This window comes from Uranotaenia lowii, chromosome 1 (genome assembly GCF_029784155.1).
Source record: "Uranotaenia lowii strain MFRU-FL chromosome 1, ASM2978415v1, whole genome shotgun sequence".
NCBI lineage: Eukaryota > Metazoa > Arthropoda > Insecta > Diptera > Culicidae > Uranotaenia > Uranotaenia lowii.
Window position 1 is genome coordinate 75,090,190 of NC_073691.1, and position 144,179 is coordinate 75,234,368.

The 144,179-nt window shown below is 36.6% G+C and overlaps 5 protein-coding genes and 1 long non-coding RNA gene across 8 annotated transcripts; 2 read left to right on the top strand and 4 right to left on the bottom strand.

Moving 5' to 3' along the window:
* Positions 1–21,420: 21,420 nt before the first annotated feature.
* On the top strand, positions 21,421–31,359 carry LOC129738559 (myrosinase 1-like). Its single transcript, XM_055729784.1, has 4 exons — positions 21,421–21,871; positions 22,021–22,554; positions 30,436–30,986; positions 31,080–31,359. The coding sequence occupies exons 1-4, from the start codon at positions 21,470–21,472 to the stop codon at positions 31,189–31,191; spliced, it is 1,599 nt and encodes a 532-aa protein (XP_055585759.1). The 5' UTR covers positions 21,421–21,469; the 3' UTR covers positions 31,192–31,359.
* Positions 31,289–35,186, bottom strand: LOC129738558 (uncharacterized). Of its 2 annotated transcripts, none has more exons than XM_055729783.1 (5): positions 34,992–35,186; positions 34,742–34,927; positions 33,910–34,684; positions 32,485–32,792; positions 31,289–32,420 (listed from the first exon to the last, which is right to left on the bottom strand). In XM_055729783.1, the coding sequence occupies exons 1-5, from the start codon at positions 35,071–35,073 to the stop codon at positions 31,531–31,533; spliced, it is 2,241 nt and encodes a 746-aa protein (XP_055585758.1). In that variant the 5' UTR covers positions 35,074–35,186; the 3' UTR covers positions 31,289–31,530. The 2 variants fall into 2 exon arrangements, with proteins under 2 accessions (XP_055585758.1, XP_055585757.1); XM_055729782.1 differs by having other exon boundaries at positions 32,485–32,804.
* A 2,696-nt stretch (positions 35,187–37,882) lies between these two features.
* On the bottom strand, positions 37,883–39,039 carry LOC129738560 (steroid receptor RNA activator 1-like). Its single transcript, XM_055729785.1, has 3 exons — positions 39,006–39,039; positions 38,446–38,940; positions 37,883–38,388 (listed from the first exon to the last, which is right to left on the bottom strand). The coding sequence occupies exons 1-3, from the start codon at positions 39,037–39,039 to the stop codon at positions 38,201–38,203; spliced, it is 717 nt and encodes a 238-aa protein (XP_055585760.1). The 3' UTR covers positions 37,883–38,200.
* Positions 39,040–43,968: 4,929 nt separating this feature from the next.
* Positions 43,969–44,349, bottom strand: LOC129749535 (uncharacterized). The gene is made up of 2 exons (XR_008738073.1): positions 44,207–44,349; positions 43,969–44,145 (listed from the first exon to the last, which is right to left on the bottom strand). It is a non-coding gene; the product is annotated as an uncharacterized LOC129749535 (long non-coding RNA).
* Positions 44,350–54,209: 9,860 nt separating this feature from the next.
* Positions 54,210–87,154, bottom strand: LOC129739440 (G2/mitotic-specific cyclin-B3). 2 transcript variants are annotated; one of them, XM_055730890.1, is made up of 6 exons: positions 86,926–87,154; positions 60,208–60,926; positions 55,966–56,260; positions 55,144–55,902; positions 54,743–55,073; positions 54,210–54,650 (listed from the first exon to the last, which is right to left on the bottom strand). In XM_055730890.1, exons 2-6 carry the CDS (start codon positions 60,282–60,284, stop codon positions 54,367–54,369), a joined length of 1,746 nt encoding a protein of 581 aa, XP_055586865.1. In that variant the 5' UTR covers positions 60,285–60,926; positions 86,926–87,154; the 3' UTR covers positions 54,210–54,366. The 2 variants fall into 2 exon arrangements, with proteins under 2 accessions (XP_055586865.1, XP_055586867.1); XM_055730892.1 differs by lacking the exon at positions 86,926–87,154 and adding an exon at positions 61,002–61,191.
* An 814-nt stretch (positions 87,155–87,968) lies between these two features.
* On the top strand, positions 87,969–89,440 carry LOC129737922 (uncharacterized). Its single transcript, XM_055729090.1, has 3 exons — positions 87,969–88,042; positions 88,114–88,267; positions 88,338–89,440. Exon 3 carries the CDS (start codon positions 88,393–88,395, stop codon positions 89,056–89,058), a length of 666 nt encoding a protein of 221 aa, XP_055585065.1. The 5' UTR covers positions 87,969–88,042; positions 88,114–88,267; positions 88,338–88,392; the 3' UTR covers positions 89,059–89,440.
* Positions 89,441–144,179: the final 54,739 nt, after the last annotated feature.

The window sequence follows — 144,179 nt, forward strand, 5'->3', positions numbered from 1 at the left end:
AAGTTAGGCTTCTTGAACAAATTAAGGTAAACAAGGTAGATCATCAGTTTACAAGCAAAGAGCAACTCATAACAAGAAAATCAATTTATTTTATGAGAGAGTTATCATCAATGAGCACTAAAGGTGCATTTACAGTTCTTTCGAACGTGAAAATGAAAAAACTTATATTCTTCAAAAACTCGACTATGCTGCATTTCTTGGCTGCGAAACTAGGTGGAATAGATGCGGAATGGTTAAACGATTATTTTTGAACTGATTTCCTTGTTCAAAGCCCTTTAATATTAATTTTATTTCAATTCCCCCGATTTTCACTGCGGAATATTTTTTCCGCGTTCACTGAGATTCCGCTCGAAGTGTAAACGCACTGAGCGAACGTGAAAACGGAAAACGAACAAGAGTGGTGAATATAAATTCCGCGTTCATTTTCACGTCCGAATGGCAATGTGCATTCTGAAAAAAATTTCACCGATGACGGAAAAAATTTTGCTTAATAAAAAAAATGTTTTTTAATTTGTAAGCACATTTGATGGCAATTAAAGGCTTAAAATACTACGAGTTTGAAATGAAACGCATACGATATTTTTTTATTAACTTTAAAACCCGCTTGGGCATCATTTAATTGCACCTGTTGGGAGAGTTTCTCGACGAATAAATGTACCTGTTGGAAGAGCTTCTCAACGAATAAATGTAAATGAAGATCATTGAATGGCCAGATTCCATTGAAATAAAAAAAAATAGATTCCGCTTTGTTCAAATGTGTGTTTCAGAAAAGGTATGGAAATAATTATAAAAATTTATGAAATCATTAAAAAATAATGTGTTTTAAGGAGAACTGAAAAGCAGAAAAATTAACAAACAAAAGAGTACTGATGCATTTTAATTGAATAAAAACCTTTTCAATTGTTTCACTAATTAAAAGTAATTTTGAAATTTTTGTTTGTCAATTTTTAATCAAGAACAAAAAATGGCTATCTTGTAGAAGTTATATTCATAACGTCCTTTCAATAAGTTCTTCAAAAGAAACGAATCGCTAAAGCTAGTTACTCCTTGATCGATAAATACGTTTTGGGAGTTCTTTAAATGCATAAAATTTAATTTAAATTCATTGTATTCAAAGATAAGAACTTTGGGATTATTTGATTAAATCAATCGTTTTCAAAGCTGAATATGTTTTGAAGAAGAACAATATGTTTTTTTGAGAAATTTGAATTTAAATTTGAGCATTGGTTCGATCGACAAGTATCGATCAAAACATTGGTTGAATGATCTGTCATTTTCCGATCGGAACCAATTTCTACCCGCAGTTGAACAAACCTCTTACTAATTTTGAAGATTTGACCGATTTGACATTTCACTGCGGAATATTTTTTCACTGTGGTGAGTTCACGTTCACGTTCGAGTTCGAGTTCACAAGAACTGTAAACCGGGCTTAAGAAGCGATTTGGATAGATCGATATTAATTCCGTTTTGAAGAACGTTAAAAAATCATGTTGAAATATTCGAAAATCAGAATTTAAAACCATGTGAAGATTGAGGGGGGGGGGGGGGGTAATTATCAGCGCTACGTAATTTTCATAGGGGGGTACGTCGAAGCGTTACAATTTGTGACATACGGGGGGGAGGGGGTCAAAAAAGTGCAATTTTTGCGTTACGTAATTTATGGATGCCGCCAAAGCAGAATTCTACAACTGAAAGCAAAAACCGTTGCCAGTAAGATTTTTAAATGGCTGATACATCTTGCTGTACTGCGCATACAGATGAAGATATAAAAAAACCAATTTTTATTTGTACTTTCAATTTGACCCGTTCGTCAATACATGCTGACATGTGTTGATCAATAAAGAGTGATATAACTTATCAAATAATTAATGAAGGGTCGATCCAGAGTGCGAATTTAAATTCAGTTGATACTTCAGAATTTAAATTTAAAAATCCGAATTCAAATTCCAAACTCAGATTCAGGTTCTTGATTCAGAATACAGATATTGAATCAAGAACTTTTATTCAGGATTGGCAGCGAAAATGGTCATTTCTAATGTGTAAATCCAACCATATATATTTTGTTATTGACCCAACAAATGACCTGTGCAAAAGTTCAGCACAATTGCATCAAATCCATGCTTCATACCTTGATTATTTTTTTGTGACTTTTTCTTCTGAGTTCCTGTTCCAACCCTTAAACCTATCATACTCCAAAAATGCGCGATTTCCAATGATCCGTGAAAGAACCTAAATATGAAGAGCAACACCAGTTGAATAACCTTCAGATTTGCTAGCGTTAATCATATTTATTCATTTGTTTAAGTATTCAAAATACTAAACTATGCACAGACTATTTACAAACTAAGAATTCTTCTTTTAAAAGTTAATTTTGACACGTTAAAATCGAAGTTGTCGCTCGTCTCGTCGAATTTCCTACAGCATGTCCAGATGGGATTGTTGAGTTCGTAAAGCGTGCGGAAAGGTGGGAGCCGGAAGAATTGTTGTTGGCGTAAAGTCCGCGGGGGTGCGTTTATTGGCAGACGAAATAAGAGTTCACTGCAATCGATATTACCATGGCCGTAGGAACGGGGGGGGGGTTTTGGGGGTTAAACCCCCCCCATGAGGATCTAAAACAGCGAGCAAGTTATTCTACTCTACACTCAAAATTTTAAATTCAGAACCAACTTATGATAATAAAGTAAGATTAATCAAGAATAACAATCTAGTCTAAAAAGTAATGCCAAAATCTCAAAAACCCATCTCAAGTCCCAAATTCTGCAACAATTTTTCAAAATTTTCTCACTCAGTCATCGAAATTTAGGTCTGAATATGAAACTTCGAGTTGAATTAAACCTATTTCGAAGGTTCTGATTCCATAATTCCCATAACCAGAACTGTAATCTTATTTTCGTTATTCGGATTCTTCAGGATTCTTGATTTTCAGTTCGAATAATTATAAGAAATTAGAAATGAAAAGCTGCATTGAAATCATGTTTTCAAATCATCAAATTTGAATCATGTTTTTCGAGATCATATTTATTTTCAATACTTTGATAATAGTTTTCCGAATATAAAACAAAGAAAAATTTTGTTCTATATTCAAATTCGTAGTTCTTGAGTTTAATTCTTACACAAAAATCGAAAATTTAAAGCTTCGAAATGGCAATCCAAAATTGAAAAATAAGATTCAGATCTATTTAAATTAATATTTTAATTCTGATTCACAATGAAGATCAAAAATAATTAATTTGAATAGTGAATTTAGATTGAACCTAAACTACATAATCTAAATTCATGAATGAGGGCTTGTAAAATTCTGATCTGATTTGTACATTTCAGAAATCGTATGGAAATTCGGATAAAAATTAAAAGCGCAAGAGATATCCCGTTTTTCGCTTGCCAACATTGTTCTACACTTCGAAGAATAACTTGAATGGACTGAATTTAAGTGTTGAACTTTATTCGACAAAATTGAATACAGCATTTGCCGTTAATCAAAAATGTTAAATTTAATCCAGGGGTTTCTGAGATAAAGAATGCTGAATTTTGGTGTTTCTCGTCATAGATTTCTTCGCGGTTCTTAATGCGTTAAAATTGCTTGTCAATTTCACTTCCAGATTGATTTTTTTTTTAAATTAGTTTCTAAACACAATTTAGCTTAAAACCACAAATTAATGGTAAAAGTTTGTGTTTTTTGTTTTATCCGCAAAAAACCAATTTTTTTAAGCAAAATCATCCATAGGATTTTTATCATGGAATTGATACTTTATAAAAAATTTCTCTTCTTCTCTTCTTTTCTAAGATTCTTTATAAAACCAGTAAATGGTAAAGAAAAATCTTCATCTAAAAATCAGCACAAAATTTTATATTTTCCCAGTGTATTTTTTGACATTATTCACACATTAAGGACATGAAAATTTGGCATTTTATATTTCAGAAACCAGTAGACAAAATTCTGCTAATTTAACACAGATATTTTCGTAACGGGAAGTGTAGTGTTACATTTCGTAGAATGAGCCTTCATTATTATATTCAAAACATTTGAAAATTTGATCCGAAAATCTAATGATTTTTATCTCTTACTTTTTTTGGAAATTTGATTTATTTTATCAAAGGTTAAAATATTTGAATTTGAAAAATAGTTTGGGATTGTTTGATTTTTTTTTAAGAAATGGAAGACTCTCCTGAGAAAAGCTTATTTTATGCTCAAATCCACAAAGTTTCATCTACCGGACTCTTAAAAATGTAAAGATTTTAACCATCAATGGAAGCGAATTTAGCTCACTTTCTAGATTTAGGACCAATTTTCTAAAGTAACGATTAAATACGCAAAGTTTTAATGTAAAAGTACTTAAAAATGGATAAACATATAATAACAAACATAATTTGTTTTATTTTTTTTCGTATTCGTGCATTGTCAGGCAAAAACTCATAGAAAAATCAGTCGCCAAAACCCCCCCCATGAGTCGGTTCTTCCTACGGCCCTGGATATTACTACACAACAGGTCGTAGACGAAAAGTCGTTGAAGTAGCTTTCTGCGTTGCGCCAGCGTCGGGAGTAAATCAGATTGCACCTACTCTCGTACTGCGGTAGATGCGTTGCGTCGTTCCAGGGTAATCGGCGAAGAGCGTACCTGAGAAATCTTTTCTGTACTCTTTCATCTGAGTGCAGGGCGTAATACGGCGCCCACACTTGGATTCCATATTCCAAAATACTTCTTACGTATAAGCAGTAGCTAGCTTTCAGGCAGTAGATATCACGAAAGTCTTGTGTGTTCCGCTCAATGAAACCCAGCATTGCGTATGCTTTGTTAGTGTCGAAAGAAATATGCTCGTCAAATGGAAGCTTGTAGTCCGGACCAAAACACTCCACTAATTGACGTTCTTATCAGATTCAGGAATTCGTTCGGGAATTCAGGATTGCAGTTTGTGGTGATCTGCGGGAAATGTTCCACCAGGTCATGGTTTCTGAGGAGGATCAACACTACCAGAGATTTTTGTGGTTGGAAAATCGTAGCGATCAAACACCTAGCACCTATGTGATGCAGGTTCTCACCCTCGGCGCATGCTGCTCTCCGAGCATTGCACAGTACGCAAAAAACATGAACGCAAGAAACTACGCAGGACGGTTCCCAAAAGCAGCAGCAGCAATCATCAACAACCATTACGTGGACGATATGTTGCTGAGAGTTGAGAGCGAGGCGGAAGCCATTCGCTTGGCTGAAGTTCAGTTCGGTTTATTCATGGAAAAGCTGGATTTGAAATGCAGATTGGATTTCCAACTCTACAGAAGTGTTGGCCGCTTTAAATCAACCAAACATCGCAGCTAAAAGACTTGATTCAGAGGTATCCACCGAGAAGGTCTTAGGATTGTGGTGGTGTACTGCAACCGACAGCTTTACTTACCGACTATCCCAAAGGCACGACGATGATCTTTTAGCAGGGACGCGTATTCCGACGAAAAGAGAGGTGCTTCGAACACTCATGTCCGTTTTCGATCCCCTAGGATTTTTATCGAATTTGCTGATACAATTGAAAATTATTCTACAAGAAATATGGAAAACTTCGCTAGGATAGGATGAACAAATCCCAAAAGGTATCTTCGATCGTTGGCTGGAGTGGGTAGCTGTTCTACCAAAAGTCAAAGACGTACAAATCCCAAGATGTTTCCGCTCAGATGTATCAATTGGTCTAAATACAAATGTTCAATTGCATACGCTCGTTGACGCAAGTGAGCTTGGTTACGCAGCAGTATTATATTTACGTTTTAAGCAGTATGAGAGGGTTGAATGTATGATTGTTGTTGCAAAATCTCGAGTAGCCCCACTTAAGTTCTTGTCAATTCCGAGAAACGAACTTGTGGCTGCATTAATTTTTTATTTTTTTTTTTTTAAAGCGGCCCACCACACTCCCCCACACCAAAAAACTCATGTGAGCCTCCTGGTAATGGACGCTACTGTTCTCAGCACGTCTGGCAGCAAAACAAATTTAACTTAAACGCGAACAAACTTTAATCATGCTGAGAACACAAAATTTTTTTTAACGTAGTGCGAGGAAATGTATGATTTAATTTAAATAGATTACAATAAGAATCTCAATGGAAAAGGATTTCCTTTGAAGAGATTCAATACTTATTATTAATGAGGTACACTAAATTTATATATTTCTAGATTTACTAAATTACAAAAAAAAACTAAACGAAACTACTAGGCTACAAAAAAACTAAATAAAGTAAAAAAAAACTGGCATTTGATCGACTTTTTTAACGGTTCAATTTTTCTTTGAATAGTTGTACTACTTTGACTTTGAACATGGAACGGTTGTTGATAGTCTTTATTTCAATAGGTAGGATGTTGTATTTAGTTGGTCCAATAAATGAAATTCTTTTTTGCCCTAATGACGTCATGGATCGGCTTCGTTGCAGGTAATCAGATTGACGAGTATTATGAGTTCGAATACCCGTGGTAAAATGAAGATTTTGGTTATTGGTAGTTGAGTGTATATTATCATGAACATATATAATAGTTTGCAAATCACAAAGTTCGTTTATTGGAAAAATATTATGCGTTCTCATTGAGTACAGTTGTTGAGTGGGAAAAAGCAAGGGTAGTCTGAAGATATTTTTCAAACATCTATTTTGCAGGGTCTGGAGTTTTTGTAGATGCGATAAAGAGGCCCTTCCCCATATCATAATTAGGTAGTTTAGGTGGGACTGAATAAAAGCATAGTAAAACTTTAGAAGAACATGTTGGGGGACCAAATTCCGCAATCTCCATAAAACACCACAAAGAGGAGAAATTTTGTTAACCAGATATTCCGTGTGACGACTCCAAGAAAGAGTTTCATCCAAGTAAATTCCCAAGTACTTAAAGCAATTTACTCTCTCAATAATATTTCCTTCCATAGTTGGGTCGTTGATTGACAATATTTTTTTATGTGATGAACGAAACAACATGTATTTAGTTTTTGTATAGTTAAGAGAAAGAAGGTTTTTGTTGAAATATTTTGATAGTAATTTCAAGTCATTCTCCATTTGTTGTATGATAATATCGGTTGATGCAGCTGGGTAAAAAATAGCTGTGTCATCAGCAAATAAGCGGGCTGTTCCATAGAGTGGTAAGTTACAGAGATCATTGATATACAAGAGAAATAGTAACGGGCCAATATTGCTTCCTTGAGGAACACCAATATCAATTTTTCTCAAATCGCTTTTTGTATTCTCAATAGCAACAAACTGTTTTCTTCCCGATAAATAGCTGCGGAGAATATCATTTGCTGCGCCTCTTATCCCATATTCATTCAGTTTTGACAATAATATCTCGTGATTCAGAGTGTCAAAAGCTTTCTTAAGATCCAGGAACAATGCACCAACGATATTTTTGGAATCGATATTAAAGATAATAGAATCAACTAATTCAGTTATAGCAATTAAAGTGCTAGATCCCGATCTGAATCCATACTGCAACTTATATAATATATTTTCCTGGTTCAAAAAATGTACAATTCTGTTCATCAGAAGTTTTTCAAATACTTTGCTGAAGACACTTAACGTTGATATAGGACGGTAGTTATTTACGTCGTGTGGATCGCCTGATTTGAAAATGGGAATTACTTTTGCTATTTTGAGGCAATCCGGATAAACTCCTGTCTCTAAAATTTGATTGAAGTATACCGTGAGCATTTCAGAAAATTTTTCACTGTTATTTTTTAAAGCATTTATAGGAAATCCATCAGGTCCACGGCTCTTTTTGTTCTTAAGGGATAGAATTATTAGTCGGACCTCATTTGCACTAGCTGGATATAAAAAAATTGTATTTTGTACTCGGTGAATATGGGATAGATGATCACTTTCAGAGTCGGTTGGAATTTCTGCAGCTAGCTTTTTACCAATCGTGGAAAAATGTTCGTTGAATTTTTCGCTAACCTCAGCATTGTTGATTGTATCACCTTGTTCGTCAGAAAGGCTAATCGGAGTAGTAGCTTTATGTTTGCCAAGGAGTGTGTTTATATTCTTCCAGAGCTTGGAATGTGGAGTATTGCTCAATAATCGCTCATAATATTGTTTTTTGCACTGTTGTTTTTTAAAGTTCAATTTTTTGTTTATATGAATTAGCATTTCTTTTAGTTGAAGATTATCAGGGTGCCTTTTGCAACGTTTTAAATGGTTGTTCTTAATTTTTATAAGCGTCCAAAGGTCAAACGACATCCATGGACAGTAATTGTTTTTTAGTTTAACCTTCTTATTGATTGTTTTAGTAGACATTGCGAGAAAACGGTTATAAGTTGTTGTAATTTGTTCCAAGCCATCATTCACATTTTCTGGAAGCTGAATATTATTTAAATAATCTAGAAACAAGCTGTTCAGCTTGGAATGATCTATGATTTCTTTCTTAAGGATTGTCTCTTTTCTGTCGCATAATAATTTGAAAGATGTTAACACCTGTAAATGGTCGCTAACATCTGTAAAAATAGTGTCATTTTTTAGACGATCAAGGTCAGTTCGTTTTGAAATCACGTGGTCTAATATGTTTTTCGTTTTTGGTCTAGTTGGAAAAATGTTTGTGCAGGCATAACCGAAAGATTCTAAAATTGATTTGTATTTCATTACAGTGTTCAAACTAGCTAAATTCATGGGAATATTCATGTCACCTACAATTAGACAGGGGTGATTAACAGGAACAGACGATAATAAAGATTCTAATTGGTCACAAAATGAGTTGAATGAAAACGCAGGCGGTCTATAGATACCATGAACGCACAAAATGTGACTACTCAGACATATTTCAATGCTTATTCTATGAAAACCTTCAATAACTATATTTTCAGTTTGTTTAAATTTCAAATTGGTTTTAACATACATTGCTAAACCTCCATAAGACTGATCACGACAAGAAAATATTGAGGTGTACCCTGGAATGTTGTAAATATTACAATTATTTTTAGCGAGCCATGTTTCACAAATCACAATGACATCAATACAAATATTAAAATGGTGAATAGTTTCTAACAGAGAGTCGAATTTATCTAAACTATTCATACTACAAATATTCCATTGCAAAATTTTTAAGTTTCCTAAATCATTAAAACATGTACCTAAATTAAATTCATCTGTATTCTCGTGATATTTATTAATTAAACTATCCATTAGATTATTTAATATAAAGGTTAAACACAAGCACAAAATTTGATCATAATTATTTTAAAACTGAATCGACATTGTTTCTTTTACGTTTAGGTGATGGGGTTTCTTTTGAAATTGTAGAATTTGGTTTAGTAACACGCTGATTCATAAAACGTTTCATATCGACTTTTGTTTTTATAATATCAGGTTTTGAATTTTCAGATTGCTTCACAAGAATGGCACCACCCCTGCCAGGCCAAATATATTTGACGTCAAGTAAATCTTGGTATTCACGTAACTCGGTTAAGATTTCCATCGATAAAGGTGTCAATTCGTCTCTAATAGTTACATTGAATGGTTTCCCATTTATTATAAATGACGGGTCGATTGAGGACGACGCGAGTTTTCCATAACTTTTTTTCTTTAGAAAAATTTCTTCTTTAAAAACTGTATCTTTGAGGAAGACTTTAATTGGGGCTAAGTTATCATTAAGTTTATTGGTTGAAAATAGCCTGACGGCGTTTTCGATATTTTCAAGTTTCAAGTTGTAATCAAAAGTCCCACATATTTTACGCACAAGTTCTGATGTGCTTTCGCCATTTCTGAACGGTACTCCAAAAATCATTAAGTTTTTAGAAATGGCCTCTTTATTGAACCGGTCAAGGTTAATTTCTAATTTTTGGACTTGATCCGAAAGTTTTGAGTGTCTGGTTTTGAGATCAGATACCTCTTCTTCAAGAGCATCGTTACGGGATTTTAAATCTTTAAAATCTGATTGAATTTCTTCAAATTTCGAAGACAAAAATTCCTGTGAAGCCTCTATCGCAGTCGTAACTGATCTCATATCAGTTTTTATGGAGATCATTTCATTAGAAACCACGTTATGAACTGTCTCCTCAATTTTAGTGTTGATATTTTCAATAATTTGTTCATGATCTTTTCGTAGGGTTATTATCTTAGCGTAAATACATGCACAATTTGGATCACAGAAGTATTGTTGGGCTTTCATTTTTCGTGCTGCACTGCCAACAAGATTTTTACAACGAAGATGGACACTTTTAAAACAGTAAGCACAAGTAATTATTTTCTCGAGGTTGTTTTCAACAATATTACAAACAGCACAAATAACTTCATTATCACCGTCCATGTTCGTCAGTTCAAGGTAAAATACAAGCTATAAAAATTAAAAAATGGAACCAAACTTGTTCAATGAGCTCACAATTTAAACTAGACTAAACTGAAGACGAAAAAAGATTCAAATAAGAATCAATCGGTGACGTGCTTATAATCACTGAGGACAGGACAAGACGAAATAATATTTAGACACACACAAAGCGAAGAGAGAAGATTTTCAAACAACTTATGCCATAGGTTAAATGACGAAAATTAAGGTGAATCCAAATGCTTATAAAAAAAAATAATACAAACTTAAAAAACAAATCATCAATAAAAGTAAAAACTTATGACTAGGAATTAAAAAAAAAATTAATGTCAATGGATCTAAAAAACAAATAATCTGTTGAGAAAATTTTTTCCCAGTAAAATTCCTAATTCAATATTATGTTGCACTCTGTACGGCAATCGACAAATATGCTCGTGACGAATCACCAGCAACCAGCACGCGCTAGTTATTTACAACGATGTGTGCTACTGACGGAAACAACAGTACTTTCGATCATCTACTTATGTGGGCTGGCTGCGTTTGCCTAATCTTCACCGCTAGCGATCGAGATTCACTAACAAGCTAGCAAGTGTAAGAAACACAACCCTTTGAAGTGCGCAAATAGCAGGGCCACACACTTTCGCACTACTCGCAAGTGTTCCGAGGTTTGCCAAATACTACACCGCTCGGCGACGAGATTCACTAACAGCCGAAACAAGTGATTTTTTTTTCCTGTTGGGGAGAGAGTCCACTGCGACCATTAAGTTGATCTATTGTGGTATTACCCCGCGTTACTATTTTTACTTTGCTATGCTACTTTACACCCCTGCACTATTGGTTGAAGTTGCAGTTGTTTACCGGTAGCACTACGAGCACACACATATCAAGGTAGGATCTCCAAGTGCAATCTAAGTTCCCTTGAAAAGATCCATCCACATGCATGTGCTGCATTGTTGAGGCGTACAATTCCAAGGTATACACGGCTAGCATTTCACTAATACTATAACCGCCAACCTTCATCATACTATGTGTGCCAGGTTATGTCACGATCGGGATTCGATCTCATGAACGTTGGCTTAGAAGACAAGTATGCTATCCTCTAGGCCACGATCTGCTGGCAAACAAGTGATAGAACCACAATCGTTTGTGTCGGAAGAACCGTTATTATTTGTTTCTTTTGATTGACCGATCAAGCGGTGAACGTAGCAGATACGGTTGGAGTATCTGTTTCGTCAACGACTTGTTGCTGTTGCAAATTAATATCGAGAAAAAATTTTATGAAAAGGAATGAGAAGCTCACTTTACTCACCAACCGAAAGTAGTGAAACTCGTTCAACAGCTTACCTCACAATAGCTTATGGGCTGTTCGATTTTGGCACAATATAAAACACAATATAATCACATATAGCTTAATGAAATACACATAAATTTAGTGCGGTATTACAAATTGAACACTTAAGAACGTCACTTTGATTGATCACAGATTTTTAAAGCAATATTACTACTGAAATTTAAGGTAAGTGCGAGATGATGATAACAAGACGTTCGATCAAAATACCAGTGCTGCCAGAAGTTGCTGCCAGAAGTTTAATTGGAGCAAGACTTGCAAATTCTGTATGCCAAGCATGGAGCTTAAATGTTGATCAGCGATTTTTTTGGAGCGACTCTAGAGATGTTCTTTGTTGGATCCGGCCAGATCATCGCCGCTACTAGGCTTGTGATACAGCTCAGTTGGCAAGTCTGTTGCCTCCTGAGCCGATGTCCGCGAGTTCAAGCCCAAGAGTAAACATCGAACGCAGTTGTACCGGATAGTTTTTCAATAACGATCCGCCAACTGCAACGTTGATAAAGTCGCGAATGCCATAATGATGGTAAAACGACTATAATCGAAACAAAAAAAAATCGCCGCTACTCACACTACGTAGGACATCGCGTTAGTGAGATCCTTGCGCTAACTCAAATTCCGGAGTGGAGGTGGATACCAACCGACAAAAATGTTGCGGACGAAGGCACCAAATGGCATAGATCATCGGTACTGACGAACAACAGTCGTTGGCTAAACGGACCTGAATTTCTTAAAAAAGACGAGGTGACATGGCCAATCGAGCGAGTGATCTTAAAACCCACTAACGAAGAACTCAGGGCAACTGTTTATTACCGCAAACTCGTCCACCGGGCGACAGTCGTTTTGTTTGACACAAAGAGATTTAGGAGTTGGAATCATCTAAGAAGGACATCAGCATGGGTTCAACGATACTGTACTAACTTTAGAAACCGATGGCAGAAAAAACCACTTGTTAGAGGTCCGCTTTCTGGTCAAGAAATCCACCGAGCAGAAATGGTCTTGTTTCGCCAGGCACAAAACGAAAGGTTTGCAGCAGAAATTGAAATTCTATCGGACGATAATGCTTCTCAAAAACTGTTACCCAAATCTAGCTCTATCTACAAACTCTGGCCGTTCATAGATAACGAAGGAGTATTATTGCGTGATGGCTATATGGACGCCAAAAACCTTATTATATTACCGAAAGCCAGTCATATATCGATCCTCATTGTTCAACATTACCATGTAAGATTTTACCATCGAAACCATCGCACCGTGTTAAACGAAATTAGACAACGTTTTTGCATAGTACCCCGCCTTGCCAGCCTCCTCTGGCAGGTACGTAAGAGCAAGTCCAATGGTGTTGGGAAAAAGTGGTAGGAATTTTGACAGCTGTAGCACAGATGGGAATTTTTGTATCGTGAAAAATAGACCAAAAATGTTGGCCGTCCACCGGTGTGATAGAAAACGAAGGTATAAAATTGGGGGCAACCAGCGATGCCAAGTGCATTTGCTGTTCAGTATTTTTACTGTTTTTCCTATTTCGAATTGATCGTTTCAAAATTTAAATCAAATTCACTTTATTGAAATAGTAGTGCTAATATGAAAAATTCATTATTAATGTAAATGTACAAAAACTGTATAAGTTGTAATGCAATCCAATATTTAAAAAATTAATCAGTTCATAAGACAAAAAACAAAAAAAAACGCTCAAATATCAAATTGATCTGATAAAATCATCGACCAGTGAGCAGGCATCAAATTTTGTTTCATTAGAATGACCATTTATAAAACTTTTTCGTGGGGATGAATAAACCAACTGGTTTAAAATCCAAAAAAAAAAAAAAAAAAAAAAAAAAAAAAAAAAAAAAAAAAAAAAAAAAAAAAAAAAAAAAAAAAAAAAAACTTTTTCTAAGTTGTTTAGAGAGTTTTGCATTGGATAATTTTACAAGTTTCACCAAACTGAGCATGTCCTTCTATGAAACAACAGCTTTGTTGATTTTGTTTGGTTCCGCCACGAATTTTTATTATAAACGCTTACAAATCTTTTCAAAAAGTGCTAATTTTCTGTAGAAACGTAAAAACTACTGCGAAAATGCTGCATCAAAATTTATATTTGCCTGACCTAGGTTATTATATGGTAGTGGTATTGCATCGTTCTTCCAATACTATGAGTAAAATTCTCGAAATTGTTTGGGCAAGTAGAACACACATGACAGTGATTTTGGTCTTTGATAAACTCTTCGATTTAAGGTTTTACACATAATTTAAATTAAGTGTTTTTGTTTGGTAACTTTTAATTCAAACTTATATTGGTTTCTTTTCTTGTTCCTTCTTTGAAAATCCAACCAGGTCCCACCTGTGGAACGTTCCGATATCAGAACCATTCCTGACCGTGTTTCAACAAAGGGATCAGTGATCCAACCCGCCGGAAGCCAAATTTGGTGCATTCCGGCAGCACAACCTAAAATTTGGAATATGGGGTTTGTAATAAAATAATTTGCGTTTGATATGATTGAAAATTGACGAATTAACAGCGAGGGTTCCGTTTTCTAAAGATGATGGAGCCATTAAAGGCGGCGTCAAACTTTGATACCGGACATTCCGACGGAATATCTTTTTCAAATAAAAAAACGAAACGATTTCCTACTCCCGAAAACCGCTCAAACAAACCAAATTTATTTACCCAGCTATCTGGCATCGCTGCGCCTCGAAATGTATGATAGCCTACTCAATTGGCAAGGGCATGACCAAAATTGGCTGTAGGTTTTAAAGAGTTGATTAACTTCTTTGTAATTCGTATCAATTTAAGTGATAAGAGAATTTGTTTAAAAAAGAAAATATCACTTTATGTTAAAATCCTGAAATAGGTCAATTTTCTTCATTTTCCCCCCAACTAAGGTTTTGAGCATAAGAAAGATGGCAGCACCGAAGCGTTTCATGCACGAATACTGTATTGCAACGCCGACTCTATCACTCGGTTCGGTGTTGCAAAACATCGTGTTTTTCTATCACCCTCAGCCAAAAAGTGTTATACGATACAAATTTTGCAGCGCGAAACTGTTCGAATATCAGATTTTCCCAACACCGGTGTACGGCAAATGTGTTGTGATGTGTTGTAAACCTTCGAAATTTCTATCTCCATCTCAACCAGTGAACTTGCTCTAAGAGCACCTGCAACGGTTCAGGCGTAAATATTGGTTTTAAGTATACCAGTTTTAGCATAATTTGAAATTTTAGAATCGGCTAAAACACCCACTCCCCACCGGTGTAGGAGCAAATTTAAAACGGAAACACTTTCATTGCAGACACTCAATAATTGAGAAGAAAAAAACCCATTTTATTAGAAAAATTGCATAAGTTTTGAGTTTCACGGTTAATTGTCTTAAAATTAATTCTACGAATATTCTTTTTGACAGAACAATGATTTCAACTATTCTACCAGGATTTCATTAATTTAAAAGCTACACAACGAGGAAAAAAGGTCAATTGAAACAATTCTTCAATTAATTCAATCAAATTGCTTTGAATCAATGGAATAAAGTTTTGTTAAAATGAAATGAAAAAGCATTTTTTTTTTCAAGTTATTGCTGACATTGATAAGGAAACGAGAAATGTTTATCCCAAAGTCAAAGGACATTTTCCCTTGATTTGTCGACATTTTTGTTTGACAAAAACTTGTTTCACTATTTGCAAATTTATGTATGGATACAGAAAAATATGCTGATATTGACGAAAACTCCGAGCACGAAACTAAAAATCTCTCAATATTAACAATAACAATAAACATTTATTTTACCTCATCGAAAAAGTATAAAAATTTTCTTTTCGTTTATTTTTTTCAAATTTTAGAACGCTGACTTAACTAGAACGGATTAACTAATTCGTCGAGCCCTAATGAAAAGCTTCTTATTTATTTATAAAATCGAGAATAATGTGACATCTATTATTTATACTTGATATGAATTTTATTAACATCTATTCTCAATTTATGTTACGTATAGGGTGGTTGAAGCGAAAAAAAAAACATTCAAATAATATCTCAAAAGACACCCAATGTTACCCAAACATGTGTGAAAGAAATCATTGTTGGCTAAAATTTTCTCACCGTGAACTAAATCGGTCTGTCGTATAATTTGAAATCCTGTTCCAAATTTGCATGAATTTGGAACAAAGGCGTATAACTGTTGGGAATTTTGAAATCGATAACTGTGCTAAAACAGCAATTTACGCCACCGGTGCCAGCTGAAATGTTTGAGCGTGGTCGAAAACCGTGTTTTGCATCTACCGTTGGGACAGCCCTAAAGAATGCCAAATTTGTAAAAATCAGCGAACAGTTCCATTACCCCCTCCGATTAGCGAACTTCCTTCGGCAAGATTAGCAGCCTTTTCAAGACCATTCTCATTTGTTGGGATTGATTATTTCGATCCAATAAACGTGACGGTAAGACGTAGCTCAGAGAAGCGATGGGGCGTATTAATAACTTGTCTAACGGTGCGGGCGATCCATATCGAAATAGCATATTCACTATCAGCACAATCTTGCATCATGGCCTTAAGGAATTTTATGGCAAGAAGAGGCGTTCCCATAGAAATATACAGCGATCGTGGTACTAACATGGTGGGGGCTAGTAAAGAACTTTTAGCGGCTTTGAAGTCAATGGATCAAAACACCGTCATTAAAGAGATAGCAAGTCCTAATACTACTTGGTCATTCATCCCTCCAACTTTGCCGCATATGGGTGGTTCATGGGAAAGGATGATTCAGACAGTGAAAAGAAATCTCACTCAATCAAATTAAACCACGCCATCAACTTACTGATGAAGTTCTTCAGAATCTTTTAAGTGAGATAGAAAACGTCGTGAACTCCAGACCATTGACACACTTGACTTTGGAAGCCGAATCGTCTCCTGTTCTGACTCCTAACCATTTTCTATTGGGTTCTTCAAAAGGACTGAAGCCACTGACCATACTGACTGGACACTCGATTTCGTTTTCTAGATAATTTTTCCAGAAAAAAAAACAAAAAAAAATCATTTTTCCAACAGTACGCAATGTCAATTCCAGAGTGCGCATCGATCGATTTGAAGAAATGCCATCCCAGTTAAGAAAATGCCACCCAACTTTAAAAATAAAACACGCAATTTCTACGATAAAATCGGGCTAAACAGGACCATTTTTCCTACAGGGCTTTTTTTGTCAAATTTTTCAGGTTCGCAACCTGCCGTCGGTATTGCGAACCTGCAAAAGCTGACAACAAAAAATTAGACAGAAAATGGTTGAATTTTTGTTCTAAGAGTCAAGTCAGTGTGGTCAGTGCTGAAGCCAACGACTCTATTCAATGATAGCAATCAAGCTTTGAGAAATACATGGCGAACTTCTCAAATCGGGGCAAACGTATTTTGGAAACGATGGATTTGTGATTATCTTCCCGACCTCACTGAGCGATCGAAATGGATCACTCCAAACGCATCGATCAAGGTAGATGATGTTGCTGTGATTGTTGACCCCAACCCACTCGGTAGAGTAATTTCGGCTATCCCAGGCAAAGACGGTGAAGTCAGACAGGTGGTAGTTCAAACCGCGGAAGGAATTTATGAGCGACCCGCAGTGAAGCTTGCTGTACTCGATGTTCGACGCGATGTATAAGTAAACCAGGAATTGGTGTACCCAGGGGAGTGTGACGGCGCACCTCCATCAAAATCATTTTCAAAATTTTGTAGAGTAGGAAGAAAAATTTCGAATCAAAAAAGGCCAACTGAAAAAGACCTTTTACTTGTGTGAGGAAATAGTTTGGAGAGAACATCTAGGAATTTATTGAAAAGCGTGGCACATTGTGAGGTCTAAAATTTATTAAACTTATAACTAAGTGGAAGTTATCAGGTAACCGCATCTGAAAAGATAAAAAAAGAGAATTAGTTAAACAGTTCATTTTTAAAATATTATTAGGAAACTGAAACACATCAACGCCGTAGTGATATCACAACAACGTCTCGTTAAGAATTCTCGAGCTGTGTATGCTTTGATTCAGTAGAATTATTCAGTCAAGTAGGCTCTCACAACACATATTAGAGAGAAAATAAGTTTCGGTGACCCACAAAAAAGGTCATCACTTTTAGTGAAGTTTCCGTTACTTTGTCGTAGTCTGATTTTGCCTGATTTTTATTTTCAAGCTCCCTGAATTTTGGAAAAAAAATGTTGGCAACCCTGATCGTGACCGTAATTGGTGGAACCTTTCCATTCAGTATAATAAGAAGAAGTTTTCTTATTACTCTTACCAGAATTGTATATGAATATTCCTTATAACCGATGTTATAAATAACATCGAATGAACTGGAAATTTCAACTTATTCGACCGAGGACCTGAATAGGGTTCGGCAAATCTTTTTCTTCCGGCTTTTGTGCCGGCCGATGACTTCCCCTTGCTGTGGAAATAAAAATGATTTATATTAATAAAAGAAAATGGAAAAAAATAGCACAGTTAAGTGCTGATTGAAAAACAGGTAAGAAAATAAAATATGTAAAAAGTTTCACAGCAACGATACGATGCTCCGGCGTCCGCTTTGGCGGCTAAACGGTACAGATGGAAGAGTTGATGCTTGTTTGAGTTTTCTTTACTAACGGTCATTCTGCTAGAAAAATTGGCCATTCGCTTATTCTTCAATCACGTGTTAGGGAATATTTGATTTGAGTTGAAGCGAACGGTTGAATTATTAGGGGGATACATAGGGTCAAGTGGGGTAATTATGAACACGGGGTAATTCCGAACAAGTGCCATATGCGCTGCTGTGGGGGATGAATGAACACAAAAAGTTCCAAAAGTGGAAGTTTAACATCCGATTGATAGCTGTAAGGTGTTTCCGATCTGTTTTCAAATCATAATGATATCATTTCAGATGTTTTGAAAAACCATTACCTCGTGAAACGGAAAACGTTTCGGACAGTGTTCAATGTTTTGAATATCAGATCATAGGAAATCCTGCTGGAATATTGTTATCAACTGTTTTACATGCAGTTTATGATTCTTTGTCTGGATTTTGAAGAAATTTTGAAAAAATTTATTCGCACTGAGTCACAGATGAGTGTTCATATTTACCCCATAGTTTCCGTCCTATGGGGTAATTATGAACACATCTTCTTATGCATTTCCTGACATTTCTAATGGTCAAATTATTTATTCATCAACTTAGGGGGCCATTCACTAATTACCCAAGCATTTCCAGAACCTTTCCCCCTCCTCCCCTTGTAAGAAATTTCTTAAAATACTACTCCCTTCCCCCCCCCCCCCTCTATAACATCTTAACACATTAACGACCGTGAAGAAATCTTAGCCGGGAAACATCAACACTCGGCATTTATATCCCAGAATCCACTGGACCAAATTCAATAAATTACATAATTAAATTAGGTCTACAATGTGTTAAGTTTTGAATTTCTGAGAAATTATTTTTTTTTTTTTTTTAAATAGAGATTCGGATTTAGAAAAAAGCTCTAAAAAACTTTTGAAACTAAAAACTTTTGAACCCCATTTTTTTTTAAACTGAAAATAAAATTTCAAAAGTGGAAAAAAGTGAATAAAACAGAAATTTTGAAAAAGCTCAATCTGTAACCAAATTTAAACAAGTCTTAATTTTGTTTAAATAACTTAAATAAAAACTGATTTTCGTTGATAAAAAAGGCAGTCAAAAGTTTTACCGGTAATATCAAAACCGAAAACCTGTATCCCATGAATAGTTCTCTTATACCGAATACAGGTTTTACGTGCTTCCAAAACCAGGTTTTTTGGTAGTTGATAAACAATTAGGTTATAAACCAGACTTGAAGAAATGTTTAATTTGACTAAAAATTAAATTCCCCTTTGTTTACAAAACGTTTGCTGATCGAGCTTTTATTCATAACTGTGTGAAATTTAACATTACTATGAACCTTAAATCTCTGTGGTCAACAGTAAAATATATGAAAAACTTTGATAAATTCAATTGGTGAATAAGTCCACAAAGCAAAGATCAATTTTCCTGTATGCTTGGACAACGTGCTGCTATTCAGAACATTAGAATTACAGCAAATAATAATTGTTTATGTGTTAAATCCGGATATAAAAGATCCAAAATCTATTTTCTTGCAGTCTAATTTTTTACTTAGATACTTTTTTCAATATTAATTTAAGTCTACCCCTTTTCTGATACCTGATAGATACTTTTTTCAATGTTAATTTGTTTGAAATTTTTTTTTTTAATTGGTGCAAAATGAACATCTTTTGGTTGAAGATTTTCTCTTTCATTGTGTTGAAGAAAACTTCGGTTGTACTTCAATTTTTTTTTTGAAAGAATAGAACTACTTATGTGAACTTTCAGACAGGTGATAAAAAAATTTATAAGTGTAAGTATTTTCAAAACTGTCGATCATATAGAACTGACAAGAATTGTAAAAATGACTGTTAACTTATCCAAGAAGATTTTAATAAGTGTTTTTGTGAAACAACCCTTTTAATTTTTTTTTCGAATTTCCTGTATATGTATAGGTTTCTATTTCATGATACCTCGCACGTACGTGAAAAGCCTATCCCACGACATTTTGGTGAAGATTTGATGTTTGTTGCGCAGGACATTTTAAACGGATGTAAAAACTGTCGAGTAGCCTAACTCGTCTAAAATTTCACACGTATGGAGAGGTCCTATCAAATCGAATGTTCTGTAAAGACGTAAAGAAACGGGAAAAAGAAACCAACCAAAACGTAAAAGATGTAACAAAGAAATTAAACTCTCGAAACAAAAGATTGAAAAATATCAATTAAAAAGAACACTAGATAGCTATTTTTCTACTGTTTTACATCTTAATTTTGATTACATTTGTTTATTTTGCAAGTTTTATACATGAATTGGATTGAGTTTTTATAAAACAACCCATTTTTTTTGTTACTGCTAATTACTTTCATTATTTGGTGTTGAATTGAGATTTTCTGACACCATGTAACTCATATTGGACAAGTCTCGGGGTAAATATGAACAGAGTTTGGGGTAATTATGAACATAATTTTTTAAGTAAAAAATCACCATACACTGCTTACTATGGGTAAATGTAACGTATAACTACTATTACTTTTCAAAAATTTTATACCAAGTTCGTAATCCGTGTTCATAATTACCCCCTAGAGAGTGGGGTAAATATGAACAGACGGGGTAATTATGAACAGACGTCCCAAGGACAGAGGTTGCGACCAAAAAACAAAAGTTGTTCTACAGAATGATAACGAGCACGGAAACATTCATTGATGGTAGCTTTTCAAAGTTTGTGATAAGAAATTAACATATGGTGGCTGTAAGTGTGTCAAATGAAGAAATTTTGTTCATAATTACCCCACCTAGCCCTAATTATAGCGCCGTGTTACAACTTGTAACTTACAAGTTTGCGCATCAAAATATATATTCTAGGAACGACGTGTCCTGAGGTCAAGTTTAGTGCTATACTTCCAAAACATTAATGATTTTCAGTAGGTAGACAACTTGTCATTGAAAATGTTAAGCAGATTTTAATTCATAGCACCTTTCATATAGGAGATCAGAAATTGATAAGTAGTAAAGGACAAAAGGAGTAGAAACCGGAAAAAATTAGCATCATTAACACACTTAAACGACCTCGTTGATAATCAAGTTCTCATTGAGCCGGTTGATGTTATCAAACAACATTGAGTAATCGGTCGGGTGAAAGAAAGCAAACATACACATGTAGTTCGAAGCTAATAGCAGATAAGCTAAAGGTAGCCGGGCAGACGCTATGCTGCGTATATGATAGGTAGGTATACTTTCTTCTTTATGTGCTCGGAACTAACTCATCTGCCTGCATCAGTATCAATTTACGCTTCGTTTCGATCGGATCAGGATGGGTAGTTTCTGCCGAGACATCTTGCTCATAGTTTCGTTCTTTTTTGTGGCGCACAAGTGCCACAGTAACCCATATTTCGGAACCAGTGCCCCAAATTTGATCGAGGTCACCAAATCGCCGTCCTGGTCGCAGGGCATCTTCAAGTACCGACTGTTTCAATCACACGATAATCAGCTACCGGGGATGGATAAAAAGTTCCCGGCGTGGTTCGGATTCGGAGCTTCTACCGCAGCGTACCAGATTGAGGGAGCCTGGAACGTCGATGGCAAGGGACCATCGGTGTGGGACAGTCTGACCCATAAGCACCCTGAACTGGTTGTGGATCGGAAAACCGGTGATGTGGCGGCAGATTCTTATCATCGCTTTCAGGAAGATATCGCCGCATTGAAAGAAGTTGGGGTAAGTGGATCCTTCTTAACCATCAATACCTTTAAGATTGTTTAAAATCATTCCCCCAAACCTTATTTTACGGAACATTTATGAGGATGAGCCCTAGATCATTGATCATTGAGGTTAATAATTTGGAATTATGTTATCTTTTCTTGCAGTTTAACTTCTACCGCTTCTCGATATCGTGGCCCCGAATCCTGCCAGAAGGAGACATCTCTTCACTTCAAACGGCGGGTATAGATTACTACAATAAGCTTATAGACGCTCTGATCGAGGCACGAATTGAACCGGTCGTCACGATGATACACTATGACGTACCACAGTACATACAGGATTTGGGGGGTCTTGCGTCTCCAATTTTCGTGCGATACTTCGAGATCTATGCCGATACCCTGTATCGGTACTTCGGCGATCGAGTCAAAGTTTGGTTGACGCACAACGAACCGTACGACTTTTGCGTCGAAGGCTACGGCAATGGGCAAAGTGGACCCTTGATCTATGCACCGGGCGTCGGAGAGTACTTGTGTGCCCACCACGTGCTACTGAGCCATGCAGCTGCCTACCACGTGTACGACAAGAAATATCGGGCGATGCAGAAAGGCGTCGTGGGAATTACACTGAGTGGTAGATTTTACTACCCAGCCAACAACCAAACAGGACCGGACGTTGTTGATCGAGCCCTACAGTTTCAGGTAACGTATCGATTTTAAGGCCCATGAAATGATTTATTTCCTTTTTAGGGTGATTTTTTTCATTTGTTTATCTGAACGACTCTGTTAATGACTCCAATTTGTATTTCGAATTTTTTATACCCAGGCAAAACAAAACTCAGTTCTAGAGTGTTAATTTGACATTCCTGGCTGAAAATCACTGTATCTCTCTTATTTCTCAACCCATATTCGCTATTTCGAAGCTGTGCTGCTGTCATCTGTGGTAGTACGATGTTGCGTGAGCAACATTTTGAGTGAACGATAAATTATAGACGACTTTACATTCCTTTGAGTGAAGTTTTCATAATTCCAAATAGGTTTATCAAAAAAAACACATCTTTAAAAATATATTATATATTATCACGCCTGATGGTATGCAGCTGCTGAAGAAAAGCGAGTAGAAAATAGCAAATATTTACGTATTTTCAGATAGAAACTACTAGCTTATCAATTGATGGGGCTTTCGCCAATAGTTTCAGACATCTTGCGTATAGCTAATTTACGTTATTCAATGACAAAAAAAGCAAATATGCCTCAGAAAACAGGAAGAAGATAAGCTCGAAGTGCACCCATAGAAGAAGTTGCAAAAATCCGATGCCTATTTAGCAAATCTCTGTGCCAAAAATGCGCTGAAAAGTGTAGGACTGTACCGAAAGATGATATGATTGCAAAAGCACTATTGGCATAAAGACTCGAGCTCCTTAAGCAAAATGAGGCATGACCACTACATTCAAACGAAACAAGAAAATCATTTGGATTTGGGATTTGGATATTGGATAAATTATCTAAAAAAAAAGAAGAAATAGTGAGAATCGAACTGACTGCAACATTTTCTTCTTGACTTTCCAGTCCAATATTTTACCCAATGCATCATCTGCGTCTGTAAGCAAACGAAGGTTTGTTTGTCATAGTCTTTCTGCCACTGCCGATTACCTAAAAAACGCACTACATTAGAAAACTAGAAACTGTTTTATTGCCGGCCGGCTCTGTCTTGTGATAGGATATGGGATATGTTTTATTTAGTTTCTTACAGATAAATATGTATATGCAATGCAGTTGCGGTGGGGTGACAATGCCAGTTTTAAGAAACCTTGTTAATGCCGGTCTGGCATAAAATCTTATACCGATAATTCCACCTCCACAGAAGTTCATTATTGGAGTAGAGTCTGATTTGTGGGTATACTTTTTGTTTTGTACCTGTTGTGTCACCACGAGAGAAACCAAGTTTTTGCGTTTTTAACTTCTAATATGGCCTGGATTCGACCAGACCGAACTGAACGCCAATTTGAAAAAAATTGAGTTATCTATTGCAGCGGATGCGAAACATGATAAACTACCTGTCCAATGAAAATCAGAACATTTTTCCTATATTTTCTGATTTTATTAGAAAATTTCAATGTTGTAGACAGTGAAAATGGCAAAAATGCGTTGCGCCAAAGTGAACTGAGAGCCACCTTAGAGGTAAAGACAAAATGTCTGTTTTGGTCAAGAAAACTAATTTTGTGCGAAATAATCTTCTGTGTGTTGGTTTTTTCGATTCAAAACAGTTCTTCGGCTCGTCTCGAACTAATATCTGATAAATTGAATGATAAAGAACGTTCCCGTGGCTAAAAACTTTATATTTCGGATTTCAAGCATTTGTAAAAATTTCGCTCCGCCAGACTGAACCGAATCCCTTGAGTATTGTTTTCCAATTTACCCAAGAGGATGTTAGAATTTTTAACATTTAACGATAAAAGATACTTTATTTTATTGCTCACTGTCGTTCAGAACGCAACCGGTAAGTAACAATTAAAGATATTTCGGACTTCAAAAGTGCGAAATTTGTATGGCTCGGTTCACTCTGGCTCAACGAAAAAAAAACATTTTCCAAGCATCAGCCATACTCGTTGGGTGCTGCTCGTAAAGCGCCTATTAGTAGGCTCCTACGTTTAGAACAAATTGCCCAGTCAAATGATAGCGCATGGTAATTTTTTAAACATTTTGGTTCGACCAGAGTGAACTGGGTGCAAACATATTGCTATAAAAATTCTGTTTACGGCTTATTGTGTAATCAGAAATCGACCAGTATATGCTCGACGGCTTTATAAGAGTCTAAATGTGATAGTAAAATGATGAAATGAGATATCTAATGAAATGGTATCAATTGGTAGGGCTGTGAACTTTGTACTCGATTTTCTCGAAATCAAGTTTATGGCGTTCAGTTCGGTCTGGTCGAATCGCGACCATATAATTCTCAACCTCGTTGTCGTTAAAGTACAAAAATCAGAATAAATGATAAAGAATAACAAAAGTTTATCTAACTGACATATCTTGTTGGGGCATCCAGTAATGACGATCTTCGATGATGTTCGAAAGCTGCGCACCGAGGGACCCAACATCTCCCCTTTTAAGCCCAGAGTCCAGAAGTATATCGATCCGGAACACGTCTCGTACGTTCAGAACGTCTAAGTTGAGCTCAAGGGTCGTTGATTGTAGAAGTTGCATTTTCCTTCGATGATGTTCGAAAGCTGCGCACCGAGGGACCTAACACTTTTCAATCAATCAATCAATTGTCAAAGTTGCGCCAGTCGCAGTAGAGAAATTTTTAATAAATATTCCCCAGCAATCAAAAGTTACTTAAAAGACTGAATTGATCAAAGTTACCCCGGTGATAAAAGCTTCCTCAGTTTATTGTATTTTTGAAACACTCTTGGGAATTCGATAGCAAAGACGTTTTGAAAGTCATTTTCAACGCACCTAATAATCGCTTTTGTGCATATAATTCACTCAAGGAAATTGGATTGTTGTTTTTCATTTTTAGCTAAATGTAGCTTCTTATTTCAATTTACTAATGCACGTGTACAAAGGGGATTTTATTTTTCAAAGTGTATACCTTCACTGATGGACAAAATGATTTGACATAAGCTAACTCCGCATTTATTTAAAAACTCTTATTTTGTATATGTGAGTAGATTCTGTAAAATATTCTCTATCTGAGGGCATAAAACTCCGTATACTCAACTCTTCTTCCATAACAAGAAGACCAAGGTTGCTAATCTTCGATCAGAATGATTTTTCCCCCGATCCTAGTCACCAACGATTTAGCTTCATAACACAGAAGGTCTGTTTTCTTTAGAAACGACGCTTTTCAGCATCGAACGGCGCATACCTAGTTTGTTTTTCTTATCCTCATTAGTGATCAGTTATTTTCTGAGTTACTATCGACAACTAACAAACAATCGACGTCTTCTAGACTCGCTGACAATCCTGCTGCGCCACGAATGCTTCATGAAGAAAATCGATTTAATTCTAGGAAATCAAGAGGTGCCCAAAAACCCAATCTATGTCAATAATGGCTTATTTTTCTCTCAAATTGTGTAAATTGTTTATCGAATATGGGAAAGTCTTTATCCTGAGAATTGTCCTCCTAGTAGCATTCTTCCTTGAGGGTCTTTTTATTAGTTGATCACCCAGGTGGTAAATCCTTTTTACGGATTGCTTTCCAAGGCACGACGAGCCACCGCGTCCCCTCAGTTTGCCACTCTGGGTCCATGGGTGCAATTGGACGACTCATGATACTATGTACCCCTACGCCATAAAATCCACCTGGGGCCTCTCGCCATAATTCTCATTCGGACCTGCAACGAAGGCTATACCCGGCATGGGAGACCATACTCGCGCAATGCGCTCCGCGCAAATACTCGTTTATACGTGCTACACCAGCAATCGTCATCCACTCTTTGTCACGATTCACGACTCACGGGTTGGCAGTCCTTTCGCCGCTACTCGTGACTCGAGTCCCACATACGGCCTCTTGTCACAATTCGAGACGAGAACAACTCGCCTCGACTCGTGACTCGAGGCCCCCTCACACTCATCCTCTTGACACAAATTGAGGCGTCAATACACACCTTTTCTCGTGTCTCGAGGCCCTCGTTCAGTACGTCTCTTGACCCAATTCGAGACGAGAACAACTCGCCTCTCCTCAGGTCCGGAGATAACCACACATCCAATTATTTCTCCGTCTCGACTCTTCGAGACACAACCTGAGGCCCATCCACTGGGCGCCACATGTTACGGCACTAGGCCCCTCTGTCTGTCGTGAGTCAATCGTATCCGCGAATCGGGGCCAGGAACCTCCCCAAAAGGCAGGTCTATCGAAACCCGCTCAAACATTTGGTCGTCCCGCATAGTCGCGACTAACCGATACACGATACGACCCCTCCCTCTTGCAACTGAGCACTGGTACCAAGGTGCCCAGTCGCACTACGTTTTTGCCACCACGTGTGTTTGTACCAAATGTGACGTGTAGTTCTCTTGGCCGTACATCTACAGGTGACAAGTCTGTAGACACGTTTCCACTCTGCATCACGGGGAGGTGGAACTACGTCGCAGAGCTTCCTTGAGGGTCTGAGTCTGGACATGAGTCAACATCATCGTCATCAACTCGCGCCGAATCAACTCGCTAACGAATGAATTCATTGGCGAAGTGATGATTGCTGGAGATTGACTATAAATCGGGAGGAGAAAATCAACATGGAACGCTAGGCAACGAAAACAGAACGAAATATCATTGCTCATAGTTCACTTAAGCCTAGTCCACACTAGGAGACGGTTCGTCTCGAGACGGTCTCAGCGTCTCCCATTTTCTTCGGGAGACGCTTAGACCGTCTCGAGACGAACCGTCTCCTAGTGTGGACTAGGCTTTAGACGGCGTTCTTCTGTTGCATGTTTTGATTTGTTCGTGAGTAAATGCTAACAGCGTCGTTTCTGTGGTTGCGTCGGCAACGATTGGAAATTTTGAAGTAAATGAAGCTAATATCAGTAAGCCTGGATAAAACAACACAAACTTCTACAGAACACTAAAAAACTGTGTTAATTCTCGAAAACCGTGAAAAAATCGTTCTCATTCAGGAAAACCGTGAAAAAGCAACCTGAAACCTGAGATGTGAGACCTGAGGCATGATACCCAAGACATAAGATCTCACACCTGAGACTTGATATCTTATTTCTGGGACTAGGGGCATGAGAATTTTGACATGAGGCAGGACTAGTTTTGATTATAAGCAACGAATAATGAACAAGAATTTTCGGATGGAAATCGGCAAAGACCCACGCGACGAAAGGGACCAGTGTTTGAAAACTGGAAACATGGAACTGCTATTCTCTAAATTTCATGAGCAGTACTCGCGTGCTCTCCAACGAACTGAAGAGCCGCAGATTCGACATCGTTACGCCGCAGGAGTTATGCTGGAAGATCTAGTGCCTTTCTCCAGCACCACCTCCTACACAAGTACATCTGGAGATCGCCGTATGAAACGCATGTAGACAGCTGGCACTTCGATTAAATATCGCACGACTGAAGCAACCTGAGGTCGCAGCAGACTACGCGCTATCGCTCGAAGCAGCACTGCCGGCAGAGAGCGAGCTAGACGAAGCCCCTCTCGACGACTGTTAGGATCTTGGGATACAATCAAGACAGCCATCAACAGCGTTTCAGAAAACTTCATCGGTCGTGTGTAACGAACACGACGAAGAGAATGCCGCTCACGCGACAATAGCGCAAAGAAGCACCCGTCTAAACGTGGAAAACCACCGACAGCGGAAGAGGCAGCAAGTCCAACCTTTCCAGGAGAAAAAGCGCCGCCCGCTGGAAGAGGAGCTCGAGGAGCTGGAGCAACTGCATCGTTCCCAGGAAACTAGAAAATTCTATTAGAAGCTCAACGCATCCCGCAAAGGCTTTGTGCCGGGATAACGACGGAGGTATGTGTGCGAAATGTGCCGGGATAAGAACGGATGTATCCTGACGGACAATCGTGAGGTGATCAAAAGGTGGAAGCAGCACTTCAATGAACACCTGAACGGCGCAACTGTAGAAAACCAAGACGGCGAGGCATGGTTGCCACATGTACAGATTTATCTAGACAGGTACAGATTTTTGAGCTCATTTTTGGTACAGAATCTGTACGTACAGATGACAGATTTTCAAAATTTGGTACAGATTTGTACAGATTTTTTAATTTTAAAAACTGATTATTGAAAACTTTATAGAAAATAAATCAAAAGTTAACCTTTATTATTCTGACGATAGGAGTTCCTTACTGGGAAGTACACGATAGAACAATTAGATTTCCAAATTTGCTACAAATACTAAATATCTGATTATAATCCGATTGAGCGCATTTTCTCGCAAGTAAATGCCAATAAAACCCAAGTTCGTAATCGTCTGAGTGTTGACACATTGGACGCTATCCTTAGAACGAAAAGTTATTTCAGATTAAACGTCGAATCGAAAATTGTCGTATTAAATATGACGCTCAAAAATCGTGTTAATAAACATCATGAACATTAGGAAGAGAATATAAAAATGATTAAATGAGTTTCGCAGAAAGTGTTTAACTAAAAAAATGTACAATGTGCAATAAATTATATATCTTTTATAAGATTAAAACAAGGAAACAAAATCTTCATATATCAACACATTGAATGCAGAACTTTGTTTTCTTCGGTACAGATTTTGGTACAGATTTTTGAGTTTTCGGTACAGATAAAAAAGATTTTTTTGATAAGCGGTACAGATTTTGATGTGGCAACATTGCGGCGAGGGTAGCTAGACAAAGAGGAGCCAATCCCAACAATGAATGGAGTTAAGGAAGCCATTCGCCAGATGAATAGCAACATGTTGGCTGACAAGGATGGCATCATAGCTGAGTTTTTATCAAAATGGGCACTTGATTGCCTACACCGGGAGATGGTCCGGATCTGGGACACAGAACAGCTACCGGAGTGGAAGGAGGGGATCATATGCCCGATCTACAAGAAGGGTGGCAAACTGGACTGTGAGAACTACTGAGCGATCACTGTCCTAAATGCCGCCTACAAAGTGCTGTCCCGAATACTACTACGCCGCCTAACCCCACACACAAACAGAACACTACGGCAGATCAGTTGAGGCAGTGGAGGAGATCTGCCGCAAACTGAAAAGCGAAACAGGAAGGATTGGGTTGATGATAAATACGTCCAAGACGAAGTATATTATGGTAGTATATGCTGGCAATCGGATCCAAGACCGACCGAACCCGCTCGTCCAGTAATAACAAGGTCACGATCGACGGCTACGAGCTGGAGATAGTCCTATACAGAAGACTTTGTCTATCTCGGCTCACTGGTGACCGCATCAGCCGTTAGATCCGGCGGCGAATGATCAGCGAAGGTCGTACATACTATGGACTCCACGAGCAACTGCAGTCGGAGAAGACTTTGCCCTCGCACAACGTGTAGCCTGTACACGCCACTCATTAGACCAGTTATCCTCTACAGGCGACGAGTGTTAAGAATCATTTTGGGCAAAGGCTGGACGGATACGCTGGGCAGGACATGTTGCGAGAATGCCGGACGAATGTCCTGCAAAACAGGTGTTCGCTGCGAATCCGGAAAAAACGAGACAAGCAGGGGCGCAAAAAGCGAGGTGATTAGATCAAGTGGAGCCTGATCTGGCGAATTTGGGATACCCGAGAAGTTGGAGAACGGTGGCCGACTGAATTGGAGGAATATTGTTCATCAGGTTATGTAGTGTGACAGATAACCAAGTTAATAAAGTGCTAGTTGTGAAAACCATGTTAAAATAAACTGAGCTCTGAATAACGTAAAATTAAATGATTGTAACTGAAAATCACCTTGGAATCATATTTGAGTTACTGTTAGTTGAACTACTTACTGTTTCTTAAAATATAAGTTTTGTACAGATCGATTGAGACACAAGAAAGATATAGCGATTATAATCAGAAATGTCAAATTGAAATTCCTTCAACTTCAATTGGTTTAAAATCTCAGGCGATAAAGGGTGAAATTGATAAATTTCACGATCTTTCCTTATTGCAGCTAGGCTGGTACATTCACCCTCTGTTGAGTGAAACTGGTGGCTACCCGCCAATCATGGTCCAAGATATCGCTGACCACAGTCTGCAAGAAGGCCGGTCCATGTCCCGATTACCCGAAATGTCGGAAGCGACGAAGAAATTTATCAAGGGATCCTTGGATTTCCTTGGTTACAACTATTACAGCAGTCGATTGGTAGCCCTGGATCGTCTAGACTATAACACCAGCAGTCCGCCATCTCAGCTCAAGGATACGCGGCTGATATACAGCGTAGATCCTAGTTGGAAACGCGCGAAATCCAGCTGGCTGTACGTGGTGCCGGAGGGTCTTCGAGGCATCCTAAACTGGTTCAAGGAAGAGTACAACAACCCGCTGGTGCTTATTACCGAAAACGGGTACTCCGACGATGGACAGCTGGATGACCATGACCGAGTTGATTACTATAAGAGACACTTGACCGAATTGTTGAACGCTTTGCTCGATGACCAGTGCAAAATAATGGGGTTCACTGCATGGAGCATCATCGATAACTTCGAGTGGTTGCGGGGGTACAGGTAAGTCGGTTATCTTCGGAATTCTTTAGCGATAAAACTTGCGATAACTTTAATACCTAGCTGGAAAATAATGCGTGTCATTTTTCTTTTCAGTGAAAAGTTTGGATTATATCACGTAAACTTCTCTAGTCCCAATTTGGAGCGAACACCCAAACTTTCTTCCCGAGTGATGAAACAGATCATTGAAACCCGTGTGATACCCTAGAATAATTTAGATAAACAAACAAGTATGTAAATTTAAGATTTATTAATTGTTAATGTTAATAAAAAGGAACAAACAAAAAAAAATATCAAAACCTGTTTGAAGTCTGAAGAATCTTCATATAGGATCCAACTCTAACTACCCAAACAATGGAATTAAAAGTTTTTAAAAACGTAAATCAATCTTCATGATACCAAAATAATTACGAAAGTCATATCAAAATCAACGGTTTAAAAAAACTGGTCCAATTTTGCCTTACCATAAGTGCTTAAAAAGACATTCCCTAATGCACTATCGTCTCTAATTTAAAACAGCTGCTTACGACCAAGGTAGAAAAAAAAATCAATAAAAATATGGCGGTGGCATGAGGGCACCGGGCGGCGCTTGTGAACCACCTCCTCGCATCGATTCCGGATGACCGAAGAAGGTTTGCGGCATAGGCGTCCCAGGAATTCGTAACTGTTGCATGGCTTGAGCCATTAGCTGAGCTTCGCCGAAGTAACTCGGTTGCATACCTTGACCATGAACTGTTGCTGTTGATGGGTAGTTGGCAGCGAAGATCTGCGGAGGTAAATGATTCGGGGGTGGAGGAATGCAGTAATTGGATTGGATCGGGGCTCGTGCCACGGCAAACTGTTGATGTTGTTGCTGCGGCGGAATAATCGGCTGGAAGTTTTGGAATTGATTCTGAGGTACCATGCAGAGGGCTACCTCGCCTGGAACCTGCGTGTTCGAGTATGGATTCAATCCGAAATATACAGCGCCGATTTTGATTTCACGACCACCAGGCGATTGAACGTACTGTAGCGGGAACATCGGCATAATTTTGTATGGGAATGGACTGGTCCCGACTTGTTCCATCATTCCCAGGGTGACATCGATAAAGTTGCTTTTCTTCGTGAAATTATAGTTTGTCAGCGTGTATTGATCACACAATACGAACAGTATTTCTCGGTTGTCCAATTTTTTGTTCAGAGCAGGTCGACGACGGAAATTTTGATTCAAACAGCCAAGAATGCGGTCGTTCAGTTCAAGCGACTGTAAGTATGAGAATGGTTCTCCTGTTTCCAATTCCTGGCGGTACATGGTATACAGTTCATCGAAAGTGTATTTTACCAAGACGTTGACAGCCACGCACAAGTCGAAGATTTCATTCCAAAATAGATTGATCGAAAGATCTGCATCGCGCGCTACGTTCAAAAGAGGCTGCGCCAGCGATTGAACTGATCCAACTGAAATGACGATGAAGAAAATAATTTAGAAACATTCATAGAAATTAAAAGCTTTTCTCCTTACCATGTATCATATGGTCGTTGGTTATCTTCAAAACCAGATTCGGTTCCGGCAAGACACCGGCTTCGTCGATGAGAATGCTGATGGCTTCGCAAAGGCGGCTCTGCACATCCGCCAGACCATGCAGCGAGATTTCGATGAAGTAAGCGTGCACTCGGGAGCAGTTTCGGATAACCACCGCTGCATACTGTAGCTGACTGAGGGCAAAAACTCGTCCGTACAAAATAATCGGCAGGTCCCATCCGTTGGCAATGCACTTGATCCGGAGCAGCGAATCAAAGTCGTAATTTTTCATGTTGTGGAACGAGTTCCTGCAGGTGGGTCTAGGGGTTAATTACGGGGGCGAATCAGTTTTGAAAATAGTATTAAACCGAAGAGGAAAGCAAGAGTTGTAGACATTCCCCGGATGATTCGAGATTTAAACAAACATTTTGTCGCTTTAAATCAGAAAAAATGTTGTTCACAAGAGTTACTGCAAACATTTTTAGCTATTTGCATTGCTGAACAATCATAAAACTGAAGGACTGAAGTTCAGCAATGAAAGACCGGAAAACAATAACAGCTATTGTTTCAAAATATCCAATGTTAATAGATTTCATTTTAAAATATGTTTTCAAAATGCTAGTTACCTAAGCTTGTTGTAAATTACATTTTTCCGAGGTGCCAAGAATGTAAAAGCATATTTAAAATAATTTGGAAGCGCTGATTCAAAATATTGAACTAGTACTTTCTATCAACTCTCGTTTTTGCGATTCAGAGGTTTACTTTTAGAAACAGGTTAGGTAACATTCTTTTCAGAAATTTACGCACTATTTGGCAAAACTGTAAAAAAAATTAAATATGAATATTTTAAATAAATGATCAACTTTCTTTAAAACCGTGTATTGTTTTGAATTGCATATACAATGTTATTTTCATTTTTTTTATTTACAGCTAGTTTATTAAAGGCCTTTTACTTTTACAAAGTTTAAATGTGCCGAGGGTATTTGATTCACTGGTTAGTATAGGGATGGGTAATAGTCGCGGCGAAATTTTGGTTTGTAAAAAGAAATATTCAGAAACCATCCTGAGCACCAACTTACTCTCCTACATGTATGTGATCTCTCAACGTCCTGTATGAATAAAAAAAACTTTCCACAAATATTCTTCTAAGATATTATGACAAAAACAAATCCCAATGAAAGTAGATGATCTGATTATGTTCGAAGTAGGTCATATGTTTTGAGAAAAGCTATTCTGGGCCAGGAAGCTGTTAATTTTTTCAGAAGTCAAAGAATTTTTAATCTGGAAAAAATGTCTAACTACTAGGGATATTTGATTAGGATACCATTATTTTCTACCTACCACATCAGAGCAGAAAAACAATTCAAACCCTACATTCAATCTCCGGGAAATGTTACAAAACTAGCCATCACTATTTAAAATTACCTGAGTGGCGGCATCGCCCATTCTATGTCCAGAGGGAACTTGTTGAGCACGTAGCCTTGGATGGTGTGCATCACCAGATCGGCCTGTTCCCGGGTAGCAAACTCGACGAAACAAAACTCCCGTACCCGGGACACTTTGATGATGTGCTGTCGCGGTACAAGCCGGGAAAAAAGGCTATACAAATCCTTGGTGTTGACGGTTAGATCGATGTTTCGGACAAACAGCGTTTTAACCTCGTCCACCCCCGAGTGATCCAGCGATCGCTGTGGATTGGCCCACACGATTTTGATGTCTCGGTCCCACATTCTCATACATCCCGGTGTGGTTTGCTTCTTAGCCCGCAGGGCAGCGGCGTGATCCGGAAAATCCATAAAAGCAAATCCACGGTTTTTCTCCCCATCAGCGATGCGATTATGCATTACAAAACGAGTCATTTCTGGGAAGAGAGACCGGAAGGAAACTTCGATAGTTTTACGATCCAAGTCCTTGGGAAGGTTTCCGACGAACAGCCGACATTTCTCGAAAGACTTTTGGACCTCCAGCGTCTGATTGTCTTTAACGTAGTGATGATTGAGTACTTCAATCGCCGTTTTGGCATCTTCCTCATTGGTAAAGCGTACGAAACAGTAACGCCGATTCTGGTTATTATAATCCATCATCAAGCGCAATTCATATAAACGACCAAATTGTTGGAACAATGGAACCAGCTCCAGTTCCGTGAATTCTGGAGGAATACGTTTTACGTAAATCTCGCATCCAAATCCGGGAGCCATTCCTAAAAACATTTTATTTGTTTACTCAAAGTTTGTTTACACAAGACGAACCGACAAACCTTTCCAGTTTCGTGGTGGCCCGTACTGTCGGCAACCATTGATTTGTGTGACCATATAATCTTCATTGTAAATTTCGGAAATCATAGAAAAATTCCCTCCCCCGGATCCACCTACGGCGGACATATTGGTACTGCTATTGTTCGGTCCACTTCCGGTGTGGCTAGGTTCTGCTGTTGCATCGTTGGCTAAATCGGAAATGATGAAATTTTCATGTAAACAGAAAGAGGAACAAACAAAAAAAAAGCTTACCGGAACTGATGGTGGATTCCAGCTCGGTAAGCCGGAAGGCGATTTCCTCTTGCGAAACCGGTAGATTCTCCTGGTCGATCATTCTCAAAATTTTACATTAACTGACACAAGGAACTGAATTTTAAACTAAACACTTTCGCAAACTTAAATTTGAATAATTTCAGGCAGGGTAAAATTTGAAACCAGATGCACGCGTGAAGGCTCGATCGAAAATGTGCGACGATTTGAATGAAGAAAAAGCAGTGCATGCAGAAAGTTTTCTGTCGCGTGAGCTTTACTATAAAAATGCACTGAATAAAATCTTTCTGCTGATAATTATGGTTTTTCTCACTTCTTGCTTGTCTCCTTGAAAATTAACAAAATCTTACCAATAGAGTTGTTTTTGACATTTCTTACGCACACTTGCAGAGCGTGTATAGATGAGTCGGGACAATTAACCTCAAAAACTCTCGGTACAAATTTCAGTGCAAAAACTGGGCAGCCAGCCGACGAACAAGGTCGTTTTTGAGGTTAATGTTCCCAAAATTGAAAAGTATTAGTGATACATCCCGAATTATGACACAAATACTACTAGCGGCAAATAGGACTATAATATCTCGCGTGAGCTTTCATTACGTCGAATGAAACAGAAACACCGAACCGAGAAAAACGCTTCTGAAATTTGAAGAGTGTTTTTCAAATCCTATTTTTATTCCTTCGCCGATAACCCTTCAAAAAATACGCAATATTCATGGAAACTAATTGTGTCAGATATTCCACATGATGAATTTATTTTTTTGCAATTTTTAGAGCTTTTTTTTAATTATATAGGAACATACGACATATTCAAACATAAATCGTTCATACGTCTGAACACATTCGTCGTTTGGAGGGGAAATTTGTTTCATTCGTCTCTTTTCTTTCGTCCTTTGATTCGTTCAACTTGCACATACGCCCAAATGTTTCTGATGTAAATACTATGGAAAATTTTCAATTTTCTCGGCGTAGAGGCTGTTTAATAAGTTGTGTAGCGGTAAATTGGTGAGTAAATGCATAATGAAATGTGTGAATCGGGTGCGACATCGATCAGACCAACTCGCTGCTGCTGATCAGCTTTCTGTTGCCGATCAGCTGGAGGGGAAATTTGTCTCATTCGTCCTTTGATTCGTTCAACTTGCACTTACGCCCAAATGTTTCTGAGGCATTTACCGGTAAATTTTCAATTTTTTTTTGGCATAGTGAATGTTAACTTAGTGAGTTATCGAGTGTAGCGGTAAATTTATTAGTGAATGCGTAATAAAAGTGTGAATCGGGTGATTGGGTGACTAACAGCAGCAGGCTGCTGCCGATCAACCTGCTGCTGTTAGTTGTTAAGTTTGCTGCTACTGCTGCTGTTCGGTTTCTTTTCCTTGCTGCATTATTGTACAGCGTTCGAAAGCCTTGAGTATCGATTTAAGAACGCCTGAAAACAAGAATCTGAAATAATATTGCCAGGTTGATATTCTGATAACCTCTTCCTGTATACACTGTTTGCTCATGGAATCCATAGCGAATGTGCTAGGTTTTTCTTCCTCTGCACATTCGCCGTTTGGAAGAAGGGACGTAAGCAACATTGAAATGGGCAAGCAAGGTTTTGTTTCATTCGTCATTTTGAAAGTCTTAAATTTTATACATTAAAAGGGTTTTAATTGATTGTGTTATCAATCATATAGGTAGATGGTGTTATAATGAAGCTTTTTTAGTGAATATTTCAGTTTTTCAAATTTTGTTTCATTCGACGTAATGAAAGCTCACGCGAGATATTAAGAATAGGTAAAAAAAAAAAAAAAAAAAAAATTAATAACGAAGAAACGAACGAAAGATCACTTATAGAATTTTTAAAAAAATGTAATGTCTACAAATTTCTGTAAAAACAAAACTCACTAGACACGAATGCCACAAGGTGGTAAAGTGTCATAAATAAACCTTAAAAAAAAAAAAAAGTAATAAAATTTAATAAATAATTAGAATACTATAATCCTCAGGAAATAAAACATTTAGAATCAACGAAAACACCTATACTAGAATTGTTCATAAACCAGAATTTAAACATTAAATAATTAAATAAAGAATTTCCTGTTACTATTTTAACATCAATTCAATAGGGCTAACAGGCTAACAACCTACTGCTCCCGATTTATTTAATTTCATTGTAACGGAAACCGAAAGAAATGACCGAGCTGGAAGTTTGGCGACGACTTTCAACATTTTAACCTCGATTGAGCAATCTGAACAAAAAAAATGTCTGTCGGAGGTATGGGTTTTCTTGTTGTTGATGCCTTCATAATAAAACGAATATTAAAAGATTTAAAAAAAATCAAGTATTAAGAAGTAACAAAATTATCAAAACTAGAATTATTTATCATAATGCGATTTTAATTTTGAAAGGTTTTGACCCAATCAGCTATCGGTGAAAATTTATTCCAGTGTATAAAATTTATGGGATTGAAACAAACGGCGTTATGCGTTTGTGTCCTGGCTAAAAAGGATCACGGGCTCTTGCACGAGATGTGCACTGTCTGCATCCACACCACAGATTAAATTTTCGAATTGACAAACAGGATTAACGGGATAAACACCATAATCTTTTACTTGATCATATTTACAGATCATTAAATCATGCTTATGGGTGCATCAGAAAAATTGTGACCGTATTCTCATGTTTAAATTGGCCAATTTCGTTCAAAATTCGTTAAGTTGTTTCTGAAACTCGCCTGAAGTTTTCTAACCCAACCACTAGATGTCACTATTCGCTTCAACCGATAAATAAAAAGAATTTTCGGAATCAATTCGAATTGAAATTCGTTGTTTCTAAAAATTTACATCAACTACTTGTTTGCAAATGGAATGGGCCTTAATTTATTACAGGAGTATTTGCAAAATTACCTAAGAATACATTAATACAAATTTGCATGTAGGAAATCCAACTCGTTTTTGGACTGTAACATATTTCGATTGAAAATGTAACGTTATTCGACCGTTCTGCCTGTTGATTTAAAGTTGTTGTTATAGTCTTAGCTCATCACCATCACCTACTCACGTAAATTGTTAAACCGTCTCAAAACGTTTTGTGCTTTTAAAATATATATTTCATACGAGGAATGCAAATTGTCAAACATAAATATATTAACTGTATACATATTTTACTTAAATGTAATGAAATATCATTGCACAATTAGGATGAACCACTTTCAAAGAGGTTTTACAATCGTGTTCAAACATGACTCGCCGCATTCGTTCTCATTTTTTCCTGGCTCAGCTGGAATGGCCAAAACGAGCTGACGCAAGGCCGGTGCCCACTGCACACAAACGGTGCCATGGTCCACAATCACCGAGCGATGAATGTCATTGGCGCTAGTCACGCTTCCCGATTCGAGTGCTGTAAATGATTTTCAAAATTAAATCGTTTGTTGTTTGTTAAAATTTTGAAAATTACCTTTCGCAAAATCATACAACTTAATTTTTAATGCTACCGGAAATTTGCCTTCTTCCCAACTTTTCTGGATAACTTCTAGTCTTTTGCGAATCTCTCCTTGTTTAGACGTATCAAGTTTGAGGATGAATTGTTGGAGGATTTGTTCGACGAAAGTTAACATTTCCGGTTCGTCGGGATGGTTTGAATCACTCGATGGTGTAATTTTTGGCGTTGCAGTAAAGATTGCAGATTTTGGTGGAGTCCCAACTGCAGAAATGGGTGGAGCAGTCGGGAGCAGACAGGGAGGAACTGCCATTGGAGCACCGGACACAAACTGAGGTAAACTGGAAGTAATCTCGCCTGTTGGTACAGTTTGTGGTTGGACAGAGGTTTTCCCAACCGGAAATGCAACCCTCTTGTTGAGGTTCAGCTTCGGTGGACCAGCTGGAGAGCTTGTCTGTGCAGCGCTAGCATTGTAGCTAAGTTTCGGAGGATCATTCCACCCAGGATCATGGGCTGAAAGAACAAATTACCTAAATATAAAATCAAACGGATACATAAGTATCTCATTGCGAACTTACATTTCGTGGCACTGCGGTAATTTTCTCCACTCATTTTATCCGGAATGATTCGCACTTGTTGGAAATCGCCGATTAAATAAATACATGCAAATGCATGGAAAAGAAACCATAACAGTTACCAACAGTTACTATTTTTCTAGAGCATTTCACAGCAAAACCAAAGATGGTAGAACTTAAAGATGTGATTTTGAATTTGACTAACTAGAATCATTTAAATTTTATACAATAAAATGAAAAATTCAAGAAATTCATTCTTTTGAAAAAACTCTAGCAATTATCTGATATTACAATTAACAAAAGGAATAAAACAGTCAAGAGGGGAGATTTCGTACACTTGAATTTAGCTATTTTTCAAGAATCTCGACCAAGCGTTTAGGCGATTTTTTTTAATTCTAAAGAATATATATTTCCTTTGTCTTCTTTTTCTTTTTCTTCTTCGAATTCTATTCACCGATGCTATACTTGGCACGTCTTGGAACTTGGAACTGCCAGAGACTATGAAAAACTTTTTCTGTTTATACTTCGTAGAATTAAGAATTTTTTTAACTCCGTAGGGTATTCCGCATTCTTTTATACACCGTAGAGTTTACCATTCTATTTTTGATTCTTCGGGTATTATATTTTTCGTTGTGTGTGTTCATTCTAACGTCCGTGGACTTACAAAATTTCCTTAACCTAGTTGAAGGAGGTGAGATTCGATCTCCGATCGTCTGATTACAAACCAAACACGATAGCCATTAGACTAAACGCCCGCCCCAATTGAATTTCTGATTTTAATCTTTCATAATCTTCGTTTTGGCCCATAGTGGCTGTCACTAGATGCTGTCAGTTTATTGTTTCGTTACTAGGCGTTACGTTCCATAAAAAGGAAGCATGCTATTAACACGCTAGAAATTATTAAACCATTTACGTTTCAAAAATAACCATTTTTGACCTTTTCCCGGGAAATGCCATTTTATGAGTTCTCTATGAAAACCCGAATACGAAAATATTGTAACAAAACACCCGAGCAGACATTTATGGCAAAATTATAGCAAATTTTGCTATCACGCCCTGAGAGCCAAAGTTGCTCTCAATTTGCTTGACATAAGGTGGTACACAGCACAATTGAGAGCACAATTTTCCATACTTGGTTAGCAAAGTGATACCAAATTTTGCTAAAACTGAGACCCTAACTACACCTCGTTTTTTGAGAGCTTGGAGAGCAAAATGATGCTTATTCAAGGCATCAACAGAATTGCTTTGAAAGCAAAACTTGGCATAAAATTGCTCTCAAAACATCCGAAAAATGAGGAATCGTTTGGGCCTCAAAACAAGCCAAAAATTCATATGATTTTGCCAACCATGTGTGAAAATTGTTGCTCTGATTTGTGCCATGTACCAAAATACCTCAAAATCAAGCAAAATTGTTCCTCAAGGCGTGATAGCGAAATTTATTGTAATTTTGCCAAATAGCTTTTTTTCTCAAAAATAATTTCTAAGGTCAATAGAAAATTTCAAATATTTCTTGTTTCGATATTAATACTGAAAGTAATTTCGCCTTTCCTTATGCAACTATCAGGTCAACTACAATAGATCAACTAACTGGTCGCAGTCATAGGTACCCAAAAAAAACGCCTAAATGTATACTATTCCCTAGTTTTATTTACTAAACTAACACATCAATTTTCTTAAATGTTTCATTTCAGTTACGTAATAAATATAAATCATTCAGCATGACTTAAGTTTAATTCAAATGTCGCCTTTTCGAATAATTCCTTCCACCTTTTTAAGTTTTGGCTATGTACATTGATATAAATTGAAAACAAAATTTAGCCAATCCTAGTTTTAGTACAAGCAATTTGATTCTTGCAACTTTTGAAAAGTTTCCTATATTGTCCGAAACTTTAGACATACGATTTAGTTTGATTCGAGCTCGGACAAGGATTTCTTTCAAATAGACGTTATTAAACGCCTTTATTTAGGCAATGCATAGAAATATCGATATATTTTCAAGAGCTATTAGAAGGCCTAGGTGTTGCTTTGAAGGATTTGTTTGTTTATGAAGAGTGCCCCCGTGTCAGTGGACAATGAACGAAAACGCTTATAGTAAGTAAGTGTACAGCACAAACCTTTGAAATAGGGTTTATTGTTGAATCAAATTGTTTGATTTCAATCTTCAGGTTGTTTTCGAATAAATACCAACTGTGAATAGAAGGCATCATCTCGTGAGTGTTATTACCACTAGAGCTAAGAACGCCTGCAATTTGTTTTCAATAAACATTTTTTGGTATCTTTTGTAACGCATTCATAATACCGAATCCACATATGCTGACTTCCTTAAAAATATCCCGGACAAAATAGGAGACATTCAAAAAGTTGCAGCAACCAAGATAGCTTAGTTCAGACTAGCTTTGAGAGCCAATTTTCATAACCGGTAGTACCGGTCCGGTACAACCGACCTGGACGAAATTGCAACACCAATAACACCAATAACCAAGAAATAAGAGCAAAGCTAAATATTTAGCGATGCATATTACATCTGAAGTTACAAATAATGATATGCTTCTAGCTACCAAAAATGAAAAGCCGGCCATCCAGCAAAAATAAATTATCACAATGGTAATTGAAACTGTTGGTGTTATAACCGATATTAGCCATGACTTACCTGTTATTCCGGAGCTGAAAGAGCTTTTTGATGGAGTTCTCAGTGTTATCCTTAGTTTCCTGAATTGATTTTCTTTCCGTCCTATTGCGATTCAGAGAAACAGCATTCTGGCTCATGGAACCTTTCAGCAAAGGGCGGAAGATTTCGTATTGCTGAAAAGACACATTCGACCACAACTACGGTGTGGTCGAATTAACAATGCTGTACAATAGATCCATATACACTTTTTTATGTTCCACAATCCAAAAAAAAACTACTTACGTAAGAATTCCATTCGAAAATTATCATTCTGGATTGAATCTTTGAATGCGCACTGCTTTGTCACTGGTTATGGGAAAAACACAAAATTTTTTTTACTTTTTTTTATCTTTTGATTCGTCAAGCGGATGGATCAGTGACATCGGTTATATGTCTTGGGGTAGTTTTGATAATAGTGTTTTCGTTTATTTTCTACAGGCACGGGGTAAACCTTTTATTCTAAAAAAAACAAAATCATTTCCCGTGTCGATGCATATAATTTAAATGCATCGTCCCAGGCGACGTTTTTTTGTTTATGAATTTTGCTACTGCCTCAGTGCCAGTAGAAAAATAATCAAAAACGCTATAAGTTAGAAAAAAATTTCTTCGTTAGATGCGTTTGCGCAGCGCTTAAAATGCAGAGTTTCATAAATTTCAAGAAATTACACTTTAAATACAACTGAGTTGTTTTTTTCTTGTTACTCCTGGACAAATAAAAAAAATTAAACTCCAAAGAAGGCGTTTTGGTGAACTAAACTACGTTTTCTATAAAAAAAAAAAAAGAATATTGTGATTTTTTTTAATTACAAAAATTTGAAACATGTTGGATGCTTCAAAAATAATCGATATTAAACAAGTGGAATATAAAAGCTTTTGAAATTTCCATTGTTCTGGAAAGTTTGCTTTGAATTTTTCGCATGCCATATTAGTTTCTTGGTTTTCCTTAGTTTGTTAAAAAAGATTTACAGCGAAAATAATGATTCCAATGATTATTATTCATGAATAATAATATAATTATTATTACTATGTTTTCCTGATAACAAGTTTCGTTAGTTTAAATCATTGAAATTTTACTTAGAAGCTTTTATTTTATTGGATTATTCGACTCATTTTGGTGAGATAAATTCAATGCTTCTCGGGTGAACTAATGATTTTTTTAAATGCAGTGTGATTTGAGCTAACGTTTTAGAAACATTGATGGTTGAACTGAGAGCATAATAAACACTCCCGTCAAGAAACTTTATCAAAAATTAGTGCGGAGATTGGATGTCGGGACGTTTCAATTGTTAAAAATTAACACTTCAATCCCAAAACTGAACAAATATTCGGTAAATACAACAATCTTAAAATCAAGATTCGAGTTACCAGCGCTTGTATCGGTTCATAAACATTTAGAAGAATTGTATTTTACAAAATATGGATAGCTCAATAACTCCTAGTTTTGCTATCAATATCTATTTTTCAGAAGAAAAAATCACCAGGTCAATTCTTTACCAGGTTATGCTATAATTTGAATTCAAATTAGTATTTTGTCAAAATTAGGGATGCTAAATTTATGCCTAATTTTGCTATTGTGTAATTTATACGGCAAATGCTGCTATAACTTTGTTCTCGGGTTGATATTTTAAATTATAAAAAAAAGGATAGCTCATTTACGCCTTGTTTTGCTATCAATCTGAATTATATACCATATTTTGCTGATAGTTTGCTGTTGATACCAAAATGTGGTCTCAGCTTGCTGTCAAACAAAAGCATAAGAAAGCTTAATTATGCCTAATTTTGCTCTCGTACAAAATTTAACAGCAAACGATGCTATCAGTTTGCTGTTAATACCTTATTATGGTCTCGGTTTGCTATCAATTTAGGCATCAAAGTCTGCTCGGGCAGTACCTGTTAAAGTTATAAAACGATTAGAAACAGCGTAAAAAAACGTTTGGAAAATGATATCTGAAACCATAAAAAACATTGCACTTATCTTGAATTCCAAAACGACGGTCTGTTGAATATGGCGTTAAGTTATGTTACTGTTTAAAACTGTTAAAACTTCTATATGGAGACACTGTTCTGCGAACAGTTGCGATTACGTACCAAAACCACTAAAGAATAACGTATTTTTGTCATCGAACTGTTTTCGTTACAGTTTTTTTTTTAGTTATCTTGTATCTGAACATTTACAGTAACAGTTATAATACGATCCGATATTACGTTCTTCCAACGTAAGGCGTACCCTGAACCGTAAGGGAATGCAGCACGCACACACACACAAAAGAAAGTTTCCTTTATTTGTAAAAACACTCATTTTTAAATTTTAAATATGTTCATTTTATTCATTTCTTCGACATAAGTTCCTCCCCCAGAAAGTATTATTCCGGAAACACGGGCGGGACGCTGGCTTAGCCGCTACTCACTGCTGTATCCTAAAGACTTCGGGACATTGCGCCTTCCTGCTTGACCTTGCTCCTCCAGCTCCTGTTTCTGAAAAAAAAGAAAACCTTTTATTTGATTCGAATATTAATCTAATGTTAATCGAATTTACCTGTTACGAACATCGCTGGTGCTCTTCTTCCGGTTTGTCCTGACAATATGTCCGTCCGTCGGACCACAATCGGTAAGGACTTGTTGCTGCTGGTATGCGGGAGTTGGACTTGGGGAACACGAAAAATTTATTTTTTGTTTTATTCTTTTTCTCGGTCAATTGACAGCACTTGGCAGTGATGCCGACTAGACAGATTTTTAAAAAATTGAACCATTATGAAATTAAAAAGTGATTTATAGGTAGATAGAAAATATAGATATACAGCTCAGAGCGACGCGGCTTTTCTGTTTCTCAGACAAATTTCGAGGACATAGAATTTAAATCACTGATTATTGAAAACTTCAAAGCGAAAGTAGAAATGATATTTCTCAAAAGACGATAAGCAGCGTACACAGATCCAGAAATTTTTAATTTTATCATTTTATTGCTTAACGATGAATAAAATAATACATGAAACGAGCAAAACCGATGTTTTACATTAGTCGTTGAAAGGGTTGAACAACAAATTTGTGAATGTAGCCTAGTTAATGAACAAAAGAGAATTTTGTTAATGAATGCGATATGTTAAACTCAACTTAATGCTCATTGTAGATTGCGTGAGTATAATCAAGAATAGAATTTCAAAATATTATGTACATAGGCATCCTTAACAAAAACTTTGAATTTTACCTAACATTACAAAATCATCAACTATTGCGCTGTTTGTTACCAACTTAATAATCTTAAATTAATTTAAGTTAATCCTTAATTAATTTTGATTAGTTTTATATACACTGCAGCTGCGCTTATTTTTTTTTTTGTCGAAATGAGCTGGAGCAGCGTGTTTGCTTAGCTGTACTGCACACTTCATCACTTTAGACTATAGAGTCTAGAATTCTAGTCTCTTTAGGCAGATCAGTGCTAATTTTATCATTTAGCGACACACTTACCGCTTTTGTTAAGCCTAGTCCACGGTCTCAGCGTCTCCCATTTTCTTCGGAAGACACTGAGACCGTCTCAGATTTCCAACAACAACAACAGACAACAAAGTTCGTCTCATAACAAAAATCGCAGTTCAAGTTGCCTAGTGTGGACTAGGCTTTATACTTTGAACATATAACCACAGATGAACAGATGTACAAGCTCGAACAAAAAATCTTCAGAAACTTGTGTAAAATTTCCAGTGCTCTATTTTAAACAAGCCGTTAAAAAATGATGGAAAACAGTGCCATCTATTGCTAGATTTCTAACTTTTGAACGGCGCAATAGATGGCACTGTTTCTAGATAGCTCTTTTAAATGCAACAATTTTTCGAAAGGACGCAATGGTATTTGAATTCATAAATGAATAAATTTAAATACAATAAGACGAATTATTCTATACAATTAGATTAACCAATAATAATTTCAAGCTGGGGAAAATAGCATCATCATATTTTTTTCACTACAGAGACTGCCAAAATAACAAACAGATGTACAAGCTTGAATTATTATATTCCAGAAACCAGTACAAAGTTTCGAATGCTATCATTTAAACAAGCCGAATAAACTTTTGAAGCACCTTATTCTTGGAAGAGCACAATCGTATATGATCTCAAAAATTGATAAATTAACATCGTAGTAGAATGGACGACTTCAATATATTCACAGCAACGTAAATTTGCCTGTTTAATTTTATATTCATTCTTTTTACTAAAAAAGACTAACTAAGAACTTCGGACAAGCCAGACGAACCAGTTATCCAGTTGAGTTTAAAATTAACAATACCGATTCTAGGCTTTTCTGAGCGAGCATTTTCTCGTATCATATCTGTTTCTATTTAGTGCTTCATGCTAGTTCGAAGCAATTAGAAAACAGCTTAAAGCTAAAAATTTCCATTACGCAAATCATAAATGTGTCGCGAATCTATAACATCAATTTGCTCAAAACTCGTCAAATAATAATTCGACATATTCATAACTGAATAATAGTTTGTTATTTTGTTTTGTTTACATTTCACTTTCTTCTTGACAGTTCTCTCTGGTGTCCTTGGAGACATCTGGTGGCTCAACCAAAACACGTAAAATTGATTGAAAACAATCGTTGGAACTTTACACACGTTTCAAGGCCTAGCTTGTACATCAGTTCATCAGTGATATAACTGCGACTGCCAAACATTGAACGGAATCCAACTTTCAATACAACAGACAATAAAAGTTATTTTCATAAATAAGTGCTGAAATTTTCAAAACGATGCTTCTGGCACCTCTGATCCGGTAATTTTGACGTAAGTTTGGCAGAAGACATGGACGCTACGCGTTATGGTTCGAGAACAATTTAACGATAATTGATAAATTTGAAGTAAATCGTAATACCATTCATTAACCTTTTCAGATACCTTCACCTTCTAACATATACGATTATTTATCGTTCCTAACGTTTTCGACGAAAAGTTCAAAATAAGAGCTACGTTTACAGATACAATCACTATTTCTAGAGCCGTAAATGTATCGTATTGACTGTTTGAGATATAGTTTTTTGCTATGCGGGAAGTCATAAAATGACTTCTAGGGGAGAAGTTCGAATATGGTTATTTTTCAACCGAATGGGATTCAGGAGGAGAAGTTGAAAAATGGTTGTTTTTAAATCAATGAGGGAGAATGTTAATGTAGAAATAGAACAAATTGAAATGTTTTCGAAGAAAAATTAAAATTTATTTTTTATTTATTATTGATTTATGCTGACAAAATACAACAACGAATATGTTTAAATAGTACCTAATTACGGTTTCTTATTATTAGTTAAGGTAACACTAGAAGGCTTCGATCGTTAACTGGTACGCGGCGGCCTTTTGTTCTCCATCAGTGAGTTGCTCCCAAATGCTCAATCTATTGCAGGACGACAGGTCCGGACAGCTTCTTCGGCTGCAACTCGTGCCGCTAGGTAGGGCAGTTCCGCAGGTATTCCGAATCGAAGTAAAACACATTGATGGTGATGTCCTGCCGAACGATGTCCTGTGGCAGCGATAGCATGTGGGACAGATTCGAGTGTTCCACCCCGTAGTTCGAGGACGACTGGCTGACAAGGGATTTTCTCCCAAAACGGCTTTACGACAGGCTGAAAAAATGAAATAATTACATAAAAAAAACAAGAAACTATTCGCAAAAAAAGTTACCGGTTCCTTTTCTCTGCTGCTTTGTGCTTAATGCATCTGGGAGGTTCCTGATGAAGCAGCTGTAGCACAGACTCTTATGATGACCGCAATTCCACTCCGGTGGATGGAGATTTTTGGGCTGTCTACCCATCTCAGCTTCATCCGAATGTTATGAAGAATGTTCGGTGCGCTCGTTCCGGAAGTAAGTAGTCCCGCGTTCGGTGCCGTTGGAGCTGGAACTGGAACCGGATTGCCGCAGATTCGTCCAATAAGTGCACTGCAATTAATTTTTGTTGTTGATTGATTGGGTTTTTAATTGGGAATTCATAATGATTAAACAATGATACTTATTCTGCGCCGCGCATGAGGTGACGATTGTCACGTCACTTCGAGTCACCGTGAGATTTGTCACCTTATTCCCGGAGTCGATACGGGTAAAGTGACAGAGGTTCATTCTAGGTGAGTGACCGAATGAACACATCTGTCAAAATGGTAGAAATTGTTCTGTTTTGATTTGATTTTGGTCGCGCTTCGGATTTTTACAATCCATTTTCAAAAAAACGAGTTGGAATTCTGGGTTTTAAAAGGCCACAATCGAATTTTACGGCAATGGCAAGCTGCTAAAAATAAAACAGGGCCAAATCGTGTGGTCTAAGTGGAAACTTCATTATTCATGGATGAGTCCGGAACCTGCACCGAGTTGAAGGAAGAACCATCGAATGTGAAAATCCAAGACTGTCGCCCGAACCAATCGGTACATGAAGAAGCGGATTCAAGGCCAAATATCAAAGTGATATCAGGTAAGTAAAATGGTTTTAGTTTTGTGCTACAAACTGCTGAAAAAGTTTTTGGAATATCAAAAAAAGTGCTAGTATTCACATCATCAACAAGTTTTTACCCTAATTAACATTAAACTGGTTATTTAATCATTTGTATTTTACCAATTGTAGGGGTAGAGTGAAGCTGAAAAATTTCGGTCGGGCATGCAAAAAGGGATCAGCTGCTTTGCGAGGAACGTTTCGGACTGGTCATCGTCGTTTAGAGCTGTCGGTTGGGTCGGAGCAAGCCTTCGATCCAGGCTCATATGGAACCAGGATGTTCCAGTTTTTATAGTTACCAACACTGAAAAACAGTCCTCCACCACCATCCTTCCTGGCTGGCCATCAAACTGCCGGTTTTAATTTATTCGTAGAGAATTATGTCCGCATTCCAGAAACAGGTTCCCTAGAACAGCAACAGGTAAAAAGCTGAATATGTTTATAGAAAGCACTCGATGTTAATCCGATTTTCTTTTAAATTTGCAGCCTTACTATTCATTTTAGTTATTTAACATTTTATTTATTTAACGAATAACATCGCCTATGTATCCACCAACTGGAAAGTGATGAATCTCAAAGAAATTATCTTTCGATATTCTGAAGTACTAAAACAAATTCGAATTGGTAAAGTTCTCTCATGGAACCGGAACAGCGAACATTCGATATGGTGAATGGTGTCGCAGAATGTTAGCAAACCGAAATCGAAAGGAGATGCTGTTAAGCTGTTGTACGGCAGTGGTTAAACGGCTGAATGCACTACTGCACCTTTACTCCTTCATGTACAAAAATGGACAAATTTTATCGATATCGAATGGCGCATAAAGGATTGCATGACAACATTCTTTGGATTAAAGAACAACTTTTCTTTGAATAAATAAAAATGTACTTTTTAAAAGGGTACAATGGCCCTTATTCTGCGCCGCGCATGAGGTGACGATTGTCACGTCACCTCGAGTCACCGTGAGATTTGTCACCTTATTCCCGCAGTCGATGTGGGTAAAGGCCCTTATTCTGCGCCTCGAGTGACGTGACGATAGTATAGTCACCCAAGTCACTCTATTCCAGCAGTCGGTTTAGGTGAGGAACGTCACTTCGGATGAACTTTGTGAGTTCTTACCCTATTCTCGTAGTCACCGTGGGTGAGAATCGTCGCATGCGGGTGACGATTTTAGGTGACAATTGTCGGTACCTTTTTAGGTGGTGACGAGATAGAAATTCAATCGAGAATTTATGTAAATCACAATGTTAGGCTCTAAATGGTTAATTATACTAATGAATGATAGTTTTGGAAATAAAATTAAGCAAATTTATTAGCAAATATGATTTTTAAATATATTGAAACTTTTTCATTGCTATCTCAAATATGTAATTTGGATTGGAATACTGAATGGAAAGTATGATCTTCTAATGAAATCTAAAATTCAGATTTAATTGAAGTTTGTTTTTCGAACCGTTAAAACGATGAAATGACGAAAACTTTGGAATTCAAATATTATAATTTATTTATTTATTTATTTATTTTAATTTTATTTTCACTTTTTAATAATATGCTATGCAAAGAAACCGGATTTAGGTTTATGTGACCGAAATTTGTCGTTTGAATCTGATGCTGCTGCTGCTATTTCGTTGGTTTCGATAAATGCTCGGCCTTCCATGATCTCCTATCTGGCAGGCGAAACAACTTCCGGCATGCCACGGGGGTAACTTCAGTTGAGGAAAATATATAAACCGGCAGCATTCGCTATTACTGAAAACGTAAAAAAAAACTTAACTTCTCTTGGATGATCGAACAATTTCAGGTACAAAACACAAATTATTTTACATACCTGATAAACCTTTGGAAATGTTTAACAAACACCGCCTTTTTGTGCGCTGGATTTTTGGAGCAGCAGCCGTCGGCATCTGATTTTTTCCCCCGGCAATATGACCCAGATCCGAACTTAGCTTTGATGAACGAAATTTCCACTTACGTCGCACAAATCGTCCGTTTTTCTTCCTGAAGCAGCTTGCTGTAACCGTACCATCCGATGATGGCCATTTTCGAACCGAAATTCTAACCCGAAATTCTAAAAACTTACTTCGGAAAATCCGAAGCGAGAGCAAAATCCAAACAACACCAGCAAAATTCTACCATTTTGACAGATGTGTTCATTCGGTCACTCACCTTGAGTGAACCTCTGTCACTTTACCCACAACGACTCCGGGAATAAGGTGACAAATCTCACGGTGACTCGAGGTGAGGTGACAATCGTCACCTCATGCGCGGCGCAGAATAAGGGCCAAAGTGACAGAGATTCATTCATATGTGAGTGGCTGAATGAACACATCTGTCAAAATGGCCAAACTTGTTCTGTATTGTTTTGATTTTGGTCGCGCTTCGGATTTTCCGAATCAATTTAAAAAAAAACGAGTTGGAATTCCGGGTTTTAAAAGACCACAATCGAATTGTACGGCAATGGCAAGCTGCTTGACAAAAAACAGGGCCTAATGGTGTGGTCCAAGTGGATACTTCATTATCCAAGGATGAGTCCGGAACCTGCACCGAGTTGAAGGATGAAACCATCGAATGTGAAAATCGAAGACCCGAATATGTCACCCGAACAAATCGTTACAAAAAAAGCGGATTCAAGGCCAAATTTCAAAGTGTTATCAGGTAAGTAAAGTGGTTTTCGTTTTGTGCTAAAGCTGCTGAAAATGTTGTTTGCGTGAAATTCGTTGGATGGCCTTGAATTTCGCCAAAAAAGTTTTTGCGATCCCAGAAAAAGTGCTATTATTCGCATCAACAAAAGTTTTTCCCTAAATAACATTAAACTGATTATGTAATCAATTGTATTTTACCAATTGTAGGGCTAGAGTGAAGCTGAAAAATTTCGGTCGGGCATGCAAAAAGGGATCAGCCGCTTTGCGAGGATCTTTTCGGACTGGTCATCGTCGTTCAGAGCTGTCGGTGGGTCGGTGCAAGCCTTATTCGATTCATGCTCATATGGAACCAGGATGTCCCAGTGTGTCCCATCAAACTGCCGGTTTTAATTAATTCGTACAGAATTATGACCGCATTCCGGAAACAGGTTCCCTAGAACAGCAACAGGTAAAAAGGTAAATATGTTTATAGTAAGCACTCGATGTTAATTCGATTTTCTTTTAAATTTGCAGCCTTACTATTCATTTTAGTTATTTAACATTTTAGTTATTTAACAAATAAAATCACCTATGTATCCACAAATTGCAAAGTGACGAATCTAATAGGAATTATATTTCGATATTCTGAAGAATTAAAACAAATTCGAATTGGCTAAGTACTCTCATGGAACCGAGGGAAGGGAGATGCTGTTAAGCTGTTGTACGGCAGTGGTTAAACGGCTGAATGCACTGCTGCACCTTTACTCCTTCATGCAAAAAAGTGGACAAACTTAATCGATATCGAATGGCGCATAAAGGATTGCATGCCAGTACTACAACAAACATTCTTTGGAGTAAAGAACAACTTTTCTTTGAATAAATAAAAATGTACTTTTCAAATGAGAACAATGTGTTTACCCAATATCAAATGTAAAACTTATATGATTTCAAATCAATCGTCTTAGAAAAAATTTTTTCATTGAGTGAAAAAGCAGATATTTAAAATAAATGTACATAAGTAAGTTAATCTCATTTTTTTTAATTATCATATTTTAGTGTAAGTAAATACTTAAAATCAAAATATGCTGTTTTGCATTAATTTTCCATTCAAATTCTATTTCGTCATTACCTGAAAAGGTACCGACAATTCTCACACGTTGCCGAATTAGTTCAGCGATTCTAGATTTTTTCGTGAAAATTGTTTTAAAAATGGTCATACTTTAATGTTGTTGAACATTTAGAGCCAAATTATTCCCTGTTTCATAAATTTTTCATTGAATTTCTATCTCGTCGCCACCTGAAAAGGTACCGACAATTGTCACCTAAAATCGTCACCCGAATGCGACGATTCTCACCCACGGTGACTACGAGAATATGGTAAGAACTCACAAAGTTCATCCGAAGTGACGTTCCTCACCTAAACCGACTGCTGGAATAGAGTGACTTGGGTGACTCTACAATCGTCACGTCACGCGAGGCGCAGAATAAGGGCCAATTACCTTTAGAATCTCTCCAGCCCTGTTTTATTCGTGCAAACAAATTAAATCCGAAACACCTTCGGTTCACTCCACGGTAGCTTCCAATATGGCGTAGAAAAAACGTAAAATTTTTCAACCATTTTCTGGTTAATACACGAGAACTTGATAAATGGTTGAATTTTGACATAGAAAAATTCTTAAAAAATAACCATATTGATAGTTTTCGAGCAAACACCATAAAATGGTTATTCTATAACCATAATTGGTTAAATGAAAACGAGCGTGAAGTTCATGAAAAATTGTTTGCTCATAGACACTCAAAGAAAAAATCCCATTCTTTTTAACAAAACTTTCACCGAAATATAATTCAAATGCGTGTGCTGTTAACAGAGGTGCCAGGTGTCCTGATTTATCAGGATTTGTCCTGATTTTCGAGAGACCGTCCTGATTTTTCAAAAACTCTCGAGTTGTCCTGATTTTTGAAAATTTATCCCCAAAATGTCCTGATTTGTCCTGATTTTCATAAAAACTTCTTAAATATGATAAAATTTGTAGTTAAACTATGAGAAAATCGGATAAAAAGTTTATAAAATAGTTAAACCCATTTAACAGATGGTAATTTTCGGTTCAGATGATATTCAATTGGTGTTTTTCGATATGAACTACCGGCCAGCCAACAAACTGCGTACTGTTGTTGCATAAATCAAGGCGTTTACAGCACCTGTATTGCGCCTTTATTTATGCAATTTAATCAGAAATTCTCATTATTTGCATAAATCATGAGGTGTCCTGAAAAATCCTGATTTTTAACTTCGAGTTGTCCTGATTTTTAACGAAACCACCTGGCACCCCTGGCTGTTAAACCTGTGGTTTTCTTCTCTGTGTGGTTTTCCAAAAATATCCGATGAAATTTCTCACACCTTCCGCTAGATGCTGCTGTCGAAAATGTTTTGAATGAATTAGATTTTCAATTCATTCAATTCGATTATAATTGCTCCAAGAGATCAATAATTCTCATGAATTTCTCAGGACATTTGTCTTGAAAATTTGAGTTGATTCTAGAGTCATAAAAAGCATTCAAAAGCATTAAATAGCAATTTTAAATCAGATTTGTCATCATTACTGTTCCAGTAAACATTAAAGTAGATATTATGCAGTCCAGCCCTCGTGGTACGTTAACGAATGAAACTACAGTTTTTTTTATAGTTTATCAAAACAAAACTTAGCCAAAGCTATTTTTTATTGTACTTCAACAACAATGCTTCCGTAACTCGTAACTTGAGCTATACTTTCGTTTGCCAGATAAACTCGTGTTTTATTCTTTCAAGTTTTCTTTTTTCATAAGCCTTTTCATTTAGCGCACACATCGTACAGCCGACGTCTTTCCTGGTCGCGTACATTTTTCCCTTACTGCTAAACCAACATAAATAAGTGTTCCCTAAATTGTAAATTCTCATCTTCCGCGATCGAGGTAAACTTATGTTTACAAAAAAATAACGTTTTAGCATTTCTTGTTTTTACAATTGTGTGAATTTCCAAAATAAAATCGATATTCGCGTGAATAAATTCAATTTCGAGATCAATAGTTTTTGTTAGTCCTGATCCTCTTCTAAGTGAAGTAGAGCTTGTTTATTCTCATAATGTTTGTTTAACTTTGTTCAAGATTTTGTATAGCATTTTTCGTAGCTCTTTTTACAGTTAGTCAGTTTGCGTAGAAAGTTATATCATTTTCTGGTTAAAGTTTGTAATATACTCTGAATTTTATCTAAACTTTGAACAGAAAAAAATTGGCAGAATTTACAAAAAATATAACTTTTAAAAAATAAGAAAACAAAAGCTGAAACAAATATAAACCGAAAAAACAAGAAAGTCTAGTCCCAAAATATTCATTGAGGTGTTCCAGTCAGAAGAGAATACGAGAAATATTCCATCCATTTAGTGACCTTCTAAAGATGTGTGAAGAAACTAAAAAAAATCTTTCGTTGAAAGGATTGAACCCATAAAATAAATCTGTATTCTGACTAACTACAAATAGATGATATAAAAAAGGATTCCAATCGTTACTGGCCGCTCGGTGGCGAAACCAAAATATGACAACTTTGAAAAGGGTTGATAAAATATTTCGAATATCCTGTTACGCGGATTTTGTTACATGATGAGTCTTGTTGGCGGCAGCAGTAGCAACAGTGGAAACGGTGCTGTCCGTAAGTTGACAAAGAGCGCTCGGTTGCTTCGGCGGCTGATAACCGGTCGTGTCGAACAGTTTGGTCAAATCGGTAATGAACGGTTTCTTGGCCGACTCGAAGAACAGCTCGTGTGAATACTTGTGGCGCACGGTGTTGAGTGATTCCTTGGGCTTACGCGTCATTATATTGTTCAGCAGAATGGCAATGTCGGCAAACTCCTCGATTTTGTACCCTAGAAAAAAAATGGGAAATATATATAAAAAAATAAAAAATACGGAAAAGGTGAGTTTTGGTTAACGTCAATCTTAAAAGGGTCAAATATACCTGAATAGAACTCCAGAGTCTTATTCCACCCGGGCATATTATTGATACGCATCGCGATGAACAAGGCTGCACAGGCCAGCTTCGAATCACGTAACTGTACAATAGAGTAGTCCATCAAAGTGTACTCGAGAATGTACCGAGCCAGCGTTAGTACTGGCATGTCGATTCGATTGACCCGTGCATAACGTCTCAGAAAACGATACGACAGTGGAATCCCTAGATCGTAGCCGATCGTTTTGAACACATTCATTTCCATAAGAATCATTTCCCGACGCTGGTAGGCACCATCGCAGATGTAGTGGAAGTCGTCCACCGTTGGCGGGATCCGCTCCTTCAAATAAAAGAAATTTGATTATATGTTTGAATCGGTAGAGAATTTATAACGTTAACGTTCGACTCACATCATACTTGGCAGCGATGAAAAGTGCAGCAGCACCCAGCAGTTGAAGTGATCCTCGTTCTATTTCCGTCCGTGATAGATAAATATCGACTATTTTAACCGCCAGATAGAGCGTTTCGTGGTTCAACTCGAATGATTCCTGAATCTCAACCATCCAGTCAACCAGCAGAGCACGCATCCATTTGCTTATGTGCGGTTGTTTGACCATATAATCTGGAATGACGAAATGCACCTCCCGATCTTTCTGGTATTGGAAAATATCTTGAGCGTAGTGTGACACCTGGAAAATGTCGTTCCAGTTGGACAGATCAAAGTCTTCAACTCCCTCAGGAGTTTTCTTCCTGGGCGAGCTTTCTTTGGACTTATCCGTCTCGCTAACACTCTCCAGACGGGTTGGGGTGCTCTCGAAATTCTCAGATAATCGCAGCGATCCTCCGCCGACCGTGATGTCCTCCAGAGCAGACACGTACAAACTGTCTTCAGTCTTTTCAAATTCGTTCGTTATCCTACGCTTTGGTTTCGTCACTTGCTGAGCGACAGAAGTTGTGGTGGTAGTCTTCTGCGAATTAAAGCCCAGATCTTTTGTTTTCACCAGGGCAGTTGACATTGTGGAAATTTCTTGCTGCAACGGATGTTCGGTACTGTTAGTCGATTTAACGGTGACCGTCTTTTGCTGCTGCCGGCTCGCGGCACGGGTCAAAGTTTTGGTGGCCGCACGGGTTTTTGGTCCGTCTGGGTCCGGTTTAGTAAATACTTCAGTCTGTGAAAACGTGAATTTTAAAACCTACATTTAAGAGATACCATTAACCAAGGAAATTCTCACCTTGATGGCTGCAGTCGTTCCCTTTTTGCCCTGTAGGATCATGTTGGTGGCGAAAGTGTGCAGGATGTTGTTGGTGGCTTGTTTGATGGAGGTTTTGGTGCCTCCCTTGAGCAAACCGAGACCCCCATCGGTGTCGCTTTCGGATGCGGTGAGCACCACTGCATTGGTCAAGTTGCCAAGGGCCGAACGTTTGACTCCACGATCGTTCTTAATGGGGCTGAGGTCGGCTTTCCGCTTGCCCCGCTGTAATGGCTGATCATCCGGGTGGAGGTTCTGATTGTTGGCCGCTTTGGATCTAAAAAAACAATAAAAAAGGTTTGAAGTTAACAATAATTCGAAATTTTAAGTCCTTTAACTGTGAGAGTTAATGACTTGAAATAATGCACGGATATAACATTCGAAGAAAATTTTAAAGGTGTTGAAAAGAGCGAAGAGCATCTGAAACAGAATTATTTGTCCCGCATCAAATAGCTGTATCGAAGAAGTATAGTAACCAAAAGATGCGGCACTACAATCTGCGACGCTTGACTTGGATGGTTTGACGAATGGACAATAAACGGACTTGATAGTTAGGCAATAGTCTAGTTGAGAGTGGAGTTATGTACAATTACTTTTTTCTCTTTGCAAAAGTTCATATTAGGAGCATAATAAAAATTTGATATATTTCTGAGAAATTTATTTAGAAAGCCGACAAAATTCGAACGTCGTATGGCATAGTTATTTGGTATACTATCGTTTGGCAAGACAAACACACAAATTGTCGTTGAGTTGGTTCAAATGTATGTATTGGTTTGGGATTTTTCGCCCAGAGTATTATATTCTATATAACCACTTTCGCTTGGTTCAAAACGCGCACAACGCTGATTTCAACCCGAGCAGATATTAGAGAACAATTATACCAAATTTTTCTATCAGGTGTTGATGATTAAATTAGTTCTTAGTTCAGCTAAACCGTTTATGGTCAAAAATACTGGAGTGCTTCACGTCTCACAAGCAGCAATTTTATCTCATTACAGAGCACCGGAAACAATAAGGGGCCCGAATTGCGACCTTGTGGTACCGGTATAAAGGTAAATAATTCAGCAGAACCAATTTGAACAGCTAATTGACGATTTGGTAGGTAACTTTTAATCCAAGCACACAATCTTTCAGAAACCCTAAAGTATTGCATATTCTTAAGCAGAATAGCTTGGTTCACAGAATCGAATACAGTCGAAATGTTGGTATCAATATAATCGCGCCAGCACTAAATTTTGCTTCAGAAGTCCGGACTTCCGACTGTAGTGAAGTGCTAGATGCCGAAAACGAAGAAATCGGCACTGACCAGAATCCAAACGCGTCGACCAAATCGATACCGAGTAAGTTGAGCGATTGGTCGACCACGTAAAATGTGCCACGGCGCTGCAGACCGTTAACGTTTACGTCACACTCGAACTTACGAAGCAGTTGCAGAGGGGCACCAGAAGCAGTAAATGCTTGTTCTCGTACAGGGGTGGTGGTGGGAGGCTTCCCAATTTTCTCCCACACACGCTTCGATATAACGCTGATATCCGATCCAGTGTCCAGCTGGAGTTTCACCTCTGCATTGTTCAATCTAGCTTGCACGAATTTTCTTTTGTGTTGCACGTTGTTCACTTTCACTGTTGTTGCCCAAAAAGTTTTAATTTTGTTCTTGTTATGGGGCTTTTCACTTTTTTCCTCGTAACAGTAACCTTCTCGGTGTCCACTGTTGCCACAATCACTACACTTGTGGTCCATGTAGGGGCACTCACGAGTGTAGTGCATTGCGCCGCACTTCCAACAAGGGGTTGGGGGAATGTTTTTGTTTGCACTTTTTTGCTTCACTATTTTCGGAAAACTTTTCGGAATTCGCTGTTGATTCCGCTTCACTAGCTGCACTGATGATGATGATGATCCGGATGATTTTTCGATCATCGCTGTGTCTCTTTTTAGACACATCAGCCGCTGACAGTCCTCCGAAAGCTGCTCCAGTGTAACCTCGTTCCGGTCCTCAATTTTCGCCAACAGCCTAGTACGCACCTCACCATCACACTCCGATTTCAAACCGCAAACAAACAATAAGCATTTGAATTGCTCCTCTGTCAATTTGCTCAACTCAAAATCGACCGCGTTTTTGTTTACACGGCATGAATAGGAAATGTAATCTTCGGTGGACTTTTTCGTTGTTTGGAGGCACCGGTAACGCTTGCTGATAAGGGATTCAGCGGCACCAAACAAGACCCCCAATTTCCGAACTGTTTCGTCGAATTGGTGGTCTTTCGGTAGTTTCGGAAGAATGAAATTCACATACCGTTCATGTTCGGCTGAACCCATCTTCCGGAGGAGCAAACGTACTTTTGCATCGTCATCGAGCCGGGAAGCGTCTTGCTCGAATAAATCTTTGTACCTCGCGTACCAAGCCGCGAACGTTATGTGATTGTCCGGATCATACCTGAACTCCTTGATATGGTGAGAAAGTGAATCAAGGATCACCTCAGGGTTGGACGGTACCTGCACATTTATCGATACCAGCGTGCGGAGGAACATTTCCTGCTGTTGCCGCATGAATTCTTGCTGTTGGTTCAGCATTTGTGTCGCAAATGCTTGCTGCTGTTGGAGGAGCTGGGTGAGGAGTGCGTCGGATGATGGTGAAAACTGGTGCGATGATTGCTGCTACTGCTGTTGCTGCTGCCCGGGGAACTGAAAAGTAAGTCCCGTCGGTGGCTGTTGACCGAACTGTGTGGGGCGAATGAAAAGTTGCTGCATGCCAGCTGGGTGGAACTGCTGTCCACTGGGGAGCCCGTTGATGGTCCCATTTGATCCAGTGGGTTGATCCGAAGTTGGGTTAGGATCACTCGAATCCATCACACACCGACGTCTTTTCCGCGTGGGGAACGTAATTTCGCGGTTAATTAGCGTGTTCCGCGATAATTACGAGACCGACTCGTCGCCACTGTTGTAAACTGGGGTAGGTACGGATACAAAGACAGAACGCACGTAGTTACTTAACACTACATATTAAAAAGACGATTTATTGACGAGGTAAAATCACGTCGCGACTTAACGTTTACAGAACAAAACATTAAGTGATTGGTTGTTGTTGTTGTATTTTACCCGCTGGTTGGCGCGTCGATCGGCTGACAGATAGGCTGCCAGCAGTGAGCCCAGCGGTATTGTTTGTAGGGTGTTTCACGCCCTAACAATGAAATTGAGAACTTCGACCTGAGACCTGAGCTACCTGTGACCATGAGACCTGAGACATAAGACATGAATCTTGAGACCTAAGACATTGGACAAGAGGCCTGAAACTTGAGATCTGAGACCGGAGACATGGTACATGAGACATGACACATGAGACATGAGACTTGAGACATGAGACCTGAGACATGTATCATGACTCATGTCTCAGGTCTGAAGTCTCAGGTCTCATGTCTCAAGTCTAATGGCTCTTGTCTCAGGTCTAATATCTCAGGCCTAATGCATCATGTCTCATGTCTCCGGTCTCGAGTCTCAGTTCTCATGTCTCTTGGCTAGGTCTCAGGTCTCCGGTCTCATGACTCATTTTTCAGTTCTTATGTCTCAGGTCTCATGTCTCAGGTCTCAAGTCTCATGTCTCAGGTCTCAAGTCTGAAGACTCAGGTATCAGAACTAAGGTCTCAGGTATTCGGACTGAGGTCAGGTATCAGGACACAGGTCTCAGGTCTCAGATCTCACGTCTCATGTTCCCAGTATCTTGTTTCAGATTCATCCAGTTTCCAAAAAAATCTAAGTGTTTTCCTTTGAAAAGGACGCGTAAATTGCGAAAATCGCGTAAAAAATCGCGTTAATGCTCGTTAAAAACCTTACTGTACTAGATTGCCGGAAGTCTGTGTTTTGTTGCCAGTTCATCAGCGACGGTTTTTTAAATTTCATTTAAATGGATAATAGCATCAATTCGTTTGCCACCATGGATTTTTGATAAACACAACACATTAATGATGTAAACACTGTCATGTTTGAGGTAACTAAATGATAAAGAACAGATTGATGGTTGTATTTCAGAGATCCGGCAAGCTAAAAACATAACATCGTTGACACGATCCTCTCCTAAATCATCGAACAGGCAGCAAGCGACGTGACATCTGAGGTGAGGTGATTAAAATTTTATCTTACAACTCACTCAACTACATCCTTTATCATACTTAAAAGTTTTGAGAAAAAATTACTGAAACCTAAATTTTTAAATTACGATATGAAACGTACCTGGTTGTGATAGTTTTCCGGATCTGCGGGATCAGGGCTGCCGTCGTCCCGTTCTGCTTGGTCGGAGCCATTTTCATTCCAGGAAAATATGGTCTATGGTTCGTTGACGTTCAAATTTGAACGCCCGGTTTATCGAAAAGCAGCAGCAGGAGCAGCAAGCAAGCAGCAACAGGGACTTCCCCGATTGAACGTTTTTTTTTGTTTTGCTTGCCGATCAACTGACGCGTTCAACGGACGGTTAATTCTGTTGGCTAATGTTTTTTTTTCTCCTAAATATATTTGTCGCTTTTGTATTGCTAGCAGATGTTCTTTTTCTTAACAGAAAGGCACTCGGACAACAAAGCATACATCACTTATCACTGAATAAGCTTGTTACACTTTTTTCTTCTTCTGTTAGCAGTTGTGTGAACATAAACACTAGAACTTCATCTAATTGAACTACTTTCTGTGCAGAACTATTGCTGCGATTGAAATTACACAAACAATCCAATTTTTTTTTTCAAACCGACTAGCCAAAATAAATTGCAAATGACACGCACTTGAGGGAGACTTTCTCAAATATTTTACGTTTTTTTTATTGCCAACTTTGATTGTCGTCGAGTTTCATTTGAAGCCTCCCGTAATTTATTTTTATCACTGACCACTGTACAAAATTATCAGATTTTCTACGATATGGGATCAGATAGCACCTTCTGTGATTGCTTCAGGCCTTCAGCTCTCTGTGGAAAAAGGGAGAAAGGAAATAAAACAAACTTTAGCTTTTTGTCATAAAACAATATTGTTTAAAATCTCACCTTTAATTATAAATATATAAACTAACAAAATTAAAAGACAACAAAACTAAGCTTAACAAAAGCCAACAAGAATATTTTTATCTTAGAAAACAATACTGGTTTATTGAAGCGGCAGAAAGTCACCGTTGCTCCGTCAACATCCACCAACAGCCATCATCGACTGAGTTCGCAACAAACTGACGAAGACGGAATTGGAGGGATCCCCGGAAAGGCTTCGGCTACAGTACGGAGATCTGGAAACCTCAGAAGAAAACCGAGCGCGCCTTTTCCCTATCCAGCCGAAATTTACTTTGTGTATACAACAGATGCTTTGGCGAATCAAAACCAGAACAAAAAAAAATCCCTCAAGCAACGACAAGACCTCCTCGCCTCGGCAAGAGGCCCTCCAACACAGGACAAGTAAATAACCGAAATTTTTCTTCCTCTTTTTAATACATAGACTTAAGACAAACCATACATATCGGTAGGATTGCCGAAAAAATAATACCAAGACATTTTTCGTTAAGCTCCTCTGATTCTTTTGATAGAGTGGCCAACCGTCTTTCAAAATGAGGACACGAGCTATACCGGAAACATGCCAACTGTGTACGCAGTTAGTCAATTGATGCCTCGTTCAAATTCGATTATCGTTGAAAAATATTTTTATTCAAAGATCTGCTTTTTCCCATCGATTAAAGTTTAAAAGTTTTTTTTTCAATATCATCCCACTTGCTCCAAAAGACGAACTCATGGCAACCCTAATTTTGGGGTCCCAGCCTGCCGTCTTCACATGCGAGGAAGGTCCTTACGGCGGACAGACGCACGGTCACGACTACAACGAAGGAACCGTCTTGCATCGACATGACACAGAACTAAAGAACAGAATGGAAACATAACAAAGTTTATGCTTTCGGTTGGCTTTTGTTCGTTATGCTGCATGCTCAAGGACGACATTCAATGGGCGCGCTTCTCGAGTCAGAGTGTCAGTCCTGCCGGGAGCAGGGTGTGAAACGGTTTTTGAATTTTTGCTGCTGTATTTGTTGTCGAAGCTTGAATGATGGTCGGGTAAAGGAACTAATGATGACGATGACGACGATGATGACTATGGCCCACCAGAACTTGAGGGTGTCAAAGTATTCAGAAAGTACAAAGCCTGATTGTGATTTTTTTGTTTTCAAAATTTCATTAGGTATGCGTTTCAGTTATGAAATTGGATTCAAGCCGTTTCAGATTGTATAAAGGTAATTTTAAATTCGAAAAAATGTGGCGTCCAATATTTAAATAAGTACATTTGTGTGGGCTTTATGCTACCACCGAAATTTTTTTTACTACGACTTCACAGTTCACAGCCACGTTTTCCAGGTATGGTGGATGAAGTGAACACAGAGATGAAAATTTGTTTAAATATATCACCCGCAGTATGTCTACAATCACATTTAACAAAATTCCGATGGATCCGTGCACCGTAATAAATAACCACATTCATTACAAAAGTTTTCTTCTAAAGCCAAACAGCGGGTTTTAAGAAAATAGATATTAAATGGAGGTGAATCCGTGCACCCATGGTGAACATTCATATTAATAGCTACCCTAACGAAGCTACAATATCAAGTATAGCTCGTTAGTAATATGTTGAAATTATTCATCTAAATTGTGCGTGAGGGGTAAGAAGTGAGACTTGAAACGTGAGAAATAAGATGTGAGAACTAAGAAGTTCGAGGTGAAAAGAAAATGTGAAACATTAAAAGTGAGACGTGAAGAGTGAAAAGCGAGAAGTAAGACGTTAGAAGAGGTGAGACGTGACATCTTGTTTCTCACTTCAAATACCTCACTTATCACGACTCGTTTCTTATGTCTTACGTCTCATACATCACTTCTCGTGTCTCACTCCTCACGTCTCACTTAGCACACCTACGTCTCCTCACGTATCACTTAGCACACCCACGTTTTCTTACGTCTCTATCGTCTCACTTTTCATTTTATACGTCTCTTTCTTCACGTTTCATGTCTCACCTTTCACGCCTTACGTCCCACATCTCACGTACCATTTCTTGTTTCTCATGTTTCATGTCTCATGTCCTAAATCTCATGTCTCAGGTCTCGCTCAGGTCCTAATTCTCGTGTCCCAAGTGTCATGTATCATGTCTCAGTTCTAATGTTGCAGGTTTCGGGTCTCAGATCAAAGATTTTAGGTGTAAGATCACAGGTGCAGGGTCGCATATCTCAGTAGACTGAGTCGATTTGGGGTCAATTATGAATTTCTCAAACCCTGGGGTCGTTTTGGTTCAAAACTCATCCGTAATATTTTGCAGTTTTTTTTAAGTACGTTTACAAGAATAAATGGAAACTTTTAGGTTTGTATGGGTAAAATTAATATTTTGTGCTGAAAAATCATCATTATTTTTGTTTCTTCTCTGGAACAGGGTGGCCACTCAAAATCAATTTTTGATTTCCCGCATTTTTCCCGTTTTTTTCCCGCATGGTCTCACGAAATTCCCGGTTTTATACAACAGAAAACCAAACAAAATTCCGAATATCCATTTTTGAAACCATATAAACGAAAATCGACTAAGCTTTTTTTTAGTGGTAAATTATCTTTAAATGATTTTTGTTTCAGTTATGTTTACCAGTTATGTTTATCATTAGATTGATACGCAGGAGTTTTTTTTTAAACTATGTCGCTCGATTCGAAAGTGTTAAACAAAAGAAAAAGGGTTTAATAATTAAAATATGCTTGATTATCATTTTTCAATTTTATTTGTATCTCATATATTTTTAAGTATTTTAATTTTTTCGTCCATCAAGCTTGCCTCTGTCTGAGCGTCGGAAAGCACCTTACATTTTTTCGCTTCCAGTTCCTTAGCCTCCTTTTCTGCCTCTCGCATCCGTTTCGCAATTCCTGTTTTCAGATTCTTTTCCATTTTTTTGCGACATATCTCGAGTGAGAATTGCGTACATACTGGATTAACGATTTCGTTACCGTTATAGCTGTAACTCCCCCTGACATGCTGATTCCGTCGTATACGATACGTTGGACTGTCAGACTTTCCTCGGTTTGGTTTTCAACTAGGCATTTCGCGTTAACCGAAAAGCCTCTTTTCATCGTCGCGTTGCCATGAGACAAAATTATAAATTTCTTCAATGAGGTCGTCGAATTGAAGAACTTCTTTTTCGATTCGCCAATAAGTTCCAACCAAAAAATGTTCAATCGTGTTCAAATGATGTTTTTATTGAAGGTACCGCACATAATTGTCCAAATTCGTCCCTAATTTTATCGGCACAAGCTCCACTTAAGTGTTGCATGTCAACAAGTACTTCTAGACACAGGTCTAAACGTTTTTTGGCAATATCTGGATAGTGTGCAATCACATCGGGATTAACGCACGATAAATACAGAGTGATGGGATAAGACAAGAGAGATCGTATAGCCATTTTATTCAAAAATCCACAGTAAAACGAACGACAAGGATATCTTTGTCCGAAACATGACCAGACTCTTTTGCTTTCTTAATTACCAATGTAGTTGAGAATTCAATTTCTACGCTAACAGGAGGTAGAAGATTTATTTCTAAGAGTTCAATTCCAATAAGTATTTTTGATTTTACGTTTCCTCCATCGATGCTCTTGAAAGCCCGGTTAAATCATCTTAGAAAACGGAACCATCGGTGCTTCTGTCTTATACTCGTAAAAAGTAACAAAAAAACTCAATTTTGATCCCAGCAAATTATCATCTACAGCTTTAGCAACAATGTCGAATACCTTCGACCGGGAAATCGATGGAAAACTCCGCTTAAAATTTGGATGGTTCTCCTTAATCTATTTCTCCTCTTGTTTTTTTACCTCGTCGACAAGCCGTTCGAGGTACGGTAGCATTTTGGCAGCACGTTCTGCAGCGCATGCTTTTTCCACCCAGCGGACGTTACAAAATTTTAACGGAAATATAGTTGAATCCGTTACTGCAGTATAATCTGCCCTTCTAAGTGGAATGTTTTTGAACAGGCTATACAATGCCCTCAAAAATTCATCCAAATTCCATTCACTATTCCTCAGTCCCTACTTGAACGAGTTATGTACAGTGTGAAGTCCATAGCTCCCAATAATGGTGAGAATCTCGTACGCCGGATTCGAAGCAAGTTCTTGAACCACGCTAGTTAGTTCCTTGAGTATTTTCCAATTTACTACTGGACCATCCATGGAACACTAATTCACTCGTTTCAGTAGATCAGGATTTAAAAAAAGACAGTTTCACGCCATCAAGAAGATCATTCGAGCGCGTCGACGATATGAATGTAGAACTAGGCTTGCTTCAACTAGGTTTGTGTTTTGATTCCAGAAGCGCACACCAATATCCATTTGTTGCTTCTGCACAATCTTATTTAACGTTTCGTCAAATCCTAAGACGAACTCGCTGCAATTCTGTAGTTATTTGAAAACTTTATTCAAAAAATAGGGAACAATACCGTGTGTAATCAAATAGGTAGCTTATTTTTGTTCTTCCCACTTCCATTCGATTAGCAATCTGGCTGTCCGGGAACATCCTTATGTTGTTCAATGAAGCAAGTTCAAACTAATCGAAACCGATTCAGCTCGACAGGAGGATTCGTTTCGACCTGGTAAAAATCTTCAATTGAAAAGAAGTTAGTTATCAACTGTCAATCTATTTCTAATTGTTTCGACCTGTTTCGACTAAACTTCATTGAACTGACTTTCACTGAGCCAAAAATTCCCGACTTTTCGCCTTTTTCGAAAAAAATTCCCGGCTTTTTCCCGCTTTTTTCCCGTTGGATTTCAAATCCCGTCTTTTTCCCGCTTTTCCCGTTTTTCCCGAATGGGTGGCCACCCTGCTGGAACCGAGCCTTCTAATGGGTTGTGTGCCAATTTATAAATTTGAAGGGAATTTTCCGCTGCAAAACTTTGTCCAAGATCGCGACTTTGTATCTTATCAGGCAAAAACTGTAGTCTTCATCCAAATTGATAATTTTATATATTATTTTAAGAGAGTCGGAAGAGCATCATCAAATTGACCGGCATGGCGTGTGTGAAATCACTTGAGGGATGAGAAAACATAATAGTGTTATTTAAAAATAGTGAATAAAAATACTATTTGTAAAACATGCCTGAAATAAAAGCATTCATAGTAGGTTGTAAAATAATATATGATGTATCGTAATTTTACTATTCAAATCGGACTCCTCATACATACTAACCTCTATCATAACACATATTATTTTGAAACATGTAAATTTTACTATGCTCGACTAAAACAACCCATTCTGTGATTGACAACTATACTAAAACATAGTCGAAATAACTATGAACAGCAAAAATCAGCACATAGTAAAATAAGGTGCTTTTTGCGTATTTTTTTAAAGAACAAAACATACTCAAAAATATGGAATTGTGTGTTGTTCATTTAAACCACGGACTTAGTATTGTCGCTGAATCCCCAAACCGGAGTTTTCGTCAACATCAGCGACGGCGAAATCACTGACGACATTTCATTTTGACCAGACATCTATCAAACAACTTCCAAGAGTCAGAACCAAACAAAAGAAAGGGTTGCCGATTGCCGAGATGTTTGATGATTTTTTTATCGTCGCTGGTTGGCAAGGCTGCCATCACCAGCGCGAAAACTTCGGATTTCAATAGCATTGACAATAATATTACTATGTTTTTGTTTTGAGTGGAATCATCCCGACGTACACAGAAATTTTTTTAAATTTTACGTGCCACTGAAACTGCAACCATTAAAATAAATCAACCTGTATTTAACATAACCTGTAATTTTAAATTGTTTTCCTTGAAAGTTAACGAAGATTAATTTATTATTACAGCAAATGTCCTGTAAAAAAGTTGTACACTGAAAATTAAATGTCACGTAATTTGTTTTCCGACCTGTAAAATTACGGTAAATGTCCTGCTCCTTTTTTGTTACAGGACATTTGCGCAATTTCACAGGAAATAATTTTTGCTGTGTACACTGAAAATATTCTCTCGGGTATTTTTCGCAAATGACAATTTCGCAAAAAAAAATTTTCTCAAAATTTTGTTTATTTAGTTATTATTGCCGTTCCGCCTATGGTTATGAAAAATGTGCAATTTTTTAACGCGGTTTTCGCAAATAACGCGGTTTCAGTCTTTTTCAATGGCAATAAATGACCGGAGGCATGAAACCTCCACAAATTATGTAGGGTGGAGAGGCTGAACGGATAAAAGTTGAAATACGTTGTCCGACCCCATCTTGAAATCCAATATGGCGGCTTCCGCTCAACTTTAAAATGCTGCAAGTCACTGAGGGGACATGAAACTCCCAATATGGATACTGGGTGAAAGGACTCAATATGTAGAAGTCGAATTTTGCTGCCCGACACGGAAAATTAAAAAAAAGGTACAATTCACCTTTTTGCGAGGTGATTTTTTTCTACCCAGCTTTCTCGGTAAATTTTACCTTGTTTTCATACACCTAGCAAAAAGGTAAAGTTAACCTTTTTTCAATTCACCTAGCAAAAAGTTAAATTTTACCTTTTTCGCATTCACCTAGCAAAATAGTAAATAATACCATTATTCCGTCCTTTCATTTAAAAGGTAAGTGTTAGCTGGTTTGGTAGGTTTCTTCAATAAAAATAAAACAAAATTCGTTCAAAAATTGGTTTTTATTTAAGATAATAGGGGCTTTAAGCTTTATAATTAATGTTGGAATGCAGAAAATTATTGTTGAGCCTTTCTACGCCAGGCTCATGGCAATTCGGCTCAGTGATCTTCGTTTTGCTTCGTTGTCGGACAAATACTCCTGCTTCCTCACGGTCATCTTCTTCGAGTTCTTCCGAGGAACCTTGGCTGCTGAATCCGCTTGCATTGCGTTGACATTCATGTCGGTCAAAAACGCGAACAAAAGCAAAGTATTATGACGAGAACCAGCACTACTAAAGAAATCTAAGAAAACATTTACCGTTCTGTTCCGATTTTCACATATTGGGCACATAGCAAAACTTGTTCCTGAATGACAAAACAGCTTAACCTCAAAAAATGGGTTCGGCAAATTGTGACCTTTTTCGAGATGAACTGTACCGTTTTGTTTAACTCAATCCAGGTCAACTTCATCTCGCTACAAGGTTAGTTTTACCTGTTTTTGATTCACCTTTTTTCTAGGTGGATTGTACCTTTTTATTTAGCTCAATTCAGGTGAATTTCACCTCACTACGAGGTAAGATTTACCTTTTTTGAGTTCACATTTTTTCTCGATGAATTGTACCTTTTTTCCAGCTCGATTCAGGCACTTTACCTCGAAGAGGTGGAAGTTACGTTTTTGGCTTTCACGAGCGTTCACCATGGTATCTCGGTAAATTTTACCTTTTTATTATTTTCCGTGGATGCCATCTTGAAATCAAAGATGGAGGTTTCCGCTTAACTTCAAAATGCAGTAAATAACTGAAAATCGCATGAACCATTCACAATATGGGTAATTAGAGAAAGGTCCCAAAAAGTAGATGAAAAATGAATGTCAAATATTAAACAAAAATTTTGAAAAATCTGAAAAAAGCACTAGAAGAAATATTGCTGATCCACTCTTTTTTTCTATTTCTGCGATAGCTGATTTGGGCTTCCGTAGGGTACCACTGTAAAAAAAATTACAGTATTCAAGAAAAAAATGAGCATTGTTCTACATAAGGATTATTTATCGACTGAAATTAAATCGGATGAACAAGCGGAAAACATTGAAAGATGATTTAATTAAAAGTTGTCAAACAAATATGTATACCAAATATTAGTATCGGATTATCTATTGTTTATAAAACAAAAAATTGTGTTTGCCTTGAGCTTGGTCAATCAGCGGTCAAAATCACGGAAAAATGAATAATAAAAAAGCCTGTTTGCGATGGGGTCAATCAGCGGATAAATTCACGAAAAAAAAATGAAAACCTGTAGTTGTTTAAATAAGTTTAGAGTTCGACGACACGGTAGCGATCATTCATTGAATGTTGTATTTCGTGCTATGTTTTTCAGTCGGAGTTATCCGTTTAAAGTTTAACAGTCCTATTTGCCGCTGGTAGTGTTCGTGAAATTATGCTGGTTGTTTCACCAACACTTTTCAGTTTTGGGACAATTAACCTCAAAAACGACCATGTGCGTCTACTGGCTGCCCGTTTTTCGTATTTTTGAGGTTAATTGTCCCGTCTCATCCAGGGTGAGTCAGTAGGGTGGGTTCAATATGCACCCATATGCAATATGGAAAAGTAGGCAAGGGGTACCAAAAGTTTCTCATTGGTGGGGGGTGGAGACGGAGCGTTTTTTGACAGCGAATTGTTCGTCTACCATGCCGACGATTACGATTGCCTGTCACAAGATGGACGATTCCGTGCATTCTTATAAGAACACACCTGAAGCTTTACCCGCCTTGGTCTCATCTGTACACGCTCAGCAAGTGAGCGTAAGAAACGTCAAAAACAACTCTACTGAAAAGCGGTTAGCGTTACCGTCAGATTTTATACTGATTTGACAGATCGCACAAATTTCGCAGTTATGAGTGCGCAGTCCATTTTTTTTGCGATGCGAATGGTATTATTTCCGTTATTCACCGTACACAACTCCTTTTTTAACTTCTCATATACGATTTTTTATATTTTAACGACAACATAATTGAATTCGACCAGCATATATACACACAACGAAAAAAATCTGTAAAATCACATCACATGTGATGTAAATAAAAAGAAGCATCATATATGACGGAATTTTCAGTGCTTGTTGGAAATTACACGCCAGTAAAATTCTGCAACATGTAAAATGAAAAATGATGTAAAATTTTGCAACGTGTAAAATAAAAAAGATGTAAATTATAAAACCACTGAATCTTAATAGAAAAACATTCCAATTGGAATTTGTTTTGTTTTATTTATTGTTATTATGATTAAATAATGGAATTTTCTCAGCTGTTAATGAAAATAAAATCTTTTTATTATAAATATAATTTATTTTATCAAGCGGCAAAATTTTTTCATCTCACAATTTTATTTAATTAGGAGCCACATTCACACAATTATTTTCTTCCCCTAAGTACCGGATCCAAATTTGGGTATCATGCAGCAACTTCCAGAACCGCATCCCTGCTGCTCAAAGATCTCCGGGAACCATCAAAACCGAAAAGCTTACTCACGCGCGAGGAAAAGGCTTAGACAAAATACTTTGGTGCACGACTTGACCTAACAGTTTGTTTACATTTTTCTGTATGGTCCTTTTCCCATTCCTGCCTCTCGATGATCTCCAGGAACCAGCAAGATTGATTAACTTAATCGCGGAAAACCTTCTTCAATAAAATATTGTTGGGCACGACTTGACGCAACACTTTGTTGACATTTGTGTCTGCCTGTTTTCGACAGTTTGTATTTTTACATGACATCATCGCGTTCAGTGTATTGTAATATTAATTAAATTCAAATTCAATGTCCTATAAAATTCCATGTCGTGTAATTTTAAGAAATTTCTAATTCAGTGCTGTTAAGAATTTTGTGTGACCCGAAAATGTTGTAATATTACATCACATATGATGTAACGAAAAAAAAGCATCACATATAATGGAATTTTCAGTGCAAGTTGAATATTACACGTCTATAAACTTCAACAGACCTGTAAAATATGAAAGACATGTAAAATATTTGAGACGTGTAATATTGAATTCGCATTGAAAATTCCGTCATATGTGATGCTTCTTTTTATTTACATCATATGTGATGTAGATTTACATCAAATAATCGTGTTCCGTGTCAAGTTATGTTCGTGTCATTAGAATTCAGTGCTGTTAAGGATTCAACTTTTTTTATTTTGTAAATTTACATTAATAAATCGCGTTCCACGTCATGTAATAATAAAGGTTTTCTATTTCAGTGCTGTTTAGGATTCAGATTTTTTTTCTGTGTAGTATCAAAGACGCATTTATCGCATCAAAACTCTTCGTCATGCCAAATTCGTTAATTCTCAGGCTATGGAAAAATGTGTTTTCAATAATGTAGATTGTTTTTTGTTTTGTCTGGGATTTTAACGCTCGTAATTAATTCAATCTCAATGGATACTAAGAATAATAATATTTCATTCCGATAACTTCATGTTTTGTCCTCTCTTGTAAAATAATGATTTGAAGATTGATTCAAGAATTTACTTCTTAACTTTTCAATGAAATTAGTGAGTAAGAGTGAATTTTTTAACTGTGGTTACTGCTCCGGCTAGCCTACCGCACGGAATGCTACCGTCGCGCGATTAGAAATTTTCCCAGTAACCGCAATATACAAACATATTACCAGTGTTATAAAAATAAGACAAAATAATGACAAAAATATAACAGAACTGTGGCAAAAATATGAGAAACTATTACTAAAATTTGACAATCTAATCAAATGACAAAAATCTGAAAGAACTATGACAAAAATATGACAAACAAAAAAATTACAAATGACATAACTTGAATAATATACGACAAATGTGGTAAAAAATATGCCGAAAATATGACAAATATTACAAAACCAGCTGATCCCGTACGAACTTCGTTTCGCTTTAAATCATTAATACGTCAATATGAGTTAAGAATATGGAATCCGATACATTTTTCTACAATATTGAGTAAAACATTCAACAGTGTTTAAGTCGCCTCTTTTTCTTAACCTTAAACTTGAAATTCAAATTACATGGTTGATCCTTCACACTAAAATTGGATACAAAGTATCAATAGCCAGCCTTCCACAAAATTGTTGCACAAAACTCTGAGCTTTTCATGTGAGCGAGGCGACCTCTTTTACCGTCCCATGGGCCGAAATTCGTTGATTGAAACCAAATTAACGTCCCTTAAAACTCCTTTATGCGATGTGTTCTATACAAATCATATGTTTAATAACTTAAGTAACTTTAAAACAGTGAAAGTTGAAATAGACGACCCTTTTGCCGGCCCGTGACCCGAAAAATCAATTGCTCATATCTCAATTACTCTTGAAATCAATTGCTCATACACAGCAAAAATTATTTCCTGTAAAATTACGCAAATGTCCTGTAACAAAAAGGAGCAGGAGATTTACCGTAATTTTACAGGTCAAAAAACAAATAACGTGACATTTTATTTTCAGTGTACAACTTTTTTACAGGACATTTGCTGTAATAATAAATGAATCTTCGTTAACTTTCAAGTAAAACAATTTAAAATTGCAGGTTTTGTTAATTACAGGTTGATTTATTTTAAAGTTTGCAGTTTCAGTGACACGTAATAGTCAAAAAAAAAACACGACAATATCGCAAAAACAGTGAACAACTAACATGGACGACCTCTTTTCTGGACCACGATCCAAAACTTGACACTTGAAATCATTTACCTTTATTGAAAAACTCCCATGTGCCAATTTTCACGTCACGTTTGATGAGAATGTCACGTCACGTTTGATGAGAATAATTCAAGATTATCGATGTTTAAAACATTTTATTTATTTTCTGACTTATTTGTAACATTTAACACATAAACACCCGGTTCCAACTAAGTTACTCTGCCGCATAGGTCCTATGATTTCCTTTCTACCGGTCACTAAACACTAAATAAAAAACTTGTATTTGAGTTTACAAATAATTTCAACGTTCACAAAAAATAAACTTTCCATTTACCATCATCATCACAATGCCATCATCACAATGCTGTTTCTTCTATTTTTCATAAGAACTTAATTTGAAAATTGGAAGAATTTCAAAAGACTCTTATGAAAATCAAATTTACCCTCTAAAAGTCGGTTCATAAGACGCATCTAACGTCAATACAGTGAAAACCCGATTTTGTCACATACCGATTTTATCTACCCCTGATTTTATCTACCCCCGATTTTGTCTTATTTTTTCACCCGATTTAGTCATCATTTTTTATTAAACGCAAAAATACTAAATATCGCCTTTTTTCAATTTCGTTGATAATCTAGGGTCGAAATAATTCTGAAGAGACAAAACTGATGGGTGATTACATCGATATTGAAAGTGAAGATTGATCAGGGACGAATCAAGATTTTTACACAAAAAAGTCATGTTTTAAACAGGTTTTTTGTTATTACAATTTTAACTAAATCAAAGTTGTCAAATGCAATTATAACTAAATATAATGGTATAACAGAACATATTCAAGTAATCTTAAAGCTGTGTTTTATTCGTTTGGGCTTTTTTCAAAGCAATCTCTCTTATACGTCGTAAGAAGAGGACATCAACTATCGAGAGATCTGAAGCATCAGCCCAATATGTTGTCCAACATACGTACAGCTTCAACATCATTTATGTTTCTTGAAGCTTCACATGAATCATTTGGGGTAGATGCCGCTGATTCTGAGTCTGGTGCTACATCCGAAATTTTTAATGGCTCCAATGATTCGAGGAACTCGTTTAATGCTGACTGATCATTTAGCGTCATGTCAGAATTGCTTCATCCGTAAATGCATTACTTGCATATCTCTTCTCAGGGCCCTGTGGCAAAATAGTTTCATCGCGGTTGTTTACATCAATCAAATGGATCAAGGGAACACCATCTTCGTGAACGAGTTTGTTATTTAAAATAACTCCAATTTTCTACCATGACTGCTGGGTTACTGTATGCTGTATTTCACTCCAAGCATCGTGAATCCAGAAACATACAATCCCTCAACTCTTCAAGCTTTGACCTATATCGATTTCGCGAGGCATGACATGCAGCAAAAGTTTTTGACGATATTTTAGTTTACAGTTCTGAATAACATTCTGGTCCATGGGTTGAATCATTGCAGTCACATTTGGAGACATACCGGTTTTTGCATGCATCAGTAAATAACTATCGAGATCTTATATGTAAAGATCAGTAAGATTTGTAATTTCGTCATTTCGACAAACGCTGGCACAAAGCGGAGAACAAAAACACAATCAATTTGCAATCCAGACTTATCGCATGCAGTTTTCATCTGTACCATCTTATCATTCTAATCTTCGGTTGAAATAAGCAGAAGTGATGTTGCCTCAGTGGTCGGTTTTGATTTTGATTTAAACGGAAGCTTTGTACCTAATCTTCAGTAATTTATGACCAAAAGAAATAATTAGATCATTAGGATTTGAACCATTTAAGATTATTTAATTTTTATGATAATACCGGTCGAAACAAGGTGTGTAAAGAAACGTAAGAACAATATTGTATGATGTTTTGATGTAAAAAGGACCTATTACTTAGTAATATGTCAAAAAAAAAAAATATCTACTAAAAAACCTCAACACTGTTTTATTGGGATGATAGACGTTTTTTGTAGTAATTTATTGGATAAGAACGGATTAAAATCATGCTTTCAAAATCTCCCGGTTTTATCACTCTCCCCGATTTTTCACTCTAAAATTCATCATGGGGGGTGATAAAATCGGGTTTTCACTGTATCGCTAAAACATTAAACGATTGAGATGGAAAGACCGATTTGGCCGACCCCTGACCCTTAATTAGAAACCTGGATGCTTGTCCCTCGAAACACGACGACGTCTGGACGACCCCCTTCAAAAGGGGTTATCCTAAAATCTAAAAACGTGTTTCATCATTCCTGGTCCTAATGAGCATTCATGTCAAATTTCAGCTCTCCAGCTTCTCAGACGGCTGAGGACAAGGACAAACAAACATACAGAAATTGCTTGTTATATATTTACAAAGTTATGACAAAAATATGAAAAAATGAAAAAATTTTGACAAATGTGACAAAATTCTGATCAAAATTTGACAATAAAATGACAAAACCCTGACAGAACTAATATAAGGACAAATATTTGACAACAAATTTACAAATATGACATAATAATAACGAAAATATAACAATGCAATCACAAAAATCTGACAAAAATAAGATAAAATTATGAAAAAAATATGACAAATGTGCTAAAAATATGGCAAAAATTTGACATTCAAATGAAAAAATAAGACAAATGGGCTGACAAAAATTTGACAAAATAATGATAAAAATTCTGACAAATATATGTAAAAAAATGACAAAATGATTGAAAAAATACGACAGTGAAATGACAAAAGTGTAACAAAATATGACAAAAATCCGATAAAAATAATAAAAAATATGTTACAAAAAATGGTGAAAATAATTAAGACAAAACTATGGGCTTGTGATATATGTAGTCAGTTGGCAAGTTAATTACCTCCTTGGCCGATGTCCGTAAGCTCGAATCCAAGAGTAATCATCGAACATGGTTGTACCGGATAAGATTTTCAGTATAAAGAAAAAAAACGACTTCAATGGAACCAAAAAAAGACAAAACGATAAAAAATATTTACAATCAAATGAAAGAAATCTGACAGTACTATGACTAAAATACAACAAATGAAAAAATTTACAAAAAATGACAGTAATATAACAAACCTTTGTCAATTTTTGTCATAATTTTGTTTTTTTTGTCATAGTTTTGATACATTTTATCATATTTTTGTCATAGCTTTCTCATATTTTTATCACATTTGTAATGTTTTTGTCATAGTATTGTCAGATTTCTGTTATTTTATTGCAAAATTTTGTCATACGGGCGAACACGAAATTATTGCGACACCGAAAATGTCATGCCAATTTTCTTATAATGTTTTGAATCAAACCAAAATATTAGGGTATTCTTATACATATATTTACTTCCAAAATCAAAAGAAAAATTAATCGATGGAGCCTTGAGTGTAAAACTGAACGCATTTTCGCTTGATGCCTTCCATCAAAGTCTTTACCAGTTTTTCAGTTTTTTTTTCGTTTTCTTAACATGTCCTTCTCGTCTTTGACCGTCTCTTGCTCTTCCGAAGTTCCCGCTTCATTATTACCCAGTACTGCTCCTCAAGCCGGGCACAGTTCTGGATGGTTTGACAGGTTCATGTCCTGTGGAACAAAATGGACAGAATTGGCCTCATACCACTTCAGGACGTTTTAAGAATAGTGGTATGATGCCGAATCTGACCAAAATACCGGAGCTTCGCCGTGCTGCGCAAGTACACCAAAAGGCGTTTTTCGAGGCACTCAGATTTGTAGATCTCGCCATTTACTGTAACCTTTTTGTCACGAAAGGCTCACTTGTCAGTTCGCAAGAGCAGTTGGCTTCCAAACGTGATATTTGAAGGCGAACTTCGACATTTTCTTGTTCTTAAATTTGTCGTCCACATCGAACTTGCTCTTGCCGGTAAAATACTCCAACCCCGGAATTTGCTTAGAATCGGTTTTTATATACGTTTCGTCGCCCATCACACAGCAGCAGCGTTGCCAGATTGTAAACCGCTCAAGTCCGTAGATTTGACAAAAATCGAAAAATGTACTGATTTCGGCCAAATAAAACTTGATGACCTTTTTTTTTTTTGGTCGTCAGGTAGAATTATCATTTACCCGTAGAATCCCTTGAATTTTTTCGATAATCCGTAGAAATCCGTAGGAAATTCTGAAAATCCGTAGATTTCGAGCATCGATCCGTAGCTCCGTAGAAATGCTTAAAATCCGTAGAACTACGGAGAAATCCGTAGATCTGACAAGGCTGCACAGCAGCCATATTTTGTCAGCATCTTCTCGTTAAGTTATGCTCTGTTGAATGTGTTGCAATAATTTCATGTTCGCCTTTTACCCTTAGGCAGACAGAACCTGCAAATTCTTTACACAGACTTATGATAAATCCCAGCATTCGATTAGCCTTTTCAAGTGTCATAATGTCGCCTAAATGTCATATGACTATCCAAAACAACGTCAAGGTCCTTTATTTGTTTGAGTGTAGAGTACGCCCTAGATATTACAGTCAAACAAAAACAAAAGTTTCTGGCGTCCAAATGTAATGATACATCACACAGTTGATGACACACTCGTTCACAACTGTATCAAGGAATCGTTGTAATATCTGACAATCTGCTAAACTGTTTATAGACAGAAAGATTTTCAAGTCGTCCTTGTAAAGCATCACTTCACATCCAGCAAGCAGCATGTTTATATCATTGCAGTACAGCGTTAATAGTAGAGGACTCAAATTGCTACCCTGCGGTACCCCTGTAGTCAGAATAATATTTTCAGATTCAATAATACCATGCGTATGTTCCATGCGCATAGTCTCACAGATAATCTCAAACGCTGCAAGTCACAACTTTTGAATCAGAATTGCGTGATTAAGTTTGCTGGTGCTGCTGAAGAGCATTGAATTTATATCTCCAAAATTCCATGAACCATTGAAATATTTGGTATGATATGATAAATCAGATCATTATTTCTTATTCATGATGATGATAATGGCAATCAATTTGAAGATTGTGACTGGCTCACAAAAAAAAAACGTTTAAAGAAAACCTTCTGCATCGAAGCTCTCCACCAGACAACCAACACAATGAATCGAGGTCGATTTCGTTAGTCCCAAAGTCACATCCTGTCTGCAATTTGCCACTTTTGATCAACTTCAGCTGACGAAGATTGTTAATTGAAAATAGAACTGGAGCCTAGCTATTTACTTCTCCTAGCTCTTTGGCTATGAACGACACAGAAATGATACATAAGAATCCGCAGCGGGGTTTTCTCGAACATGACGTTCCCATCGCTGAGCAGAATCATGATCAGAAAAAAATGCATTACACTAGGCCAGATTGTTGTTCTCTCTTCAGACCTCATCCTGCAGCTTACATTTATGCAACACATATCAATGACTCCGTGTACACAAATCGTAAGAAAGCTGTGTGGCGCATCGGATAAACCATCAGGTCGCAGCAACGAGAAGAAGTCTGACTTTTTGTTTCCTGGCTGCTTCTTGTGCGATTTACTTTCGGTTAGAGATGGATGGGTTCTGATTTTCGCGACTGGGAAGCTACAATTTCTCGTTTCTCAGCGTAGCAAAATGCAGGCGCTCAGCAGCTAGATGAAAGACAGACCCCGACTGGCTGGCGGAAGAAATGCAAGAGAGGAAGATTCTCTTGAGGAGGGGAATAAATTTGAATTTTCAGACAGGCGAACTAATTATGCTCTAGTTAAATGACTATTGTTGTGTGTACTTTTCTTGCGAATTTTATGCAACAAACAATCATGGTCAGACTGATTTGCTTCCTTGGCGCAGGATATTGGGAAACCGATACCGTGTACATTCCTGAGGGAAACCAGGAACTATTTCAGTGTGCCATCATCAATCCCCCAGAGAAAAATTACCAAGCAAAAGCGAAAGGGTTTGCGAAAATCTCGAGTATGACGACAATATTTGACAAACATGGTTTCAAAGAGTTGTGAAAACCAGATCACTTGCCAGCTATAACGAACCGTCCCAATGCATGGGGAAAGATTTTTTTCTAAGTAGCGTAATTCGAAATCGTTGACATATCCTATCTTTTTGCCACAAAACTAGGTCTCTGTGATGGGACAAACGGGATCCCTATGATGGGACGACTCAGGGGAAAATCTTCAAGAGTACATAAACCACCAGGAAAGGAAATCGGTAAACTGTTAATAATTACCATTTGTTTGAGCATAGAGGGTACATAAATTTTGGAAAGGGGGCACGCACTATACAATAAATGAACAGAAACGAGCGCCAAAATTTCTCAGGTAGCAGTCCTGTCTGAGAACGAAGAAAGTGACTACGGCATTGACAAAAAAGGTGCTATCCTTGACGGGATTCTACCTGCCCTGTCCTGTTTGGCAAACGGAGCCCCGATTCTTTTTCCTCCTCCTGTTGGCGGATCAATCTCGGAATATTGTTTCTTGAGCACCTTGATCAAACATAGCATGAACGAGCAAAGAACAAATCTATCCATTTTTCTATGTGCAACCCATGTGAATATCCGATAGAATGGTTGTTGAGAATATTTATCAAAATACATAAATGAGCAGCTGTCTGGAAGGATTCCCGAAATTGTGTGGTGAACCTAAGGGAGTTGGTAGCACATATCAGCGCAAAACCGACCATTAAATTTACGATTGCAATCAATTTGAGCAGGACGAATCATGAAAGTGAAGAAAATTTGAGATAGGACGTTTATTTTCTGGATGGAAGACCATAAATTCTTCCCGAACATGTGAAGCTTTGAAGTTATGTCAATAAATGTCACGACGAAGTTGCCAAATGATCTTGGCCTTACTGCCATATCAAAATTCTTAAAGTTTATGTTTCCCTGTGGATCTCGTTTCGAATCATTCGAATTTGACGTAGTGTTATGCACTCCAAAAATGTCAGATGAAATGTTCTTCTCTATACTGAAAATTGCAGGGTGGCCACTCAAAATCAATTTTTGATTTCCCGCATTTTTCCGCATGGTTTCATGAAATTCCCGGTTTTATACAACAGAAAACATAAAAACAAAAATCGATCTAAGCTTTCGTTTAGTGGTAAATTATCTTTAAATGGTTTTTGTATCAGTTATTTTTACCAATTAACCTACAAACCATAAGATTGATATGCAGTTTATTTTTTATTTTTAAAACTATGTCACTCGAGTCGAAAATGTTAACAAAAGAAAAAATGGTTTATTAATTAAAATATGTTGGATTATCATTTTTCAATTTTATTTGTATCTCAGATATTTTTAAGTATTTTAATTTTTTCGTCCATCAAGCTTGCCTCTCTTTGAGCGTCGGAAAGCACCTTCAATTTTTTCGCTTCCAGTTCCTTAGCTTCCCTATTTACAAATTTCTTAAAATGTCTGACTCTAGTCCTCCTGCCTTTTTTACTACAATCCCCCCCCCCCCCCCCCCTGTATTTGTACCCTATTAATGTTTTCTTTGTCTAATTGATAGAGTAACCTTCCATCCGATGGGTTCGACAAGCTCCACTAAAAAGCTGGCCAGGAAGACGACTACCTGGGATAGCTACTGCAACCGCAGCTACAGAATGCCACCACCGAACGCAGATGGAAAATAGTTTTATAGTGAACCCTACACGTCCCCCTTTCCTCTTCCAAACTAGAATCAAAACTAACGTTGAGTCGCCGCGACTAATACGGCTCCCCCTCTACTAACATAGATTAATAAGTGATCCACTCGGCAAAATGAAAAATTTATAAGTAAAATGCCTTAATAAACATACCTTTGATTAAAAAAAAAAAGTTCCTTAGCTTCCTTTTCTGACTCTCGCTTCCGTCTCGCTCGCTGTAGTTTCTTTCAGATTCTCCTCCATTTTTTTTGCTTTTAAGGAGGAACATATCTCGAGTGAAAATTGCAGACATACTGGATTAACGATTTCGTTACCGTTATAGCTCCTCCTGACATGTTGATTCCGTTGTATACGACACTTTGGGCTGTCAGACTCTCCTCGGTTTGATTTTCAACTAGGCGTTTCGTGTTAACTGAAAAACCTCTTTCCATCGTCGCGTTGCCATGACACAAAATTAGAATTTTCTTCAATAAGGTCGCGAATTGAAGGACTCCTTTTTCGATTCGCCAATAAGTTCCATCCAAAAATGTCCAATCGTTGTGATTTTCTTCGATATCCCGAAAATGATGTTTTTATTGAAGGTATTGCACATACTTGTCCGAATTCGTCCTTAATTTTATCGGTATAAGCTCCACTTAGATGTTGCTTGTCAACAAATATTTCTATACACAGGTCTAAACGTTTTTTGGCAATATCTGGATAGTGTGCAATCACATCGGGATTAACGCACGATAAATACCGAGTGATGGGATAAGTCAAGGGAGATCGTATAGCCATTTTATTCAGAAATCCAAAGTAAAACGAACGACAGCATGACCAGACTCTTTTGCTTTCTTAATTGCCGATTTAGTTGAGAATCCAATTTCTACGCTTCCAGGAGGTAGAAGATTTATTTCTGATAGTTCAATTCCAATAAGTGTTTTTGATTTTAAGTTTAGTCGTTCAGGCTTTACAACTTCCTCCATCAATGCTTACAAACCCGGTTATGTCATCGGAGAGAAACGGAACCATCGGTGCTTCTGTCTGATACTCACGTAAAAAGGACACACAGTCGAAGCGATCGTTACAAAAAAAAACTCAATTTTGGTCCCAGCGAATTATCATCTGCAGCTTTAGCAACGATGTCGAATCAGGGGACTGAGAAAAACGGAGAATCATCGTCAATGATCAAACAAATTTTACAGCCAATGATTGAATTTGTTATAATTTGTTGCAATTTGTTAGAGAAAATTAGAAGGTTTCAATTAAAATGAGAGAAACCGGTGCTCAGAGAGAGTGAAAATGTGCTAATTGTTGCAAATTGTTACGATTTGTTAAGCAGTTGTGGAATTTTGATCATTACCTTTCCAAATGCAAACAATTCTCTCTCCACTGCAATCCCTTGTGTCGAATACGTTCGACCGGGAAATCGATTAAAAACTTCGCTTAAAATTTGGATGGTTTTCCTTTATCTTTTTCTGCTCTTGTTTGAAAAAGCAAGTTGAAACTAGTCGAAAACTATCCAACTCGGCAGGAGGGTCTGTTTCGACCTCGTAGAAGACGGTCAAAGTCATTTGGAAAGAGACTGGTGATCAACTGTCAATCCATTTCTACTTGTTTCGACCAAACTTTATTGAACAGACATTGAATTCCTTTTCCACTTGAAAGAACATGACAAAACTAAGATCATAAGCGTATGAGCATATTTTTGTTATGCACTTTCGGTGTTCCACGGATGCAGTTTGCGGGTGCTTATTTAATTATTTAAGTTAAATTTTCTAGGCGAGTTAAACAAAAGAAGCATATGATACGTACATAAGTCAACAACATATAGAAAAACATGCTTACGCAAAGCAACTACGATGACAGTTGGATTGAGATTTTTATCTTAACACAAAGCTGAGATATTTAGAGTGGCCTACGTTACCCCATTCTCCCCTTTTCATATTAGAAGCCGAAAATTCAGAAGTCAAATAAGAGAATTCTTGTTGAGGATTCTGACACAAATTTCGCCTATTGATTTATAATTAGAAGAAATTATTATCTGGAACTTAGATTAAAAAATCATTTTTAGATTCGGAATTATAACCTGTTGTCTGAAAAAATCATGCATTTTAGTCATGGAGAAACCATCGTTAAACGAATAAGTTACATACCCCAAGGCTCATGTTTAAGCCCCCTGCTGTACAACTTTTATGTCCGAGAAATTGATGCTTGTATGGCACAAAATTGCACGCTAAGACAGCTTGCGGATGACTGTGTTGTTCATTTTTTTGTGAATTCTTTATTTGAAACGGCTCATACCTTTAGGCGTTACGGAGCCAAACTTTTGATTACAATTGTGTGCTTATATCTAGTTCACTTTTAAAGAAAAAAGAAGGTAGGTAGGGAAATATGAAAATAAAAAGAATTATAGACGAAGATCAATAGCTTTTAGGAAAAGGTATATTTCGAACATGTAGTCCAAGTCTATCATCATAGCCAGCACATCTCTCACTGGAACATAAATAGGGTGGTTTTCCTCGGGCCCGAAGGGAATCTATGAAGTTCGTTCTAGCGACAAGGTGGACCTCGCACGACCAAACAACATGCTCGATGTCAAGACAACAAGGAATAATGATTGGACATGAGACGAGAAAATATACGAATTAAATCTCGACTCAGGTCCAATCTATTAAACCAGGGTTTAGGACTTACCCTTGGGATAATCGAGTGCAGCCACCGACCCAACTCATCCTCGTCCCATTTGCGCTGCCAGTTGACAAGAGAGTTTCTTCGAACTAAAAAGTCGGTTGGGAAGAATGACCGTAGTGTTAAATTCCCGGAAAAACAAAAAAAAAAAAAAAGAACTAAAAAGTAAAATTCGTTAAAGGCGATTTTACGCTGATACGTGTCGCCTTCCATCGCCCCCACACTGTGTTGTTCATATCACAGGTAAAACAGACACTCAAATAAAACCTCCGTTACAAGAAACTCTAAATAATTTATCACATTGGGCCAGGAATCTAGGCATCGAGTTTTCGCCTAGTAAAACCGAGTTAGTAGTTTTTTCAAGGAAGCATTCCCCTCCTCAAATAGAGCTCCTTATGATGGGTAGAACTCTAACTCAATCTCTTAGTTTTAAATATTTGGGTGTCTGGTTCGACTCTAAATGCCTCTATTAGGTACTTGACACAAAAATGCCAAAAGAGAATCAATTTTCTTCGAACGATTACTGGAACCTGGTGGGGGGCTCATCCACAGGACCTCATCAGGTTATACCAGACAACGATACTGTCGGTCCTAGAATACAGAAGCTTTTGCTTTGAGTCCGCCGCGCGAACTCACTTGAGCAAACTAGAACGAATACAGTATCGTTGTTTGCGTATTGCCATGGGTTGTATGCAATCGACACATACGATGAGTCTCGAAGTACTGGCAGGAATAATGCTGTTGAAAAATCGGTTCTTCGATTTATCGCTCCTAATTCGAAGTGTAACTATTAATCCTATGGTGATGGAAAATTTGGAAAGGCTTATGAATATTAATCCGCAAGTAAAATATGTAAATAATTATCATACTTTTAGTCAGTTAGAAATAAATCCTTCTTTATTTAATTCGGACACGAGTCACTTTTACCCGATTAGCAGTTCCTTAATGACGTGTGCGGTGTGAGCGGTGGACGTGTGAACGGTTTGATGGCTTGGCTACTGGATACCCTTAGGGCTCGATGTAAACTACCTGATGTCCCAATTCGAGACATCTTGGCAAACTTAGATCTTGAATATTTGTACCCTATATACAAATATCTGAAAATATCTGACTTGGTCGTTTAGTCCTCTTCCCCTCTGTCTTTACTCTATCTAATGCTCTTTTCGTCTATTCATTAGAACAAGCTCTCGTCGGACCGGTTCGAAAACACCGGAAAGAAGGCTGGCCAGGAAGACTATACCTGTGGTAGCTTACGAAACCACGCTACAGGAAGCCACCACCGACAAAAGACGGAAATCTGTTCTCGAGAGCGCCCCTACACAATCCTCTCTCCTTCCCTCTAGTTAAATTAATTAACAGTTGAGTAGCCGCGACGATTTCGGCCCCCCTCTTACTAACACCACAGAAAAGTGAAATAAAACTTCTTGTATGTATGTATGGATCCTCCATCGGTAGCAAGGTCTAGCCTATGTCTGTGTGGCTTGGCCTTCGAATTGCTTTTCAGGCTTCCACGGCCGATGGTTCGTCGAGGGAAGGCATCCAACCTTCAGAGACCTACAATGGTTGGCAATCCACTCCGCTTGCAATAGTCTCTTCAGATTAACCCCAGATGCGTTCCCTCTGAAATATATAATTATTTATACAATGAAACACATCTTACCTGTCGGCAACTTATGGGATTCGAACCCGAAAGTTTCTCTTGCCGATACCGGGAATCGAACCCAGTACGCCTGGGTTACCAGACTCGCCCCAGCCTATCCACTAGACCACATCAGCGCTCAACATGCCTTAATAAAACTACTTGTAAATAAATTGTTATGTCGTAAGACGGTATACTATGTAAATAAAAAATAAATAATTGTAAATAAAAAAAAGATTTGGAATTCCGATTTTGAACTGAGGTTCAAAATCGCTCTTGGTGAGCTACCTTGGGAGAATCCTTTAAATCTACCGCCATACGCTCATCGTTGTGCCCTGCTTGGACTTCATACGCTGTCGGATCGTCGTTCCATCGGTCAATCGCTGTTTGTGTCTAAGATACTTCGTAACGAAATTGACTGCTCCTGGCTACTTTCTCGCTGTAATATTTTTGCTCCAGCAAGAACCTTGCGTAATAGAAACTGACTCTCTCTGGAACCCAGAAATAAGAGCTACGGCAGCAACGACCCACTTAGTTCCGCAAAAATGTGCTTTTTACGTTATTATAATGTCTTCGACTTCAATGTTTCTACTGCAACTTTTAAAAGCCGTATTGAATCTTATTTAAGTGACCAATTAAGAAATTAAGAAAAGTATCATGTAATGTGCTAATAATATTAAGTAGATCATTAAGACACCTATGTCAGATGATTTTAATTCAAATAAACAAATAAACACTGAGTGCTGTGTGCGTATTTCGGGTGAATTGTTGAGTTCATTCGAATCGCGCAGTGGGCTTCGACAAGGCAATGGTTTATCCTGCATGATGTTAAACGTGGCGCTATAAGGTGTTATTCGACAAGCTGTAGGCGAAATGCAGGGCACGATTTTCAACAGATCCAATCAACTTATCTGCTTTGCCGACGACATTGACACAGTCGGTAGACTATCTGCGGCGATGGAGGAGATCTACAACAAACTGAAACGCGAAGCAGGAAGGATTGGGTTGATGATTAAGACCTGGGGGAGGAAGACTGAAATTTGCTGTATCGTTTTCTGTATCGTTTTTTTACTGTTCGGCAAAAAGCCATTAATTGTTGAAAAGATGTGTAATCGTTCAAATTTAAACTTCAGATGATCAGTCTCGTGTAGCGAGTCATGTATCTCAGTTGTTTAGGTGCTAAATTTAGATTTAGCTATTTTTAGAACAACCATTAATCAAACCATTTTTATTTATCACCTTCAAAACTTTAACGAAATTTTAGCGACTCAATGCAAGAATTTGCCAGAGCAAAACAAAACCTAATTAAATCATTGTTTTATGCAAAACAAGTGCTTTTCAGCATCAAACAAGTTTTATTAAAAATCACTAAATGAGAAAGTAAAACTTTGAACCTTCGCACTGGTCGGTAGATTGATGAGAGAAATTTGACGTTTGAAAGATTTTTTTTCTTTTTTTATTGAGTCTTCCTCCCCCAGATTAAGACGACCAAGACCAAGTATACACTAGCTTGCGGATCTGAGACAGACAAAGCTAGCTTGTCTAGTAATAACACGGTCACGGCGGCAAATGATCAACGGAAGTCGTGCCTAATGGACTACCGGACGACTGTCCTGCAGAACAGGTATTCGCTGCGTGTCCGGTAGGCACCAGAAGAGCTGGGGCGCAAGCGATGTGGTCACATCAAGCTTCCATGAAAACGGATGTAAATTCATGTAAAATGGAAATTTCTCAATAAACTTCTAGTGAATAATTGATCGTGAGATTGCAAGATCAGTAAATGACCGAAAAAAATCTTACCTTGCTCGTGCAAAGTACGTTATTTTTTTAACTGGAACGCTTTAAAATACATATCCATCAAGTGCATTTTAAGTTAAAAACTAAGTTTACTTATTCCGCAACTTTACTTGTAACAGGTTACCGAATAAGGTCTATCTTACAATCGGTTATTGGTAGTCTTATTTTTTTTTCGTTTCTTTACCATCTGATGTCATTCGCGACTTTATATCAGCGTTGCAGTAGACTTATCCGGTACAACTCCGGTTTTCAATGTTTACTTTTGGGCTCCAACTCGCGGACATCGGCTTAAGCCTAGTCCATACTCGGCAACTTTACTGCGATTTCGGTTGAACTAGACGAAGAGATGCATGTCTCAAGTCTCAACTCAACCCGACACGTCTCAACGATTTTCAGCAACCAGAATGTAAACATAAACAATATTCTCATCAACCGAAATCGCAGTTCAAGTTGCGGAGTGTGGACTAGGCTTTAGTGTCATATTATATTACATTATGTGTTAATATGCCAAATATTCAGTAATTAGTTAGGTACGTATGTTTTAGTTAGGAATAAGTTTGTAATTTGGGTCAGAAACCAATTAAGACAAGTTAACCAAAAAATTTACAATACCTAACTCAATTTTTTCAAGTTAACAAAAGTTAAGTTTCTATAAAATATTCAACATTTTCAATACATATTAAACAACGTAAATAATGTACTTAACAGTCCTTTAAAATTGAAGTTGGTTGCAATTTTTTTTTTGAATATGATATACGAAAAATCAAATAAGTAAGTTATTTAAAATATTAACAAATAATATGGTTCAACGTATGTTTAAGGATAACCATACAATGTGATCCAGATTATCCACCATTATTAAATATTGCTTCCATCAACCGCACAAACACCAGCATCAACGGCCTTTGGCTGGCTCTAACGGACATTTAAATTTGCGAGTCGAGAATTTTTGTTCGGTTCGGTACTTACATTTTGAGCCCTTGTTACAGCATTTTCAATATCCAAAAGATTTTTTCAATGGCACTAGTAATCAATCCAGCCGATCAAGTAAAAACTAATTTCATTAACTTACAATTAAAACGTTTTCTATTAACTAAAGAAGAGAAACCTCGTGCCACTAAACGAAATAACTCAAGCTGTTTCCAACAGTTATTTATGCGGTATCACACAACTGGACCCGCGCTCTTCATTTGATTACACTCTCCGTTTTGCTTTGCGTTTTGTCGTTCTTCTTTCACCTTCGTAAATTCAACGAATTCAACCGTTCACATTTGGATTGGAAATCGCTTGTGTGCTGCCATCTGTCTATCTTCGCATCCTATGCTACTTTTAAGTTTATTTTAAGCGGATAAAAATGCATCGTAACTTGAAGTTCTGAAGTAATTAAAAAAAAAGCCTATTCAAAGAAATATTACAATCACATCACCTTACATGAGTTTTCGAAGACTTTTTCATTAAACACTAAGTAAAAACAAAAGAACTAAAAAGACTTATATCAAAATATAAATCGAATACAATTTTAATATCTCCAACTCCAATAAACGCTCTCCTCTTTTTTTTGTTAATCTCTCTTTTGATAGTTCGACACACACACCATCCCAAAGAGAAAGCCGAGCCGAATCAAAAGCCAAAACAAAAGAGAACGACACGCTCAGGGAAAATGACTCGTTTTCAAGTGGTGCTAACTATTTCAAAGTATTTTGAAAAAAAAGCAGTCTGGTTTTTGAGAACAAAACTTTTATTTAAAATACTTTTTAATTTAAAATGTGCAATTATTAATGAACAAATGATTGAGTTTCCAAATGACTGCAGGTAATTGTGTGACTCCAACTTTTTTCACCAAAACATTCTTTCAATTCTGATGACAAACCATTCAACTGGTTATAAAAAAAAACATGAATTGAGTTACGGCTAGTTATCGTGTACCTATAGGGCGGGAACGATGAAATGTCAAAAAGGGTCTATAACTTGCATGCAACAAATGAATATGTAAAAATACGACTTTTTGAAAAGCACAGTTGTAAAAAGTGTTTATTTTGGATACGCGTCGAACGAAAAAAGCACAACAGTGCGCAACAGTTGATAAGTAAAATAATATCATTTATCGTTTGTATTGCACTCCATAAATCGAATGTTACTCATTTATTGTTTTTTTAGTGTTATTCGCATAATAAGTGTTATTCACATAATGTTAAAAATGGTTGATTGATTTGCATGATATTACTATTTACGTCACAAGGAGTTCAATGTGATGCAAGAGGCATTCCACTAAAGTATAGATTATATTCGTTGTTCGGATTGCATGTGACATGTAAGTTTAGAAAATTGCCATTATCATTTGAATAGCAGAGAAAAACTCATAAAATTGATTTATTTTTTAGCTTGCTGCTGATCCACATTCGTTCCACCTTCTTACCAATCCACCCCCACCTTGGTATGACCTTTTCGCAGTCATCGATTCCGACATGTTTGGCACATTTGATCCTGGCCGGTGTAACGGGCTGGTCCCTGAAACAGATACCCACCAACACGAGCATCACCGGCAATAACATCGATACCTCAAGTCCATTCATGTCGATTTTGTTTGTCTTCCTGTTGCTGCACAGTTTACTGGGCATCTTTCGGCACAGCCACCCAGAACCGCACAAAAACCTACGTAAACTCTACGAACTTTCTGTACTACTAGCTGTTGTGTTACCTGTTCCTTTGTTAAACGTACAACTTTACTACAAATATTATCTGAGCGATGCTGTTCATCTGCTTGTCAATGGCTATTTACTGGGAACGGTTTTTGTTCCGTTCCTTATCGGCTTCATCTACTCGGAGCTAAGCCGTCGACACATCAGTGACCGGGCCACCTCGGTAGCAGCGGTGATCAATTTGATCGTGCTGCTGTGGTTATCATTGGGCAACGAAAACTATTGGGGTGTCGGCCTGTGTGTGTCCTACGCGATGAAACACTTCGCGCTGCCGCAACTAGCCAACCGTTACAGTGTCCCGTTCATAGATTTGTACACCTACGGGCTTGGATTCTTTGAGATTTTTGCGGTCAACGTTATCATCGATGCCGATCTTTACCGCACAGAACTGGTAGTTCAGTAAAACTCGCTTGTTTTTCTATGTAGGCTTCATACACATATTCCATGATTGTTTAGCAGTAGCTCTATTACACAGATGTAATAATCCATTGGCGGGATAGGTAGTAGATTAAGAACTTGTTATACACATTTTTGGATATTTGTATGCATATTTAACTTTGGCGCGCTTAATCTATTGACCAGAATAGCAGATAGCTTCAATATTTTATATCGCTTATGCTCATGAAACAAAGAAATAGAGTTTGTAAACTTTTTATACAAACCTCGAAACAAATTGCGGATCAATTCCAATGAAAATCTATTCATATACAGTTTATACACTCGAAGTCGTGACAAAATTCACAGAACGATGTACTATTTTGAATACATAAAGGATGCTTATTGAACATATTGCGTTTTTACTTTCACTACTATTTTTTGTAACTTTTTCGTATGATTATTTTAAAGAAGGTAAATAACAACGTTGGTTCAAAAGTCGGATTTTTGTTGATCAATTCATGTTCAAAACTGACTAAGGTACACCGGGGCAAGTGCAAACGGTTTTCACCATAGTTCAACTTTCACATGTCCTAGAAAAATATGTATATGTTCAAATATTATCAATTATCGTTCGTTGCATCACTAAAATAGTTCTAAACAAATTCCTGTTGAAAGTGAAAAATAAAAAAATGTTGGTAAAAAGTAACGGTGCTTTTGTGAAAAAATTTCAAAATTTGCACTTGCCCCGTTTATGGGGGCAAGTGCAAACGCAATACTTTTTCCTAACTAATTCACAAATGAGTCAGTGCATCGGTCCTAAAATGAATTGAATACATGTTCCGGCACGTTTTATCAACTTTTATTCATATATTTGCTGTTTTGTTGCAATATTGATAACTTTTTGGAACTCCATTTTTGGTGACTGTTGTTTTAAGCAAAATAGCTTCATTTACTAATGCATTACGGAACTTTGAACATCCGCTTTAGATACAACCCTTTGGTACCCCTTCTGACCATTTCAATATAATGCTGAACCATTTTGGTGATGAATTTTCTGAAATGGCTGATGTTACATGGCTTAAAGGTACGTTTGCACTTACCCCGGTAGTGTCGTTTGCACTTGCCCCGCAGTGTGGGTTAACAAGAGCGAATATTATTTTCACAACTTTCGGGGTGTACTGAAAATTTATCATAAATTTTCTGCTTTCACTTGAATATCGGTCCCAAACACTCACCTTTTAACGAAAATTCGGATTTGAATGCCCTTCTTTGTAGCCAAAATATGCAAAACAAAAACACACTGTTCATGTCTAGTACGTAGTTGAATTCGTGTGTGATCAAACAGTGCCGTGTTTTTGATGAAAAATTTAAAGAAAGTTTAGTTTATCTATGTCAGATTGTTCGTTTGGGTGTAAACAACAATTTCTAGAAGAAGAAATATTTTTTACTTTTTTTGTAACAGAGAAAAGTTGAGCGTTTGCACTTGCCCCGAGTTTGCACTTGCCCCGGTGTACCTTATAAGGCAGTTTCAAAACGGTTCAGTATTTTTTTTTGTTTAGCTTAAATAGTATTCCTCAATATGATCTGGCTATTTCTATTTTTTTAAACTAAATAGTTATACAAACTCTTTTTTCCTTAGAGTAATTAATTTCAATATTTCTATATATTTTCATTTTTATTTTTGATCTTATGAAAAAGTTTTTTTTTCAATCAAATACCAACATAAGAAACGACGTCGCCAAGCATAGAACAGTCAGCGCCACCTATTGTCGAGCACAGTGAAAGTCCTGAAAACTGTTATACTCCAAATCGAAAGCTTTAGAATTTCACTGGCAGCTCGAGCTTTCGAAAAGCTGTTTTGCCGAATGCTTCGAAAGGTTGTAGAACAAACTAAAGGCAGTTGAAAACAAATACAGGAAGTATGCTTTGACTAAGGCAAAATTTAAGTTCCTCATCTGCAAAAGTTTACGTTTTATTCTTCACATCTTTTTACATTTCGAGTAACACAGGAAGGTATTAGATTAGATTCTTATTCAATCGAACTGGAAAACTTTTTCTGAATACAACCTTAACTGCGAACTTCAAATTGAATTTTCGATTGATTGAAACATGGTTGTTAAGGAATTTCAAACGAGTGATGCACTCATCTTCAGGGGTATACGTTATTTCCGAGCGCTTATGATGCCGATAGCTCAATCTGTCGCTGCAAGATGTTTGTGGTTTTACCGACTCGGACTCGGGGAACTTTAAAAAAGTTGAATGAAAAATTTTCACCGCAAAATTTTATCTAATAACCGCGGTTTCCTGCCCAGAAATATGGAAAACAACATAAGCACCAGAGTAGGAAAGCCAGTCGATCCGTTCAACATTCATGGCTTCGTGCGGACTTTACGGCTTTTGTTATCGGTATTTTTTTTCCTCTCCGAACTAGAGCCGCTTCATCAAGAAGGAACATCAAGTGAGAAGTTGTGCGCTCTTTTCGAAGATAATTTTTCAATGCCATCATGTTATAACATATTTCTTGTTGCGGTTTTTTTTTGTTTTTCCTTCAGTCCTTTCGAATTTGGTTTTCTTCTGATGCACTTACACTGGATGGTACTCAGTAGAATAAATTTCTAAATGATATGATTTTTTTTTTCGCTGAATTCATAAAAACGTCTGGCTTTTTTGTGTACCGATTCCTTATTTCGGTTGTATCTGTTTGTGAGGTTGTGAAAATTATTGAATCTGAATCTGAATTCTGAATCTGCATTCTGAATCTGAATTCTGAAACTGATTTCTGAATCTGAATTCTGAAGCTGATTTCTGAATCTGAATTCTGAATCTGAATTCTGGATCTGAATTCTAAATCTGAATTCTGAATCTGAATTCTGGATCTGAATTCTGAATCTGAGTTCTGAATCTGAATTCTGAATCTGCATTCTGAATCTGAATTCTGAATCTGAATTCTGAATCTGAATTCTGAATCTGAATTCTGAATCTGAATTCTGAATCTGAATTCTGAATCTGAATTCTGAATCTGAATTATGAATCTGAATTCTGGATCTGAATTCTGAATCTGAATTCTGAATCTGAATTCTGGATCTGAATTCTGAATCTGAATTCTGAATCTGAATTCTGAATCTGAATTCTGAATCTGAATTCTGAATCTGAATTCTGAATCTGAATTCTGAATCTGAATTCTGAATCTGAATTCTGAATCTGAATTCTGAATCTGAATTCTGAATCTGAATTCTGAATCTGAATTCTGAATCTGAATTCTGAATCTGAATTCTGAATCTGAATTCTGAATCTGAATTCTGAATCTGAATTCTGAATCTGAATTCTGAATCTGAATTCTGAATCTGAATTCTGAATCTGAATTCTGAATTCTGAATCTGAATTCTGAATCTGAATTCTGAATCTTAATTCTGAATCTGAATTCTGAATCTGAATTCTGAATCTGAATTCTGAATCTGAATTCTGGATCTGAATTCTGAATCTGAATTCTGAATCTGAATTCTGAATCTGTATTCTGAATCTGAATTCTGAATCTGAATTCTGAATCTGAATTCTGAATCTGAATTCTGAATCTGAATTCTGAATCTGAATTCTGAATCTGAATTCTGAATCTGAATTCTGAATCTGAATTCTGAATCTGAATTCTGAATCTGAATTCTGAATCTGAATTCTGAATCTGAATTCTGAATCTTAATTCTGAATCTGAATTCTGAATCTGAATTCTGAATCTGAATTCTGAATCTGAATTCTGAATCTGAATTCTGAATCTGAATTCTGAATCTGAATTCTGAATCTGAATTCTGAATCTGAATTCTGAATCTGAATTCTGAATCTGAATTCTGAATCTGAATTCTGAATCTGAATTCTGAATCTGAATTCTGAATCTGAATTCTGAATCTGAATTCTGAATCTGAATTCTGAATCTGAATTCTGAATCTGAATTCTGAATCTGAATCCTGTGCAAACTCAAACTACTAGTGGAAATCACCCTTAACCTTCCTAGGCCGTTCGCAAAATTTTGAGCAAATTATTTTTTGCTTGTTTTGACTAGTAAATTGATTTCGTTCCACTGGTCACATATCTTGACTGATTTTTATGAATTTAGATTCATTGTTTAGGTAATTTATTCAAGATTTTAAATATATAAAATTTAAATCAATTTGACTTAGAAGATGACCTATAGAATACTTTGAACAGAAAAAAGACATCACTTTAAAATTCTTATATCTGCAGTATACGTTGGTGTATAAAATTTTTTTATATGTTTTGAAATTGTGAAAAATAAATCTTTTTAAATATATATAAAAATTTTAGGGTCCAATGGGAGTTTAGGCCGCGATCTTGGAATTACCGGAAAAAAAATTCTCAAGTTTTAAAAGAGGTAACATTTTTGCTTAGCAGCGCTGTATCTCATTCTTAGTTGAACCGATTTTCAAAATTCAAATTTTAGTTTTATTTTGATAACATGATCGTCATTTTCACTGAATACACATAGTATCTGAAATATTACTGTTATTCGTAATAAGAGAATGAAAACAAGAAAAAATCGTGATTTTCGAACCCGTCTGTTATGATGCGCACATTTCTCATTTTGTTATTGTGATTTCTTAAAACTTTTCATCAAACCTGCCCACTTTTTATATACCCAATGATAGATTTTAATCTCTACAATCGATTGATATGCTGTTTATGTGGTTTTTCAAAAATTTGTAGCAACGTTTTCCGAATTTACTAAAAGATATCGGAATTCGACCAGATTTTGAAACGTTTTGTAGCAAGCGAACACAACCCCCCGGGAGAGCTTAAATCGAACAAAATCCATGGCTCTCCCGGTCGTGCTCTCGAAATCTGCCTTCCTATAGCAGACTGAAGGAATCGCCCGCAAGGCTACGTAGGGTGGTTTGTGCTGATACGTATGAATATTTTTTCGTAATTCATAGCTAAGTCATTGTCATCATCATTTTGATTGTTTTTCAGTCTTTCAAAGTTACAGATACCTAGTTCAGAATTTATTTTATCTTTAATGCATAGTATGGTTTCTAAACGACACTTAATTTACATTATTTCGGAAGCGCGTGGATATTGTTATATTCAAAACAATCACAACCAGTATTACAACGATTTAAATCTTTAAGTTTATAATACTATAAATATCGAGTTTTAATTTACATGTGAAATATTAGGTAGACAAAATATGCATAAAAGTAGTTTAAATCATAATTTGAACTCTTCGTGGTGTTATGAGAATTAAAAGATGCTTTAAATGAATTAGTAATTGCCATATCAATTTATAAAAAAAGTCATGTTTTAAAAGGTTGAAACATTGTGTTCCAGAAAATTGTCGTATTGCTTAATATTTTGATCGACATCTTTTGTTTTAGTGATATTATTTGAAATAGACATTCTTCATTTACATAAGTGTAATTTTTATTATTTTACTCAGGTTTTCTTCAAAAAGATTCATAATTTTAACTTAATATCAGGAATCAGAACAAAAATTTGAAAAAACTCCAAATAAATTATTAATAATTTATGATTCAAACTTCAAAAATGATTTTATGGATTCATAATGCTGTTCTTCGAATTGTGAGATCTAAACTAGTTTTTCGGATCTTATTATTTAATTTTTTGACTATCCAAATATGAATTTTGCAATTCAAATTAACATTTTTCTTAGAGTTCAGAATCGGAATTTGTAATGAATAAATAAATAATTGAAAACTGAGACAAAAGAATTGCTTATTCTTAATTCTAAATTCATAGCCCAACACAAATCAGAATTCCAATTCAAATTTGACAGTTTCGAATTTAGTATCATAAATATGAAACTTACAATTTTTAAGTACGAATTTTCAATCGTGATGTTGTTCTTTTTTAAAATCGAGGTTTAAAAAAGAATGAAAAATTGTGGACTTTCAATTCAAAATTCACCTTTGAAAGCTTAGTATTGTCAACAATTTCATAGTTCCGATTTAAGAGTTTTGAATTAAAAAAAAAATACGTGTGAACAAAGAAATGTGAATCGGTAATATTGAATTATTTATTCTAAATTTTATTCATCATTCGGATTTGAAGTTGAGATTAGTAATCTGAAATATAAACAGCAAATCTTATTTTAATACGTATGGTTTTGAAATATTCCAAAAATTACCATCGAAAACATTCACACTTGTGTAAAAGTATTATGTATGTATGTAAATTTTATGTTACAAGGGGCCGTTCAGATCCCATGTGGACAGAAAAATTAGATTTTTGACCCCCTTTTCCCCCTCCGTGGACAAGCGTGGACATTTGGAAAACCCATACCCCCCTCCCCAGGTGTCCACGTGGACAGATAAGAATTTTTTCTCTGAAAAGAAAACACCACTTTTTGCCATTTTGTTATTGAAATGGCTGATTTCGAAAAAAAAAAACGGTTAATCATTTCCTGGTAGAAAACAATTTAAAAAATTTGAAATTTCCTAATTATCATATTTATGACATGCTTTCAGTAGCTACTAATTGTATAAACTTTAACTGGAAAGCTTTGAAATTTTAAGATTTTGATTTAAGCATCGTAATAATTATTTACGTTTAGAAAACATTTTGAAAGTAAGTATGCCCACGTGGACATGAACAAAACCCCTACCCCCCTCTCAGTGGACAAGCGTGGACATTTCCATACCCCCTCCTCCTTAAGTTGTCAACGTGGTATGTGAACGGCCCCTAATAAAAATCAAAGAAGATGCCGAAATTATTTTGCAAAACTAGGATTCTTAAAAATATCTTAAAACCATTCTGAACTATTTCTCTGAAACTTTGAAAAGCTGAAAAACAATCAAAATGATGAAGACAATGACTCAGCTATGAATTACGTAAAAATATTCATACGTATAAGCCAAACCACCCTACGTAGCCTTGCGGGCGATTCCTTCAGTCTGCTATAGGAAGGCAGATTTCGAGAGCACGACCGGGAGAGCCATGGATTTTGTTCGATTTAAGCTCTCCCGGGGGGTTGTGCTTGCTTGCTACAAAACGTTTGAAAAACTGGTCGAATTCCGATATCTTTTAGTAAATTCGGAAAACGTTGCTACAAATTTTTGAAAAACCACATAAACAGCATATCAATCGATTGTAGAGATTAAAATCTATCATTGGGTATATAAAAAGCGGGCAGGTTTGATGAAAAGTTTTAAGAAATGACAATAACAAAATGAGAAATGTGCGTATCATAACAGACGGGTTCGAAAATCACGATTTTTTTCTTGTTTTCATTCTCGTATTACGAATAACAGTAATATTTGAGATACTATGTGTATTCAGTGAAAATGATGATCATGTTATCAAAATAAAAATGAAAATAGAATTTTGGAAATCGGTTCAGTTAAGAATGAGATACAACACTGCAAAGCAAAAGTTAAAAAAAAAGAAGCTTTTTTCAGAAATTCCACGGTAGCGACCATAGATTCCATGACTTTCAATTTTTATAAATGTTTGAAAAGATTTATTTTTCACAATTTCAAAACTTATAAAATAATTTCAATACGTCAAAGCAATTAGAAGATATGGGAATTCTGAGAAGACATTATTTTCGGGGGTTTTTTCCATTCGGAGCAGAATACAGACGTTCGGATAAGTTACATCAACTGAAATTTTATACATTCAGAAACTAGAATAAATTTCCAAACTAATGAATGTGAAATCATAAAAATCGGTAAACATAAATCATCAGGGGAACGCGCGCAAACTCTCGGGTCATATTGACCCGAACGGCTTATGTGTAACTTTTTTTTTCGGCTTGCCAGTTGTGGCATTTCCGGTGGTCACTGGAAGTTGCTTTTTCTACAGGTTATGTATCTCGTGGTTTTAGTAATATGTTCCAAATTTCATATTTTTCCGATTTTTTTTAAAAGAGTTATGACGATTTTAAAGTTCGCTTCGGGTCATATTGACCCGAACGGCCTAGGAAGGTTAACACGAGGGCACGACACCACCGGTAGACACGTCGGGTCCGGTCGAACGTTGGTACACAAAAGGACGCATTGACGCTTACGCGGAAACATAGCAACTAGTCTGGTAGTGTGTGTGACGTCTCAACTGATCTATTATTATTTACACAGAGGCGCACCACACATCTTCCTTCTCCTCTAAAAAAAAATTGCAAAATTATGTTTTATAACGATGAAATTATTAATTCTGTTTGCTGATAACACATTTAAATTTGAATTAACTAAATTTACTGAAACAGAAAGATTCCTAAACACTTTTAGATTTCATCGATAATAAACTTATTTTATTTACCGAAACATCATTTGAAACGTACTCAACATTCCTTTACGAATGATTTTTCAACTTTATTGATAAGGTAATGATTTTCCTTATTGCATATACTATTAGTTTATTTTCCTAGCCTATACTTCCATTTTTTCGTCACTCAACATGATTTTATGTAAAACTACTACCAGAGTTTCAATTTTAAATATTGCATTTGGCTCTGATCAACGTATACTTTATGTATCAGCCAATGCGAGATGTATGTAGTCACCTTATGCTATGCTATGGTAAAGTGATCTTTAATTAGAAATTCAAATCAGCTTAAGTGTCAGAATCGTGTTATTTGTTTTGCCTCAATACAACGGTTATTTTTTTTTTAACTGGCTGTCGAATCTCGAGTTTTCAGTCTCCTATTTTCTGTATCTCCTTTTCTGTTTTCATTCTCCTTCACCAACCGCCTATCCCTTGCGATCTGTCGATTCTATTATGTTTTCGGCCAATCCAGTTTTCAATCTTTACTTAACTGTCTCACTTTCAATCTACTACCTGTACTTCTTCCTTCATATTTATATTCTATCCAAACTTTTTTGTTTCATGTTTCCTTATCCGATATTTTTTTCTCTTTAGTTCTGGATATTGTCTCTCGCTCTCTGCCTTCCATTTTTCAAGATGGAGATTCTGAACAAAATTTATGATTTATTTTTTTTGAGAGGAATAAAATTCACACTCAAATTTCTATACAAACTCAAAGCCAGCATATCAGATCTGTCATGTCTGAAGAGGAGTTCACGAACGGCATGCAGTCCTTGGCTACTTTGGCCCACACCGTAAGGATTATTAAAAAAACGAACTGTTTTTTTTTAACATAAATTTTCTGTTTTCAGAAGGACTGGCAATAACAGGCCCCGTTATGTCAGTCAGTTCGTTTGTCCGTTGTGCGCCAGAACTGTCGCGAGCTTTTGCCAAACTGCGAACGACAGAAGAGACCTTGATCGGCCAAGCGGCAATACAGATTGTCGGTTCTCCGGTAGACTCCGCACCAAGCCCCACGTAGTTAATTATCTTGGTTGAAATTATTGACTTTTTTTTATCATCAAAATTGCTCTCATAAAACTTCGATTTTCGTTCTAGCCCTTCAGATCATGTTGGTTTTGTAATTAAGACCCCACCCTATCACTGACAGGCTTGTTTTCTGCAATTTGTTATTTCAAAATCAGTTCAGGCTCTGACTTTAGATAGGTTCAAGCATCCAATAAAAACATCATGCTCAGATTTCTTGATTGTTTTCCCCTTGCGTTCAGAATTCTAACTGTTTTGCCTGTCTCGCTTTTTTTTATTAGTGACATGAACAACTTGCATGAGTTTATCGATATTCAATTTTTTTTTTTTAACTGAAGCTTTAGATGTTTTCAAGATCAATGTATTTTTTCTCAATACTTATTTCGTATTCCTTCTCTATCCCATCTTTCTAGGATCAGACTTCATTTCAATATAGTAGCCTTTCCGTTTCCTCAATTTTTAAACATATTTTTCTAAAACCCATACGAGCAAATGTTTGAGATAGTTTTTCATACGCATGATCGAATTTTTTAAACTACTTATCATTAGATGTTGTTATAAATGCTAGAAGCCTTTTCTAAAATTATAATTTCACCTTTATATGCATTAGATTGGTACCCTTTCTGTTTATGTTTCTGTGCAACATGGCACATGTATACAAGATCAACTTTTAGCTAGTATTTGATTTAACAAGTCTCCTTGGCACACTCCCTGTGTGTCCATCATTTTTCTCTCTTCCATAATTAATTTTGTTTCATTTACAAAGCGTACTCCCAACATGTTTTGCTAACTGGTGGGAAGCCGTTTCTCAACTCTATCAACGCGCTTGTTCTCTTTTGCGAAATTTTTAAGTGCTTGTTTTTTTGCTCTAGCTTTCTGGCTAGCTTCTAAACTTTTACTCAAAGTTACTCGAACTTTCAATACTCTGGCTATTTTTATTCTATCACTTTTCAATCGGAAATGAATGTTTGATGATTGGCTAGTCTTAACACATTCGCTCTCCCATCCTTCCTGCCCTGTTATAGGCGAACTCCCGTCTCGTTTCAATTCTTTATAGAGATGCAAGCATTCAAGGCGCTTGTTTTTCCATCATGCTTTTCCAAAATTAACCAGGAGTTTCAAACACGCTTTGACTAATGATAAGCAAGCGGACTCTCAAGACAAATCTTTTTCCATTTTTTTCTCTTTCCATATTAACCAGCGGACTCTCCCAGCACGCTTTCATTGGTGAAAAGCAAGCTAAATCTCAGCGTGCTTATTCTCCTATCTTCCTTCTATTATTGTCCTCAAGTCTAGCAGCGGAATCAAACAGCGGACTCCCAACACGCTTCGATTTCAATTCAACCAGCGGACTCTCAGCAAGCTTTGTCTGATGATTGGCAAGCGGACTCTCAGCGCGCTTGTTCTCCCCGTCTTACTTTTTCCGAATCAAACAGCGGACTCCCAACACGCTTGGATTCCTGACGGGCAAGCGGACTCCCAACGCACTTGTCCTGTCCAGCGGACAGCTGACTACCAGCACGCTTTGTTTATTGATGGGCAAGCGGACTCTCAACGCGCTTGTTAAGGCCATCTCTCTTTTCCTGAATCAAATAGCGGACTCCCAACACGCTTTGATTCCTGACGGGCAAGCGGACTCTCAACGCGCTTGTTCTCCCATCTTACTCTTTTCAAATTGAACATCCACCAGCACACTTTGTGCTTATACCCGGTAAATTTGAATCGGCAGAAAGGTAACTCAAATCGCCAGAGGGATCGTAACGATCTCTCTGGCGATTTTGCATCATCACATCGTTAGAGAGGAACACACCATACGCGTGCCTTGGGTGAGTGCCACGAATTAAGCTAAGACACGCCCTCCAGAGAAACACACGAACACAATCCGAATCGTGTCTGTATGTTTCCCTCCGAGACGCCTGTTCGCCTGTCTGAGAAGTCGACAGCTACGATTGAAAGCACACACGGGACACGGGGACAAAATGCGACCACACCGTACGAGTGTACGATTCAAACTAATTTCGCATGTACGCATTCGTATTTGTTGCCTCTAGGTATCTCGGCAGGACAAACCGAATGAAAATATTTGCGTTCTTGGAGTGTCGCCGAAGTTAACCGTTTTATTCTAAGTTCGGTGACTCAACTCTCAATTTTTTGCATGCTCTGTCGATTTCTGAGAGGACGCGCTTACTGGGTAAAAGGAAGGCTCTCCACTCGCTCTCTTGGTCGATTTCTATCTCACACATCGTTTGGCTTCCAACTTTTTTTTCGCTTTCACTCGCATGGCACATTGCTTTTTCTCGAAACGAATTTTGATGAAAACAACAAATTTAAACTTCGTGAAAGGGTGATTTTCCGATTTTCTCTATCTTTCTGACTTCTTTGAAACGAACGATAACACTGTCACGGTCGCCAAATGTGCAAACTCAAACTACTAGTGGAAATCACCCTTAACACGAGGGCACGACACCACCGGTAGACACGTCGGGTCCGATCGAACGTTGGTACACAAAAGGACGCATTGACGCTTACGCGGAAACATAGCAACTAGTCTGGTAGTGTGTGTGACGTCTCAACTGATCTATTATTATTTACACAGAGGCGCACCACACAAATCCGAGTTCTGAATCTGAATTCTGAATGTGAATTCTGAATCTGAATTCTGAAGCTGATTTCTGAATCTGAATTCTGAATCTGAATTCTGAATCTGAATTCTGAATCTGAATTCTGAATCTGAATTCTGAATCTGAATTCTGAATCTGAATTCTGAATCTGAATTCTGAATCTGAATTCTGAATCTGAATTCTGAATCTGAATTCTGAATCTGAATTCTGAATCTGAATTCTGAATCTGAATTCTGAATCTGAATTCTGAATCTGAATTCTGAATCTGAATTCTGAATCTGAATTCTGAATCTGAATTCTGAATCTGAATTCTGAATCTGAATTCTGAATCTGAATTCTGAATCTGAATTCTGAATCTGAATTCTGAATCTGAATTCTGAATCTGAATTCTGAATCTGAATTCTGAATCTGAATTCTGAATCTGAATTCTGAATCTGAATTCTGAATCTGAATTCTGAATCTGAATTCTGAATCTGAATTCTGAATCTGAATTCTGAATCTGAATTCTGAATCTGAATTCTGAATCTGAATTCTGAATCTGAATTCTGAATCTGAATTCTGAATCTGAATTCTGAATCTGAATTCTAAATTCATGAATCCGAATTTTGAATCTGAGTTATGCTTGCTTATTCTGATTTTGAATTTTGATATCGAACTCCGAATTTTGACTCCGACTGAAAATTCCAATTTTCAATCGAATTCTGCTGCTAAATTTGCTGACAATATCAAATGAAACCCATTTGTTCCTCCAGTTCATTCGATACAAAAGGTTAAAAATCCCCTAAATCAATTTATTTTCAGCCTGGATTAAAATCAATTTCAACTCCACAAAGAGCTTAACATCATTAGCTGCCTCGAGGGCAAAACAAGATCCGATGAAGCTCCCCTTCGTGAAGTGAAATGCAAAACAGAGTGGCATCGAACGGCGAGGGTTCTCTAAAATATCGATTTTTCCGGCATCATTTTCCATCACCCATGTTTTACTTGTCAGGCTTTCCTCAACAGTAGGAAGAATTCCATTTTAACAGCGTGTGTTGTGTATGTACCAATTTATGTATTCACGTTAAAATAAATACATTTTCGAAACAACTCTGTCATTGTCTGGAAATACAGTATTATCTATGTACATATTCTAGCTTTTATCGAGGGGAGATAAAATCTAAATATCCCTCTGCAGCATCCTCTTGAAACGGAGGAACCAATCTAAAGAAACTTTTACAAAGCTTTTGGAAATTCTGAGATGCTTAAGAATTGATGACATTTATTTTTCATCAAAACGAATTTCGATCCATTAAATGCCACACAACAGGATCATTATCAGGTTCTGATTATGTAAAAAGTCAAAACAGAATATTTACCTTTTCCCAAAACTCAGAGGCAAATATCTAATTTTCGGATAAGAGATTGTATACAGAGAGATGAACAAATAATTGGCAGCTAAACTGGTAGAATCTTGAATTAGTTATTCAAAAGATATGGCTGTTTTGTATAGAAACGGTATCCATCTTGCACCTGTATCACTCCAACAGCTGGTGTGTGTATTGCAAACAGTCTAAAGAAGCATCTTATAAATTAGGAAATTCGTGACTTTTGAACCCCCGGTATTGTCCAACGTCCGGTGGCAAAAGGTGTTAAAACTCTTTTGTTCAATCGAGCAGTTGAAGAATAAGGAACGCTTACCGATTGTTGCCGAAATTGCTTTCTTTTATTCTTCGGCCGGCCAGATTGGTTCGGGATGCGCCTTCCTGGGTAAACGGAAAGGTTGTTGCAGCGTGCAATTTTGCACGCGTATAGTTGAGGCGTATATGGTGCATGGTAATGAGGTGGTATAAGGTCAAATTTAAAACGGATGAAGGTAGAGGGAGATACAAGCTTTTCTGAACATTTGGTGCCTAATGTTAGTTTTTCACGAAAACATCCATTCAAGTTGAGTAAAATACTGATTTTGAACGTTCTCATTGATGACCTTTTATTCTTAACAGGATCGGCCTATAACTCCCAATCAAAGGCTGATTTTCTTGAACTAGTTTCAATTTACCCTTTCTTTGGCTTGGTGTCTTATAAAATCCACAAAATGCGACATCTAAATTATGAAATCAAAGAATAAAGTGTTCCAGCGAAAATCATACAAAAACTGTCACTCTATTTAAGCTAAGGAACTGTCAACGGGAGCATCATGCAACACTTATCAACTTCAATGGCTTCTAAAAACTTAATGTCAACAGATAATTATACCGCTTGTACATCGAAAGTTTAAAGGTTGGTGGCACATCATATTTACGTAGTCAAAAAAAATTATTGGTTACGCCTGTTAAGTTTAATTTAACGAAAAAATGTTAAGTTGCAACAAACTTAGTTTTTAATGAAAAATTAAATGAAAACGTTCGCAAATTTATAGTTATTGATACATTTTTTATGTCATTACGTATAACGCACTAATAGCAGTAATTTTTGGTTTTCCTCGAATTAAATTTAACATGTTTTCTGTCTAAAATGTTTTTAAAGAAAATGCATAAGGGTGTTGCATACATTTAGGGGTAAAAAATACTACAAAAAATCTACTAACTGAAATCATAAAAAACAATGTTAGGTTGGATGAAATTTTTAAATAGACAAATTTGGGGTTCCATATTCCAGCATATGGAAACGAGATTTAAAAAGTGAATCGTTGATTTGCATTTTGATCAGGGCCGGATTAAGCCATCGGGGGGCCCGGGGCAATTTTTCTCGGGGGCCCCTATAATTCGATTTTTTTTAAATGCTACACAGAAAATACAGAACCTTTCAAACGTGAAAAAAAATGGAGATGAGTGCATTATACTATCTTCAAATAGCCATGTTGTCTGCGCAGAACATAGTTTCTGGTATCTTCAAATCTAAATTTGAAATCAATCACGTGCAAAAATTGGGGAAGAATTAAGAAATTTCTTAGAAATTAAAACTCTGATTTAAGCTGCAAAATGCAATATTTAATTCTCATTTTCTTTTAAACCCTTATCACCAACTAAAATTCTCTAATTTTAAAAATTACCGCATAGATATTATAAATGATTTTCATATCATCATTGATCCTTTGGTTTGTGCTTATTCGAGAAATATTTACCTAGTATTTACCAGGAAGTATCATGAAGATTTGAAACATAGAAAACAAAATAAAAAAATAAAAAACAAACAAAATAATTATATCCACATTCCATAGAGATACAGATATAAGAGTTTAAGAATTCGAAACTTTAAATCACGCTATACTCAGAACCAAAATTCAGTGTTTCAAATCTAAATCATAATTTCAAATCAAGTATTGATAAACAAAATTTGATTTAAATTGAAAAAAAGATACAAAGTCACAATCAGAGCAAAAGCAGAAATTGCACCAAATGTTAATTTCAATTCTATTTCTTTGAAACAAAAAAAATCTTTTCCTGAGATGTTCTTGAATATGATTCTCATCAGATTTTTTTTTTATAAATTAAATTGTTATTCTAAATGTGACGAAAGTTTCATTCGATGCCCTCAAAGCCGAAGGGGTATTAGTGCAAAAATGAGCGGTTGAAAAAATTTGAGAATCAAGATTAAATGTTTAAAACACAGAATCAGTTATCATTGAAAAAAAAAATCAAATAATGAATCCAAATGAGTTAAATATCTTAAACGAAGATCCTTAATTTTCAAAATTCAGAAAAATAATGAAACTGAACTTCAGTAACTGAAGAAACAACACAAGACTTGAAAATCCCAATGAATTGAATCTTGAAAAAGATAAAATTAAGATCATAGAAATATTCATATTAAGAAAATCACTCAATGACAATCCCCCTTATTCTGCGCCGCGCGTGAGGTGACGATAGTCGAGTCACCCGATTCCAGTAGTCGCTTTAGGTGAGAAACGTCTTTTAGAATGAACTTTTTGAGTTCTTATCCTAATCTAGTAGCCACCGTGAGGTACAAATCGTATGCTCTGTCACATCGGCTTCGAGAATAAAGTGACAAAACACACGTGACTCCGACTCGATTCGACTATCGTCACCTCACGCGCGGCGCAGAATAAGGGGGAATATCAACTCAACTATCAGATCGTGTTTATGATAATTTGAGAATGATCATTTGGCAGGTGATATACTTAATTCAGGATATTCAATTCAATAGATGATAAAATTTTGCTTCAATCTGTTGAAAATATTCCAATACAAATTTCAAGTCTTAGACAGAAACTGGGATAGAAACTCAATAAAAAAAACCCTGTACTGCCGATTGGTCCAATTTAAGCAACTACCGTTTTTTTATATTTTACTTTCAAGAATAGGGAGGGAAAAGGGTTTAGAATTTATAAACCAATAAAAATTTCAATAATAATGATTGAAAGGTGAAAAATTATTATAATACGCGGTATTAACCCGGATACTGCCCGGGTAAAATTCTGAAATCTTGTTCAGAAAGCGAAATAAGCTGCTATTTTAGTGCAGTAAACTAGGAAACTTAACGTAAAAACAAACATTATTGTTGCGCAAGGCATTTGAATGTAATGAAAATGAGATGTTTTTTCTTTATTTTACCAGAATATCGTAACTGATATGTTTCGATAAAAAATGAAAATTGGAGGTGTTTTGCCTGATATTTTTCTTAATTTTTAAGATAAGTTAACCACCGTTAATTAATTTTTCGGCATATCGGTGAAAAGTAGTTCTGAAATTGATTAAGATGGATAGAGAAGTGAGGAGAAAATTTACAGATGTTGAAAAGAGCGAAAGAGCATTTTTTTTTTGCGAGGAAACTTATTAACGTACACCATACTTTACCCCGCAACATTTCATTATTTAGGAGAAGTAGTACCGGGATAGAGGTGGCACTACCTTAACCTATACAATAAAATCTGGTTGGTCCGAAGTCTACATGTGGTGAACACGTATACCCCGGACGTATTGCCCGCATCCAGATGCTTCATCCGCTGATGAGTCCGCGCCTTTTCCAGATACTGGATGCAAGGGATGTTGTATTCCATTAACGTGAAAGGAGTGCTAACCACACCCAATTCACCAAGGAAGTTTGTTAACCACAAACCTTCCTTGACCGCATGGCAAAGGGCTCCTATCTCAGCTTCGGTCGATGACATTTCGTTGACCACGAAATAAGATTCTCGAAATGGATCCGAGTTTGCGTATCTGCGGTATACCAACGCCATATTGGTCATACGTCGAAGGTATCACAGAACACGCTTCAGGCCTAGCCAATGCCTATCCGTCGGGCTGGCCTGGTTTTTGCTAAGTGCGCTAACCGCAGCACTGATATTCTGATGACTGCAATCAACCGATCAAATCGTTGAACGGCTGCTCGGTGATAACCTCACTATTGTTAAATTGCGTCCGTCGAAAATTCGTGTCAGAGACATAATGGATTTCCTGTAACCTGGGATAAGCTTACCGCTTCCCAAATCTCCGCTATCATCGAAAAACGGCAAACAACCGATCAAATCGTTGAACAGCTGCTCGCTCAGTGATCACCTCACTTCGTTCAGCCCGAATCTCGTTCTCTTTCATGGCAGCTCACGCGTACTGATCGCAGCGTAGCTCCACATCACGAGAGTAACCCTCTCGGCAAACAGCTTCTTGCAATCTCCGATACGGGCTAATCCTCCATCTGGAGCATTCGGACCTGACCAATCCTGGTTACAGATCCCGAGAGTCTTCCTCCCGGCCGTCGGAAATAAAACCATGCTGCTAACCGCAGCGCTGCTCGTGTCGGCATCGAGAGTAACCCTCTCGGAACCCGACTTCCCGGCCTCGAACTCCAGTGACACCTTCTGGCTAACCTGGAGCATCTCGTGGCCTCTGTGCTGACGGTCCTCTGCGCTGATGGTCCTCTGCGCATGGATCAGCTCATAACTGCTGACCATAGCGCACAACCAAAGCACGAAAGTAACCCTCTCGGCTATCAGCACCACCCTATTAATCCGGGGTGGACCTCCTGACCATCGCGCCGCCCGGTTGCAGATCCAGGGAATCCTCCCGGCCGTCGGACGTGAGCTCACGCATGCTAACCGCAGCGTGGCTCGTGACGGCATCGAGAGTAACCCTCTCGGTCCACGAACCTCCCCGGACTCGACCTCTGGCGGAACCTCCTGGCTGGCCTGGGACATCTCGTTGCCTGGTATCTGGGCTGGCGATCCTTTGGCTGCTGGCTGGCTCTCTCCGGTGGTCCTCTGGCTCGTGACCCTCTTCCGGGTGGCCCTCCTGGCTGCTGGCTGCTCCACTTGCTAACCGCAAGTTCGTTGTATATTGAGAGTACCCCTCTCGAACTAACTTTCTTCCAATATCCAGACGTATCTGGGCCCATAACCTGTTGAAATGAATAATTCAACGCAGGTTTCAGTGGTGGAATAGAGTTATCTTTATTCATGTTTCGTCTATGAGGTCATTAGATTACAACTATATTAATTAGCGATAGCTAATTGTCACTTCCACATTTTATATTCCCTAACCGGGAAAGTACTCATTTCTCAATGAGTACTTTGATATTCTTACCCAGAATATCTGGCAACACTGTTGTGCGTAGTGGAAGCGTCCTGGGCCCATAACCTGTTGAAAACGCAGGTTTCAGTGGTGGAATAGAGTTATCTTTATTCATGTTTCGTCTGTGAGGTCAGTAGAATACAACTATATTAATTAGCGATAGCTAATTGTCACTTTCACATCTTATATTCCCTAACCGGGAAAGTACTCATTTCTCAATGAGTACTTTGATATTCTTACCCAGAATATCTGGCAACACTGTTGTGTTACCACAAACCCAATTTGAGTTGTTTTGATTCACAGTGTGATGATGTAAACATTTGTACCGTGTTTACCATCATCAGCTGTCATCATCAATCATCACCGCTATTGTTTCAATTGCGAATTGACTCAAAGCACGCGGAACCAAAACAAACTGTTCAAAGTTAAAATCTAATTCAGAATCCAAAAATTTCTGGTTTTTATTTTTTTAAATACTACAATTGAGATAGCTGGTATCCAGCAATTTATATTGAGTTTGCTGGCCGTTTCCAGCCATTTATATTGGTGGAAGGGTTTATATTTTAGAACAATCATAGAAACAGAAATAATAAAATAAAGGGTGTCCACGATGAAATTGCCACACAATGAAATTGCTGTAAGTTTTTAACCGTTGGGTAGAATTTATTGAAAATTTGGGTGGATTTAGTTCATTGAACATTGTCTACATCCTGCAAGTTTTATAGTCCTGTGATCAAAACTCGCGGAAATGGAGTCAGAGGAACAGCTCGTGCGTGATAAAACGAAACCAATAATCTCTCGCATCGTTCAATTGCTAAAACGTTGGGTATCGCAAATTCCACGGAGTCGCGTGTGATTAAGCGGTTCGAGGAACGATTGACCACCGATCGGAAGCTCAGAAGTGAAGGAAAAAGTATTCCGTACAACACCAAAAATCACAACCGCGTAGTTCGGGCCTTCAACCGAATCCTGAACGCCTCCGTTCGGGATGTGGCTAAAAAGCTGCACCTAAGCCGAAGTTTCGTCCAGAACGCCAAAACTAAGGCTGGGCTCCGAACGTCCAAAGTACAAAAGGCCCCTAACCGCGACGAGAAGCAGAACGAGCCCGCCAAAACCCATGACAGGAAGTTGTACCTCAACATGCTGACGAAAGTTGGATGCTGCATCATGGACGACGAAACATATGTGAAGGCCGACTTCAAACAGCTCTAAGGCAACCTGTTTTTCACGACCAAGGATAAGTTCAGCGTTCCGGAGCATGATCGCACTAAGAAGATGTGCAAATTTGCGAATAAATTCCTGGTTTGGCAAGCCATGGACCCAGGACACGATGAACGGACAGGTTTACATGAAAGAGGGCCTCCAGAAGCGGCTGTTTCTTCTCCCGAAGGTCCACAACATCCCAACAATCTTCTGGCCGGATTTGGCCTCATGCCACTACTCCAAGGACGTGCTGGAGTGGTTGATTAGTTCTCAAAATATGCAGGAAATTGTGAACGTGCCCCGTCCCTTTTCCTATCTCACCACTGGAAGGAGGTAGTGGAACCGAATATTTGCACTTTTTTTGCACTCAAATACTCTTTCATGCCAAATTTGGTTCCATTTGCTCCAATAGTTCTCGAGTTTTACAATGAAAATTGTATGAGAGCACCATTTTTTCTTTCCTATCTTCTCAATAGAAGATGTGAGGGGTCTCTAAAGTAAAATAATCATTGAATGCCATTGAATCATGCCATTTTTGGTTCTATTTGCTCGATTTGTTCTCTTTTAAAACAAAAAAATATACGAGGACCCCTTCCCTCCTTTTTCCTGATTGGAAGGAAACAGGGATCTAAAATAACCATAAAAAATCATTTATCGTACCAAAATACCATCCCATGCCAAATTTGGTCCCATTTGCTTGATTAGTTGTTGAATTATGTAAAAAATGTAATGGAGCCCCCTCACCATTTGATAGCTCCACACTGGAAGAAGAGAGGGTTCATAATAATCATAGAATCATTTATAGTACCCGAACATTCTGCCATGCCAAAGTTGGTAAATGGTGATACGGTCAAAATTTGGTCAATATCAACTTGGAGTATTTCTTTCAATTTTGCATTTAAAAAACCTGAACACCCCTCATTTTGAAGGTGTGTGTGTGTGTGTGTGTGTGTGTGTGTGTAGAATGTTGCTCCTATTTTGATTTTGGAATTCACTCTTCAGTTGTCAAAATGCCGTCCAAGGAAGAAGAGCAGCGAATGAAAATTTTGCTCGCGCATCGCGAAAATCCGAGCTACTCGCACGCAAAGCTGGCAAAATCGCTAAAAGTTGCCAAATCATCCGTTACAAATGTAATTAAAGTGTTTGGGGAACGTTTGTCAACAGCCAGGAAGTCTGGATCGGGGGGAAATCGAAAACCGGAAGCCGCTGAGACGACAAAGAGAGTTGCCGGTAGTTTCAAGCGAAACCCTAACCTCTCTCTCCGAGATGCCGCAAATAAGCTGGGTGTATCGTCTACAACCGTGCATCGAGCCAAAAAACGAGCCGGACTATCGACTTAGAAGAAGGTAGTGACTCCAAATCGTGATGATAAACAAAATACGACGGCCAAAGCGCGATCCCGGAGGCTGTACACTAGACTGAGTCGAATTGGGGTAATTTTTGAATTTCCCAAACCCTGGGGTCTAAAAAGCTTCGTTTTGGTCCAAAACTCATCCATGATTTTTTGCAGAATTTTTAAGTAACGTTTACATGAGTAAATTTGAACATTTAGGTTTGTATGGGAAAATTGAATATTTTGTTCTGAAAAATCAACATCATTTTTGTTTCTTCTGTGGAACCGAGCCAGCTGATGGTTTTTGTGCCAATTTGTAAATTTCCTATAGGAAATTTTCCGCTGAACAGCTTTGTGGAAGATTGTAACTTCGTTTCTTATTAGGCAAAAAAGTTATTAGCTGTTTAACAGAGGTATGTCTTTTTGCATTGATTAACAATAAATTCAATTGACATCACTACTGGAGCCTCGCGAAGTATTGCAAGAAAAGTAATCATGATAGGCCTCGCAAGGCACCCTGCAGTGATGTCAATTGAATTTACTGTTTATCAATGCGAAAAGACATACCCCTGTTTAACAGCTAATAACTTTTTTTGGTAATAAGATACGAAGTTAGTGTCTTCAACGAAGTTGTTCAGCGGAAAATTTCCTATAGGAAATTTACAAATTGGCACAAAAACCATCAGCTGGCTCGGTTCCACAGAAGAAACAAAAATGATGTTGATTTTTCAGTACAAAATATTCAATTTTCCCATACAAACCTAAAAGTTCAAATTTACTCATGTAAACGTTACTTAAAAATTCTGCAAAAAATCATGGATGAGTTTTGGACCAAAACGAAGCTTTTTAGACCCCAGGGTTTGAGAAATTCAAAAATGACCCTAAATCGACTCAGTCTACTGTACACGACGATGCTGACGAAGTTTGACAGCGTGGACGACGAAACCTACGTCAAAGCCGACTACAAGCAGCTTCCGGGACAGGAGTTTTATACGGCAAAAGGAAGGGAAAAGGTAGCAGATATTTTCAAGCACATGAAACTGTCAAAGTCCGCGAAGAAATATCTGGTTTGGCAAGCCATCTGTACCTGTGCAGCATTTTCATAGCTTCTGGGACTGTCAACCAAGAAATTTACGTGAAAGAGTGCTTGAATAAACGTCTGCTGCCTTTCCTGAAGAAACACGGTTGTTCCGTACTGTTTTGGCCGGATTTGGCATCTTGCCATTACGGTAAAAAGGCCATGGAGTGGTACGCCGCCAACAACGTGCAGGTGGTTCCCAAGGACAAGAACCCTCCCAACACGCCAGAGCTCCGCACAATTGAGAAATACTGGGCTATTGTCAAGCGGAACCTAAAGAATACCAAAAATACTGCTAAGTACGAGCAGCAGTTCAAGGCAAACTGGCTTTCTGTGGCGAAGAAGGTGGACAAGGTGGCTGTACAAAATCTGATGGCAGGGGTTAAGCATAAGGCCAGGCAATTCGATTTGGAAAAGCGGAAGCCTAACTGAATATTTTTCCTGAATTTTATACTAAGGCCGGAACAAATTTCACATCCATCTTTTGTCACTCGGAGTTGGAACATCGCGAGGGGGGGGACAATAAAAAATAATGCGAAAAACAAATAAATTGGAATAAATTGCACGAAAACTTGTATGCAACCAAATTGCAAACATTATTATTGAATAAAACCTATAAATCAAGTATTTTTTTATCGAAAAATCAAATTAAATCAAGAACACAAAATGTGAATTAACTTCCATCTTCCAAAATTTGGTTCTTGGTCTTGTAATCTTTCGGATATTTGAATTTTTATTTGAAATTTACTTAAAATACTTCAAACTTTATTTATTCCCCCCCTTCGGGATTTTGGAAATTTCGAAGGGGGGTGACAAAAGAAGAAATTGATATTTGTTCCAGCCTAATTAAACTTGAAAAAGAAATGTAATTTGATTTTTTAAATAAACGATTTCACCGATTTACACGCGTTTTCCCTTGACCAAATTTTGACCGTATCAGTCTTTACCATTTGCTTGATCGGTTCTCGAATTATGCAAACATTTGTCTTTTGTGTGTAAGACCCTCTCCCCCTTCCTGTAAAGGGGAGGGGTCTCGAACCATTATAGAAACCTTCCTCGGCCTCCAATAATTGTTGTATCAACTGAGCTAAATACCTAAAGATTTTATTTTAATTATTAATATATTACTATAGCTGACCCGGTGTGCTTTGCTATACGTTTAAAAAATAAAAGACATTTTCTAAAAATTATTCAAATTTTAATTGTTCTGTGAGAATTATTTTTTATCAAATTACAACATAAATCAACAGCAACCGCTAGAGAATAAGTGATGCCACTGAAGTCTCGAATTGCAATGCAAAGAGAACTTAATCAAATTTTCTGAAACATAATTGATATCTTAATTTGCTTCCAAGATTTGAAATTTTAAATCCGTTATTATGAGCTCATAAATTCTTCACGAACTATACCACAGAAATATCTTGAGGATCTAAACAATGTCACATGCCACTTTTGGCTCCATTTGTTTGATACGAAAAAATGAAATAAAAAAAATATGAATAAAGCCTGCCTTTTCCTTCTCGCCTCGGCCCAGAAAAAGGAGAGTCTCAAATTATTCAAACGGAAACAATATTGGTTGATAAATTTTAAGCTTTACAACTAAATTTATACCTTTCCTATCCTCTTACAAAATTGTATTGGGCCATCCTCCCCTCTTCTTACGGTTCTGCTCAATAGAAGAATAATGGTGTCTAAAATAATCTTAGAACCATATCAAAATAGTTTCCCATGTCAAATTTTGGCCATTTGTTAGATGAATTCTCGGGTTATACAAAATAAAAATGTATGAAAGTCCCTCTCCCCCCTTACTATATTGGCAATCCTTTACTTCTACTGGAAAAAAGGAATGGTTTCAAATAATTATAGAAATAATTCTCGTATTGAAATACCATCCCATGCAAAATTTGGTTCCATTTGCTTGGTTAGCTGGTTAGTCGAGTTATGCAAGACATTTACCTTTTTGCCTTTCTAACAGAAAGGTTTGGTTATCGGTCGATTTGAGAGATCATTAATTATGGGTCTTAGACATACCTTTATAGGTACCTATCGACTCAGCTCGACGAGTTCTGTTGATGTCCGTGGATTTGTATGTGCCATTTTAAAAATGTCTAGAACGTTTTTGCGAAACTGGGCTGCACAATTAAAATGATTTTAGTCTCAAAAGAATGCATTTTTTTTTCTACACAACCCTTTCAAAAACGGGAAAAAAACAAAATAGTTGAAACCGTTTTCTTTACCAAATACATATCATACTTATTATGGCATAAAAAAAAGTTGCTAGTGGCGCCTCGAAGCAGCAGCACCAGCAATCATTTATAAATTGAAGATAATCAAAATAAAAAAATAATATTTTTATTAACTCGAGAATTGAACCAAAACCCTTCAGATCCCAAGTTGCAAGCGCTATCCAATAAACCATCGGCACGCTTGATTGAAAGCGGCTCAAACTCAAATAGGTAAAAGGCATTACTAAGACGCACCGTGGTCTGGGCAGTTTCTCAGTCTGCTGGGGCAAATACGGCAACAGTGTTTATATCTTACACTTCTTGCTTTTCAATGCAGCAAATGGCGGATGGGCGTTTCCTTCAGAGTCCGCCATGCCTATAGACATTATAATTTCATTTATGAAATTATAGTGTCTAAAGCCATGCCGGGTGTCAACAAAATGCAGAGCCGTACAGGAAACTGCGTTGGGGGGGAATTTATATGAAGATCTTATGACCCTCGTTTTTTTTACTCGTGTTGAAGAATGAATTTATGTTTTTTTTTTCATTTCTACATACTCATACATAATTTAGATTCAATTTCAGATGCAGAATTCAGATTCAGTTTTCAAATTCAGGATACAGGTTTAGGAATCAGAATTCAGGATTCAAAATTCAGAATTCAAAATTCAGATTCAGAACTCATATTCAGATTCAGAATTTAGATTCAGAATTCAGATTCAGAATTCAGATTAAGAATTCAGATTCAGAATTCAGATTCAGAATTCAGATTCAGAATTCAGATTCAGAATTCAGATTCAGAATTCAGATTCAGAATTCAGATTCAGAATTCAGATTCAGAATTCAGACTCAGAATTCAGATTCAGAATTCAGATTCAGAATTCAGATTCAGAATTCAGATTCAGAATTCAGATTCAGAATTCAGATTCAGAATTCAGATTCAGAATTCAGATTCAGAATTCAGATTCAGAATTCAGATTCAGAATTCAGATTCAGAATTCAGATTCAGAATTCAGATTCAGAATTCAGATTCAGAATTCAGATTCAGAATTCAGATTCAGAATTCAGATTCAGAATTCAGATTCAGAATTCAGATTCAGATTCAGAATTCAGAATTCAGATTCAGAATTCAGATTCAGAATTCAGATTCAGAATTCAGATTCAGAATTCAGATTCAGAATTCAGATTCAGAATTCAGATTCAGAATTCAGATTCAGAATTCAGATTCAGAATTCAGAATCAGAATTCAGATTCAGAATTCAGATTCAGAATTCAGATTCAGAATTCAGAATCAGAATTCAGATTCAGAATTCAGATTCAGAATTTTTGTAAATTTATTTTCGGCATATCGGTGAAAAATTTAGATTCATGGAGAAAGAATATCAGAATTAAAAATTGATGAAGCTGGATGTTGCGAGGTAAAGTATGGTGTACGTTAATAAATTTTCCTTGCAAAAATGTTCTTTCGCTCTTTTCATCATCCGTAAAATTTCTCCTCACTTTATCAATTTTCAATTCTGGAATTGTTTCTCCAAGAATACCAATTTGCACAGTTTTTGATAAATTTGCGATGACTTAAAGATCATTACGCATGAAAACACGATTTTGTTTTGTGAAAACTTTTTTTTACAATTTTTCTGAAATTAAGTTTGCTGCATACTTTTAGGGGTAAAACCATACTATTAAAAGTTGTAAAATCCGAAATCATAAAAAAAAATTTGGATGAAAGAAATTTCAATGTTGAAAACCGTGTGATGCAAAACAATCAAAATGAGATTTACAAGATTAAGAATTCAGATTCAGAATTCAGATTCAGAATTCAGATTCAGAATTCAGATTCAGAATTCAGATTCAGAATTCAGATTCAGAATTCAGATTCAGAATTCAGATTCAGAATTCAGATTCAGAATTCAGATTCAGAATTCAGATTCAGAATTCAGATTCAGAATTCAGATTCAGAATTCAGATTCAGAATTTAGATTCAGAATTCAGATTCAGAATTCAGATTCAGAATTCAGATTCAGAATTCAGATTCAGAATTAAGATTCAGAATTCAGATTCAGAATTCAGAATTCAGATTCAGAATTCAGATCCAGAATTCAGATTCAGAATTCATATTCAGAATTCAGATTCAGAATTCAGATTCAGAATTCCGATTCAGAATTCAGATTCAGAATTCAGATTCAGAATTCAGATTCAGAATTCAGATTCAGAATTCAGATTCAGAATTCAGATTCAGAATTCAGATTCAGAATTCAGATTCAGAATTCAGATTCAGAATTCAGATTCAGAATTCAGATTCAGAATTTAGATTCAGAATTCAGATTCAGAATTCAGATTCAGAATTCAGATTCAGAATTCAGATTCAGAATTAAGATTCAGAATTCAGATTCAGAATTCAGAATTCAGATTCAGAATTCAGATTCAGAATTCAGATTCAGAACTCAGATTCAGAATTCAGATTCAGAATTCAGATTCAGAATTCAGATTCAGAATTCAGATTCAGAATTCAGATTCAGAATACAGATTTAGAATTCAAATTCAGAGTTCAGATTCAGAATTCAGATTGAGAATTCAGATTTAGAATTCTGATTAAGAATTTGGATTAAAGATCAACCTGGAATTTGAAATTGGAACTTATATTCAAATATTAGACTAAGTGTTGTAACTCAAAATTCAAACTTTAGAATCAGAATAAGATTTCAGATTTAGTTTACAGAATGAGATTAATCATTTAATAGTCATATTACTTTCCCCTCCTTTTGTGGGAATTTTTCCTCTATGCATGGTTGAGCTCTAAAAAAGGTATCATGCTAGGGCACGCGTCACGGCTATCCATCAATATTGAGTTGGTTTTACTTATTCAGTAAAAAAAAGCATAAAAAAACAGTAAGATTCGAACCGTGACCAGCAACGTGAAAGTTCTGGTTGCTACCACGGCACCATTTCAGCGTGTTATAAATCTTGGAAATTCTACTGTTTAAATACCATTCTTTCCATACATAAAATGAGCTCCTTACATACCAGTTCGCTTTTCCCCAAAAAAACGTATCAGGCATCATTTTTTTATATTGAGATTGGAATTTTTCGTGTTTGAATATCTGAAATCATACTTATATGATTCAGAGGGAAGGAATCTATCATGTATATTCTATATTATTTTATATATTTCCAAATATAATTTAAACTCTGTTAGAAAGGCTCCAATCCACTGTTAAGTGTATTAAATCGGGTTTTTACCTTAATATTCATAGATATATTTTTTGTACTCAAATACCCTTTGGGCCTCAATTCATCTTACAATCATTTCTCGTATTCGATTCCTTCTAGAAAGAGGGAGGGATCCCAAACTACTACAGAAAAGAAACCTTCTCCGGCCTCCATTACCACCATCTGCCAAGTTTCTCGCAAATCGGTTCAGTAGTTTTAGAGTCTATGGGAGAAAACAGACAGAAATCCATTTTTATAAATGTAGATGAATAAATAAATAAAAATAGCTATATTATAAATAAATTTTATCGTGATTCATAAGAAACTGGGATTAATTTTAAACATAATTTTAACCATGATTCGAATCAAAGTCGATCAATCAAATTTACTTGCGCATCGTTTGCAGTACCTACACACATTATTCACACTGCAGATAAACGCCAGTCATGCCTAAAATATCGAATGGTTTACCACATATTGCAGTCTAAAACCAATCCGGTATGCATCAGCTTATGGATACGGTTAGTTTAAATTTACTTTCCGTAATGTCGATCGATGGCAAATTAATTTATGCCGCTCTAACGCAATCCAAAGTTGCCACCAATTTTTTGGCATAAAAACCCTTTCCTATTCTCTCTGGCAAATAATTAGTCATGGCTTCCGGAAATAACCAACTATTCTCGATTCCTACCTTCAGTGTAAACCATATGCAAATATTGAAATAGGTGTGAAATTTAAAATTCAATCCCTTACACAGAAATGAATTCGTCTAACAGAAATCCTGATGGAGATGACATTAAAATGTTCTAGGGTCACCCCTTTCGCGCAAAACCTTCGATTTGCCTAGGAAGAAAGGTAGCAAAGGAAAAAGCTAACGAACGTAATTTTCCGATAACCCAATCTGGGAGCGAGCCAGCGAGCGTGTGTAATTTTGAATTATAACGACAGTAAAACTGACAGTGAACACATTTATTGAGATGTTAACCAGTTGCCTGTTTCAACCCTTTCATTTGACAAACAAAGCGATTAGAATAAAGGAAGATAAAAAAAAACTGTAAACTTTTTTTGTAATCAGACTTTTTTTTTCCTTCCCCACTAGCAGGCCATGCTGCATATTATTCATCAGTTACGGCTGGTTTGGTTTCATCGTTTGGTTGAAGCTTATGCGCAAAAACAACGACGGCGACGCCCAGACCGATAAGCGACGCTCATCGGCAGCTTGGAAAGAATGAATTTCGTGCATAATAAATTTGGTGCTGATAATATTTTAAGCAAACACTCCTTTTTAATCGCGCACAAAAAGATTTTACAAACATTGTAGCCATAAACTATTTCCATCAATGAGATAATCTGTTGGGTAAACTCGAGAGCGCTCGGAGGCTGGCATTCAAATAAGATGTTAATTTTTATCGATAGAATCATTCGTATTGGGTTTTCAGACGTAACGGATAATTTTGTAAACTTTCAGTTGAGAAAAGTTTCCATGAGATTTACTGAGCAGTTTGTAGACCAAAATCAATGTGAGTGATTGTCCATAAAATTGGCAAACTTATCGATCTACCGATGTTGAAAAAGAAATTCGTACTGTCTTAAGAATTTTCGCTCGCCTGCTTCAGTCGATTGAAACATAGCCCGAAAAGCAATAAAAATTAGCTCCGGTGCTACCAATCAGACACACTATCAATTTTCTGAACCCGTCCCAGAAAAGAAGACGACAGAAATTACACAGCTTTCGAAAAAAGGGGTGAAAAAATGTACACCCTTTCAGGGAGTTACGAAAACAAAAAAATGCCAAATGTGCGTGTACATAAAAAATCAATTTTCGAAAATTGAGCTTATTTTGTGCATGGCACAAGCAATGCTGAATCGGCTGAGAAAATCCGAACCGAAGATTAGACAAGCGCCATAAATTTAGTTTGATTTACCCGACCGAAAGCCGTTCTGCTTGAACCGGGATTTATTGATGGGCGTGAAATTGGGAGCATATTTAACGTTTCAATTCACACATAAGGTTGGGAAGCCTATGGATTCAAATAGTTGATTTGTTCTCCTTTATAACGGGTAATTTAAGTACGGTTTTGATATTCAAACAACAAGTTGCTTAGTATTTTTAACCATAACTTACAAAAAGGTATCCAAGCTAGTCTAAATCTTAGCTAAGAGTGTGTAGGAGTTTTGACCGATTTTGCTATATCATAACAAAATCGAGTTATTATTGAACTTGCTTAACAATACGCAAAATAATCCGCACGTGGCTACGTGAAAAACTATATAATTTTTATCCAATTGATTTTCACGTAGATCTTACTAGTAAACCATGAGAACGCACCTCACTAAGAATTCGCGCCAAGGCCCCAAGGGGGTTTAGGGGTTTAACCCAATGAAGATTTTCACCGAAGTAACGAAAAATTACTTGATGTTAAAATGTATTTGAAAACAAGTGTTAACAAGCAAATCAGAAATTTGTCTCGCTTCCGGCGGAATTTAGTCTTAAATCACCCACATTTGATATTATTTTGACCTTTGATACTATTCGACGTTTACGGATTAAAACTAACTTTGGTTCTAAATTACAATTAAAATAATCTTTTGTATTGGAACTCAAACTTTACATACAAAAACCCTACCTCGTCTTCAGAACTGGTTTTTATTATGAAGTGTAACTAAATAAGAACAGGGTTTAAAACGAACCTTTTTTTTTTTATTTAATAAAATCGTTATTTTAATTTCAAATGTTATGCTGGTATGAAATATTCTTCAAAAAACCAATTTCGACTGAATTTTATTAAGTTTTTTGTTTTTCTAAATGCTCAACAAACACGTAATTTACACAAGGCCAAATAATTTACATTTTTCGGAGGTGCAATGAACTAAGTTTTATGTTTTTTTTTAACTTTTTATCATTTATCAAATTTTATAAAAGTTTTAAACTAAACTGAATTAAAGATATTTTTAAGAAAACATGTAATCTTTTTGCAGGTTTCAACAAATGTGTTAAATGAAATCAAGTTTTTTTACACTTTCTACAGTTATGTCAAAAGTACTTGTAATGAAATCTTTCCATGTTTTTAATTGTTGAATTTCACATTCTTTAAATCATGCATCATTTTCATCATAATAATATCGCTTAATTGGATGAAGAATGATAAACAGAATCAGAATCAGATTTTTCCGTATATAAAGGTTTGATAGTTAACCAGTTATCGATGTTTGATTTTACTTAATTAAATTAGCCAGTAATAAGCTTATTTTTTTCAACCACAAGCATAACCGTTATAAGCATTGGTGAAAATGTATCAAAAATTTACAAAAAAAAAACTTAGAGATTAAGTTTGCGGTTCTAATCAGATTTTTTTACTCTTGTAAGCTCGATTAAAATTTTAAGATTTACATTTGTACTTTGTTTTTCAAAAATTTATCATTTATAATAAGAATCATGCGAATATTTAAAAAAAAATAGATTCGGGATTTCTCTAAGAACAAAACCTTTTAAATGATCTCAAATTCAAATATTATCAAGCTTCTATTCAAAATGCTTCTCGCTCTTTTCAAGACCTGAGTAACTTTCTTCCTATGGTCTATCCGTCTATCATTTCAAATCTTTAATATTCACGGATAAAGCCACTTTAATTTAAATAATATTATTTAATATTTGTGATTTCTGCTGATTTGAGTTTCCAAACTGGATCTGGTTGTATAAAAAATGATTTTTAACCCAGAATTAAAATAAGGAAACTGCGATCTCTTGCAATTTGAATCCTTAATGAACTTCTCACATTGATATTTTGTTTTGATAAAAAAAAACAAAACTTCGAGCTGAATAATAATTCCATTGAATTATGAACCAAAATGCGAAATACGTATCGGAGCCTTTAGCCAGAAAACTTTCATTTGAATTCTGAATTTTTGGCTCGTTCTAAACAGATACATTTTTCCAAATTTCACGAAAAAAATTAACCAGAAAATGATCGAATTTTTGTTCTAAGTGTCTTGTCAGTATGATCAGTGCTAAAACCATACACATATAAAGGAAACAAGTTGAACTTTCACATAAAATAAGACATTTGCTGCTAAATGCTTTGATTTCCTGCTTTGATTTTCTCAGGAGAGGTGCCTGTTTGCTAGCCTTCAAAAACATGGATATTTCTCGCTTTCATTACGTCGTAAGAAACATCTAAAGAATTCACAGAAAACTGATGAAAAAGTTATCAAAACAACTTTAAAATTTGTATTTTACATAACTAAAGAATATGTTATCCAGGCTACAAATATTCTAATTGGAAAGAAGTTGCGACTAGTTTATGTCAGTTTTTGTATTTTTTCGTAATAAAACTCTTTGTATATTTTTTGTTTCATACAACGTAATGAAGGCTCAAGCGAGATTTTAAGATTTTGAAATTATATTTTTACTAACAACGAAAGAATACATAATAAAACCAAATTTTGCATATATGAAACTCAATTCATAGACTTTCAAATATGGAAAACAGTTTTCGGATATTAAAACTATAGATTTAGTTTTTGACAATTATGTGACAAAATTTCATGTTGATTAAAGTTACCCTGGTGATGAAAGTAGCCCCAGTTAACGGTAGCTGATTATGGAACTTTTTATCAATTTGCAATGTTTCAGATTATCTAACACGTCAATATATCTTTGCACTGGATTTTGAGTAAATTAACAAAAGATATTCTCTATAAAGTTATATTCACCAAGAAGGAAAATTCCCATGTATAGTGAAGTAATTACATTTGCGCTGTAATGCTTTACAAAAAAAACGGATTTTTTTTGTCTTTGACTTTGAATAACGTAAAAATAAATTGTTGTAGCTGAATATTGCTTAAAAACATACACCCACAAATCAGACTCTACTCCAATAATGAACTTCTTTGGAGGTGAAATTATCGGTATAAGATTCTATGCCGGGCCGGCATTAACAAGCTTTCTTATAACTGGGGCATTGTCCTCGCAGCGCAACCGCATTGTATATTTCTAAAAGAAATCAAACAAAACATACCCTATATGCCCTATATCCTTAATCACAAGACAAAGCAGGATGGAAACAATAAGCCAGCAAAGATATTGTATCATTCTGCAATAAAATTCTTTGTCTCCAACCGACGGCAAAAATACACCAGCAAAGATGAGCCGGTATACAAATGACAATAAACTTTCGTTTGCTTACCGACTCAGATGGTGCACTGGGTAAGATATCGGACTGGCATGTCGAGATGAGATGTTGCAGTGAGTTCGATTCTGCTTTATTTTTTGGCATGAATTATCCAGTAGGATGAAAATCCCTTAGAATGTTTTTCTTGTTTCGCTTGATGTAGTGGTAATGCATGTGTATGGGAATTCGAGAATGAAAAATGTAAATAAGAGAGTTCCTGAAGGATTCTCAATCAGAACTTGTTTTTTTAAATTATTTTTTTAGCCAAACAAAATAAATAAATTATAACGGATATCTTGGCAACTTTACTTTTTAGGGGCCGAGTAAAGTCGGGTAAATTAATTTACTATCCAAAAAACAATGGGAATGTTTTACTTACGTTCATATAATTGTACGGAAGAAGTATTTAGATCATGGGTGGCACATGTGGCCCGCGACCCACTTTTTGTGGCCCGCGAAGCTTTTTCTGGAAAAGCCGTGGTCTAAAAATTTAACGTTTTTCTTGGATAAATATATCTGAATCTAAACTAACTAAATTAAAAACAGAGATCTGAAAATCTTTTTGAAGTGTATAAGCCAAAGGGGTAAAAGTGTATATAAACTAATTTCGAGAAAACATGCTTTTAAATTGTTGTTTTTAGCCATTTTCCATACATTTTTCGAATATTTGTAAATTTCTTTCGAACGTAAAAGTATGAGGATATAATAATAAAAATCTAAAAAGTTTACTAAATATAACTTGAATTATCGAGAATCGTTTGGCATTATGAATTTTGCACTTATACCCCATTTGACTTTGAGGGCCTTATATACCTACCTGATTTTACCAAAAAGTATACGGTCACTGAATAAAAAAAGCAATTAAAATTACAATTTTCAAATTATCAAAATTGTACGGTATTTGACACTTCATCTGTGAATTCTATTACACATTTTACTAAAGTTACTTTTGCAAATATTGTAAAGTATCGAAAGTTTGCTATGAAAAATTCTCCAATTTGTCGTTATTTGTTAGGCTTCATGAAAATTTAACCAACTCCAAATATTTTTTAATTGGCATCTTGCTTTGTATTGATGTACAAGTACATCAATAATGAAATACTAATCAGAATTTACATTTCCGTAGTAGAATTCAACAAGATCCGGTTTGGTACTGACAAATCTCCCAGAAGAACGATTTTTTACCAAATGTTTTACCTACAAAAAGTTCTATGACTATCCAAGAAACAAATTCATATTCATCCTGTTTTAAGAAGGCTTTCCCAATACACTTGTCAAAGCGAGATACTGAAAATTTTTAAAAGAATTCTATACTCAATCCAATTTGATTGATCCAGGTTGAGGTCCGTACTTTGAAAAATCAATAATATTTCATTGAAAAAGTATTCTTTTAAATGTCAAAAGCATGCGAACGTTACTTTATTTCAACAATTCCATTCCGCGGTTTTTAAAATTTGCCTATCAAATTTTTCTAAGAAGAACGGTGAACTTGAAATCTTTGAAAAAGAGCGGTCATTTTTTAAATATTTGAAGACCATAAAATTGACTTAATGTCACGCCATTTGACATTTTTGGGATGAATAAACCAAGGAGGTTTTAATTGCCTTGAAATGATTTACCTGAACATAAGTTGGGAGGGATAATTTATTTCGTATTGCGTTATATTTCCACTATTTTTTCAAATGGAGCAAAATTTCTAAAAATATGCAAGTAACAAAAATGAATTATTAAAATGAATCTATACTAAGGTTGTCAGAATTTTTTAGTACGTATCCAGGCCAGACAAATCCGGGCTATTTTATCTAAAAACCTGGCATAGTCCTTGCATCTGATATCAAAATTGTCTCCAAAAATCCGGGCAAATTTGGTCAATACACAGGAAATACTCAACAAAAATCAAGAAAAAAAAACCTTTCATGGTTTGTACAGTAAAACTTGTTAAAAAAAAACTCGTTTTGGAGGAATAAATCAAATAAAAATTACAATACAATTTGTTTTTTTTTTGTTTTTGTTCGATTCGGAAAAAAGGAGATAAAATCCGGGCAACCGACGAACCGGACTTTGCCCAAATTTTTTTATTAAATATAAAATGTAAACGAGGTTCGATTAGTTATTTTTTCACTTAAAAATAAAAAGGGTCATGGACCAGATGGCTTCCCTGTTAATGTCCTAAAAAACAACCATGAAACATTCTCGTACATACTCACACAATATTTTAACCAAATATTAGAGTCAGGAGTTTTCCCGAACTGTCTAAAAATTGCGAAAGTTATCCCTGTTTTTAAGGCTGGCGATTCGCTTGACGTCAATAACTATCGTCCTATCTCGACCTTAAGCGTTTTTAGTAAAGTGTTCGAGAAGCTTCTTGTTAATAGGATTGTAGACTTTCTAAATCAGAACAATATACTCTATAAACTGCAATATGGATTTAGATCAGGCTCGAGCACTCAAATTGCCATCTCAGAATTAGTGGAATCTATCATATGTAAAATAGAGTCAAAAAATGTTGTTGGGGCATTGTTTTTGGATCTCAAAAAAGCTTTCGACACTCTAAATCATGACATATTATTGTCCAAATTGCATAAATACGGGATAAGAGGAACAGCAAATAATATCCTTCGTAGCTACCTAGAAGATCGCAAGCAGTTTGTGGCTATTGAAAATACAAGAAGCGAATTAAGAAATATTGATATCGGTGTACCACAAGGGAGTAATATCGGGCCATTACTTTTCCTCTTATATGTAAATGATTTATGTAACCTTCAACTTAAAGGCACAGCACGTTTATTTGCCGATGATACAGCAATTTTTTATTCAGAAACTTCACCTGATATTATAATTCAGCACATTGAAGACGACCTAAAACTGCTTTCAAAATATTTCAATTCAAACCTACTTTCACTTAATTATACAAAAACCAAATACATGTTGTTTCGTTCTTCACATAAAAAACTGCCTCGTACTAATGACCCAGCTATGAATGGTAATACGATTGAGAGAGTTAGTTGTTTCAAATACTTAGGAATTTACTTAGATGAAACTCTTTCATGGAATCGTCAAATTGAACACCTGGAAAAAAAAATTACTCCTCTTTGCGGTGTTCTTTGGAAACTGAGAAATTTTGTTCCCCAACATGTTCTCTTTAAATTTTATTTTGCGTTTATTCACTCTCATTTGAACTACCTTGTTATGATATGGGGAAGAGCTTCTTTGTCTCACTTACAGAAACTTCAAACGCTCCAGAATAGATGCTTGAAAAACATCTTAAAACTCCCTTTGTTATTCCCTACCTTTCAGCTATACTCTTTAAGAACGCATAACGTTCTTCCAATATCTGAACTCTGTGATTTGCAAACTGTTATATATATCTATGATAATCTACACTCAACTGAAAATATTCAAAACCTCCATTTTACTACGGGGTTGCGAACTCATAACACTCGCCAGTCAGATTTCTTGCAACGAAGCCGATCCACAACATCATTAGGGCAAAAAAGAATTTCGTTTATTGGACCTACTAAATACAACACCTTACCAACTGATATTAAAAACATAACCAATCGTTCCATGTTCAAAACCAAAGTGATACAGCTTTTGAAAGAAAAATTGAACCATTAAAACAGTCGATCATCAACCAGTCTTTGTTTTGCTTACCTTTTGCATATTTGTAGCGTTAATTTCTAATATTATTATTCTTTAAAAAATTGTAGTTTGTATTTTTATCTTATTAAATTATTGAACATAACTTGATAAAATTAGTAAATATAATTAGTGTAATAGTAAATATAGTATAATGAATCTCTTCAAAGGAAATTATTTTCCATTGAGATTCATATTGTTGTAAATTTAGTTAAATAATACATTTCCTCGCACGACATTAAACAATTTTGTGTTCTCAGCATGATTAAAATTTGCTCGCGTTAACTTTTATTATTCATTGCTGCCAGACATGCTGAGAACAGTAGCGTCCATTACCAGGGGGCTCAATTGAGCCTTTTGGTGTGGGGGAGTGTGGTGGGCCGCTACAAAAAAAAAAAAAAAAAAAAAAAAAAAAAAAAAAATATCCGGGAAAACCCGGATAAAATCGGGTGATCTGGCAAGCTTTATCTTAACTTGATGTGACCAAAGCAAAAGTTTTTATTTTAATAGTGTTTAAAAAAAACTGTTATTATTTGTTTTATTTCGAATATTCCAGAACATTTTTTTTTGGCCCGCGCGCTTGTCTCATTTCTGAAATTTGGCCCGCCTGTTGAAAATGATGGCCACCCATGATTTAGATGATTCACTCTAATTTGAATTTATGAAATATTCACGAATTGCTTTCAACCCGTCATTATTTGACATTATTCAATAGCTTTGACGCAACCAGCACGTGCAATCACACTACAGTAAAATTCTACACATTTGCTCCGAGTATGTTCATGGTGCGTGGGATTTTAAAAATCCTAATCTCGGGTTACGGTTTCGGATGACATCCCAGGCTGAGGAGATCAAGCATCCAATTCGGAATTGTGCTAGTTATCTACATCACATGGCTGACTCGCCCGGATTGCACCAAACGGAAATGTCCAGAATTACACGTGCAAGTGAAAAATTCCACGCACCACCAAGTATGTCGCTCGGCTGCCGGAGGAGATGATCCTGGAACCTGGGTGAATGAATGCACGTTTTCTAAGTAGGTAGGTGCTTTTCAATCAGGACGAGCCTATTGTAACGAACTTCATTTGGGTGAGTTCAGAAGCGGAACCTGGCTATGGATACATGGAAGTAATCCCGGGGATAAGCTGCTCATGTGAATGAGAGTGCGTTAGGTGAACCTTGAAGCGTTTGTCTCTTGCCTTATCGGGTAGCCCAGCAATTGCATCACATGAGAAGATGTATTCAGCATGTTTGTGCGCAAGGATTGCAAAGAGCTAGAAGGTGCGAACAGGTAAAATTTTGCCCTTCTTCCCTTATTGATGTGAATTCTTGGAAGGACATTTTGGAACAGCAGAAAAGTAGCTCGTCTATTCTTTCTTCTGCCATCCATGTAATGGGGAGTCTTAAATTGTGTTTATTTACTTTGTATTATCGGCAATTAAAGGGATTTATTGCACCCCCTTGTTTTCCCGACTGTCTAGTCTGTGGATTATTACACGCTCAGAGCCGTAGGTAAATTGCCCGCATTCCAGGGGTTTCGTTTCGGCTGCATACAGTTGGAGAGAATTTAAATTAAAAAGAAATATTTGAGCAGTAGGGCTTTCTCGAAAGTCCTTGATTGGCATTCGAAGGCACGTCGTCGGACTTAAGGGATAGTTGCTTTCCAATAAAAGCGCCCTTCCGAAACTGAGAGGACTACCCGGTCTTGCATCGCTGAGGAATAGCATCGAAAAGGCTGCCTTCCAAATTTCCGTGTTTTTGCTGCCTTGTTGCTGTTGTTGTGTACTAATGGTTCCGGCTCGTTTCGGAACAAATTTGTAAGCGTTGAGCACCCGGGTACATTTCAATAGAGCGCGGACCATCCATCAATGGAAAAGGGGGAAAGTTCAACGAGCAACGAGCGAGGGTGAACAACTCTTGTGTAACGGTGCACAAAAGGAATGTTTATTATTATTTCAATCCATGCCGAACACCCTCTCGGAATTTTTCCGGCCTATCATCCCTCTAAGGAACGTTTACCGGAAACAGCAAGGGCCAACACGCGTCATTCAGAAAATCACAGGATATCACTGAGCGAGCTCCTAATAAGGTCAGACCCATACGAGCAAGTCAGTTCGCAGCTTCAGCTGCTTTGGTACCAATAAATGTAGGAGATGAGTACCGTGTGCCACGTGTCCGAGATCATTTGCATCATCAAAGTTTTAATTTCTCTATCTGTGCGAAGAAAACCTTTCGAGGATTCCGCATGCCACTCGTTGAGCACGTTATAAAATCATTGATTTTTAATAGTCGGGTAACGTTTGCGAATGACGAAACCGAAAACCTGAAGGTAGGTACGATTCCTCTCTCAATGCGATGATTGGTTGTGCAAATAAAGAAATCGTCGACGTGCGCCATGCGTAAGCTCTTCTCGCGTCAAACGTCACGGTGTGTCACCTTGCTTGAAGAGTAGAGCAGTGTTGTTTATCAATCATGCAGTACAAAAGAATCCTAGTTGGGGCTTTTAAGGAGTGTTTCGAAAATAAGTTATAAACATTCATAGAATTGATTTTATTGATGATTCAAACAAAGAAAAAGTTCGGAAGTGTTTTAAAAAGCTTATTCTTACAGTTTGTAAAGAAATACAACTGATTGATCACACTTCTTGGCCGCAGCATTCCAATTTTTCTTGAAAACCGCCATGGTCCTGTTGGCCTTACCATCCTTCTTGAAAACTCTCTTGACGATAGCCAAATATCGTTCTATGGGGCGATGCTGGGGGCAGTTTGGTGGGTTAGTATCTTTCTCAACGAAATCTTCATCGTTATCCTCAAACCATCTAGGAGTGGATTTAGCGTAGTGGGCTGACGCCAAATCCGGCCAGAACAATGGTGGAGTCGTATGTTTCTTATATAATGGAAGCAACCTTTTCTGCAAACACTCCTTTTGGTAGATATCGGCATTTATTGTTCCTTTTGTAAAGAAACTCGCCGACTTCAATCCGCAGGAGCAGATTGCTTGCCACACGAACACTTTCTGGCCAAATTTTTCCACCTCAATCGACTTCTCGTGGTCATTCACATCCTCCCCAATAGCTGCAGCGTAGAATTGTGGTCCCTGAAGAGTACTGGAATCCTCTTTTACATAAGTTTCATTGTCCATCAGAATGCACGCATCTGGCAAAATCCGATGATACAGCTTCCGGGCTCTGGTTTTGGCTCGTGATTTTTGTTCAGACGTTTGTTTGGACACTTTCTGCTTCTTGTATGTCTTCAGGTTGTTCCGCTTCTTGATCCGCTGTACCATTCCGATCGATGTCCCAGCTTTTTTCGCCAAATCCCATATGGACATCGATCGATTCCGGTTGATGAGGTTGATTACCTTACGGTCCAGATTTGGTTCAGATGGTCCTGCTTTTCTGCCTCTTCCTGGCAAATTATCGAACGTATAGTGTTCCCCGAACTTGTGGATGATGGATTTTACGCTCGCCGGATGAATGCCGAAACGTTTCGCTACTTAATTCATCGAGATGTCCTTCTCTCGCATCCAAGTGTCGAACACACGAATTTTAACTTCAATTCGCGACATTTTGGGAGAAACGAATGTTTCAAACGTAAACAAAGCGCTGGTTCACTCTTGACCAACCCCCTGGCAACTTGACAGTTCTGGCGAGTTTCGTATGCCCGATTAAAAATCGCAGATGTCACATGTGTACCGCTTGTTTTTATACTTTTCGAGCCATGCGTATGGAAAGGGCACATCATCAAATGTGCTGCGAATCTTGCAAATTCATAACTTTCGAATGAATGATAAAAAGTTTCAACCGAAAATATTATTCTCATTCAATATTCTACCTTTTTATTTATTGTTGAGGAACAGTTTTCCATAAAACGAGAAATTTTTTGCTATAATGTGAAATTTTTGTTATTCCAAAATTTTCATATGTATCCCAATTTATGAAAATCACTTGATGATTGGTGTGGTAATGTTTTGTTTTACAATTATTGTGTTCGATTATCCCCAATAGTTTCGGTGGAAGGGGTAAATGTCCCAAAAACTGCCGTCAGTGAATTTTTTTGATCAGTCCAAAAATTTAAGACCTCCCGCATGAACCAGTATTATACAGTGACTATTCCCATTATCTTCTTCCCAAGACACCCAAAAGATTACTTCTATAGTTTTGGATTATTTATCTACGATAAGGCTTATCATTTTTTCATGAAATGGAATCGTTTGGACTCACTTTACGATACAGGGAACGGGTCGTTAAGTAGAGTAACCATTCATTTTTTTTGCCTTTTTCTACACGTCCTAAAACGAGTCGATCATACGTGTTATCTTAAGTTAATGATCCAATCATAAAATGATAACGATACAGCATATCGTGAACTTAAAATTATAATATTCAAAATCATTCTGGGGTTTTGGTTATTCAATCTAATTTAAGTTAAATTTTCGGATAAAAAAAACATGATTTTACACATTATTTTTTATTTGAATCTTTTTGTAGCTAACACAATTCACAATTTTGCCAAAAAAGAAAAACTTTTCAATTGCACTTTCACAAAATAACCATGCGACCGTTCGTCGGTGGTTCTATCTTGAAGCTTCCGCGGAACACAAGTTTCCACAAATACTGAGTTTAGCCACGGCCGTGTGATCCAACTGTAGTTTGACGCTGTGGTTGCTCCGCGGCTTTGCTTCCCCGGCGATGGAATGCCATATCTCGCTAGGTTTATCTTCCTCCTGTGACCTTCCGCGGCTTCCAATTGCTTAAGAGCCCTTGAAAAAACATTATTTTGGAAGGAGCATTAATTTCGCTCATAAGTTATTAATGAATATTTAAGGTTACTCACCATTTCCTGCGAAGCTGGCACCGCCTATTGATCCGACCTTTTCCATTTCGAGCTCCACGATATTGACCCGAATTCAGCCAGGAGATTTTTTTCACGAATTCAACCACGTGTGTTGACGTGACAGCAGAGAACTCGGGGCGTGTTGCAAAAAACCTCAATTTAATTTTAGGACCGTTAATTGTATCTTCCAGGGATAGTTTTTTATCATTCCAGCGCGTTGCTAAATTTATCAATTCGGTATTTAGAAGATTTTTTGAATCTTCCAGAAATAATATTTTTTTCCATTTAAGCAGAGACACATTTAACCATGACGCGATACGCACGTTACTATTAATATTATCAGAAGAGAATAATACGGATGATTCAGCATATGGTATTTACGTATGCGGGCTAATAAAGGACACAGATTTACATTTGTGTGTCGTTTGCTTCGACAAAACTTTTGAAAACAGATTCATTTTACATACAACTGAGCTCAAAACTTTAAATTCGAATTGGTTTTTCATTTATGGAATCAATTAAAAGAAAACATATTTCAACATGTGTCCATTCGACATTTAAGTCGCTTGATTTTCGATCTGACAGATCCAGAGAACCAGAAAAAACTGGCACACGGGAGTTGCATTGGAAACGTCAAGTTGCCAGGGGGTTGCTCTTGACAGATCAAGTTTCCCGCAAAATTTCATTTCTGGACCACTGTGCAATGGCTTTTAAAAACTTAATGTCCTCAGATTATCATACCGTTTTAACCCATGGGGTGGGGGGAGGGCTTAAACCACCCCCTCCCAATGATGGTTCAAAAATGCCAGAAAATTTTCTTCACTAAACTAAGCAAAATTTTTTTCCCTAAATTTCAAACTTTTAATCAAATTTTGATAAACGACCAAAATAATTCAAGAATAATGATCTCGATTCAGAACTGGAGAACAGAAGAATTATGTATTTTGCGTTCAAAATTTTTGAGCATCTGATCATGAACGATTTTTTGGAATCTTAAAATATTATTTAAAATTGACTGATGAGTTCCAATAGAAAATTTGTTTTTCAAGTGTTCTTCATGATTTTTATGAAAAAAATCATGAATAAGTAAAGTAATTTAATAAAGGTTTGAGTAAAGTTTAGGTAAGATTCATTCATAGATTAAGAGATGAACCAGCTGAAAGCTGTAATTCTCTATAATAAAGACATTAAAAAAAAAATCATAGATTTTGTGATTCTACATTCCCTTGTAAACATTTAAATTCGATGTGTGGTCCGATTTTGGTTTCTGTATCCAGTTTATTGTTCTTGAATTTCAGTTTGTATCATCATTTGGATGAAATCCTGATTTGAATCTAGGTTTTGCATTTCAAACTTAAACTAGATGCGTTTTCCATATTCGAAACACACCATTATGAAAAGAGTTTTTTTTTAATTCCAAACCATTTTTACGATGGAAATTGAAATTTTTACTTTAAATTCTTATGCAAAATCGGAACTTATCATATTGAGGACTAAATACGAGATATCTTGTAGCTGCTTTTCTGCGAGTGTGCTACTTTTAAAAATCCCAAGCCAAAAATTCAGAATTCAAATGAAAGTTTTCTGACTAAAGGCTTAATACGTATTTCGCATTTTGGTTCATAATTCAATGGAATTATTATTCAAATTGCAAGAGATCGCAGTTTCCCCTTACTTTAATTCTGGGTCAAAAATCATTTTTTTATACAATTAGATCCAGTTTGGAAAATCAAATCAGAAGAAATCACAAATATTAAATAATTTTATTTAAATTTAAGTGGCTTTATCCGTGAATATTAAAGCTTGATCATATTTGAATTTGAGATCATTTAAATGATTTTGTTCTGAGAAAAATCTCGATTCAATTTTTTATTTTTAAATATTCGCTGGATTCTTATTCTAAGTGATAATTTTTTGAAAAACAAAGTACAAACGTAAATCTTCGAATTTTAATCGAGTTTACAAGAGTTAAAAAAATCTGATTACAACCACAAACTTAATCTCTAAGTTTTTTTTTTGTAAATATTTGATACATTTTCACAATGCTTATAATGGTTATGCTTGTGGTTGAAAAAAAATAAGCTAATTACTGGCTAATTTAATTAAGTATACGAAATTTTTTTATTGAATGAAACCTTTGAAATCCTTCATTTGTTTTTTAAAACATTTAAAAAATTGGCATTTTTTTTGACTTACTTTCGAATGCTAGGATTCAAAATAAATACAGAACCATATTGTAAAATAACTCACACACACACATTATGAATTCAACTTTTTTTTTCCTTTATGTATGCATTGTTTAAGCAAAAATGTTATAGGAAAAATTTGATCACCAAATCCCCCCCCCATGAGCTGGCTCTTCCTACGGACTTCACATGTTTGTGATTTCATAACGCATTAAGCACCAATTTCAGTAATTTTTGGTTTTGATCAAACAAAATTTTACAATTTTTCTGTCATAAAAGTGTGTTGCAAACATTCAGGGGTAAAAAATGCTACAAAAAAAATCTTCCAGCTAAAATCATAAAACATACCGTCAACTGGGGCAACATGCAACACTTTTCAACTTCAATGGCTTCTAAAATCTTAATGCATACAGATAATCATACCTCTTGTACATCAAAAGTTTTAAGGTTGATGGGACACTTAACTGACGTAGTCAGAAAAATTATTGGTTTCACCAGTTATTTTCAAATTTACAAAAACATGCGATTTTCACCCTACTAAGAAAAAGGGGTATGTTGCAACAAACTCTGTTATTAATGAAAAATCAAATGAAGACGTTTGAAAATTTATAGTTTTTGATACATTTTTAATGTCATAACGCATAAAGCACCAATTGCAGTAATTTTTGTTTTTGTTCGAATAAAATTTTAAATTTTTTCTGTCAAAAATGTTTTTTAGAAAAAAGTTTTAATCTGCTGCATACATTTAGGGGTAAAACATACTAAAAAATATTCTATTATCTTAAATCATGTAAATTAATCTTAGGATGGATGAAATTTTGATGTTAACAAACGCATAATGCAAAACAATCATATTCCAGCATATGGAAACGCGATTTATGAGATTTGGTTCTGATTCGCATTTTGTTGCATTTTGCCCCAGTCAGCTAACTGAATTATAAAAATATTTAATTAAACGAATTTGGTTATTGTCCGAAAAATATTTATACACCAACAGTGTTGGTTTAAGGCAATGAAAGCAATATAAAGTTTGTAGGTGAAATCACTAAGCCAATCCGTCATACGAGGTAAAGTTTTTTACGGCATCGAATAATGTGAAAAATTGTACATCTATTGCTCCATTTTTTTAATTTTTTTATAAGAATCAAAAACTTTAAAAAAACTCTTTCACGATGTTAAAAACTATGTCATCATCAATTTGTTATCATTAAATGATAACTTTATTACAGTTTATTTAAATAAAAATTGAATGAGTGTTGTGGTATACAAATGTTGCTTTTAACCCTGCTTTTGCATGATGCCCCGTTTGACGGTATTTGCTGTTTTCCCGCAATGTTTATTACTTTTTTGGACTCCATTTTTGCTGACTGTTGATTTGAGCAAAAGAATTTCATTTACCAAGGCATGTCAGAATTTTGAATATCCGTTTCAGATACAACACTTTGGATACCCCTTTAGACCATTCTAATATGCTGAACCATTTTGGAGATAAAATTCTGAAATGGATGATGTTACATGGCTTAAAGGTGCGTTTGCATTTACCCCGGCAGTGCCATTTACCCTTGCCCCGCAGTGTGTATTGACAAGAGTGAATATTTTATTTTCACAACTTCTAGGGTGTACTGAAAATTTATCATGAATTTTCTGCTTTTACTTGAATACCGTCAACTGGGGCAACATGCAACATTTTTCAACTTCAATGGCTTCTAAAAAACTTATGTTCATAGTTTATCCTACCCCTTATGCATCTAAAGTTTTAAGGATGATGGGACATCAAATTAGCGTAGTTAGAAAAATTATTGGTTTCTTCAGTTATTTTTAATTTTCTAAAAACATGCGATTTTCACCCTCCTTAGAAAATGGGGTAACTTGCAACAAACTTTGTTTTTAATAAAAAATCTTATGAACACGTATGAAAATGTATAGTTTTTAATATATTTGCGATGCCTTAAAGACCATTACGCATAAAAACACCAATTGTAGTAATTTTGTGGTCTGCCATATCTAATTTTCACATTTTTTTTTTCTGAAAATAAGGATGCTGCATACATTTAGGGGTAAAATAATACTATGAGAAATTCTAAAAGCTGAAATCACAAAAATAAATGTTTAGATGAATGAAATTTCACTGTTTACAAACGCGTGATGCAAAACATTCATATTCCAGCACATGGAAACGAGATTTACAAGGTGTTTCTTTGATTTGCATTTCGTTGCATTTTACCCCAGACACCTAACTGAATTATAAAAATATTTATTTTAAAAATTTGGCTGATTGTTCTAAAAATATTTTTATACAAACAGTGTTGGTATAGCATGAGGAAACCCGTAAAAAGTTTGTAGGTAATATTATCAAGCCAATCCGTCAAACTGGGTAATGTTTTTTTCGGCATCGAAAAATGTTAAAATTTGTACATTTATTGCTCGATTTTTCAAATTTTATGTAAGAATAAAAAACTTTAAAAAACTAGCTTCAGATGCGAGAAATTATGTCATCATCATTTTGTAATCAATAAAAGATAACTTTATTACAATACATTAAATTAAAAATTGATTCAGTAAGGTGTTATATAAATGTTGCATCTAACCCCGTTGTTGCATGATGCCCCGTTTGACGGTATCAGCCAAAATATGCAAAATAAAAACACAGTTTTCATGTCTTATACGTACTTGAGTTTTTGTGTAATCAAACAGTGCAGTGTTTTCAGTGAATAATTTGAATAAAGTTTAGTTTTTTTTGTCAGATTGTTTGTTTGAGCCTGAACAACAAAGAAGAAATATTTCTTTTTTTTTGTAGAAAAGTTGAATATAAGCACTTGCGACACTCTACAGAATGCAGAAAAAATTCAACTCTAACCCTCTAACTTTTTTGCCAAAGTCAAAATTACTCGTGGTCTTCAAGAAAGTTGTTTCTTGATTAGAAATTTTTATTTTGAAATACTAAGTACTAGTACCACCTAGTACTAAGTATTCAATGGTGTTGCTATTTTCCACCCGTCTGTAAACCTTGTGTTAATCAAAGAAACACTTTCAGAATAATTGTGCCTAACAGGGGGCTCTTTGACACTTTTAGTACACAGTACTGCAGATTATTTAAAAAGAAGAATTAAACAACGGCTCTCAGTGCATCAGTGCTCCCCAAAAAAATTTCACACAAAAAAGGTTTTAATTTCAAATAGGTATAGCGTATCGACGAGAGCAGACATGATATTCGATATCCCAGATCGAAGTTCTTGTGGTCAGGTGTTTTTTTTGTTCACTCATCAGCACCGGCGTATGCCAAAAAATGTGTCATCTGACGATAAAAAATAACACAATGGAAGGATGTAGCACTTTTTTTAGATGAATATTCATGGGAATTTTTACTTTCATTCCTTGTGCGTTGAAGTAACGGCTAAAAATTCAAATTTCAGAAGACAAGCTTCCTCGTTCGATTTTGTATGCGTTTGAAAAAGTGCAATAGCTCTTAATGTTTCCCCTATCTTCATTGTGTTGTTCACAGTTTGCTCTATCAAACAATCATCAAGAAGATTTAACTACCAATAGAAGAATGCCACATATTCGAGCTAGGACAAATGATTAACAAATAAACATATACACATACGATCCAACCGTGAAATCGAACCTATTTCAAATCAAAAGAGAAACCCATTGACTGGATTGAAGCCCATTTTCCGCACAAAAGCACCGATTCGTCGACTTTAATTCGCTGCCAAATGACTTTTAGTGCAATCAATGTCTGTCAATACAGAATCCATCTGGAGGCTGTTATTATTACTTGCTTATGCCTTCATGGTACTCCTACGCATTATGTTGTGATTTGGGTGAGCTCTTTCGCTCCCTACTCCCTTTTCGATCGGTAGGTACCTTTTTCGACGATTCTCCTCCTTTGACGATGGGCAGCTACCCGTCGAAATCGGGAAAGGTATCGAAAAGTTGGGATAAATTATACCTTGTGCATCAGAACCCTCTTTAACAGATTGATCCAAGCAGTGTCGCTAGTTTTACTTGTTTTGAGTTATGACTTATTGAAATTCTTTATCAACTGTTTTTGTACTGCGTTTTTTCGTCCTAACTGTTTCTGAAATCGTTGTTTCATCTATGTACAGATATTTCTTGTTTGCTTAAAATGATCAACAAACACTTTTGTATGAAACTCTCAAATGATAATTTATCAAAAAATCTTTTTCAAAAGTTTATTTATTTAATTGTTATCGCCGTTTCTGTGTTGGTTATGAAAAATGCGCTGTTTTTAGCGCGGATTTTCGCAAACGCGGTGTCAGCGTGTCAGTCTTTTTCAATTGAAAAAAATTCTAACTGGTAATAAACGACCGGTGGCATGAAAGCCCCACAATAAATATGTATATAGGGTGAAGGGGCTGAACGGATAAACGTTGGAATTCGTTGTCCGACGCCATCTTGAAATCCAATCTTGAAATGATGGGCGACATGAATGACATCGCCATGCGACGATTGCAGAGTATTTAACGTAGATTTCTGAGGGAACCAGAGTTGCGTCAGGAATACAACAAGTTTATGCAGGAATATCGAGAATTGGGACACATGCATAAGGTAAAAGAGGTGTTATCTCTCGCATCATCCAGTGGTAAAACAATCCACCAAGGTACGCGTGGTTTTCGATGAGTCGTGTCGAACAAGCACAGGAAGGTCGATGAGCGACGCATTACTTTGTGGAACGGTCATTCAAGACGAACTTCGATCGCTCATACTTCGCAGCAGAACGAATCATATCATGTTGGTGGCAGACATTGAAAAAATGTTTCGGCAAATCAAGGTGCATCCAAATGACATGTCGTTTCAAAGTATTTTGTGGCATAATTCACCAGACAATGAGGCGGAAACTTATGAATTGGCAATATGTTTTTTTTCTTTATATTTTTTGATAAATTTGAATTTAAATTTGAGCACCCGGTTCGACTAGTATCGATTAAAACAGCATTGGTTGAATGATCTGTCATTTACCGATCGAAACCAATTTCAACCTGTCATTGAACAAACCTCTTGCTAATTTTGAAGATTTGACATTTCACTGCGGAATATTTTTTCACTGCGGTGAGTTCACGTTCCCGTTCGCGTCCGAGTTCACAAGAACTGTAAACCGGGCTTAAAATGTTAAAAAGACCTAATTCATCATGAATTTTCAATGAAATTTAAGGAAATAGCATCACAGAAAACCATCACAGAATTTTTGGATAAAATCACAGAAAGTCAGAATTTTTTTTCTCAAAAACACAGAATTATTTTCTGCAACCTTGCTCAGAACGCACATATGGTGCCTGCGCGTATTTAAGAAGCGTAGATATAGACGGCAGACTAAATCTATCGCTGCTTACGCAGTCAATCCCTCGATTAGAACTTTACGGAGCTTTGCACTGGCCACAGCTTTCAGAAATGGTCATCAAGGCAGTCAAGTTCAATTCCAAGGTATTTTTCTGGTTTGATTCATCGTGCGTGCTGCAATGGCTGAAGACAATCCTCAGCACGCTTACGGTATTTGTAGGAAACAGAGTATCTAAGATTCAACAAATTACGGAGCAGCATGTATGGAATCATGTACCAGGAACCTGTAATCCAGCACTCAGGCAAATTCTTATTATAATTTTCATAAGATGCATCTTATGAACCGCTTTTTAGAGTGTAAAATAATGTTTCATAAGAGTCTTATGAAATTCTTTCAATTTTCATACGATGTTCTTATGAAAAATAGAAGAAATGGCATTGTGAAAAGATAATGAACACATTCATTCATTGCATCAGTTTTTTTTCATTATCACAGTACGAAGCAATCGCCAGTTCATAGTTATTATAGTTTTCCTTTAATGTTAAATGTTATTTTTATCTCCGGAATGGTAAGTTTGATTGATTGGTGTGGACGTTTAATATATTAGTAAACTAATATACATTAATTGTTTACTTTTCAGCAAGCTGATCGGCAAAAAAACGAAAGGACGAAGATTAAGATGCGACAAAAAAAAACTTTGATGGAGCCGTCTGTTGATGCGCTGCTGATGGTGACCATCAATGATTTAATTTTAATCAAATTTGGCAAACAATAAAGTAAAGTAATGCTTTCAGCAAGAAATATCTAGAGTTTTTCTTATTAGAAAGTGATTCACTGTTTCCATAGAAATCTCTTATGAAAAGCAACAATCTCTTATTGAAGTAGGCGTTCATCTTCAGAATTCATTCGCGTTATAAGACAATCTTATGAATTTCATAAATTTTTCTTATGGCGCCAATTCATAAGAGAATCTTATGGCATACATAATAGTATTTTTCTGAGTGAGCGGATCTCATATCGAGAGGTTTATCACCCGGAGTTATCCTCAACAACAAACTATGGTGGGAAGGTCCTCAACGACTGATAAAAGACGACAGCGCTTGGCCAAACGCACCGGTAGGGGAGAGGCGGGCTATATGCGCATATTAAGGAAAGCGCATCAGAAGCATCTGTTTTATATACGTTAGAGCAATTTTTCTGTTAAAATATCTTACAGTTATTGTGAAAATAATTTTATGATAAAAGAAGTCAAAATAGCCGATTTCTGAAACTGGCGGGCTAAATGCGCATATTTATGTTTTTAGCTATATTTCATTAACACTTGCAATATTTTGATATTATTTAATTGAAAATGGTAGAAACGGATGTTAAGCATGCGTCAAGGCTGAAAATTTTGTGAAATTTTTTACATCACTAGTTCTTTTGTATGAAACATAGTTAGGTATACCATATGGCCATATTAAATGGTAATATTTTGTTCATATCGTATTTTTATCGGATCAGTATGAAGTTCTCTTTTTTTCGCTGCAACATCGTGATTTGAGCGTAGATTTCATGTTTAAATGATAAAAAGTAAAACATTTATAATACTAATCTATTTTTCTTGATATAGGCATTTAACCTGCCTTGATATGGGCGTTCAAAACCTGTCTCTTATTCCAATATCTTATCATTTTCAACTTTGCCAAAAGCTTCAATTTGTTGAATTTCCTATTTCCAGATGAATAAGAAAGAAAAACCATTAAAATTTTTGTTCACAGAATCTGTACGCACAATAATTAAAGTTCAATATATTTTAACAAAACTGACAAAAATCTTGTTTGAATTTTTAAATTTTTTCGAATTTATATAACAATTTAATTTTTTCATGCCATGTGTTAAAGCGTATTGCCCTCAAACTGCACTGATTAGATATGATGAATCTCTAGCCATATCGTCAATCGGCTGTATGCGCATATTACCCAACATGCGCATTTAGGAACACTTCCCCCTAATATAAAATGAAGATGAGGTAACTAAGGGATTTCGACGTGAGGCGGTTCAGTGTTCTGCAGTCGAAAAAGAAGTACATATTTGGAAAGTGGTACGTTAAGAAGTTTTCAACGTTCAGTGACATGGATAGGAGGACGGCGTATTTGCGACGGTATCTGAAGCCAATTCAGAAACGAACGCGAGCCGAAGTTTTCCTGACTACGGAAGAGCTGAAAGAAGCGGAATTCATCATCATTCGCCACGCACAACAAGAAGACCTTAGCGAAGAATGGAAAGTACTCAAAAAGCAGCAGCCTGTTCCTCGAAGCTCGCAGTTATGATTTTTCAACCCGATGCTTCCAGAAGACAACCTTATCCGAGTTGGTGGTCGGCACAGACATTCTAGCGAAGCAGAGAATACGAAGCATCCGATAGTGCTTCCTGCAAAACACCCGTTAACCAGAATGATTATAGAGCACTACCACAAGCGATTGATCCACGTCAGCCCGCAACAACTACTCGCAACAGTGCGGCTCAAGTTCTGATCACTTGGAGGTCGGAATGTCACCCGGAATGTGGTACATCAGTGTCAGCGTTGTTTCTAAGTAAAAACGAAAACAATCCAGCAGTTCATGGGCGAACTTCCAGCAGTTCGAGTCACCGTTGATGCACCTTTTAGCCTACTTAGATTACTTTGGCCCGGTTTATCAACGCCTTGCTCCTCCGGAGACCAGTTTCTAAGAGTTACGTCGCCCTTTTCGTCTGCATGACTACGAAGGCCGTACATTTCGAGCTGGTGTCTGATTGATGTGGAGATTCACCGCAAGGCGAGGAAAATGTTCGGACATTAACTCGGACAATAGGACGAATTTTGTCGGCACCGACAACCAGCTTCGTAAACTACTAACCAGCGAAGCTCACAAAAAAAAATGGCACGAGAATACGTAGGAGAATGAATCAGGAGAATGAATCAAGTGGCATTTAAATCAGGCCGGCGCGCCGTACTTTGGAGGATTACGGGAGCCGGCAGGGCGATCGTCGAAACACCATTGAATACGCGTCTTGGGGGACAATCCAGTCAACCCTGAAGACTTCACCACATCGTTGGTTCAAGTAGAGGCCTGCTTGAACTCACGACCAATTACATCGCAGTCGAACACTTCATACCGATACAGCAACTACCAGATTCAGATTTCTCCAAAATTCCCATGCACAGACTTCACTATTGGTAGGCAGTTTAGAAACAACTACGAGAATTTTGGAAGAGATGGCGTACGGAGTTCTTTACACAGCTACAGGGATGAGCTAAACGTTGGCAACCACCAATCAAGATAGCTGGAGAAAATCTCCATACTTCCACCGGTAGATTCTAACGTAGAATATTTGGTTCTGATCAAGATTAGTTGGCTCCACTCTGTTGTTGAAAATCAGCTTAAAATCGCGCACATCACATTTTAATAACTTTTTCCCATTTGGCTTCAGTACGTACATACGTTTCAGAAAATTTATATTAGCCTTATGTAGTACATAATAAACTTAGGGGAGTAAATATAAGATGATTTTATTGCCAGGAGAGAAATAAACGATTTTTGTTAATTTAATAAAGTGCGTGTGATTCGAAAATTCGTGTTGAGTTTTTCTAAAAACGTTTCAGTGAACTTACCTAAACAAACCAGTGATATCATACGATCAAGGAGATCGGATCCATAATACAATCCAGATTACAGGCCCTGGAGGAACGAAGGAGTCGAGAACTAGTTCAGCATTGGCCACGGAGGTAATGAGTGAAAGGGCTAAAAAAGTTATAGATGAAAAATGACTGACAAAAATTCAACCAAAATTTTGAAAAATCTGCAAAAACGCACTGAAAGAAATAAACAAAAATATGACAAGTGATATAGAAAAAGGTAATAATGACAAAAATATAACAAAACTGTGGCAAAAATATGAATAACTATTACTAAAATTTGAAAAATGACAAAAATTTGAAAGAACTATGACAAAAATATGACAAACAAAATAGTGACAAATTACAAAACTTTGGACAAAACACGACAAATGTGGTAAACAATATTATGCCAAAAATATGATAAATATTACAAAATTAGACAAAAATATGAAAAAAAAATCACAAAAATGGCAAAATAAATGTGAAAAAATATATGACAAAATTATGACCAAAATTTGACAATAAAATGACATAAACCTGACAGAACTAACTTAAGGACAAATATTTGACAACAAATTTACAAAAATGACAAAGTATAACAAAAAATTTACAATAAAATCACAAAAATCTGACAAACATATATAAAACTGTAAAAAAAAAATATTACAAAGGTGGTAAAAATATGGCAAAAATTTGACGTTAAAATGAAAAAGTAAGACAAATGGCTAGAATATGACAAAGTTCTGACAAAAATTTAACAACATAATGTCAAAAATCTGACAAAATTATGAAAAATGAGATAAAAATATAACTAAATACTTTCAAATATATGTAAAAAATGACAAAATGTTGACAAATACGACAGTAAAATAACAAAAAATGACAAAAATCCGAAAAAATTATGAAAAATATGTTACAAAAATATGGCAAATATTCCGAAAAAATAACAAAATATGATAAAATCTAGACAAAACTATGGGCTTGTGATATGTGTAGCACAGCTACCAGTTAAGTTCGATTCTGCGATTAGAGCGTGTTCAGAAGCGGTTTATGAGATTCGCCTTGAGACACCTGCCTTGGAACCATCCCGAAGATCTTCCTGCTTATCCAGAACGATGTCAGCTCTTGGGTCTCGATACTCTTGGATGCCGTCGAAAGACTCAACAGGCCGCATATATCGCAAAAATAATTAACGGAGAAGTGCAACCGCCTAAGCTGCTAAGTTTGATAAACTTCAGGGCCCCATGGAGAAATCTGCGATCTAATTCGTTACTCGCAGGTCAAATTCACCGAACTTCGTACGGCTTTAATGAGCCACTAAGTGCAATGATGCGTTTATTCCGGGATACTGAACATCTACTAGTTTGGAGAACCTACTAGTCATTTTGTTCGTCGTTTAAGCCAATCCAGATTTTTAATTCAATTTGATCGTGTTTCTACTATTCATTTAAACTTTTATGTTCGATGAATTGAAAATAATAATAATAATAATAATTTTTGTCATAGTATTGCCAGATTTATGTTATTTTTTTTTCAAAATTTTGTCAAATTTTTAATTTTTTTCTGTTAGTTCAGGCAGTGGACACAGATCGTTGAAGATGAGTTTTTGAGAGTGAAGTCTTGTGTCCGATATCAAAACTTTAAAATACTATAACGTTCATGAACCTTTGACAATCGAGTGCGATGCAAGCTGTTATGGTCTTGGAGTTGTTATATTCGTTTTCGCAAGAATAATATAATTAGTATGTATTCGAGGTATTTTTTTTTTTAAATAATAAGATTTCACTTTCTAACGAGAAAATTTCGAACTGCATAACTTTGTGACTCCAAAAACTGCCAACACTTCCATTCGACAAAAGGCTAAATGCAGACAGAAATTGGCACGTATTATGATTTGTTAATTTCCGGTGTGCTGCCGATCATTTTCCATTCCATTTTCCGCTTTCCGTTCACCTCGTTTGTGACTCCAGCCTTTTTGTTTATAGAAAATTACTCGATGTTTTGACGCCTTAACTACACGGTGTTTGAGCAACCGGATCACAGGATCGAAGAAGAAACCAAATCAATTCCCTCTCCCTCTTCTATGGCATTGTTGTTGACCCATTCATCTCTATACGGACAGCTCCATCCTCGGAAAAGTCCTTTTCAGAAGATCAATTTCAATCTTCTGGCCGTCTGTCATTTCGAATGCTCCAGGACACCGAGATCACGCACCGAGGTGAGGGAACCTGGCAAATCCGACAGATTGATTTTAACTTTTGTTTCGCTTTCCGGTTACCCCGGGCTCGAAGCCATTGTCCAAAATGATGAAATTTATACCTGCCATTTGATGCAGGTCGATGATTGTTGTTGCATTTCCTTCATCCATCCGCAGCGTAGCGAAGCATTCTCGTTCAGTTTTGATAATTGAAAAACAGGATTCATTACAGTAATTGATTTGGGATCGGGTCGTCTCGAAGATCGGATCTGACGAGATTTGGATCAGATCAAAGAACGAGTCAGCGTTTCGATCTATGAAGGTTATGGCCGATATTGGATAAATCCGATCCGATAAATGGGCGCCAGCCGACCCGACACGTTTGCCATTTGTTGTCGGGAAAAACCGAACCCTTTACTGGAAGAGTTAAAATTACAGTACTGGTTCATTGAATGGAAACACTTAAACCTTGTTCTCTTCAAATGAGTAGTTATGTTGATGTTAATTGCTATGGAACATTTATTCTTAGACTCTGAAATAAAATCAAACAAGCAGGTACAACACTTTCATTTGACGCTTCAGAAACAAGAGATGGTTTTAAAATATAGGTTCGATACTGTAGTCCCTCGAATAATTGAAAAAAGGGTATCGCAAGCGCATGTAAAACAATGTTCCGTGTTTACCTTAC

Excerpts from the sequence above, each read along its gene's own strand:
- LOC129738559 (XM_055729784.1), top strand. The coding sequence starts at position 21,470 with ATGGGTAGTTTCTGCCGAGACATCTTGCTCATAGTTTCGTTCTTTTTT. Across the intron at positions 22,555-30,435 it reads ATCGAGCCCTACAGTTTCAG|CTAGGCTGGTACATTCACCC; the intron begins GTAACGTATCGA and ends TCCTTATTGCAG. Across the intron at positions 30,987-31,079 it reads GAGTGGTTGCGGGGGTACAG|TGAAAAGTTTGGATTATATC; the intron begins GTAAGTCGGTTA and ends TTTTCTTTTCAG.
- LOC129738558 (XM_055729782.1), bottom strand. The coding sequence starts at position 35,073 with ATGATCGACCAGGAGAATCTACCGGTTTCGCAAGAGGAAATCGCCTTC. Across the intron at positions 34,928-34,991 it reads GGAATCCACCATCAGTTCCG|CCAACGATGCAACAGCAGAA; the intron begins GTAAGCTTTTTT and ends TTTCCGATTTAG. Across the intron at positions 32,421-32,484 it reads CAACGACCATATGATACATG|TTGGATCAGTTCAATCGCTG; the intron begins GTAAGGAGAAAA and ends TCGTCATTTCAG.
- LOC129738560 (XM_055729785.1), bottom strand. The coding sequence starts at position 39,039 with ATGAGTGGAGAAAATTACCGCAGTGCCACGAAAT. Across the intron at positions 38,941-39,005 it reads TTACCGCAGTGCCACGAAAT|CCCATGATCCTGGGTGGAAT; the intron begins GTAAGTTCGCAA and ends TTGTTCTTTCAG. Across the intron at positions 38,389-38,445 it reads GTTGTATGATTTTGCGAAAG|CACTCGAATCGGGAAGCGTG; the intron begins GTAATTTTCAAA and ends AATCATTTACAG.
- LOC129739440 (XM_055730890.1), bottom strand. The coding sequence starts at position 60,284 with ATGAAAATGGCTCCGACCAAGCAGAACGGGACGACGGCAGCCCTGATC. Across the intron at positions 56,261-60,207 it reads CGGAAAACTATCACAACCAG|ATCCAAAGCGGCCAACAATC; the intron begins GTACGTTTCATA and ends TTGTTTTTTTAG. Across the intron at positions 55,903-55,965 it reads GAACGACTGCAGCCATCAAG|ACTGAAGTATTTACTAAACC; the intron begins GTGAGAATTTCC and ends ACGTTTTCACAG.
- LOC129737922 (XM_055729090.1), top strand. The coding sequence starts at position 88,393 with ATGACCTTTTCGCAGTCATCGATTCCGACATGTTTGGCACATTTGATC.